Source organism: Phocoena phocoena, chromosome X (assembly GCF_963924675.1).
Source record: "Phocoena phocoena chromosome X, mPhoPho1.1, whole genome shotgun sequence".
In the NCBI taxonomy this organism is placed as follows: domain Eukaryota; kingdom Metazoa; phylum Chordata; class Mammalia; order Artiodactyla; family Phocoenidae; genus Phocoena; species Phocoena phocoena.
In genome coordinates this window covers 114,424,134-114,568,312 of record NC_089240.1, presented here as the reverse complement: position 1 = coordinate 114,568,312, position 144,179 = coordinate 114,424,134, and the positions used below count along the sequence as shown (strand labels likewise).

Sequence of the window (144,179 nt, the reverse complement as noted above, 5' to 3'; positions counted from 1 at the left end):
TCATCTTTAGTTCTTCTAGGTCCTTGTTAAATGTTTCTTGCATTTTGTCTATTCTATTTCCAAGATTTTGGATCATCTTTACTATCATTATTCTGAATTCTTTTTCAGGTAGACTGCCTATTTCCTCTTCATTTGTTAGGCCTGGTGGGTTTTTATCTTGCTCCTTCATCTGCTGTGTGTTTTTCTGTCTTCTCATTTTGCTTATCTTACTGTGTTTGGGGTCTCCTTTTTGTAGGCTGCAGGTTCGTAGTTCCCGTTGTTTTTGGTGTCTGTTCCCAGTGGCTAAAGTTGGTTCAGTGGTTTGTGTAGGCTTCTTGGTGGAGGGGACTAGTGCCTGTGTTCTGGTGGATGAGGCTGGATCTTGTCTCTCTGGTGGGCAGGTTGATGTCTGGTGGTGTATTTTGGGGTGTCTGTGGACTTATTATGATTTTAGGCAGCCTCTCTGCTAATGGGTGGGGTTGTGTTCCTGTTTTGCTAGTTGTTTGGCATGGGGTGTCCAGCACTGTAGCTTGCTGGTCATTGAGTGAAGCTGGGTGCTGGTGTTGAGATGGAGATCTCTGGGAGATTTTCGCCATTTGATATTATGTGGAGCTGGGAGGTCTCTTGTTGACCAGTATCCTGAAGTTGGCTCTCCCACCTCAGAGGCACAGCACTGACTCCTGCCTGCAGCACCAAGAGCCTTTCATCCACACGGCTCAGAATAAAAGGGAGAAAAAGTAGAAAGAAAGAAAGAAAGAAAGAAAGAAAGAAAGAAAGAAAGAAAGAAAGAAAGAAAGAAAGAAAGAGGATAAAATAAAATAAAGTAAGATAAAATAAAAAATAATTATTAAGAAAAAAAAAATTTTTTAAGAAAAAAAAAACGGACGGATAGAACCCTAGGACAAATGGTGAAAGCAAAGCTATACAGACACAGTCTCACACAGAAGCATACACATACACACTCACAAAAAGAGGAAAAGGGGAAAAATCATAAATCTTGCTCTCAAAGTCCACCTCCTCAATTTGGGATGATTCGTTGTCTATTCAGGTATTCCACAGATGCAGGTACATCACGTTGATTGTGGAGATTTAATCCGCTGCTCCTGAGGCTGCTGGGAGAGATTTCCCTTTCTCTTCTTTATTCTCACAGCTCCCGGGGGCTCAGCTTTGGATTTGGCCCCGCCTCTACGTGTAGGTTGCCTGAGGGCGTCTCTTCTTTGCTCAAACAGGACGGGGTTAAAGAGCCGCTGATTCGGGGGCTCTGGCTCACTCAGGCCGGCGGGAGGGAGGGGCACGGAGTGCGGGGCGGGCCTGCGGCGGCAGAGGCCGGCGTGACGTGCGTTCTCCCGGGGGAGTTGTCCCTGGATCCCGGGACCCTGGCAGTGGCGGGCTGCACAGGCTCCCCGGAAGGGAGGTGTGGATAGTGACCTGTGCTCACCCACAGGCTTCTTGGGGGCGGCAGCAGCAGCCTTAGCGTCTCATGCCCGTCTCTGGGGTCCGCGTTGATAGCCATGGCTCGCGCCCGTCTCTGGAGCTCCTTTAAGCAGCGCTCTGAATCCCTTCTCCTCGCACACCAGGAAACAAAGAGGCAAGAAAAAGTCTCTTGTCTCTTGGGCAGGTCCAGACTTCTCCCCGGACTCCCTCCCAGCTAGCTGTGGCGCACTAGCCCCCTGCAGGCTGTGTTCACAGCACCAACCCCAGTCCTCTCCCTGTGCTCCGACCGAAGCCCGAGCCTCTGCTCCCTGCTGCGCCCGCCCCGGCAGGTGAGGAGACAAGCCTCTCCAGTCTGGTGAGTGCCAGTCGGCACCGATCCTCTGTGCGGGAATCTCCCCCCTTTTCCCTCCGCACCCCTGTTGCTGTGCTCTCCTCCGTGACTCCGAAGCTTCCCCCCTCCGCCACCCGCAGTCTCCGCCCGCGAAGGGGCTTCTAGTGTGTGGACACTTTCCCTCCTTCACAGCTCCCTCCCACTGGTGCAGGTGCCGTCCCTATTCTTTTGTCTCTGTTTTTTCTTTTGCCCTACCCAGGTACGTGGGGAGTTTCTTGCCTTTTGGGAGGTCTGAGGTCTTCTGCCAGCGTTCAGTAGGTGTTCTGTAGGAGTTGTTCCACGCGTAGATGTATTTCTGGTGTATCTGTGGGGAGGAAGGTGATCTCCGCGTCTTACTCTTCCGCCATCTTCCCCCAGAGCTCCTGATAAGGTCTTTTTAATTGAGGCTCAAGAGCAGTTTTTCTCCAGTGTCTCTTCCAGAAGAGCAAATCCCCAGAGCACGTGGAGGCTGCTCAGGCAGATATTTTGGAAATGTGACTGGTACCTGTTGGTGATAACGTCAGAGGTATTGTATGTGTCCCTTGCACTAACTAATCATATCTGCTTGTAATAGGGTAGAATCGAAGGCTGAGGGTGAGATTCCCAAACACATAGGGTTTATTATTTCATTAACCCTTATTAATTCATAAGCTAACTTGCAGGTCCCTGAGGGAGTTGATCTTACGGACATTAAAGCTAACGGTAATACTTTAGGTGATAGAAGTTTTAGGGCTTCTGACAGCATTGCCAGCTTTACTTAAAAGTAAATACTAAAGTATTCCATTAATTCTCTCTTCTTTTTACGAGGACTCTGGGTGATAAGGACAGTGGAAGTTTCTGAGTAAAAGGGAGAAGTTTAGAGCTCTTTAATAACGGTTCTGGTAAAATGAGTTCGCCTGTGACTACAGACATAATTTGGAATGCCCCAGGTTGGCAAAAAATGAGATCAAGTTTTTATTTTTCCAGGATTTCCCTGGTGATCCAGTGGTTAAGACTCCATTCTTCCACTGCAGGGGTTGTTGGTTTGATCCCTGGTTAGGGAACTAAGATCCCACATGCCACGTGACGTGACCAAAAAAAAAGCAGCAAAAAGATTTTATTTTTCCACAGTTAGGGCCTATTATGTGTTGAATTGTGTATCCCCCCCAAATTAATATGTTGAAGTCCTAATACCCAGTACTTCAGAATGTGATCTTGTTTGGAAATAGCCTTTGCAGATGTAATTAGTTGAGTTGAAATGAGGTCATCAGCGTGGGCCCTAATCCAGTATGAGTAGTGTCCTTATAAAAAGGAGAAATTTGGACGCAGAAACAGGCACACAAACAGGGAAATTGATGCGAAGAAACACAGAGAAAACAGCCAACCATGAGCCAAGGGGAGAGGCCTGGAACAGATCCTTCCCTCACAGCCTCAGAAGAAACCATCCCTGCCCACACGTTGATCTCAGACTTCCAGCCTCCAGAACTGTGAGACCATCAATTCCTGTAGTTCAAGCCATCCAGTTTGGGGTACTTTATTACAGCAGCCTGAGCAAACTAATCCAGGGCTGTAGCTCTCTGACAGGAAAAGCTTTAACCCACCCTGAAAATAAACAGTAAGCAGACGTATTTATAGTCTAGTGAGGAGACATTTGCAGAAGTTCACTTGGAGGTATTCAAAGGGCCCTCCAAGCTTCCGTTCCTCTCCATGACCCACCTTTAGAGTTTAACCAGGATTGTGTTGTTAGCAGGTACGGCGTGTTGTGCAAACATCTTTGACAATGCCTCTAAAATTACCTCATCCCACCAATGTTAAATGTAACATCATGGCCAATTTATCTCTGCTGTTGTGGTTAATATCATGAAGAATTCTGGCTAAAATCCATTTTAAAGGATTTGGTGCTACCAGTTAGCCATACTGAGAGTGCCAAATACTATCTTTATGCAATGAGCCTTCAAATTTTCCCAGTTATCTTTTTTCCAAATTAAAGGCTTCTCTCTGACAGTTAACAACAGTTAACAACAATCTTAGAGGAATCTATTAATTCCTCTGAGGCCTCTCCTTTCTGAGTGATTACAGGAACAATTATCTTGGTGAAAGCTGCTTGTTTAGTAGTGAAACAGTCCGCTAAGGTTTTATCGTGAGATGCTGGATCCTTGCACTCTGAATGATGCTCCACCTTTATTATAGCTATTTCCTTAAGTTAACAGCATCTAAAGGTTCTTTAGTTAGTCCATTTTTATAAGTGTTTCGTCAAGGTCAGAAAACCTCTCTGTTTCAAAGCATTTTGAAGTCAGATTAACCTAAAGCCATATACTTACAACAAATATAAGTATTTTCTTTTCTCCTTTGTCAGTAGGTAAGTCTAGGTGAGGGCAACCAGTTAAGCTATCTGAACTGATTTAATTTCTATGAGAGCTTTATATTTTAAAAGTAAATGTAAGGGAGTAGGATAAACTGGGAGACTGGGATTGACGTATACACACTACTATATACAAAATAGATAACTAATAAGGACCTACTGTAGAGCACAGGGAATTCTACTCAATACTCTGTAATGACCTATATGGGAAAAGAATCTAAAAAAGAGTGGATATATGTATATGTAAAACTGATTCACTTTGCTGTACACCTGAAACCAATGCAACGTTGTGAATCAACTATACTCCAATAAAATTTTTTTTAAATGTGAATGTAACTCTGTGATAGGGTATCCTATTTGTCAATTTTGGTTTTACTTTTTATGTGTGAACAATTAACAAACACAATTAAATTAGTGTTACTCAAAGAAGCCTCTAGAAGTTCTGTGCAGTGTATGGTGCTGGGGAGGGGGAAATTTCCCCCTCTCTCCCTCTAGAGTTCTCGTGGCGGGACTAATAACAAAATGATGCAAGACAGAATAACAGGAGAAAAAGAAACAAATTTTAGTTTGTGCACATGAAGGTCTCTTAGAAATAGGACCCAAGAAATAGCCAAAGCTAGGCAGCTTCTATACTTTTTAGACAAAGAAACAATAAACGTGTCAGGAATTGACAGGACAAAGAAAGGTTGATTTGGGGTGCTCAATTAGAGAAGAATCTAAACAGAGTATGATCTTGGGGTAGTCAATGGAAGAAGTGAATTCCCAGTCTCCGGTGATAAGGGGGTCCTTCTACCTCCAGATGTAAGGAGTTGCACTTTTCACATGAGAGATTTATTTCCCGCTTTCAGGGAGAGAGAAAGAAGGGTCAAAGTGCCCCTCCTGCATCAGTCATTTCCTAAAAACTTTAATTCAAAATAATCAACATGCCAATAAAGCATATTTGGGGGTAGCCTGCCCTGGGCCCCAACAAGGAATACTTTTTTGTTGTTGCTATTTTGACAGAGGTTATGAGGTTTTCTTTTCTTTTCTTTTCTTTTTTGAGGTTTCCTTTTTTAAGCAAGGGAAAGAGGCTGGATTTACAGCGTTGCAGGAATGGACAGTGATGCTTGAAGGAGAAAGCAACAACACTTTACAGGAAGTAGGTAACAAGTTAAAAAGTGGTGAACAGAAAAAGCTTTTGACAAAATTCAACACCCATTTATGATAAAAACCCTCCAGAAAGTAGGCATAGAGGGAACTTACCTCAACATAATAAAGGCCATATATGACAAACCCACAGCCAACATCGTTCTCAATGGTGAAAAGCTGAAACCATTTCATCTAAGATCAGGAACAAGATAAGGTTGCCCACTTTCACCACTCTTATTCAACATAGTTTTGGAAGTTTTAGCCACAGCAATCAGAGAAGAAAAAGAAGTAAAAGGAATCCAAACTGGAAAAGAAGAAGTAAAACTGTCACTGTTTGCAGATGACATGATACTACATATAGAAAATCCTAAAGATGCTACCAGAAAACTACTAGAGCTAATCAATGAATTTGGTAAAGTAGCAGGATACAAAATTAATGCACAGAAATCTCTTGCATTCCTATAAACTAATGATGAAAAATCTGAAAGAGAAATTAAGGAAACACTCCCATTTACCATTGCAACAAAAAGAATAAAATACCTAGGAATAAACCTACCTAAGGAGACAAAAGACCTGTATGCAGAAAACTATAAGACACTGATAAAAGAAATTAAAGATGATACAAATAGATGGAGAGATATACAAGGTTCTTGGATTGAAAGAATCAACATTGTGAAAATGACTATACTACCCAAAGCAATCTACAGATTCGGTGCAATCCCTATCAAACTACCAATGGCATTTTTCACAGAACTAGAACAAAAAAATTCACAGTTTGTATGGAAACATAAAAGACCCCGAGTAGCCAAAGCAATCTTGAGAAAGAAAAATGGAGCTGGAAGAATCAGGCTCCTGGACTCCAGACTATACTACAAAGCTACAGTCATCAAGACGGTATGGTACTGGCACAAAAACAGAAATATAGATGAATGGAACAGGATAGAAAGCCCAGAGATAAACCCACGCACGTATGGTCACATTATCTTTGATAAAGGAAGCAAGAATATACAGTGGAGAAAAGACAGCCTCTTCAATAAGTGGTGCTGGGAAAACTGGACAGCTACATTTAAAAGAATGAAATTAGAATACTTCCTAACACCATACACAAAAATAAACTCAAAATGGATTAAAGACCTAAATGTAAGGCCAGAAACTATCAAACTCTTAGAGGAAAACATAGGAAGAACACTCTATGTCATAAATCACAGCAAGATCCTTTTTGACCCACCTCCTAGAGAAAGGGAAATAAAAACAAAATTAAACAAATGGGACCTAATGAAACTTCAAAGCTTTTGCACAGCAAAGGAAACCATAAACAAGATAAAAGGACAACCCTCAGAATGGGAGAAAATATTTGCAAATGAAACAACTGACAAAGGATTAATGTCCAAACTATACAAGCAGCTCATGCAGCTCAATATCAAAAAAAACAAACAACCCAATCCAAAAATGGGCAGAAGACCTAACTAGACATTTCTCCAAAGAAGATATACAGATTGCCAACAAACACATGAAAGGATGCTCAACATCACTAACCATTGGAGAATATGCAAATCAAAACTACAATGAGGTATCACCTCCTACCAGTCAGAATGGCCATCATCAAAAAGTCTACAAACAATAAATGCTGGAGAGGGTGTGGAAAAAAGGGAACCCTCTTGCACTGTTGATGGGAATGTAAATTGATAGCAGCCACTATGGAGAACAGTATGGAGGTTCCTTAAAAAACTACAAATAGAACTACCATATGACCCAGCAATCCCACTACTGGGCATATACCCTGAGAAAACCATTATTCAAAAAGAGTCATGTACCACAATGTTCATTGCAGCTCTATTTACAATAGCCAGGACATGGAAGCAACCTAAGTGTCCATCGATGGATGAATGGATAAAGAAGATGTGGCAATATATACAATGGAATATTAGCCATAAAAATAAACGAAATTGAGTTATTTTTAGTGAGGTGGATGGACCTAGAGTCTGTCATACAGAGTGAAGTAAGTCAGAAAGAGAAAAACAAATACCGTATGCTAACACATATATATGGAATCAAAAAAAAAAAAAAAGGTCATGAAGAACCTAGGGGCAAGACAGGAATAAAGACACAGACCTACTAGAGAATGAACTTGAGGACACGGGAAGGGGGAAGGGTAAGCTGGGATGAAGTGAGAGACTGACATGAACATATATACATGACAAAATGTAAAATAGGTAGCTAGTGGGAAGCAGCCACATAGCACAGGGAGATCAGGTCGGTGGTTTGTGACCACCTAGAGGTGTAGGATAGGGCAGGTGGGAGCGAGACACAAGAGGGAGGAGATATGGGGATACATGTATATGTATAACTGATTCACTTTGTTATACAGCAGAAACTAACACAACATTGTAAAGCAATTATACTCCAATAAAGATGTTAAAAATATATATATACATATATATATATATATGTATATATATATATATATATATATATATATATATATATATATGGGGCTTCCCTGGTGGCGCAGTGGTTGAGAGTCCGCCTGCCGATTCAGGAGACACGGGTTCATGCCCTGGTCCGGGAAGATCCCACATGCCGCGGAGCGGCTGGGCCCATGAGCTGTGGCCGCTGAGCCTGCGCGTCCGGAGCCTGTGCTCCGCAACGCAGAGGCCACAACAGTGAGAGGCCCGCGTACCGCAAAAAAAAAAAAAAAAAAAATATATATATATATATATATATATATATATAAAGGTGAGCATTTTTTTTTATTGCAAGAGGTTTTACAGCATGGAGATCCATGAAGTTTAGTTAGAACTAAACTCCCTGAAAATTTCCCATCTTTTGCTACTGCTGTTACAGTTTTTAAAGAAGTGGGATATGTCTTGGCTATAGGGTCTAATCCAAGGCTGAAATAAGCAGTAGTCCTCTGATGAGTGCCATGGAGATTACGCAGTATTCCTAGTGCCTGTTCACACTCTTTATGAACGAGAGGGGAAGTGGGTTTGTGAGTCTAGAATTCTGGAAAAAATTTTTGTGGTTAACAGTTACTGTATTAGTCTTTGTGCTTATGTATAAATATGTTTCTTCTACCTTGTAAAGTATTCAATCACTGAAATATATTCATATATAACCTAGTCCTGGCCCACTTACGTCCCAGTTCAAGTCAGGTCATAGTAGGTTGATTAGCACAGAGTAGTGCCATCTGGGCAGGGCAGGGTATAAATACAGACTCACTCCCTGAGACAGCTCAGACTCTGGAGAAGAGCCTAGGTGAAGACATCAGAAACCCACCTTCGTGGCGAGGCTCACATCCGGAGAATTACCAACATCCATCCACCCACCAGGAGGACACTTGCACTTGACATCTATCAATTCCCATCAGAAGCAGCAGGCTTGCCCGAAAAAGATCAAGGTAGTGGGAGGGATGGTGGATGGGGTATATAGAACAAGCAGCAGAGTGGTCATCAAGCTAGGGTTTTGAGGTGAAACTCTCCGAGAGACTGTATATTTACTATTTATTCTACTTGCTGCAGAAAGATTTGGAGACAGCTTACAAGGATTCATTCAATAGAGGCATCTAAAAAAATTTTAAATAACATAAGATAGAGGGCAAAGGACTAAAGGTACTAAGCAGTTAAAAGTACTAAAGGTACTAAGGAGCAAGAGACACTGGGTCTCAATTCAAACTAGCAGCAAAAGGAGCATTTAAACTAGAGGGTAGAAGGCTTCAAAGGAGATAATGGACCTGGACTTTGAAAGATAAGTGGGCTTTGTAGGGGTGAAGATGAAGTAACAAACATTTCAGGCCGAGGGTGAGCTCTAATACTGACACTAGTTCTAGGTAAAACACCTAAAGCAGGGATGATGGGGAGAAGCCTTCGGAGATAGATGGGGCTGGAGGGGGAACAGCTACAAGTCATATAGGGTCCTGAATGCCTGCTAAGGAGCAGGGCTGGGCTCCTTTTCAAGCACTCAACAGTTTTCAAAAGTTCTGAGGTGTGGAAAACTTAGATATGACTCAGAAAATACATTGGATAATTCAATGTGAGTGCACCTAGGTATGGGAACCAGCAGGGACAAGTGTTTTTACCAAGGGTTACCTGTGAGGGAGGCAGACTATAACATTACAGAATAACAGCCAGGCAGCTGGGTGAGGATATGAGGGGACGAGGGGAAAGAAAAGGGATGAAGGGAGAATTCAGGGACCTCCTAGTAAATAACTGCCTTCTATATTTGCATTTCTGCCCCAAGGGAAGTTGTTCAGAGGGAGAGATACATTCCCTAATATCAATATTCGTGTGTGCGTACAAGGTGTTCTCTGAGTGACTGAGGGACCCACAGGCCGGCAGGGGGTGGGTGGGGGGAGCCATGATGTCTCCATTGTGAGGCGTTGATAACCCCTGAAACTAGGTCTCTCATTGGTGGAAGCTGGCCAGTGGCTGCCTCCTACTTAATCACATATCCTGTATCAGCAGCCGAGGTGCTGTTTAGCACCCCAGTGCCCCAAAACATAAGGTCTGGCCATTAAGACAAAGAGGGGTGGTCTTGGAAGGTAATGCTCTTCCTGTCACACCTCCACCTCTACACAGCACAGTCCACCTTGGGAAAGGAGTTCAGAGGGTTCCCAGAAGTCATCCCTGACATTACCGTGCATATGTCTTACCAAGGTTCTCTCTAATTGGCTGAAGGGTCCCATGGGGGGAGAAGCCATGATGCCTCCACTGTGAGATGTCAGCTGGCCTCTGAAGCTACATATTCCCATTGGTGGGAGCTGGACCAATAGCTGTCCTCCTACTTAATATAGTTACACTCTGCCAAGCACGTGGTGGTTTCCGTTAGACCTAAAGGTGAAAAGGTCTCTCTCCCATTACCACTCTCCTGAGTATACAAAAAGCATAAGCGAGTTTTAATGAAGGGATTATTATATCTTGAAACGTTAAGAGATAAATGTCGATGAGAGTTTGTGAAATAGGATATACAGTATTACACAAAGTGGGAAAGGAATTTTTAAATCTTTCTGTGTAGTTATATGTTAATGTACATAATATATGGTCTATATAATTTATATACTCTATAAACATATAATGTAAAAACATTTCCAGTCGGAAAAGGTATAGGCCTTTTCCTAACCCCATTTGAATCTTCTGAAATTGATTTTAATCTGCTTTGGGGGTATATATGAATTGGGCCATGGTTGCTATGGAGATCTCAAAGCTCATCCTATCTTGTCTGTGGTTCTGTCTAAAATGATGTCTTTGGGGAGATTCAAATTATGAGAACGAGGACTGTGGGTGTCTGCCTCTGAAGATGCCACTTGTTATCAGCTACCATCATCTACTAAACTAGAAAGACTCATAGATTCCCAATCTTAATAGATGATTACATTTCATAGTAGATCTTTTATCCTGTCAACCATCCTGAATAACACACCAAATTAACTTGGGGGCATAAATGGATGTGCTTTTTAGGAGAGTTTGGCTCTATTTTCAGCTGTGAATTATGCATTAGTAAGAATTATTTGGACAGCATTCATCATCATTTCCGAAGTTAATGAAATTCCATTACACTTCAGTACATTTTCATTTCACCCAGTGGTAAATTAATTCCCCTTCCCTCTTTCTGTCTCAAGTCTCTCTCTCCTCTTTTGCATCATTTACAGTAGTTACAGAGTAGGAGCATGGAGAGGTTTCCTAACTCGAATAAGTTAAGTAAAGGCCAGGAAAGACAGATGTTACTGATTCCCTCTATAATGATGATGTGCTCTATAACTCAATGCCAAGATGAGCAAGGCTGCATGTTTTCACAGCTGTCACTGCTGTTTCCATTGCTCAAGAATTCAGGGCAGGGGCCGGGTTCAGGGGCTTAGCTGGGCTACAACTTAGAAGTCTGGCGCACGTCTCATCTTAACGCAGCAGCAGCCCAGGCCACCCAGTCACCGCACTGAACAGATTGCTTGACCTGGGGAAGCTCTTTGAGCAAATGAGAAGGCCAGGAGCATTGCCAGGTCCAGCCCCTCTGAGAAGCAAACCTGGAGCTCTCCTAGGTGCTGGATATTTCCCTTTCATTGTATTGGCCTTGTCCTTCCCTGGTCCTACCCTGCCTCCGGCCCTAGTCGCTGCTCAGACCAAACGGGTACCCTGACCAATGGGCAAGAAACCTGTTTGTCTGGTTCTCTAGCAGCTGACCCAGGTGTACCCTGGAAGCTACTTTGACCCTCCCTTGTGGGAGGCTCTGTGCTATTCTAGACTCTTCTTCCAGCTAATAGTGGTTAAAAGGGAGTTCTGGCTCTGAACTCAGAAAGCCCAGGGTTAGAGGGCCTTGGACTTGTGTGGGGACGCTGCCGAGTTCGGGACCAACCTGAGGCCTAGCTTCCACAGCATGAAATGGAGGTGAGATCTCTCTTAGAGACTGATTATGAGGAAGACATGAGATAATCTATGGGAAAATATTGAGCATGGAGCCTGAAACTTGGCAAATGGCGGTTGTAGTGATCAGTACTAGACCATTGCTTTCTGATTCCCTGTTCCTTTCCCCTTCTGTTGGCTGTGGAGAACTGCCTCCTGCTCGTCCCCAGTGAGGCTTAGAGGGATACTGGTAGATAGCCCCACTCACATGGTACCCCTGGCTTCCTAGTCTAGGGCAACCTGGGCATGTGATTTGCTTCCTTCCTCATTCCCCCATTCATAAATCTGCCCAGATCCTATCGTTCACACAAGCTATTTAGGGGTTGGCATTCTGCCTACAGAAAGTTTGAGAAGTATAGGGCTTTTCTCTACTCTGTTTCATTCAGCCCAGCCCCGGGTCCCATCAGGCACTGTGCTGAACAAAGAAATATTTAGCGAGCTCCTGTTCTATTCCAGACACCACACTAAATACTAAAGATCTAATGATCAGCAAAATTAGACATGGTCCCTGTTCTAACAGAACTTAGTCTACTAAGCTAAAAAAGCTAATGAAGCTTCAGGTAAATGTCAGGGCCCCTCATCTGAACGGGCCCCTGTAAGATGCTGGGAGTCATAGAGTGTTCTAGATGGAGAAGAGATATAGATATTAAAGTCCCCCCCAAGATGATGCAGGACTGGAGGTAAAGAGGAAGATCATTTTCAGAGTGTTTAGTGATTTCATTATACAAATAATAGGTAACATATCAGAAACTTTCAGCCTTCAGGCAGATGTGTGTTTTGTTTTAAGAAAAAGAATGGAAGTTTTGAATCCTTTATAGAGGGAGGGGACTCCAAATTCCTAAATATAAAGCCATACAAAAATGTCTGTTTCCGTGACTGAAAAAGTCCTCAATTCTATCAGAAAGATTAGAAATGACCGCAGTCAGATGAATTGTTTTCTGATCGATGGTATTCAGCCAAACTAACTGGAATAAAGTCAACCAGGTGGCAATCTCTAGTCCAAAAAAATGACCTCCACGTGAGCAATCCAGGGATGTAATAACAACACAGACTCTTGCTTACATATAGTAGTTGTCACTTTAGATTACTCTGCAGCTTGATTCAGTTGCCCTGTAGAACACAATTTATATTTATTCAGATTATCTGATGCTCTCTACTTAACAATTAACTCCAGACAGGTTCCTTCTAGGGGTAAAAGGCAGAGAGCGTATTTATTTGACTACTTTAACCAAATTGGCAGGTAGTCAGGCAAACACAACCGTGACAACATCCGTCTAGTAAGCTGCCCCGAGCTCCCAGGCCAGGAGGGTGATTTGAGTCAGGTGTAGATAAGCAGGTAACCTTGACAACCTTCATAGTTGTCAGGGAAATGACAGAACGGGGGGGAAGTGCCCTACTGTTGCTCAATGAAAGCCGAAGCCACCAACGAGGGGAAGTAATCACTACTGATAGTGAAAGGTACAGCAAATCCTATGACCGCACGCATCCCTTTATCAGGAGATGTTCTCCAACACTCACCAGTCCTGGGAAGCTCAGGGTGCTGCAACTAATTCAGGACACAGCAAATTTGTACATAAACCTGAGGACTAAAAAAGGTAGCATGACGGGGTCATTAGAGGGAGCACTGAATTAGTCTGGCCCCCGGAGACCCTGTAATTTTAATAGAAAGAAGGTCAAATAAACTCCCCACTTTGGACCAGGCTTCAGGCTGATATAATGAACTTAAGTCTTTCTCTAGGGTGCTTCATGTCACTCTGGAATGGCTTAGTCGCCACATAACACTTGGCCACTACTGTTTTTAGCTATTGCCCCTGCTCTTAACAATACTTCATTGTAGCCCCCAATAAAAAAAGCTCCATTCTAGACAAGAGACCAAATATTACACATTTTCATCCTGCTTCTTTGAAGATTTCTCATCTCATCAGCAATATACAAGAGGTCCAGATACTCTGCTTTTTGTTTTAGCCATCCTGATTGGTATGCGGTGGGATCTCACTGTGGCTTTAATGTGCATGTCCTTAATGACTAATGAGGTTTGAGCATCTTTTCATGTGTATATTTGGCAACATTATGCTGGGCACATAATCATTGCTCCCTTCCAAGATTTCAGGTGGTTTCTACCCCCTTCTTCCCAAATACATGATTTTAACAGAGGTCATCCAGAGACAAGACCTTACCTACCCCCTCAGGATTTTGAGGAGAAAAGCATGGGAGAGCTAGGGAGAGAAAAGGTTGTCTTTGGGAATTTCTCACACATCACACCATGTAAGTGACAGCAGACTTCCGGTAGTAAGAATTGCCCTAATCCTAAAAATGCTTTTCAATATTATCTTCTTTGGATTAAACAACACACACACACACACACAAACACACACACACACACGCACCACGGAGGGAGTTTTTTTGGAGGGAGTTTTTTTTAATCAAAAAATTATTTCACTGAATCGTACGGTAAAGGTAACAGCTAAACTGGAAGGCGGCTGTAACAAGTCACAATGAGATGAGAACATTTACTACCTTCACAGTCTCCCCTTCACACTCTGAAATGAAATCTGTAGTTTCTTATTTCTTTTGCGGTTTCGCCATAAAAAGCACCTTGATTCTTGAAGCCTGGAATCTCATTACAAAGTCCATTTTGACTCACTAAGTATTTATTGAGGATCTAAAACATACTAAAACTAGAGTAGGCAATCTGGGGGATTTTAACGGTATAGAAGACATAATCTCAACCCATGGAGGCAACTTGTGGTCAGTCTACAGGCAGCTTGGGTTTATTTCAGGAAAATTCTGCTGATAGTCTAGACTTGGCGTGTGGAGTCCAGGCACGAGGTGAGGCCTCTGTTTTTCTTTTTAGAAGCCTCTTCTTTTTTGATGACCCTCCCGACACAAGGCTGTCTTTAGTCCCCGACTCACTTCCTCTTTTTTAACAACATTCTCAGTTTGTGTTCAACTATTTCCTGTTGACCTTTTCTAAATGCCCTTGTTTATTATTCTCCGCCTTAAAAACAAAAATCCACAGAGAGATAGCATAAAATGCTATATTAGCCTTCGCGTGTATTCTTAGCCTAAGGAACCAAAAAAACAGATCCAAAGCGAGGAGGGGTGGCGCAAGGGTAAAATCACTATTGTGCATATTCTGTTCGTATTACATAAGTTTATATGTAAAAGATGATAGACTCTTGTTCATGGAAACTCTTCACCTAATTGATAATGTAATGGGAGGAAGACAGGCTCGTATTTGACAACAAACACTGGAAGGAAGTCCATCCCTTTTAGTGAATAATTCTGGGCATGCTTGTTGATTACTGAAGGGACTTTTGTGTGAGAGAGGAAGGAAGGTTTGAATCACTTAACTATACAGTCAATTCTTAAGAATCCCCGTTAAGAGCGAGAAGCAATTGCAATTGTTCTGATAAGCTGAACAACAGATAATCAAAAATTCTTCCCCTTAATCACCTGTCTTCCTACATCTATCTCCCCCTCCACCTCCGCCCAGCAAACAATTTGTTGGAAATTAGGAAAATGTTTTCCCGAGGTAATCTCTCCCCCTACAGGCAACTAGCCTACCAAACTGCTGGATCAGTTCCCTGAGGAGAGGCTGGATTACTAGAATGCATCTGCGCACATTTACAATGGGGTCCGCGTGGCGAGAAGGGACTCCTGTCCTAGAGGTGGAAAGGTACAGGTCCCCTAGCCAGAGCGTACACTTCCTGCTTCCTGGCATTAGCGCATTTTACTCTGCTGTAAAATGAGGATCGTAATTATTACCTCGTTGGGCTTTTGTCAGATGTAAATGAGATAATAAAGGCAAAGGCCCTGCCTCAATGGATGCCCTTGGTGATGTTAGCCGTCATCATCATCATCATTAAAGGTGGTTGACTGTGCAGAGGATCATTACGAGAGTACGTGGGCCACTTCAACTAAGGCCTATGAGTTTGTTGCAAGTGATTTCTTAGAATAGTAGCAAAAGCTTTTGACTTTTTAAATACATTCTAGCAGAGGCAAGTTATCCAGCGATAACCATTGCTTTCACTCTCACTTCTGATATTCTTTCTTTTTATTTACATCGTTATTGGTCTGATATTCTTTCTTACAGGCAGAGGAAAAGGTAACCTAAAGCCTGGTCCACTGGGAGCTATGGTCACTCCCCCAGGGGTGGGACTGCCTCTCAGGAAGATTGAGATCGCTGGCTGGGGGCTTACCGGAGTCTCAGGGACTGAGCCCTTCCCTCCTCCCTGCACAGAGAGTGCCTTCTAGTGCCAAAAGCTCCCCTCAGCGTCTGAGCCTCCCGGTTTCTGGCCTGACCACCCCTGCCTTCCCACCAGCACCCTCAGGCTTTCTTTAAATATGTAAATATCGTTGATTACGTCTCCTAATCTTGTTCCAGGCCCGGGAGCTATATTCACCTCAAAAGGTGATTTTACAAATATCTAATCTTGTCCATTTGGGGTGGATTTTATCAGATCAGTTTTCAGAGTTCTGGGACCAATCTCTTGTCACCTCCGCCTATGTTAACTACCTGTGTGGCCTTGGCCAAAACATTTTTCCTCTGTACTACGAAATGGGTTGCCCTAGAAATTGTTTGAGGATGTTTCCTTCCTGCTCAGACCTTCTAGGGTTCTGGGATTCCACCTGAGAGAGACAGAGGACCTCGGGAAAGGATCCAGTGTATACACGATATCACATCTACTTAATAATAATGCCCAGAGAAGCAATTCTCCCAACCTCATTTTAGTCAAAGGGAAAGTGACTGGCTTGTAGAAACCTTGTAAGATTTAACGTATCTGTGAAGTCCCGTATTACTGGTCAACTGGATGATTTCTGCTAGCTTTTCCCTAGGTTAGCACCGAAGGAGCAGGCTTTGCCTGGAAGCCACGCTCCTTTCCCCCACTAGGTGGCAGCAACACTCAGCTTTGCCAAATAGCAATAGAAACCGTCCTTTCTACTGTCGTTTCTATGATGACCTCCTCACCTAATATGTTGGATTCGGGACCTTGACACTTAGTACTTCTAGTTCTATTCTCCTGAGCAACTAAACAGGTTTCATTCCAATTACAAGTAATCGCAAATAATGATACAGACTTCAGAAAAAGACATAGAATGTAAAGCCAGGAAAGAACCAAAGCCACAAGGGAGTAGGAGCCTTTAATTTGTAGAGGATGGAATAGAACTGGAGTGACTTGGCCAAGGTCACCCAGGTAGGTAGTGGCACTGTGGGAACTAGAACTCGGGTCTCTTAAGTCACAGTCCCCATCTTCTCCTTTCCTTCTTTTGGGAGGTGAATATGCTGATAGTTTCATTTAGTAGCTGTGTACCCTGGGGCAGACTGAGTTCCTCATCTGTGATATAGGCATAATAATAGTGTCTACCTCATAGGGTTTTACTAGAATTAGAGACCATGCACGTAGGGGACCGGGAATCAGAGCACACTCAGGGAGACGTGTCACAGACAGGCAGGCATGTCACACAAGCAGCTGCATCACACGCAGGTATGCCCAAAGGCATGTTGTTCCACAATTTCCCATGACAGAGTCTGATACAACACATGACATACACAGTTTTCCTTCTCTTTTCTGCATAGGGACAGTGCATGCATTTTTTTAAATTAAGAGTTAACATAGGGCTTCCCTGGTGGCACAGTGGTTGAGAATCCGCCTGCCAATGCAGGGGACATGGGTTCAATCCCTGGTCCGGGAGGATCCCACATGCTGTGGAGCAACTAAGCCCGTGCGCCACAACTACTGAGTATGTGCTCTAGAGCCCGCGAGCCACAACTACTGAGCCCGCGAGCCACACTACTGAGTCCATGTGCCACAACTACTGAGCCTGCGTGCCTAGAGCCCATGCTCCACAACGAGAGAAACCACTGCAATGAGTAGCCCCCGCACCACAGTGAAGAGTAGCCCCTGCTCGCCACAACTAGAGAAAGCCCCCGCGTGCAGCAACAAAGACCCAACACAGCCAAATAAATAAATAAATAATAAAATTTATTTTTAAAAAGAATTAACATAATTTATTGAGCATGTGACAAACATTCATCCATTGATCTTGTTATTTTTTTCCTGTTAAAAATTCTCTTTATCTTTAAAAGATCTGTTTACCACTCTACATTCCATTAGAAACATGGAATCTAGAGAGCTCATGTAAATTTTTTTGCAAGCTTGGGAACTGAACTTTTTTTCATGTTAATATATGACATTGTATATGTAATAATCACTCATTTTGTGGCATATAATTTCAAAAAGAAACAACACATCTTTCCTATTTCCCAACCCCTACTCTCTGACATCTTGCAGCCCCCTCCCCTGCGAGTAGAAATTTTTTTAAAGCGGTCATGACAAATCCCCTGTAGGCTCATGGGGGAAACCTTCTAGTACCGTAATAATGAAACACTTTATGTGTGGGAGAAGAATGATAGAAATAACAACTGTGCCACATCAGAGCTCATTAAAGTCAACGAACAGTGCATGCATTTTTAACAAAAACAATAAAGCTCTATTCAGGAAATAAGAAATGGGAGGGGTCGGTGTCCGGTGAGAGGCTATCTAAGGCCTCTTTCATGGCTAACAGCCTCCCAACGGTCTCTGGTTCAGGTATTAAGGTGAACTGTGCCTAACTCCTGGTTTCTCCCTCAGGAGAGGAAATGAGACGCAGCAGCTCCTTCCCTAACTTGCCAGTTTCATGACTTACCCACTCCAGTAAGACCTGGGCCGGATGAGTACCATGCCCCCATCTAGTCCACGTGACTGCTTTTGAAACACGGATCAGGCCATCGGAGCAATGGCACCAGCACCTGTGTGTCTCGTCTTTCTCCTCACAGCTCTATCGCGGGGGGAGCACTGCATTTGCAAATATCACAGTGTAACTATAACTGGGGACCCACTTCTCAGAAATTGTTCTTAAAACAGAAATGACAGAGTCTCTCCGGAAAGCCTAGGGCTGGGTCAGGTGGTGTGGCCCGGTAGAGTCCTATAGCATCACAGTAGCTAAATTAAATCCAAGTGATGATCATGCCTCACATTTATAAAATGCCTGCACATCTATACAATGTTTTGTTTACTCTTTACAAAGCACTCTGGGATTTTTCTCTCATTTGATCCTTGAAACAACACTGGAGTCAGTATGGCAGATAAGTCACCATCACATAAACCAAGAAAGTATGAGAGGCAGGACAAGATCAAGCACAAAGGCCTTAGAATCAAACAGACCTGAGTTCATATGACAGCTCTGGCACTTGCCAGCTGTGTGACTCTGGGCAAGTTAATCTTTCTAAACCTCAGTTTCCTCATCTGTAAAATGGGGATGATCATAGTATCCACTCCAAAGGTGGTTATGAGGATTAAACGAGATGATGCATGGAAGCACAGGGCCTTAACACTCAAAAATGTAACTTGTTATTATTGAATCATTGACAGTTTGTGAGTGACAGAAGTCAGAAGAGACACCCCAAGTCCACTGGGCCAAATGTTCAAATTCAAACACATGGATACATAGATCCACAGTGAGATTTTTCTCTCTGAATTGGCAGGCTTTTCTTATCAACTGATCTTTGAAAGTAAAATCACCTTTTTGTCCATGATGGAAATTTACAAGTGAATCCCCAACATTTTATTTGGTGAAGCACTTGGGTCAGTCACACTTCCATGTGTTGCTTTTGTTAGATTTTACCTCTTGATTCAAAACTGTTCATCCTCTTCTGTATTAGCATGGTTGCTTCTGCTCCAAGACTCTGTGCAGAAGGGGGAAGTTAGAAAAAAGGCCAGGAAAGCACTAACACTGCCGAGGGTTGAAGGGTGGGGTGACCAGGGGCAGGCTAGGAAGTTTCAGTCAAGAACCCCCAAGTTCCTTTTCTATGCCCAGACAGAAGAGTTAAACCACTTTTTTCTCCAATGCTATAGTCTCCCATCACCGATGACACACAAACACAGTAAACTGGTGGTATTTCTCTGGAGAGCAATCTGCTTTGAAAGCTCTTTATATGTCTCATTCCATTTTTGAGAACATTCTCCACAGAAATCAACTAAAAAGGAGCACGGGGTGGGGGGTGGGAAGCTATGTAAGGTTGTTCCTAGCCCTGCTATATATAACGGTGAAACACTGGAAACCGCCCAAATGTTCAGTAATGGTAGCGTGTATAAAAAAAGTAGTCTACGGACCAGATGGAATGTTCTTTCGGCATTAAAATGGTAAGTATGGGGTCTGTGTTAAGTGAAAAAGAGAGATCAAGATGTGATATAGACACAAATGTTACAACTCTGTAAACTCAAAATGCATGTGGACATAAATATCAAGGAAAGGAGTGTGTAATGGATAGAACATTTTTTTTTTTTTTTTTTTTTTTTTTTTTGGATAGAACATTTTAATTTCGTTTTGCTTAGCTACTGTTTATGCCACTTTGCAGACGTTATTGTTATTTAATCCTGGTGACAACCCATCAGCTTGTCAATTTCTACACACAAAAATGCCCCCTGCTGAGATGATCATTTGGATTGTGTATAACAGCATTTTGAAAATGGGACTTTAAAATATATGGATCTGCCATTTACTCACTGTGTGACCTTGGACAAGTCTCTCTCTAAGTTGCCTCCTTTGTAAAATGAAGAGGGAAGCTGACTAAATTGTAAATCTCTAAGCTCTCAAAATTGTCTTTGAGCTATCTAAAAAGTCCTAATTTGAGTTTTTCTGTCCCTGGCCTTACCCCCAAAAGTGTCCCTTCACAACAGGTTGTCTTGAAGTGTGATTAAAACGCCACTGGAGAAAAACAGGACTTTTCGATTTTAAAACAAGACACAATACAAAATGTTATAATACTCTCTTTCACATTTCCATGAATTCTGGGGACCAGACTGAAAGCGCTTCTTTTCTACCACACCCAGAAATGTGGCAGAAGTGGCAGGGACGGGGAGACGTGCTCAGAAAGAATTTGGGACCATGCACAGACACTGTTAGTGAAAAATGTCAAAATTCTGTGCTGTGGCTTCCCGGAGGCCAAAGGGAAAATAGAATCTGCTGTTTTCAGTTAGCATTTAAATAAGCTTCTCACGCAGGAGGCTTCACTTCCGAGTGCCCGCCGTCCTTCGGAGGTGGGCGGGGCGGTGTGTTCAGACACGTGACCTGGGTTAACCCCTTCTAGACCTTCAAGGTCCCTATGCTTCCCTCTGTGCCATGAGCCGCTGAGGCTGACTATGAGCTCCTGAGGCAGATTCTCATCCGATGCTGCTTCAGCTTTTGCCTTACCCTCAAGAGAGATCGCAAGAGCTAACTTCCAACACGGCCGTTTCCGTTTGTAAGAAATGAGGGGACAGAAAGCATCCTAGTGGCTGCCATCTGTCTGCTCCCGCCTTGTGTCTTCCCCACAGGGAGACGTGCCCGGGGGAGGGAGCGGCTGGGTCTCTGCACCTCAGGCTTTGCCGCCACCTGAAGGGAATAGGCCCTACCTGGCCCCGCTCTGAAACAGGCCTTCTCCCCCGCCCCCCAACCGCTGAGGGAAGCTAAGAGGGAAGGGGGGCGGGGGAGTAGGAACACAAAGGGACTGGCCTCTGTGAAGCTCCAGTATTCTGATTTAAAAAAAGATTTCAAGTATCTGAATGACTCTCGTGTTTGTTTCCCCTCAAACAAGCCTCTTTGTTAGTTCCACACAATTAGTATTCTTTGCATGAAAATTTGATCGCTTGTCTCTGACTGCAAAGCCCTCTTCCAGCATTTGGGTGGCAAAATGCTTGTTCCCTTGGCCTCCTGTCTCCATTCCCCTATCACCTGGTGAGACATCTCCAGCCCTCTGACCACAAATGAAAACCAGTGCGGACGGGGGTGGGGAGGTGTGCGGGCAGATGAGGGAGAAAAAGCAAGATTAAAAAGCATGCGATTATCCCAATCTGAGCTGTGTGGTATATCGTCATGATTAATAGTACTAGCATTTTAGGGGATAATTCTGCTGACCTCATAGCATTATTGTCAAAATAAGTGGGACAATGTGAAAAAAGCAAGTGCGTAACTCCGTGCCCAGCACACAGTACCTGCCTCTGAAATATTAGCTATAGTTATTTTTATTTTATTATTTATTTATTTATTTTTGGCTGCGTTGGGTCTTCGTTGCTGTGCGTGGGCTTTCTCTAGTTGCCGTGAGCGGGGGCTGCTCTTCGTTGCGGTGCGTGGGCTTCTCATTGTGGTGGCTTCTCTCGTTGCAGAGCACGGGCTCTAGGCGCGTGGGCTTCAGTAGCTGTGGCACGCGGGCTCAGTAGTTGTGGTGCATGGGCTTAGTTGCTCTGCGGCATGTGGGATCTTCCCGGACCAGGGCTCGAACCCGTGTCCCCTGCATTGGCAGGCAGGTTCTTATCCACTGCGCCACCAGGGAAGCCCCTACTACTATTTTATATTGAGCTCATACTGTATGTTGAGCTTTATATCAACTGATTTCAAGATCAGTAAAACAGTTTAAGCAACTGTTATTATCCTCATTTTACAGATGAGGAAACTGAGGCTCAGGGTCGAAGAGTCTTTAAGTGGCAGGACTGGGAAGCAAGCCCAGATGTACTGCGCTCCAAAGCCCATGCTGTTTTCACCACACGGCAACGGGCAAAGGGCACGTTTGGGAACTTCATAAGGATGCCAGTTAGTCACTAAATTTCGAATGCTTATATAATGACAGCATTTCTCCCTGAACCAATTTTCTTCAAATGTCATTTCCTCCTTCTATAAACAGAGCAAACACATCCCCGACTCACATGTGAACAAAGTCATTTCACATTTCGAATTTTCTTTCCCCTGCAGTCAGCCCTATGGCAATTCCACAGGCCCGGCGCCAGATTCCAGCTCATAGTGAAGGATGTGTGAAAACCATAGGCTAAGAAAATAGCATGAAACCAACTGACAGCGGTCCCCAAAGTGTCATCCTACCCGGCTCCTACCCCAGCAGGCTGGGGATTGAGATATAAATGAAACATATGGAGATGGGAAAAAGCATATGTCAGGCCGGCTGTGGCCCGTGTTCCTGTCGGGTGCATGCACGGGGTCATTTTTAATCATGAAAACACCACCAAGCAGACTGCTCAAATATTTCTACACAACTAAAATTGAACTCGGTGCTTTATTCCTCACACCTTCTTTCTGAAGTCAGCCTCATCGGCAGCTTCCCAGTGCAGGCGTATCCGGAAGGAACCAGAATTCGGCATACACGCCCCTCCTTCCAAAGAGAGAGAGAAAAGAACTGGGTAGTTCTGAACAGTTCCTCCTGGGTGTGTTTCAGTTGAATTAATGATCTCCAGGCATAATAATATCGACAACAAAAACGTATTGAATACAAACCCTCTACAGAGCACTGCGCAGAGTTCTGAGGGTAACACGTATAAGAATGTACTAGCCAGGACTTCCCTGGTGGCGCAGTGGTTGAGAGTCCGCCTGCCGATGCAGGGGACGCGGGTTCATGCCCCGGTCCGGGAAGATCCCACATGCCGCGGAGCGGCTGGGTCCGTGAGCCATGGCCGCTGAGCCTGCGCGTCTGGAGCCTGTGCTCCGCAACGGGAGAGGCCACAGCAGTGAGAGGCCCGCGTACCGCCAAAAAAAAAAATGTACTGGCCAATAAATAGCCACCATTTATAAAGCCTGGTTTTAAGAGCCGTTCCTTCAATGAAGCCTCTCGGGCGCGGCTGGTGCTTGGCCCATCTCCTTCATCCCCACCTCCACTCCTAGATTCAAATAGCAGCTGGATACGGCCACGCTTTTAGCCCCCGGCATAGACCGCCAGGCACTGTTTTGAGCAGCCCTCTCTTGCTGTAGCTCCTCAGACCTCTGGAAAGCTCCAGAGAAGTCTGGAGTCAGATTATCCTGAACTTGAATGACACTTCCGTGAGGTGGGGGAAGAGTAGATCAAGAGGCCAGCTGGAGCCCAGGCGTTTGCCTGGGCTTGCTGTTGGAGAACAGGGTTCCTGAGAGGAAGTAGTGAGGATTGTATGCAGCAGCAGGTAGGGGCCAGCTCATTGGTTCCTTCACAAAAATAACGCCTGTTCAACATCCTTTAAGTGTGTCTTTCTCAACTTAGCGGGGTCTCCATCTGTTTCCCTCCCATGTCCATTTCAGTTTCATTGGGAGGATATAGGTCAAATTCCAGCTGGATGACATAGTGGTTCCCAGCACTGGGTCAGCAATTCTCACTTTTTTTTTCTTCTTCCAAAAGATTGGACAGCCTTTCACTTGGGGGCAGACGTAAGGGCATTAGATAGGGTGTAGGGAGACCTAGGTTCCAGCAGTGGGAACTTGAGTCAACACGCCTTTCTGAGCCTCAGGGGGAAATGAGAGGACTCAACTTAGTGGCCTTGACGTTCCTTCCCAGCTCTCACATTCAGTGATGTGTCCTCAACAGACACTAATATCTGGAAACTAAAGAAAAGCAAAGTCAAGGGTATGTGTCTTTCCTGAGAGCAGAAAACGATGGTCTATTCACTTGGCCTCAGGGATGACCTGCTCTTTTCCTCTTCTCCCCCTCCACCCCATCCACCCCAAGAGTCTTCTCTGAAAACTCTGGAGGGTTTTCTTTTCGAGGGGCTGGCTGTGGGGCCTTTAGAAGTTTTGTTCCGTGTTGTTGCTGAGTCCTTTACCCCAGCTGCGTAGAGATGAGAGCCCTGCTGGAAGCCTGCTTCAGCTCTCCGCTGCCCACGTGTGCATCCCCACAGACCCACGTTTCCCGAAGAAGAGTGTGCACACAGTTCCCCTTTGTCCTCTTGGGTCCTTTTGTCTCTCAAAGTATACATTCTCTAAATAGCCCTGGGAGCCGGCCATGAAAAAACAATGAGGTTTACGGTGCAGGCTTTCGGCTCTGCAACTGTAGCAGTTCAGCGACAAACAATTGAGTTTTGCAAAGGGGTCCTCAAGAAGAGGCAGAGTTAAGGACACAATTGTTTAACCATTCTGACCCCGGGAAACATTCCCCTCTTGGGTCGTGAGGAGAGGAGTTTCTTCTGCATTTCACTTCCTGTCTGTGATCTGGATGTCTTTACTCCCCCCCACCCCCCGCCGCCCCGTACCTATGTTAACTCCTTTTCAAATGTAAGTGCGTATGCACGTGGACTGTCCTGAGCAGGTGGAGGTGGGGAAGAGAAGGAAAACCGTGTGTTCAGTGTGTTGTACTACACTCTGTCACAAGAAGCTGCGGTACAAAATGCTCTCAGGCATCCTTGCAGGCAGCTCCCTGTCTGTGATGCCCCTGCCTCCATTGCGATGCTCACCCACAAGGTCTTGGCCAGATCTTGACTTGCAGTGAAACCTAGGGCAAAGTATCTGTCTTCCCTTAGTAAACAAATGTCAAGTATCAGGATGTACACGACACTAGATCTGTATTAGAATTTTTAAATGTTTAGCATCATCAGAGTGTAATGATATTAAGCACTCAGCTGTACTTGACAACACAGTAGACATTCGGTACATTTCCTTAGGGGTATATGTTAGTTACACAACTAATAACACTTAGAGAATCAGAAACTCTGGGAATGAGGCCGAGCAATCTGTGTTTTAACAAACCATCCCGGCTCCTCTTTTCTTCTCATTTTCTCCCATCTAGATTTTACCAATTTTTAGCTCTATTAGAAATTCCAAAGTGTCTTTAAAGGGCATTCTTTGATATTTTATACTTTCTGGCATCCCCTGAAGCTTCCTTTATATTATAGGCCCTGTATTTAGAATGAGAAGGCACAGCCCATGTTTGCTCTACTTTATTTGAAGTTAAGAAAAAAAATGAGGACATTTTCTTGCCCTTTGATAATTTTAAGTCTAGACCTTTTCAACACCCCGGTGGCCATCGAAAATTCCTCCTTCAGTACTGTGGAGGCTTTCAATACTCTTTCATTCATTCAACAAATACTCATTGCAGGATAAACAGTGCACTAGATGTGGCACATTTTCCTTTACACATGCATTTTGAAGTCAGCCCTGAGTACCTGGCATTTATGGACCCTGTGAGCCTTTCTAGAAGGAAGGCTGCTTAAGAGGAGTCTTATTTATCTTTACTGCCAGACATGTTAAACACCCATTTCTCAATGGTTTCTTATGGAATAGTTTGAATCAATCCTAGTAAAGACTTAAGAGACTGCTATAGTGATACTTGGGTTAAGAGATGTAGTTGTACGAAGACGTTACCACTGATAAAAAGTGAATCTCGGGACTTCCCTGATGGTCTAGTGGTGAAGACTCCGAGCGTCCACTGCAGGGGTCACAGGTTTGATCCCTGGTCATCGGGAACTAAGATCCCACATGACACAAGGTGAGTAGCCTGAGTGTGGGGACTGGATCAATGGAGAAGTGAAGACGTGGGTTAGGAGTTGAGTAGACTAGGGCTCATCACCTGGTAAATTGGGAGACACAGTGGAAGGAGTACTAGGTATACATGGCTTTGAATCCTGGCTCTGCCACTTTCTAGCTGTGCTAACCCTGGGGAGGTTAACTCTTTCCTTATCTGCAAAATGAGGATGATAACAGAAGCTATCACATGAAGCAGTGGTGAGGATTATATGAAACAATCCACGTAAAACCTTAAGCACTGTGCCTGCCAGTGCGTAGGCACTGGAAAAATGACATATCTCTTACTGTTTACTTGTGAGTATCCAAGATGCAGCTACCGCTCCAAGCAGATTGCCATCGCTGCCACCGTGCTCTCCCCCTCTGAGGTTGGTCTGATCCAACTGACAGTGCTGCTTCTTCTTCCTCTCCTCGGAAGCTCCCAGCCTCCCCACCCTGGTGAGCTCAGGCCATGAGAATCAGCCCCCCACCCTATCCCTGGAAAGAGAGCAAGGTCACCCTGGTCCTCAGTGCAAAGGGAAGGGGAATGGGGGAGGGGTGGTGAAGGGTCATTATGGGGAGCGGGGGCGAGGTGCTGCAGCAGGAATTCCGGAGCTGGGAAAGCTGCCATCAACCAAACAAGAAATGACCAAAGCCTGAGGTGAGTCTGTAACTGAGGAGAGAAGGAAAGTGCAGATTTGGGAAAAGAAAGGAAGATGTGAGTAGAATTGGCAAGAGGTGAGTCCAGAATGAAACATCACGCTTCCCCCTGCATCACAGCCAAGCTGCAACAGATGCTAGGCAAGAGTCAGAAATGAGAGGAGAACGAAAAACCAGAGCCCTGACTCTGCTGTGTGTGTGATGGATGAATCCGACAGGTAGTTAAGGATGGAGAGGAACAGCCATCTCAAGGCTGTGAAGCTTAAAACTCTTACTACAGAGCTGTGATGGTGGCAGTTTAAATGCAAATTTGTTAGACTTGATAAGTCCACTGGGTGTTTATTACATGTGAATGCAATGTTTTAGTGACACTTCCCAGACCTATTATGACTGCGGGGTTTCTGAATATTTTTCCTGCTGGTATCAGGTTTAAGGGAAAAAATAGCCAAGTAAAAAAACAGTGAGCAGGATTCCAGTTCTTTTTCGCTCACTGGGGAACATAGGCTTTCCAAACAGGGGCAGAGAGGAGTCAAGCCTCCTGGGTTCTTTCCCAGCTCTGACTGAGTTGGCTCCAGAATAGACTAACTCTCCCCAAGCTGGCGGTCTTCAGTTCCACTAATTTTCTGAGAAATGTACAGACAGTCTCGTGGGGGGCTCCTTAGGGAGCCGCTCTAGCCCCAAGGAAACATCTGAGGGGATCTTTCTCCCCAATACTGAATGAATGAATGAGTTGTAAATTTCACAGTGATCTGTCAAAGATGTTAGAGGAAAAGAAGAGTTTATCTATAGATTAAAAGAGACCTAAAAGGCATATCAATTAATGCCATGTGTGGACCTTGTTTGGATTTTCATCTGAACATAAAAAATGAGATAATTGGGAAAGTTGAACATTGATTAGCTATCTGATAATTTTATTTGCCCTGCACCCTGTTTTGCAAAACTTTTAACTTTGTCATCGTTTAAAAAGAGATTTTACATTAAAACCTAGATTTCCATCTTATTTTGAGAAATAGTGCAATCTAGCCACAGATGGGCGCATTGCCTCACTAAGCTACCTGAGGACCTCTCTTTTGGTCCTCAGGTCCAAAATAAGTGCCAATTTTTCCACAAAGTGTTCTCTGATCACCCCAACCATGAGTGATTTTCCATCCCTCTGAGCTCTTGGGACCCATTTTATTTTATTTCTTGAAAAATTTTTATTGGAGTATAGTTGGTTTACAATGTTGTGTTACTTTTAGGTGTACGGTAAAGTGATTCAGTTATACATATGCATATATCCACTCTTTTTTAGATTCTTTTCCCATGTAGGTTATTACAGAGTACTGAGTAGAGTTCCCTGTGCTATACAGTAGGTTCTTGTTGATGGGACCCATTTTAATTACTCACCCAGCTCCCAGCCTATGCCTCCTGTGTTTGTTTTCTTGTAGACCTCTTATTGCTACTTGCCCCCCACAACATACACCTGGGCAGGATTAAGACCTTTAGAAGTTCTAAATGCTGCAAAGATTATGGAGGGTGCCTCCCTGTATATGTAATGCCAAATCAAGTTTTATTTTTCAAAGTGGTGATGTTTAGAAGTAAGCTGAAGACAATCTTTCTAGATTTAAAATAAATTCTCCAACTTATTTGAAAAATTTCAAACCCATGTTAAGAGTTGAAAGAAGAGTAAAACGAGCCTCTGTGTAACCATCTGGATTCACGAGTTTTTAATATTCACGATATTTTCTGTTTGTTCCTATGAACTACTTGACAGTAAGTTTCAGACATTATGATGCTTTATCCAGCAGTTACTTCTTAAGAAAAAGGACATTTTCCTACATGACCACGATACCATTCTCACACCCAAGAAATTTGACTTTGATACAATAATATATAATATACAGTTCATATTTGAATTTTCCCAATTGTTCCAATAATGAATGCCCTGTAAAAAAATTTTTTAAATCTAGGTTCTAATCAAGGATCATGCATTATTACACCTGGTCTCTGTTGCCTCCTCTGATCTGAAACACTTCCCCGATGTTTGTTTTTAAAAATCTTTCATTTTGAAGCACCCAGGTCAGTTGTTTTGCAGAATATGCCACAGTTTGGATTTGGGCGAATGTTTCCTTATTATTAGATGGGTTCACTTACAGCAGTTTTGCAAGAAACTACAAAGCTGATGTTGCATTTTTCTAGATTTTCTGTTTGTGAAGTTCCAGATAAATTCATCAAAGCTGAATTTGTGTGTAGGTATATGTGTTTTGCTGGTGCCCTAATCATGTGTGTCATAATAATCATAGCTACCATCATGTATATCATGCAAAGCATTGGTGTCTGTATATATGCAGCAACAGGGCTTCAGGTGATACAATGCCAAACTTTTTCCCCCCGCTAGTGTTTTTTCCTTTCACTAGTATCTTTTTAATTGAAGTATAGTTGATTTACAGTATTATTTTTCTCCACTAATATTAAACTACATCCTAACCAACATTTATTTTCCACTCTTTAATTTTTGCCAAATCTGTAGGTGTAACATGATATCTGTGGTTTCCATTTGTATTCTCTTGAGTGCTTAAGAGTTTGAGCATCTTTTCTTATGCTCATTGACCATTTGTGTTTTCTTTCCTGTGAAAGGCATCTTTATGCCTTTTGCTCACTTTTGGGGGGTTGCCTATTTCTTAAGTAATTTTTAAATCTTTATGCATTCTGGATACTAATCATTTACGAATATTATATATCTATCTGGCGAGATTAACACCAATAAGTCCTCTCCTTCACTTTAAAGATCCACAAACACCCTAAGATAATTCACACAACTTTGAGACCTAATAGTGTCACGATTTATTCTCAACAACTTAAAGTCTTTGCTCATGATCAGGACCCCTAGCACCTCACAGGAACCTATCTCTCTCCCAACCCCTCTCTAGGCCTCTTCACCCAACTTGGGCCTTTCTGTCGTGTTTCAAAGACTAGCAAACTCTTGATGCAAGCGCACCCAGGAGGCACTCAGGAAGTGCTCCCTAAGTGAACGAATGAAGAAAGGAAAGAACATTACTGCGTTTCTAGGTAAAAGAGATGAAAAGAAAAAAGGAATGTTGGAGGGCCACGCCGGCTGATGATTGGCTGGCATCCACGATGGAGGGTGCTGGGAGAGCGCGGGACGTAGGAGAGGGTTTATTTACACCAGGTGGTCGCCGCCCAGCGGCTCACCACGTGGTGCGCAAAAAGCAGCGCTTCGGCAATCGCTAGTCCGAGGAGCGCGCGGCGGCCCTTTGGGCCCCGCCCCTTCCCGCCCCCCGGCGCCACGGCCCCGGCCCCCGCGGCGGCCGCGCCAGAGCCTGCGCACTGGGGACCCAGTGCCTGCGGCGGCTCCCCGCTCTGCTGCTCTGAAGATGGCGGAGCGCGCCGGTGGTGGCACATCCCTGAGGGGGCTGCGGGAACGGATGGGTGAGCGGGCCGGCGGCTCCCGGGGGGGGCTCGGGCCCGCGCGGGAGGCGGGGTTCCCGCGGCCCCGGGGACTGTCGGAGCGGCGCGACCCGCGCCGGAAACCTTCACTTCGGAGTCGCCTCGCGCGCCGTCGGGTGCTCCCCTCACCCCCGCCGGAGCGCCCTGGGACGGGACGGGGCGCCGAGAGGGGACGCGGGCGGGAGGGGAGACGGCCGGCCCGCGCCACCAACGGCCCAAGTCTCGCGGCCCAGCTGCCACCGCCGACGGCCGTAGCCCCGCGGGCGGGCGGGGCGCGAGAGAACTAACGGGCGCTGCTGGGGCGGGAGGGCGGGGGCCTGGCACCCCGTAGCCCGTGGACGGTCCCGAGCCCCGCCTGCCGTAGGGGAGAGGCGGACGCTCTCGCAGCCGCCGGAACGGACGCGCCGCTGCCCGGGAGGTGCGGGCGCCGGGACGGCCCTCGTGGCTCGGGGCAGCCCTGGAATCTTCCCTCTGCCCGGGGCGCTCGCGCTTTCATCCCATGCCACGGTCGCAACCCCGGTCTCTCCCGCATCCTCCTGGTCAAGGTCTGGTTAAGGTCCGGTGAGGAGGGGGCCTTGGGGGTCTGGCTTTGAAATTTGGGATAAAACTTGGTCCCCCTGCTCCTCCTGGTTTGCCTCAGCACATGACTTCTCCAGGATGTCACCTTCCGTGGGACATCTTGCAGACCCTAGGCTGAACTGAACGGGACTCAGCGCTTCAGAGTGCTTTCTTCTAAACTGGTCCCATCGCCAAAAAGTGCCCCCCCCCGCGAAATTGTTAATTTTATAAAATTTGGCAGGATTTGGCATTGCTTAGCCCAGGAGACTGCTTCGCTACTTGAGCGAGATAGTATTTCTTGCTTGTGGGAGGTTGCTTTTAGTTCTCGGGCTAGTTTCCTCCTATATGAACTTGAATAAAACAGCCGTGCTGATTTTACTGAAATCCTTAGGGATTTTTTTCATTTGCAGTTGAAAAATTAGACCGGCTGCGATTTGGGAGGGTTTATGTTACTTCAGAACGCTTTGAATCAACTCCCCAGAGAATAATGTCAGAAGCAAAAACACTTTCATTATTGCATAGCGTGAAAAACTCTTCTGTCTCTAGCTTATTATGGTTCACCTACAGGGAGAGTTTGCAATAAATTCATTGTTTTATTGCTTATTGACACCTAAGGTCCTCTGACATTGAATTATTTCACTGATTTAAACTAACCGGCCTTCTGGATAGCCCCCCCAAAGTATTTGCATACTGAATGTTGAAAAGTATTTTTAAATTTTATGTGGGACAGCTGCTTGAATTCACAGTATTTCAAACTAAAAACTTAAGCAAAAAAGGCTTAACCGAGAACCTAGTTGACCTCCTTGCTGCCCATTTTGTATTAGGAATTGAAAACATCACATGTTAAACTTTTACAGAGGACCACCTTGACCAGAAAGAACTTACTTCATGGTCTCAGCATTTTCCTGAAGGGGACAGAGTCAGTGAAATATTCTGCCACTTTGTGGCAATTACTTCTTTTCTGTTATCCAGATAACAGTGAGTAGCTTTTGTTGCTGTTTTGGGCAAAGCTCCCTGAACCTCCCTTATTTTTGTGGTTCCCTGATTGCAAATGTCTTTGGTTTTCTATTTTTTTTCTAAATATTTTCTCACCCTCTCCCTGGCCTAATGACATGCAAACTGTAATAAGGCCATGAAGAGAGACCCTTGGTATGGGTGGAATGGATCTGCACTCCCAACTGCTCAGCTTTGAATGAGGGTGGATCCAGGACTGGGCCGGCAACTGTGCGAAGGGTCAGGGACTGGGCTGCTGGAAGAAAGTCTGCTGCTAGACACCCCACAGCCTACACTTTGAGGGCTACATCCAGCAGGAGCGCAAGATAAGACTTAGTAGCAATTGCTTTTTATTCTGTTATCCAAATAATGGTGAGTAGCACTGTATCCGCTTATCTGTAGCAGTTAGCCCTAGCCCTTCTTATAGTAATTTTAAAAAACCTTTCAATCCTTTTTTTTTTTTGCAATCTACGCCCTTTGCTACCTAATGAGAAATACTAGTGTACTAGTTTGTGTGATCTAATGTTTCTAATTAGTACAGAAGAAAGGTCATGGAGAGGTGGGGCTACAGATTTTTTTTTTTTTTTTTTTTTTTTTTTGTGCGGTACGCGGGCCTCTCACAGTTGTGGCCTCTCCCGTTGCGGAGCAACAGGCTCTGGACGCGCAGGCTCAGCGGCCATGGCTCACGGGCACAGCCGCTCCGCAGCATGTGGGATCTTCCCGGACCGGGGCACGAACCCGTGTCCCCCGCACCGGCAGGCGGACTCTCAACCACTGCGCCACCAGGGAAGCCCGGGGCTACAGATTTTAGGTCGAACTCTGACTGAGAGTGATGTCAAGAGCAGCAGCTGAGGCAGACAATACAGAATTGCTAATAAGTACTGGGATGAGTATTTATCATTGGCATCTCATGGGATTAAGCATTTTGGGGTGATTGTGCTTGGGTGCAGCTTTAGGAAGATTCTTGAACTAATTGTCATGGAAAAGTGTTCTTCCTTCCTTTCTTGCATTTAGCTTGCCCTAGTGGAGAGAGCTCTTGTGACACAGATTTTGTGTGTGTGTGTGTGTGTGTGTGTGTGTGTGTGTGTGTGTGTGTGTTGAGGAAGGGGGAGTGGGGTTTCTGGAGAGAAGCAGAAATATTCCACTATGTTGAAGTCAGTAGTGACCTAAAATGCTTTATGTCCAGAAGGGGCCTCAAAATTTCAATGACATCTTTTAGAAATCTATCAAGTGTAAAGCATTCTTTAATTTTGGCATCCTCGTGGCATCTATTTTTGGTTCATTTCATTCTGAGGGTTTTATTGGGCTAGATGGCTAGGATGATTGAGTTTGTTGTTTTCCCATCATAGAAGGAGAATGAGGGAATTCCATGGTGGTCCAGGGGTTAGGACTCTGCACTCTCACTGCCGAGGGCCCGGGTTCAATCCCTGGTCAGGGAACTAAGATCACACAAGCCGCGAGGTGCGGCCAAAAAAAAAAAAAAAAAATGGAGAATGATTTTCTTTTTGTAATGTCTTTTACACACTTTCTCTAAACTTAAGCTTTTCTTAGCCACAGCATAACAGTGCTTACTTTAGAGATAAAAAAAAAGTAAATGCTTTATTTTAAAATATTTCCATTGCTGTATTTCCAAAGTATATTTTAAACCAAAGCCCATATATTTCATTTACTTATTGTTGAATAAATTTTATACATTTAGATCTTAATTCCTTCATTGTGATATTTTAAAAAGAAGTAACCTTAGAAGTAGCTGAGGTGGGAATATTAAACTAAGTCATATAAAGGTTGATGTGGGTTTTGTACAGTCTGGTCCTTGATAATTCTGTAATGTTTCAAAGTTAAGTTGCTTCTTAATCTACAATTAAGTTCTGGTTTTACCAGTTGCTACCTGTGTGATCTGGGAAAGTTATGTTTAGCCTCAGTTTTCTCATCTGTAAAATAAAGAGGGGAAATAATAATATCCACTTTATAGGATTGTTATGAGAATTAAATGAGGTAATAACCAATGAAAACAACTTCATAAATGGTGGTATACATTATTTGTTATGGCAGTTTTTTGGAAATACAGATTAAGATTCATAATTCAGTTTTAGTAATAAACTCTACATGTTTTCTTATGTAATCTGCAGGCAAAAGATAACTTTTAACTTTAATTTTGGATTTAGAGTTAGTATAAGAACTATAGAAGTACTCTGTTGCACCTGTTACTTTAAAGTGAATTAAGTAAATTCTCTCATTGAATGGAGTTGAATAAAGTGTTCATTTTGTTAAGTCCAGACATAAAGGCTTTCTCCCATTGTTTGGACATTTTTAGAGCCTGTTCTTTTGGTGAATGTATTTCTTGCCAGTAGGAATTTGGACGTAAAGATCTAAAAATAAGTTTTGAGGGGACTTCCCTGGCGGTCTAGTGGTTAGGACTCAGTGCTTTCACTGCCGTGGCCCGGGTTCAATCCCTGGTCGGGGAACTGAGATCCCGCAAGTGGTGCGGCACAGCCAAAATTTAAAAAAAATAAATAAAAATCATATTTGATATTATAACCTTTATATGATTTGGTTCATTATTGCCATCACAGCTATTTCTTAGGTTACTTCTGATTAATAAGATCTTAAATCTGGTAAAATTGTACATTTTGAGAAAAATTGTCCTTATGGCCAAGTAAATTATGCCAAAATATGGACTTTGGTTAGGATTTTTTTTTTTTTTTTTTTTTTTTTTGCGGTACGCGGGCCTCTCACTCTTGTGGCCTCTCCCGTTGCGGAGCACAGGCTCCGGACGCGCAGGCCTAGCAGCCATGGCTCACGGGCCCAGCCGCTTTGCGGCATGTGGGATCTTCCCGGACCGGGGCACGAACCCGTGTCACCTGCATCGGCAGGCGGACCCCCAACCACTGCGCCACCAAGGAAGCCCACCTTAGGATTTTTAAGCAGGAAAACTGAATGTGCAGAAGCAACAGTGGTTTTCTCTATGCTCACATAGAAATGTTGTGAGTGGAAGGGAGGATGTGTAGGATGGTTTAATTAACTTATAGACTATAGTTAAGAATTTTCTTAATACATTAGTACTCAAATTCAGAGGATAATCATGGTCCACAAAATTGATGCTAGTTAAATAACTGAAGAAGCTGACAAGAATCTAATCTTAAAATAGCTAGATCATGGACTATCTGAGCTGTTAGGTCTCTGAGATTTAAAAAAAAATCCTTTTACCCTTTTAAAATGGCGATCTCTGGCAACAATTGTGATGTCACTTTCAAGGTTACTCTATAAAATGGCTCTCAGATATTTTTCCTCAGTGGCAAGTAACATCTCAAAGTCCATTCATTCTGAGTACAACCACAGTCCCTCTATTCCCTTATTTTATAGTTGCCCATCTACAACTGTTTTATATTTTTCTTGATATGTAGAACCCATAATTGTATGCAGTATCACAGGGGCATATTTCCTGTGCTTTTATACGAGAGTAGAAGAGGAGTTTTCAGTGTTATTCTCCAGCTCCTTCCTGAAGATGCCTGGTACTATGGGGCATTTTATTTTATTTTATTTTATTTGAAAACTTGTCCTACCTCTTTATTTTATTTTATTTTTTTAACATCTTTATTGGGGTATAATTGCTTTACAATGGTGTGTTAGTTTCTGCTTTATTACAAAGTGAATCGGTTATACATATACATATGTTCCCATATCTCTTCCCTCTTGCGTCTCCCTCCCTCCCACCTTTCCTATCCCACCCCTCCAGGCGGTCACAAAGCACCGAGCTGATCTCCCTGTGCTATGTGGCTGCTTCCCACTAGCTATCTACCTTACGTTTGGTAGTGTATATATGTCCATGCCTCTCTCTCGCTTTGTCACTATGGGGCATTTTAGATACAGCCATATATGGAATTAGAGTTCAGGGAATTTCCCAAGAACTTGTTTTTGTATCATCTTAGAATTTTAGTTTTTCTTACTTTCCCTCAAATTGTGCTCCCGTACTCTTATATTTCACCCTTATTGAAGTTTATTTGCCATTTTCTACCTGTTCACACAAGATGTGTAAATTTATATTATATACTTTATATTTATTTGCTTGACATTTTCCTACCTAGAAAAATACCTTCACATTGTCAATTCCTTGAGTGTTTTCTCCACCTTCACTGTGCATCAGAATAGAGCTTTTAGCAACTGCAAAGGCCTGGGCCCCATTCTCAGAGAGTGGAGGCGGGGAGGGGAAGGCTTTGCTAATTTTTTTTAAAAGCAATTTGGGTGACTCTCTTGTGGAGCCAGGGTTGGAAGCCCCTGACCTAGGTAATTTATACATGTACTCCTTATATTGGGCCCAGTCTCTGAGGCTCTCACCATTGACACTTTTGCATCCAAATTCAGATCCATAAACTCCAAATCTTTTTCTAAATTCCCCCAATTGATGGCGAAACATTTTTCCAAATCCTTGCCAGCTCAGTTTTTCTAGTCCTTGCTGTAATGTCTGTCTGAGGCATTTATTTTTTTATTTTTTTTTATTTTTTATTTTTTTCTGTCTGAGGCATTTTTGAAAGCTATTAATCAGCTCTTACTCACCCACCAGCTCGTGCTGCTTCTACTGACAACTCTGTGCGCACACATAGGCTGGCGTGTCTACGGTAAACACTGTTAATTCTTTGTTGAATTATTGTTGAACATCATAGGTACGCAGTATGTCTTTGCTGACCCAGAGTCTGTCATGATTTTGCCTTGTAGAAGAGATTCTGTCCTTTATCATCGAAGATACAATTGGCTGTGCTTTGCCACCCCTGGATTAGCTGTTCGTATTCTTTCTTTTTTTTTAAATTAATTTATGGTTGTGTTGGGTCTTCGTTGCTGCACGCGGGCCTTCTCCAGCTGTGGCGAGCTGGGTCGCTGTGGTGCGTGGGCTTCTCACCGCAGTGGCCTCCCCTGTCTCAGAGCACGGGCTCCAGGTGTGCAGGCTTCAGTAGCTGTGGCACGCAGGCTCAGTAGTTGTGGTTCCCGGGCTCTAGAGCGCAGGCTCAGTAGCTGTGGCACACGGGCCCACTTGCTCTGGGGTATGTGGGATCCTCCCGGACCAGGGCTCGAACCCGCGTCCCCTACATTGGCAGGTGGACTCCTAACCACTGTGCCACCAGGGAAGTCCCACTGTTTGTATTCTTAATATCGAATCCCTTTCCTTTATCTCCCTGTATTTTAGTTGCTGCTGCTAATGCCATTGCTGAAGAAAGACGGAGTCAGGGTAGCTTTAGCGCTCTTCCATCACAGCCCTCAAATATAAAATCAGCATTTAAACCAGGTATAATTTCTAGAATGCTTTGATAGATGTCAAAGTGTTATATCCTTAAAGTTTGATATCCTATGTCTAACTGTATTCTTTCTTTTTTTTTAGTAATAGATGGATCTGTGCTTAAAAATGACGTAAAGCAAAGATTAGCAAAGGAACGCAGAGAGGAGAAAAAAAGACAAGATGATGGTATATTTTAGACTTTTTTAAAAAAAGTTAAAATGAATGAATCTTATGTTAAAGTTATATATTTCCAAAGTGGTTTTACTTACTTTTTAATCTGTTCATATGATAGATTACACGTTTTACAGTATGTGTTATACTGGATTAAGAGCTTATACTAAATGAGATAAAGAAGGTCCATGAAAAATATTTGACCAAATTGTTTTATTTTTGAACTAGTAGTTTCTGTTAGCTTTAATTTTCTGAAAATTAAGGTATGAAAATTTCTTCAACATTTGTAGAAACAAGCAAAATGGGATTTCAGAAAAATGACTTAGAAACAAAAATGAGGAAATTCCCTGGCGGTCCAGTGGTTAGCAGTCTGCTTTCACTGCTGGGGGTGGGTTCCAAAACAAAAGCAAAAACCAAAAAAACAAAAAATGGAGTTGCTAATAATCCTAACATAGATATGGTATCTTTCACTGATTGCTATGCTTTTCAAGTGTAACTTTGTATCAATTAGGATCTAAAAGAATAATCTTTCTACACCTTGAGAGAATACCTTTTTTTCATCTATGTATTTTTCTCATCTGGCCCTGTAAATCCACCGCAAAACTAGTGCTCAAGTTCATTCAAATAAAATAGCAATTGTTTTTGTCTCGGTGAGTAGCTGTTTCTCCCTGTAGCTCTTTAGAAGAGTATTTCACAACTTCATAGATGGCTCTCCAGGCTTTAGTGAGGGGAAATTTGAACGCAGGAAAGCGTCATGCTGGTCAGTAACGTGGTATGTGCCTAAAGCCCACGAAGGTCAAACTGGCATGCTTAATATGGTCTGTCTAGATGAGGCCTTTGAAAAGAAGTTTCCTAGTAGAAGGGAAAAAAACGTAGATTCTGGCCATGTATTTTTTTTACATCTTGTTTTAATGTATAGCATATTAATCTGATGGGGTTTGACTTCGGCTCAAGGCAGCAGAAACATCACATGAAAGAAAACATTTCTTCTGAATTTGGAATTTTAGTTCGGACAGGAGAGTCATCTAAGCCAATTCAGTTCTGAGGAGTTAAATGAACACCCAGTGGAAATGATTCTTTTGTGGCCATCTCTGTTCACTTATATAATAAGTCTTTAGTCATTAGCACAGGTTATGTTATTTTTAAGAAAGAGAATAAAATATAAACTTTTTCCTTCTCTGTCTGTAATGTGGAAAACTTAAATATTTTCTTGGCTCTTACCTTGCATTTGGAATATTTCAGCTAACAAAGAGACACAACTACTTGAAAAAGAAAGAAAGTCCAAGATCGTATACGAAAAACAGATGGAAGAAAAGCAGCGAAAGCTGAGGGAACAGAAAGAAAAGGATGAACAACGGAGAATATCTGCAGAAAAAAAGAGAAACGAAAAGTTACAGGAAGAAAGGGTACGTGTTTTTCTAGCCTGTTAATCAGATGATGCACTGTGTTGCCTGGTTCTGCAGTACTTTTTTCTTAGCCCTTCTCTGCTTTTACTGGAACCAATCCCAATTCTTCTTCCTTCTTTCCTTCAACATTAGCACCTCTTGCCCCATCCTGATGCGAGCCTTGCACGTCCAGGGAGAGAACCCTGTCCACTTGCAGGGTGCCTGTGGCCTGGGCTTTGCTCTGAGCGGCTTTCTATCCTACAAAAGGTGTTGTCCCATTGCCTAGTATTCACCTACCCACCGTCCCAGGGCCCCTGAGAGGCCCCCTTGTGACCCTGACCTGCTCTGCTTCTCACCTCATCCAGTGAGTGGCAGAGGCCCAGCCAAGCGAGAGCCTCGCACTCTCCCACGGTTCCCTGGCTCTCTCTCCTTTGCGCTCTCTCCCCCCTCCCCTTCTTGTTCCTTTTTTTCCTCTCTGTTGTTTTGTAGCCCTGCTCTCTTTTCCTGTTGGGACTCTGCTTTGGTGTCTTTGGCACTCTGTTGGTATGAGTCACTGCCTCTGTTGTGCCCTCTCTTTCCCCCTCAGGCGCTCTTCATTCAGTTTGTCTTTGACTGTTGTGTGGGCATCTGGCTGCCTGTCTCAATCTGTGTGATCCTCTGTGGCACCAAGTTGTTCCCCTGTAGGTTGTTCCACAGCTCTCCTCTGAGTGTCCTTGGCTCCTTCTGAATTCACATGTTCTGTCCTGTTCCTCGCTGTCATTCCCTCTTTTCTTTGTTCCAGTGACTCTCAAGTGTCCCTGAGTGAGCTTTGGTCTGTCTTTGGCTCTCTGTCTGACTGACTGACCTTTTTCTGCCCGAGGCACCTCCCTTTTCTTTCTGCTTTCTTTGTCTTAGCTTCTCCCTCTTTTCTCTCCCCATCTTTATAGAGTTTCTGCCTCTCTCAGTATATGGGTTTTTATCTCCCTCTCTTTTTTTTCTGTTGGTCCAATTTTAAAATGTTTTTCCCTCTCCTTTTCTCTTTGGTTTCATTTCTCCCTAAGAGCCCCCTTCTCTGTGGTGTTCGCTTTTCCTCCTAATTTTTGCACACAGTTGGCTCTTGCAAGTGCCTCACCCCCCAGCCCTTACCCCCATTGGCAAATCTTCCTTACTCTAGGACTATTCCTGTGCTGTTTCTTCCCTGTCCATGGTCCACTAGCACCTTCTCTGTCTTTTTTTTCCTTCTAGCACATTCCAGTATTTAATGAATTCTCATTCAGAACTTGAGTCACTCTCTGTCTTTCTCTGTGAAACATCTCCTGAATTTACTTCTCTGTGGTAAAGAGAGTGAAGGCCAGAGAGACTGAACTAGGTAAAGAGAGAACCAAAGAAAGTAAAATAGAAAACTGTGCACAGAGTCGGGGAGGGTCCCTGGAGGGGAGAGAGAGTCCTGGGGACTGGGAGAAAAAAAGACCATCTTAGAGAAAGAGGAACCTGAGAGAGAGAACACCAAGAAAGAAGAAGCAACAAAATGATACCGTAGACAGAGCGGGAGCCAGAGACAGGGCAGGAGAAGAGGCCAGAAGACAAGGAGAAAGGGCAAAAGAGAACCAACCCCTGAGAGCCAGCATGGGTGAGTCCCAGACAGAGCAGGGACAGGTCGACGCTGTGAGGAGGCTGCACGGAGGAAAAGAGGAGTGCTGAGGAGGGCTGAGTGTGGGCGGGGCTGCATGGGAGGCAGGCCGGGAGCTAGCACGGGAGCCTTGGCTCCCGGAAGGAACCTGAAAGAGCACAGAGGGTCAGCGCATATGGAAACAGCAGGTTAGAATGCTTAGGAATCAGAGATGTTTGAGAAATACAAGAATATTCTCTGTTTTTAGTCTTTATTATACTTTTTGGGTGTCTAAGTAATTTAGAAAAACTTACTTTCTGTTAGAAAATATAATTTTAAAATGTTGCCATTAGATAAGTTTTATTTTAAGAATTGCAGTTGCTTTTCTCAGAGGATATGGGTGACTCTCTGTTTTCCTAGTATGTTTACCCTATTTGCCCTCAGAGAAACAGTGGGAACATCGTAAGGATGATGTTGCTATGAAACGATTGTTGTCAGGGAAGAATAGAAAACCTTCTGGCCCTGAGTTGATTTGCTTACCTGAGTGTAGTCCATGGTATGTTACAGCACAGGGTGAGGAATAGCTGAAAAAAGAAAACTGCCTCTCATTTCCAGCAATGGCCTTGTTTCGCCACAGTGTAGCATTTACATTTGTAGAGCTGTTATCCTGCCCAGTTCAAATTGAAGCTGAGGTCAAGACAAACACATCTCTTTTTAAAAATTTGCTTAGTTAACGCCAGAATTTAAGATGTTACAAATGTGGGTATAACAGATGATCTGGCATAGATTTCACATATGTGTATTAGTTGATATGTTTTTCCTGCCTCATTCTACAAAGAATTTAAGGTATATTTTAAAAAAGACATACCACAACTAGATGAGAAAATAAGTGGTTGAGGGAATCAAGCAGAGGGGGAAATTACAGTAAGAAAATAATAAAACATAAGGTATAATTAGCATACACCAAAGTGTACCACTCAGTCTTTGTATAGTTGCTAGAATAGGCTACACGTTTGGTTCCAAATTTCCTAATGATATAATAAGCAAAGAGGGAAGCACAGTCAGCTCGTTGATTCGTGTCCATAAGATTAAAACCTAGTTATTCGGGAGAACGTGGATTGATACCTGAGATGTATTGAACTTTAACTTTTTACCTGAGATATTTCCAGTTCTACCTTTTATTTAAAAAAATTTGCCTGATTGAAAAATTTGGTAGTGGGGGTATTTTATAACCGACAGATCAAAATTACACTAATCAATATAATGCATATGTAAAAATTTGTTGGCATTTATTTTAAATAGGAGAGATTCAAAGCTGCCCTTCATCGTACACTGGAACGGAGCAGCCGTATTGATCATCAAAAAAGATGGTCATGGGAAGGCTCTACAACAGTGAACTATCAGAATAAAACTGGTAATTAATACAACTGCTAAACTTTAAGTTCATTCATTTTCACATGTAAATATTGGCTACTAGTATAAGGTTGCAGTTACTACAAAAGGTTTTGAGCTTTGTATCCTAGGTGAAAACACTGCCATGTACCTACTCTTTGGCATGTGTTTAAATTTGTGTCATGTGAGATCGCCAAAGAACCAGGTGAAATTTTATAGTAATTGTATCTTATCCACTATATCCAAAATCTTACCATTTAAACTTGTAATCAGTGTAAAAATGAATAATAATTGATAAGCTTTACACAGCTTTATCCAGTGCATATTTTAAAAATAGTCTTGTTTAATATTGATGTACTATAAATTTTTCCTATGTGTGGACATAATTCTATACAGTTGCATAAAATGTAAGTAAAATTTATATAGTTTATGCTCCATAGAAGTACATCATGAACTCATTTTGTTTCAGCTAGTGATGCTTTTTTAAATATGAGTACAGTAGATCTTATATCTTTTCTCAGCCAACAGACATTCTGTATCTACTGAAAAGCTTGAACAGGGGACTTCTGGATTACATAAACAAGTGTCATCTGCAAGTCCTCAAAATTCTATTGCCAAGAGTAAGTAGTTATTTCATGTATTCTACTGAGTTTCAAACCAATGAAATCAATTCTTTATATGTATTTCCACAGTACCACTTATTTAGATTGTAGGACATTTCAGAAGAACACCACCTTGTTTTACAGTAGAGATGGTCATTACTGTTCTGTATTTTCATCAGTATAAATACTTGTTTCTTGATTTGTGTACTAATCATGTCAGATGGGTTTGTTGGGCTTAGGTAGCCCAACAAATATGAAACATATTTTGACCAAAAGACATTGCCATTAGGTGGCACAATAATTTATTTTAGAATTAATTCATATTCTATCTAACCTATAAATGAAATCACTTTTTCTAGGGACTAGACTAGTCATTCAGTTTTCATTAAGTTTCATGAATATTACCTCATTTAAGGAAAATAATAGCATATATATAGCAGTGGACGGGTCGATCTGCTTCACATATATATAAAGTTGACAGGCAAGTATAATTACCTTCCTAGTTGTATAGTTAAGACCCCAAGAAATTCGGTGATTTCCACTCCACCATACTTATTTATGGTTTATATTTTAGTCATTTGATAGATGGATCATGGTATTTAAATTGTACATTCCACTAGCAAGTCCATGTTTTCCCCCAAAGCAAATAAAGTGGTAACAGTGTTTAATGAGAGAAGTATTGCTAAGCTCCACTTTACAACTCTTCCTGCAGGTAATGCAGTGTTCTTTAAAATAAAACAAAGTTATCTGCTATGGATACTTCAAATACCTTCTGCTCCTAGTGTTTGCACTTTTAATTAGCGTTCCTTTTTTTCTTTTTTTTTTCTTTTGGCTGCCTGGCTTGTGGGATTTTACTTAGTTCCTCGACCAGGGATTGAACCCGTACCCTACGCAGTGAAAGCACGGAGTCCTGACCACTGGACAGCCAGGGAATTCCCTGGAGTTCCTTATCTTAAAAAAAAATCTTTACCAGAGTGTGTGTCAATGACCATTTCTGGCTTGTAGTACATGGTGCTTCTCATTGATAATTGAAATGGATTAGACAGCCATACCCATATGGAGAAAAAACCAGAAGTGATCTGGGCAGGAAAAAGACATGGCAGACATACTCCACATCATTCCCTCAAACTTAGCCGTAAGAAAAGAAGAAATACCACCTTTGTACCTTGTGAATTGAGACAAAGGCATAATTATAGTTTGAATTAAAAATGTTTCTTTTGTATTATTAGGTGCCTTGGCAGTTTTTTGAGCAATGCTGTTTGCTCTGAAATTCCACTACAGCAAAAGATTCTGGACCTCATTTAAAGTATAATTAGTTAATTGTAGCAATGGCTAACTTAATAGGAAAGATTTCCATTTTTGTCTAAATATTATAGTTTTAATATGTTGAAAAGGATTTTTGTTTTGTTCATCCTTACGTTATTTGTACTTTTAGAACTCTTACAGTTTCCAACGATGAACTTGAGAGGTCTTTCGTTGTTTGTCAGTCTTGGTGCATCTAATTTTCTCTTGTAATGGTCCAACGAAAGTTGATCCACTTTCCACCCTTACCCTCAATATGCTTTCCCAGAGCACTTTTATGTATAGTCCAGGTTCATTCATAGATTAATGTGGGAGGATTTTCTTTAACACCTTGCTTGTCATGTAATTAATTTATTATTCACAAACTCAATCCTTTAGAAAAATTAGGTAACATTCATTGCAATGTTATGTTGATATACTTTCATTTTAATTTATTTTAATTGTTTCATAAGCATTGGCCATGTTTTACTATCTAATTGCTTGGAGGAATTAGCAGAGATTTCTTGCACAGACATTTATTACATTTTTAATATAATGAGCAAACACGAGTGTGTTTTCATTAATATGTGTGCCTGCTGTATCAATGAGACATGTAAAGAGAAGGGACAGGTGATGACTTTCAAGTTAATAATTAGTTGAATTGCGCTGAAGGAACAATTCCAAGTAACTTTTTAATATAAGAAGGTATGTGTGGAAGATACTTTATGAAAGAGTTTGCTTAAAGTTACAGTATATTGTACACTCTGAAATGATGAATGCCGTTAAATTAATGATTCCAATAATTTTATTGAAAATAAAATCAATATTGTCAGTAGCTTACCTTTGTAAAATCCCTTCAAGTTGAAATAAAACCTGTTCAATCCAGAGAGATGAACATTTCAAACTCAAATGAAGTTCATAATCTAACCTGTGATATTTTAAATAGCGTTGCTTTAAATCTTGACTGATTCAAATAGTCTGTTTTTCTTCTGCTCACTGCTGACTTATAATAACTGTTCACGCTATTTTGTCATTTCTTGCAGTGTGATAATGAGGGATAGGTGATTTCACCACGTGGTCGAATTGATTACACTTCTGTGGTTCATGCTGTGCAATTACATTATCAATTCAAGAATTTTCACAAGACGCTGTATTGTCATATGTACTCTAATTTAGAGGTTCCCAAAAGAGAAGTTCTTCTTTAAAGACTTTCATCAGTATCCTGAGCCATAATATTTCAAGTGAAATGGAAAAGACACAAAAGTGTCTCTTCCCATGTGACTGGTTTGGGTTGCTAAAATTGTGACATCTATACCAAATGTTAATGATCATTTTTATTTAAAAAATGCTAGTTAAGGGACTTTCCTGGCAGTCCAGTTGTTAGGACTCGGTGCTTTCCTTGCCGTGGCCTGGGTTCAATCCCTGGTCAGGGAACTAAGATCCCACAAGCCGCGTGGCACAGCCAAAAAAAAAAAAAAAACAAAATAACCAAGTTAAAACTAAACTATAAATTACTTTAGTAATAGATGTTATGGACTGTGTCCAAAATTAAATGTTGTATATTCCTAATTTGGGAACTTTGATGTTGTCAGTATCAGATTTTCCCGCTTAATTTTTACTGTTTCCTAAATAATTTTATTTCATTTCGTATAACTTACTTAAAGAGTAAACTAGTTTTAAGTTTGGGCATGTAAAATTTCTGCATAATACTTGAAATTTAAATAAGATAAAAAATGTTTGGGAACGGGTGGCTCACCCCTGAAATAATATATATAAACAGCTTGTAAAAGGTAAAATTCTTTGCCCTTGATCTCCAGAAACAACAGAAAAGAGGAGAAGCTCATCTCTGAATAGAAGATGTAGCAAACTGCATTCATCTACAGAACAAGTGGAAGAAAAAACACCTGGTTAGTTATTTCTATGTACCGATCTTAAATGGTGGTTTAAAAGCATTATATTTATGTCAACATTCAGCTGCTTGAAAAGCCATTCCAAAACATTGGAAGCCAAAATATCCCTTCTTTAACTAAAAAATGTACTTTGGTGCCATGCTTATTTGGCTGAAGCCAGAAGAGTCTCTTTAAATGAAATATATAATTCTGCAATGAAGCTGAGGAGGTCACAGAATGTTGGTATAGACAGAGTGGTCCTGAAGCACTTGATTCCCTTCAAACGTTTCATCAGTTCGCACATTGAAGTTCTAAATTACCGGCAACATTTTGAACTTCAAAGCTTTGCTTTGGGGCTTCCCTGGTGGCGCAGTGGTTGAGAGTCCGCCTGCCGATGCAGGGGACGCGGGTTCGTGCCCCGGTCCAGGAAGATCCCACATGCCACGGAGCGGCTGGGCCCGTGAGCCATGGCCACTGAGCCTGCGCGTCCGGAGCCTGTGCTCTGCAACGGGAGAGGCCACAACAGTGAGAGGCCCGTACCGCAAAAAAAAAAAAAAAAAAAAAAAAAAAAAGCTTTGCTTTGTTGCTTCACAGCATAATCTACATCTATCCTTTGGGCGTGTTTTCACTGCTGGTGATTACACACAAGATTTCCAAATTATTACTGAAGTACTTCTTTATGTAAAGTTGTTTCTAACACCCCCCTAAGTTTTCCCTGTTAAATATGATTTTCCTTTCTTTTCCGTAACAAACTGTTCACTTACAGAAGACTCTCCATTTAATTGATTCAGGTCACATCCTGTTATAACAAATGTCATTGTCACAGGGATCTTTTTTCTTTTTTTTATAAATTTATTTATTTTTATTTTTGGCTGTGTTGGGTCTTTTTTTCCGGACACACAGGCTCAACGGCCATGGCTCACGGGCCCAGCCGCTCCGCGGCATGTGGGATCTTCCCGGACTGGGGCACAAACCCGTGTCCCCTGCATCGGCAGGTGGACTCTCAACCACTGCGCCACCAGGGAAGCCCTGTGTTGGGTCTTTGTTGCTGTGCACGGGCTTTCTCTAGTTGCAGCGAGCAGGGGCTACCCTTCGTCGCGGTGTGTGGGCTTCTCGTTGCAGTGGCTTCTCTTGTTGTGGAGCACGGACTCTAGGCACATGGGCTTCAGTAGTTGTGGCTCATGGGCTTAGTTGCTCTGCGGCATGTGGGATCTTCCCGGACCAGGGCTCGAACCCGTGTCCCCTGCATTGGCAGGTGGATTCTTAACCACTGCGCCACCAGGGAAGCCCCCACAGGGATCTTTTTGAACATAAAAATTTATTGGAGCAAGCTATTTACAAGATTTACTTTTAACAGAATAATTCACTCAGTCTCTTGGAGCTATTGGCAATCGACTTGACCAATATGACTGTCAGTGACATACATCTGGAGGAATCCATGTCAGAGTTGTTTTGTCATGTACATCTATTTTCTCCACGTGTGAGTTCCTCTGTAGAGACTCCATACATTGGGCATGGTTCTGCTAGATACATTACCTGGATTCCTGCTTTGGGGTTCTTGTGGTATGCTGGGGCCTTTGCCCCTCTATTCAGGTTTTCTTTTCCCTAACAGTGTAGTCTCATCAGGTGGCAGTTTTCAGTCCTGTTATATATATGTGGCTCTCATTGCCTCTACTTTTAGGCTGGGAAAGTTATCATTTGCAGCAGTTCACATTGCTTTGCATTTATTTGTGAGACCTCGAATCAAATCCTTTCTGTTTTTTTCTCATCATTTAGTTTGTCAGTTATACACTAGTCTTTGGGAGAATAATTTAATCTGTCTCCTGTTCATCCCAACAAAAGCGTCAGTAGCCAGGAACAAAAGTGCTGTTTCATTATTAATTTCTGGAAGCGGTACTCCAGGTAACAGGCATAGAGTAGAGTGCCTGAAAGTGTTAGTATTTGTGCTTAATAGTAGGTTGTATCACTTAGTTTTTTACAGTAAGGCATAAAAATAATTTGAATCAATACTTTGCAAATGAGTGATTCTACCCAACATTTTATGTTGCATATTTATGATTTCTAGCAGGGTAGAATAGTTATCAGTGTAATTTATAGGATGAGATAGGGACCTTTGGTTGTTAAATTGTAAAACAGTGGGTTTCTTAACCTGTGTTTAAGTGTATCACAGTACTGTGAAAAGTACTGGATTTTAAAAATATAGAAAAACTTAAATAATATCAAGGGAGAAAGTGTCCTACTCCACCCTTCTTTTTTTCTTAAAATGTGGAAGAATAACATTGAGCGGCTCTTTAGCTTTTAATTAAGAACATAAAGATTGTTAGTAAAATAAAACAGATCTTCAGGGTTATGTGGATTTTCTCATTTATAGGTTACATATCATGTTAGACATGCCTTTAGATAGTAAGTCCTTAGTAATGGAGAGCTCTAGTGCATTGTTCCCATCCTTTTTGTCTTTTTTCCTCCACTTTTTCCTTTCCAGAATATATCCCACCCCCATTGCTTATTTTTATGTCAATATCCATATGATTAGTAAACCAAAGTGCTGTCATAGACTTTGTGGTAGTGCAGCTTTACTTCTCTTGGTTCAAATCCTCAACTTTGTTTATGCCTAGTTGTATGTGTGTCAGATTATTTTCTACCAGTCTCCCCTGAGTCTATTGTAAGGTATTCTAATTACTTTCATTTTATTTTAATATATTACTCCTATTAAAAACCTCAATATTTTCCTTAAATTTCTGTAGCTATTAGAAATCTAGTTATTATACTTACTCTATTTTCTGTAGCACAGTCAGTGTTAAATAAGTGACTGTTTAGGCACATACAAGTATGTAAGTAAAATGCTTTCTCTACCAAAAGTGAGGGACTAAGAAATAACTGAGTCTTATATTTACCAAGTCTTTAGAAAGCCACCACCAAACACCTTCCTTAAAATGTTTACTTTAGGGAATGCCCTGGTGGTCCAGTGGTTAGGACTCCACGCTCTCACTGCCGAGGGCCCAGGTTCTGTTCCTGGTCGGGGAACTAAGATCCCACAAGCCACGTGGTATGGCCAAAAAAAGAAAAAATCACTTTATTATAAAGCAATAAATATTTAGTGTAGAAAATTTTTAAATATAATTTTCTATTATTCCAATACCCACTGATAACTGAATATTTTTCTTTGCGTTTACATATTTTTTAATAGAATGGGATCATAACCTGCTTTTGTTTAAACTCAACATATACCGTTTTCTATGTCCAAAAATTGTATATTATTACTCTTAATGACTGCCTTAGTATAGTCCAAGTTTTGTGTTGAATATTTAGATTATATGTAAATATAATTATTAAATTATATTATTAAACAATGCTGTAGTAAGTAATCTCATACATACATTTTCATTTATTTATCTGATTTTTTTCTTCAGAATAACCTAAAAGTGAAATTGCAAGAAAAAAGAGTGTGGACTTTTTATTTTAAAAAAATATTTATCGATTGATTTGGCTGCGTTGGGTCTTAGTTGCGGCATGCGGGATCTTTGTTGTGGCGCACAGGCTTCTCTCTGGTGTGCACGCGTGGGCTCTAGAGCGTGCAGGCTTAAGTGCCCCGCGGCACGTGGGATCTTAGTTCCCCAACCAGGGCTCGAACCCTTGTCTCCTGCATTGGAAGGCAGATTCTTAGCCACTGGACCACCAGGGAAGCCCCCAAACTCCTAATTTATCCCTCCCCACCCCTCCCCTTTGGTAACCATAAGATTGTTTCCTAGGTCTGTGTGTACTTTTTAGAATGGCTTTTGATACACTGTTGCCAACATGCTTCCCAGGGAGCATATACCAATGCATACTTCCACCAGCAGTGCATGAGGTTACCTGGTTCCCAACATTGGTATTATCACTTTCCTCTATCTTAGCTGGTACCGGATATTAGGACTTTTGTCCATTTGTTAGGCTAAAAATATTTAGATTGTTAAAGCTGGAAGAGACCTTGGAGATCCAGCCCATTCTGATTAATGTCTTATTACAATTTTTAGTATGGGTGAGAAAATGCTTTTTTATACTCTATTTTAAAACGATCATATATAGAATGCCTTATGTAATCACCTGTAATGGTAAGATCCCTGGCCTTGGTGACATTGTTTAGATTACTTTTAAAAAGCATTGAAGGTCTTGTAATTTTCTATGAAAATCATTCTGAACTATACTGTGATTAAAATAGAAATGGCTTACGGCAAACATCAGCTTTGGAGAAGCATCTTATTTTCGTCTGGAGTGGACTGTTGTTTTCACAATGCCTCTCTTGGTGGTGGTGCTGCTTCTGAAGTACCAACTTTGTGATGCTTCTGTTCTGTGTCTGTGATCCATTTCAGTAAACATTTCTGTGTTGTGTGTAATCCCTGTCATTTCCTAATAAATGCAGTCTCTTTGTTTTTATATTGTTACATGGTGCATTTCTGTCTTATCAAATTTCTAGCTGTGTGGAATTTCACTCTCTGTCCTCATTTACCTACAGGCATCCACAATATATTCCAATATGTAAACATGCCCCTGCTTAAGCACAGCAGTGATGAATTGAAGAGTACCATAGTGCCTCACAAGTCAACAGTGGTAATACCTCCCCAGGAGAAAGTAGACAAACCCTCCAAGACAAGCGTGGAAACGGCCCCCAAGGCGAGTGTGGAAGTGCCCCTGGAGGTGAGCATGGAAGCACCCCCCGAGGCAAGCTTGGAAGTATCCCCTGAGGTGAGTGTGGAAGCACCTCCCGAGGCAAGCTTGGAAGTATCCCCCGAGGCGAGCTTGGAAGTATCCCCTGAAGTGAGCGTGGAAGCACCTCCCGAGGCAAGCTTGGAAGTACCCACCGAGGTGAGCGTGGAAGCACCCCCCGAGGCAAGCGCAGGAACACCCCCCACTAGTGTGGAAACATCACCTGAGGCAAGCGAGGATCTGTTCCTTGAGGCGAGTGTAGATCCGTCCCCACAGGTGAGCATGGACTCATCCCCAGAGGTGAGCGTGGACTCGTCCCCAGAGGTGAGCACGGAAGCGTCATCTGAGGCTAGTGTGGAAGCATCTCCTGAGGCGAACGTGGAAGCATCCCCAGAGGAGAGCACAGAAGTGCCCTCTGAGGCAAGTATGGAGGCGCCCCCCGAGGCCTCCCCTGCGGTGACCATGGGAATGTCTTCCAAGGTGAAAATGAAAGACTCTCCACAGGTTCGACAAGTGCCTTTCATTGAGAAATTTTCTATTAAAATCTGTATGTTTTGTTGTATAGATTATGATAGGTCAGATTTCACAACATAAGCAGCTTCTTATTTATAGCGTTCTGTGATAAAATAAATTCACTTTAATAATTTAAAATTATATGATACTCGTTGTCGCAGAGTTTACCCCCCCAAAGCTGGAATATCAGTTAATTTTTAGTAGAAGAGACAAAATAAAGCAGTTTATATGAACTGTGTTTCTAAACTCTGAAGGAACGTTTTTGAGAACTATTGCAAACCTCAATTAGGATTTAAAAATAAAAGTAGGTTTTGAAGTAAAAGAATTCTTTTAAATTATTTCTATGACATACTTGAATTGTGTAATATAAATTGTTAGTCTGGAAGAATGTATCTCTGTACCTAATGCTCATGCATGAAAGGAAAATTGGGAGTTTAAGGAGCTATAATTATATGTTATTCAGAATATTTTTCTCTTGAAAAGCCAGCTGCAAAAGGTAATGCTAGTAATTTCTTATCTGATTGTATTGATCTGTTCAGAAATCAGAAACGGACAAACAGGCCTCAAACCCGATTACGAAGAAGCGCCTATCACCATCACAGATACCGTGTTATAGATGGTCATCTTCTCCTACAAGCAGGTGGTGTCCTCCATCTCCCATCAGTGCTAGGTAAGTAGCTTATTTGCCACTGTTCCTGATACGTATTTTACCAGGATAAATTTCACATCAGTGTTTCATAAATAATGTAGTATGCATGGTAATGTAAATATAAAGGGAAAAGCCTTTAAAAATGGATTTACCTTTGTCTGTTATAAAATATCATTATATCATAAAGTCAAGACATTACAGTTTATGAAATGGTACACTAAAAATCATCACATATGTATTACAAAACCATACCAGACTTCCCCCATTAACTATTACTTTTTCCCAGCAGGCAAATCCAAAAGAATCGCCCCCCGTCACCTTCACCCGCTACGTCAAAACAGTCGACACAGTTTTCTTTTTCCTGTAGAGTAATTCCTATGCAGCGTACCGTATTTGCACAAAATGCATTAGGTACTATTGGAATGAAAAATGAAGCCATCTCTAACACCATTAACAGCTCTGAGACTGCAAGCCAAAAGGATATGATCTGTGAAGGTGAGTTCCTTCACTAAGAAGTTCATTTCACCAGCACAGAAAATCTTAAGGTAGTTTGGGAACTGTCAATGTCATTTTACTCCCCAGTTCAGAGAACTTTAGGAAGTGAACTTTCTTTTAAATAAAGAGAATTTCACCAGTCACGCTGGCACACTGCTTTTTTTTTTCTTCCTGGAACTTCTTACCCCCATTTTTGGAACTGATATTGGAAGTATGGATGGGTTGGATGAGTGCCATGGTCTAGGTGGTGCCTGCAATTCCTTCCATCTCCGATAGTGGATGGCCCTAAGGTATTTTCCGTCCTTGGAGAGAGCACTCCAGCCTTTTGTGGCTGAGCAGGTTTCCTTCAGGAGCTGTAGGGCAGTTTCCGTATATAGACCATACATGTGTCAGGTCAGTATGTGGGTTCCAAAAAGTATCAGATTGGTATTTTGCCATTCTTTTTTTTAATTGAAGTACAGTTGGTTTACAATGTTGTGTTAGTTTCTGGTATACAGCAAAGTGAATCAGCTATATATGTATTCTTCTTCATATTCTTTTTCATTATAGGTTATTGCAAGATATTGAATGTAGTTTCCAGTGCTATACAGTAGGACCTTATTGTTTATTTTATATATAGTAGTTCATATCTGCTAATCCCAAACTCCTAATTTATCCCTCCCCCTGCTCCTTTCCCCTTTGGTAACTGTAAGTTTGTTTTCTATTCTGTGAGTCTGTTTCTGTTTTGTTTTTTTAAAATTTTAATTGAAATACAGTTGACTTACAATGTTGTGTTAGTTTCAGGTGTACAGCAAAGTGATTCAGTTAATACATACATATATATATAAATATACACATTTTTTTTACATTCTCTTCCATTATAGGTTATTACAAGATATTGAGTATAGTTCCGTGTGCTATACAGTAGGTCCTTGTTGGTTTTCTGTTTTATATATAGTAGTGTGTATATTTTAACCCCAAACTCCTAATTTTTTTAAAATTTTTATTTATTTATTTTTTATGGCTGTGTTGGGTCTTCGTTTCTGTGCGAGGGCTTTCTCTAGTTGGGGCAAGCGGGGGCCGCTCTTCATCGCGGTGTGCGGGCCTCTCACTATCGTGGCCTCTCTTGTTGCGGAGCACAGGATCCAGACGCACAGGCTCAGTAATTGTGGCTCACGGGCCTAGTTGCTCCACGGCATGTGGGATCTTCCCAGACCAGGGCTCGAACCCGTGTCCCCTGCATTGGCAGGCAGATTCTCAACCACTGCGCCACCAGGGAAGCCCCCAAACTCCTAATTTATCCCTCCCCACCCCTCCCCTTTGGTAACCATAAGATTGTTTCCTATGTCTGTGAGTCTATTTCTGTATTGTAAATAACTTCATTTGTATCATTTTCTTAGATTCCACATATAAGCGATATCATATGTTATTTGTCTTTCTCTGTCTAGCTTACTTCACTTAGTATGATAACATCTTGGTCCTAATATGTTGCTGCAAATGGCATTATTTCATTCTTTTTTATGGCTGAATAATATTCCGTTGTATATATGTACCACATCTTCTTTATCCACTCCTTTGTCGATGGACATTTGGTTTGCTTCCATGTCTTGGCTAATGTAAATAATGCTGCTGTGAGCAATGGGGTGCATGTATCTTTTCGAATTAATGGTTTTCTCCAGATATATGCCCAGGAGTGGGATTGCAGGATCATATGGTAGCTCTATTTTTAGTTTTTTTTTGTGTGTGGTACGCGGGCCTCTCACTGTTGTGGCCTCTCCCGTTGCGGAGCACAGGCTCCAGACGCGCAGGCTCAGCGACCATGGCTCATGGGCCTAGCCGCTCTGCGGCATGTGGGATTTTCCCGGACCAGGGCACGAATCTGTGTTCCCTGCATCGGCAGGCGGACTCTCAACCACTGCGCCACCAGGGAAGCCCCCTATTTTTAGTTTTTAAGGAACCTCCATACTGTTCTCCATAGGGGCTCTACCAATTTACATTCCCACCAGCAGTGTAGGAGGGTTCCTTTTTCTCCACACCCTCTCCAACACTGATTGTTTGTAGACTTTTTCATGATGGCCATTCTGACCGGTGTGAGGTGATACCTCACTGTAGTTTTGATTTGCATTTCTCTGATAATTTGTGGTGTTGAGCATCTTTTCTTGTGCCTTTTGGTCATCTATATGGCTTCTTTAGAGAAATGTCTATTTAGTTCTGTCCATTTTTTGATTGGGCTTTTGTTTTTTTGTTACTGAGTTGTATAAGCTGTTTATATATTTTGGAAATTAAGACCTTGTAGGTCACATTATTTGCAGATATTTTCTCCCAGCCCATAGGTTGTCTTTTTGTTTTGCTTATGGTTTCCTTTGCTGTGAAAAAGCTTATAAGTTTGATTAGGTCCCATTTGTTTATTTTTGCTTTTATTCCTATTGCTTTGGGAGACTGACCTAAGAAAACATTGCTACGATTTATGACAGAGAATGTTTTGCCTATGTTCTCTTCTAGGAGTTTTATGGTGTCCTGTTTTATATTTTAATAGTCTTTAAGCTATTTTGAGTTTATTTTTGTGTATGGTGTGAGAGAGTGTTCTGACTGCATTGACTTACATGTGGCTGTCCAGCTTTCCCAACACCACTTACAGAAAAGACCGTGTCTTCTCTGTTGTATATTCTTGCCTCCTTTGTCAAAGATTAATTGAGCATAGATATGTGGGTTTATTTCTGGGCTGTCTATTCTGTTCCATTGATCCATATGTCTGTTTTTGTGCCTGTACCACAGTGTTTTGATTACTATAGCTTTGTAGTATTGTCTGAAGTCTGGGAGGGTTATGCCTCCAGCTTTGTTCTTTTTCCTCGGGATTGCTTTGGATATTCTGAGTCTTTTATGTATGGTTTCATAAAAATTTTAGGATTATTCTGGTTCTGTGAAAAATGTCATGGGTAATTTGATAGGGATCACATTAAATCTGTAGATTGCTTTGGGTAGTGTGGCCATTTTAACAATATTAATTCTTCCAATCCAAGAGCATGGGATATCTTTCCATTTCTTTAAATCATCTTCAGTTTCCTTTATCAATGTTTTATAGTTCTCAGCGTATAACTCTTTTATCTCCTTAGTCAGGTTTACTCCTAAGTGTTTTATTGTTTTTGATGCAATTTTAAAAGGGATTTTTTTCCCCTTTCTGATACTTCATTGTTAGTGTAAAGAAATGCAACGGATTTCTGTATGTTAATGTTGTATCCTGCTACTTTGTTGAATATAGATGCAAAAATTTGAATTTGTTTATCAGTTCTAGTAGTTTCTGTGTGGAGTCTTGTGTGGGTTTCCTATATATAATATCGTGTCAACTACATATAATGACAATTTTCCTCTTTGCTTCCAATTTGGATACCTTTTATTTCTTCTTCTTCTCTGATTGCTATGGCTAGGACTTCCGATACTGTTGCTGAATAGAAGTGGTGAGAGTGGGCATCCTTGTCTTCTTCCAGATTTTAGCAGGAAGGCTTTTAACTTTTCACTTTTGAGTATTACATTGGCTGTAGGTTTGTCAAAGCTTTTATTATGTTGAGATATGTTCCCTCTATACCAACTTTGGTAAGAGTTTATCATGAAGAGATGCTGAATTTTATCAGAAGCCTTTTCTGCATCTATTGAGATGATCATGTGGTTTTTGTCATTTCTTTTGTTGATGTGTTGTATCACATGGATTGCTTTGCGTTTGTTGAACCATCCTCGTGACCCTGTGATGAATCCAACTTGATCACGGTGTATGATCCTTTTTGTGTCGTTGGATTTGGTTTGCTAAAGTTTTTTTTTGAGAATTGTTGCATCTATATTCATCAAAGATATCGGCCTGTAATTTTCTTTTTTGGTATTACATGCATTCTTAATATCCATTGACATTACTTAATTTTAAATACACTCGTGAATTTTGCTTTTTGAAGGAATTCCACTGTGAATTCTTTGTAACAGAAATGATCTTTTTATTACAAATTATTTATTCCTGATTTTTTGAAATCCTCTTTTTTTTTTTTTTGCGGTACGCAGGCCTCTCACCGTTGTGGCCTCTCGCATTGTGGAGCACAGGCTCCGGACGTGCAGGCTCAGCGGCCATGGCTCACAGGCCCAGCCGCTCTGCGGCATGTGGGATCTTCCTGGACTGGGGCACAAACCCGTGTCCCCCGCATCAGCAGGCGGACTCTCAACCACTGCGCCACCAGGGAAGCCCTGAAATCCTCATTTTTGTATGTAGTTTATTTAAAACAAATTCGCCATACTTAAAACAAATTCGTCACATGAACTAAAATGTTATGCCTCCATGTGGTCACTTTATTTTACTGATAGTCTTGGTTTCTTTGATTATCTACAGTTAGCTACTTTATGATCAACCAAATATGTTAGCATACTATTATCAACAGTTAGCTAAACAGTATTTATTTAGTAAAGATGATGCACAATGTACGCTGGATATATTTTTGTTTAATTGAGTAATTAAGATTTGTACACTTCAGGGAATTCCCTGGCGGTCCAGTGGTTAAGGACTCGACACTTTTACTGCCAGGGCCCAGGTTCGATCCCTGGTCAGGGAACTAAGATCCTGCAAGCTGCATGGCATGACAAAATAACTTAAAAAATAAAAGATCTGTACATTTCATTTGGACCGAGCATAAGCTTGTCTTCCTCTATATTCAGTATCTCTTGTTTTTTTCCCATAGAGGCAATTCAGTCAGGTATCTCAAAACAGCTAAACCAAAGCAGGAGTACATTATTTCATTTTGGAACAGGTAGTTGTTAAAAATCAACAGTATGCTACTTCTGTTGTTGGGGCGGGGGGGTGAGGGGGCGGGAGCTGGGCTTTTGAACAAAAGCTGTTACATAAATCACTTATAGTTTATACATTTTAGACCATGGACATACTGTTTGGTTTTTTTTAACATCACAGGTTGTCTTGCACCTCTTTGTTGGACTTAGAGGCAGTAAGTTCCCTAAACTTAACTGTTTTACATGTTAATTTAAATTAGAGTCTGGTAATAAAAGCACACCAGGGCCTATGAATGCCGAGGAGGCAACAAAAATTTTGGCAGAGAAACGACGCCTTGCTCGTGAACAAAAGGAAAAAGAGGAAGAAAGACTACAAAAAGAGATGGAACAAAGGTTGGCACAAAATCATCCTTTCTATATTGTAAATCTTGGCTGGGGCCTGAATTCTGGAAGTCAGACTTTATCCTCAAGTTAGATGTATTATAAGTTCTCAAATAGTAAACTGACTTTTTCTCCAGTGTGAATCAGAAATGACTCGTCGCCTTTTAAACAAATGTGGGGAGCGTTTCAAGCAGACAGGACGCTGGTGTGTAGATGACTGTATGGTCCTTTTTAGTCTCTATGTGTCATGTGCCGTCAGGTGTGCTGTAAAGATGCATAGAGACCTGAACTCATGTCAGGGGCCTGGATCTCAGTGGGAGCACCTGAGTGATCACATAAGGCTCGTTCTGTTGCCATTCACTGGCATCAGCCCCTTTCTTTATTTCAAAAGTCCTTTATAACTTTAGAATTTGTAAACCTGTTTAAGAATAAGTTGCATACGTCATGACCTTTTCCTACTAAATACTTCCGTATATACTTCCTAAGAACAAAATCATTCTCTGACATAACCAGAGTATAATAACTAATATCAGGAAATTTATTATTTTATTTTCTAATTCAGAGTCAGCAGTTCAATTTACCATTTGTCCCAGTGACAGTTTTGTTTTAGTTCAGAATTCAATCCTTAGACGGTTCATAAAAAATAATATATACACACACATAGAGTTAGTAACTGGTAAAGCAACTTTGCTTGAAACTTTTTTGTAAGTTTGAAAATAAAAAGTTACCAAAAAAGAAAAAATCTGTAAACCTGGAAAGGATACTTCTTGTGTTTTACTGGGTTTCCAGTGACTTGTGGGCTGCCATTGTCATGTACAGTTGTGTGCATTCTACCTCAATCTAAAGGTTTCTTGATCTTCGATCTCAAGGCCCATTTGATTTGGGGCCTTCTGATGTAAACCTCTGTCCACTGCCTGCAAAGAATAACTACAGTCCTGACTTTGTTTTTAAGTATTAAGTGTTTTTGAATCACAGTCACATGCTTTCCATGTACCTTATATGGGTTTGGGAGAAAGGAGGAGGAGACATTATGAATAGAAAAAACACCCCTATAACTTGAAGAATATTATTCATTGCTTCATGTAAAACAGAGGTAGTTTAACATTTTAAAAGCCCTGAATACCAGTCATTGTAGACTGGGCTTTTCTCCTCTGAGCACCACCAGACCCTCCTCTAAATTCGTCTCTCACACCCCCATGTGAGACTGGGTGTGAGCATACGTCTAAAACAGTTAAGAAGGAGTGATTTTATGGCACGAGCATTTGTGTTTTAAGACGCAAAGTAGCCCACTACTTGATAGAAATCTTTTTCTACTCCCAAGGGCTAGCTTCCCCCATTTAAAAAAGGTGAAATTATGCAAATCCTGTGTAGTAACAACACAGAAAAAGTGGTGAATCTGGTGTAAATAGAAATTGTATTACTATACACAAGCAGCTTTCCTATAAAAATGCACATAATAAGAGTTATTTAAGTATTCTGTGTCATCAGGAAAATGAAAGACATAGCAAAGAAAGCAGATGAAGGCCAACAAGAGGAGTTCTCAAAATTTGGAGATGGGCAACCACCAAAGGAGATAAAGAAGGAAGGAAGTCAAGAACAACAAGACCAAAGAGTGGAACTCCAGGTTTGCCGGCTCCCTAGTTGATCAAGGGATGAGAACCAGATTCTAAAATTCAGTAGAAACCCAAAGCAAAAGTCTGTTTCTCCAAGACAGAAAACAAGCAGATGCTGCATGCTCTGGTTGCACTCACATCACAGCCTCGCTGTTACCAGTGTCTCTGTGAGTTGTTCTCAGCCACCCTTGGCCGAATCCCAGAATGTTTTACAAAAGCAGAAAGCAGCAAATTACAGATGAGCAGTCCTTTAGTTCGTCTCCATAAATAATATTACAGCTTGGTTTCGGGAAATCCAGATCGCTCAGAGATTAAACGTCCTGTGTGAGTTTTCCCAGCCCTGCATTCTGTGGTGACACTTAACACCTGTGCCACAACAGATAAGATACAAGTTATGATGCCTCATCAGATTCACTGATGAGAATGTCACCCATGTAAATTTAAACCCCCAAACTGAGCTCAGACCATACTCAGTTTAAATTATTGTTGTAGCCTAATTTATATTCCAGTTTTAGTGTATCATTTATCAAAATCAATTAATAAATGTTACATAAATGATTGTAATGCATTTGCATTCCTCGAGAAAGTACCTTTAGGAATCCTCTTGCTGCTTTTGAGAAGTGTAAGACTTGGCTTCTGATGCCTGTGTCAGTGGAAGACTACACAATCACATACATACTTGAAACAGTCGTGGTCTGACAACCCTGAGCTCCTGAAGGGGATTAGCATGGCTTGTAAATCCTTGTGATAATAGGCTAGTTCTTGTGTATTTTTGCTAATGGTTTGAAAACTGATGATCCATGAATGTTATATATGTGGGTACTCTCAATCAAAAGGTTACATTCTTTTATTCTGGATAACATCTTACTGTTTCACTGATGTCATTCAGATATATTGAGATTCAATGATTTTTTTGTACAAATTTTCTAGAAAAGCGATGCCAAAATAAAAGCTCAGGAGGAGGCTGACAAACGCAAGAAGGAACACGAGAGAATTATGTTACAGAATTTGCAGGAGAGATTAGAAAGAAAAAAGGTACTCCTTCTCTCTGTTTGGGGGGTTTGATTCTTTGTTTAAAACAATGTTGGGCACGTGATATCAAAACATGTTTTAGAAAATGACAAGTAAGTGATATGCTACCCTTGGTTGTTTTCCCTCTGTGCTCTCTTATCCAAGGATCTGACCCCTTCTCCCTACAATGATCTCCTCTTACTGATCATACGTCTCCCTCGTGGACCACTGATGACCATTACAGGGATATCTCTGTACAGCAAATCTCTGGGAACAAAGCTCCTTTGAACACAGTCACTCAGGTCATGGTAGGGGTTGGTGGAAGTTAGAGTTGTTTCTAAACTGGGCTGGAAATTTCAGCAACTGAGTGGGAAGAAGCAGAAGGTGGAGGCTTCCCTGAGAAGCCAAGGCGCAGGCTGTTTGTAAGGTAGGACCTCACTTTGTGCAACCCACGTGGCTTGTCTGGGAGCAGGGATGGCTCTGGACCAAGCAAGGTACTTCATGGCGTCTCTGTCAGGAGATCAGTCACCCTGAGGAGGCCAGAGAGCTGTAGCTCTCCTCACCTTCAAGAAAGAAGGGAACTCTTATCCCTCCTGCGTGTGCCCCTTCTAGTAACAAAACCTCTGATGGGTTTGCATTGTTGGGGTGCATTCTTTTCATTAACTCGGCTTCACTCGTGGTCTGTTGAGACTATAAATCGTGTTCACAAGTTCTAATTGGTTTGCAATAATATGTGCTTAGTCTACGTAATACACTTCCATGCCGGCAAAATCAGGAGTGAGAAGCCATTTGGATTTCTGTGTTAGGATAACAAGTACGCCCATCACTGCTCAGGGTGTTTTCTAGATGATCATGAAACTGGGCTTGAAGGAAGGCACCCAGGTGCCGGCCCAGGGTCTTGCGTCGGTTATATCTGTGGCGTTGGAGCGGTCACTGATATATATTGTCCGCTTCTGGAACATGGAAATAATCAACTTCTTCAGGACCAGTGTTTTGTTTTTAATCTGTTTTCATGTTTGAATTTTTATTTTCCTTTAAATAGAGAATTGAGGAAATTATGAAGCGGACAAGAAGGCCAGATTCAAATACCTCAAAGGTAGTCTGTGTGCTCCTGCCAGCAGTGCATACGAATTCCTGTTGCTTCACATTCTTGCCGACTTTTTCATTTTTGCCCATCTCTGGTGGTAATGAAATAACATATCACATTGGCATTTCCCTGATTATTAAAAAGGTTGAGCATGTTTTCATACCTTTAGTTAGCTTTCATGTTTTTTCTTGTGTGGAACGCTTGTTTAGGTCTTTTGCCCAAAACTTTCTGGCTGACTTGTCTATTCCTACTCATTGGTAGTTCTTTAAATGTTCTAGAAACTTCTCCTTTCTTGTATGTGTTGCAGATATCTTCTCCCAGTTTGTGGCTTGTCTTCTTGCTGTCTGCTGCTACATAGAAGTTCTTGATTTTCACATCGCTGAATTTATCAATATTTTTGGATGACTAATGGAGTCGGGTGCCTTATTGGCCATTTGGAGATTCACTTTGGTGAAGTGCCTTTTCAAGTCCTTTGCCCCTGTTTCCATTCGGTCACCTGCCTTTTTCCTATTGATCTGTAGGAGATTTTACCTGCTCTACTTCTGAGCCCTTTGGACATCTGTATTGCAGTTATTAGCCCTTGTGCAGTAGTTTGCCTCACACTCTCATAATGTCTTTTGAGAAACAGAAGCTTATTTTAATGAACTGAAATTTAGCAGTTTCTTTCCTTTATGGTTAGTGCTTTCAGGGTATGTCTCATAAGTATTTGTTTACCGCCACCCTTCCCTCCCTGGCCCCAGTGTCCTGTCTTTTGATGGTTTGCGTGCATCTAAGGTCTTTTGCCCCCAGATTCTGTGTTCTTTACCCTCTGAGCTACAAAACTCATATTTTGCCTATTTACAGTTGCCCAGTTGTGGTCACTCATACCATGAAAATTTAGAATAGAAATGTCATTCCTGAAAAGTGCTGGGAGTTGCCATCTCAAGGATCATTTAGCCCATTGGCCTGAGATGCCCTGCCTCAAGCAGCAGCCAGGAACTTTTTTAGCCAGGGCCCCACCTTGGCAGATCCCCCGTGCCAGCCCAAAGCTGTTGCCCCTTGGCTCCCACTCAGGGAAGTCTTTCATTCTTGAGTGGCTTTCCCGAGCTGCAAGACACGGGCCACCTGTCCTGTCCTCTGTAGATTCTGTGGGCCAAAGAGGTTAGATTTTTTTTTTTACCTTTTAACTGAAATGACAAAAATTAGCCATCAATCCAGGTGTGAAATCTGTCTTTTTAAATTAATTAATTAATTAATTTTTATTTTTGGCTGCATTAGGTCTTTGTTGCTTCACGCGGGCTCTAGTTGCAGCAAGCGGGGGCTACTCTTCGTTGCAGTGCGCAGGCTTCTCATTGCAGTGGCTCCAGGCACACAGGTTTCAGTAGTTGTGTCTCACGGGCTCTAGAGCGCAGGCTTAGGAGTTGTGGCGCACAGGCTTACTTGTTCCGCGGCATGTGGGATCTTCCCGGGCCAGGGCTTGAACCCATGTCCCCTGCATTGGCAGGTGGATTCTTAACCACTGCGCCACCAGGGAAGTCCTGAAACCTGTCTTCTTTGAAATAACTAAGTCAGGATGACTGAATATTAGATGTAATCATGACTTTCATTTTTCATGGTAGGCTACAGAAACATTCAGCAATGATGCATATGAGGAGGACGAGGCAGACGATGAGGACGAGTCAGAAAGTGACAGTGATTCCTTTGATGACATGCATCCATCAGGTTTGCTTGCCTTCTGAGTTCTGTTAGTCAGTAGAAGCTGGACTGTCTAGGCTCATCCAGAGGTTTCTCCACTTCTGAGCTGTGTGGATTTGAGCAAGTTACTCAACCTCTCTGTGTTCAGTTTTCCCGTCTGAAAAAGGAGAAGCTAATGTTGTTCTCTCCCTAGGGTGGGCATGAGATTGCAGTGAGATCGTGTAGTGCTAACAGTGCCTGACACATAGCAAACTCTCAATAAATATTAGCTGCTGCTACAGCTGTTACTGTGTTTCAGGTTGTGCCGAGAGACTGTAAACGGCAGCTCTCTCTCAGCTCAGTGTGAGGCTTACTAGCATCTCGCAGTTCAGGGCCTTGTGGCGCATTCATGACTGACCATAGGTAGAATGCCACTCCCCGCCTCACTGAGAGAAAATGAGAATCGTGTCGTGATATGAGCGCCCCTAAGGTGTCGTGTTGAGTCTCGCTCATTCCCTGGTGAATAGGAACCACTTAATGGCCACAGTAATGGCATTTGAGAAAACACGATTTGTTCACCCTTTATGGCGTAGCGGGTATCGAACACACAAGTCGGGCGCTCTGCTAGCTACTGGGGCCTCGAGGAACCACAGCCAGTGGGGAGCTAGACATGAACAGACCGTGGTGCTGCCACAAGCTGGTCACACTTAAAAGAAGTTTGGCCAGAATGCCACGAGAACGGAGCAGTAGGGGCAGCTGAGCTGTAGGCTCCACCTTAGGGCGTTGGAAAAGCTTGAGGTCAGAGGTGAGACTAAAATAAGAGGGTCATCAGGAGGAGGGGCGAGAAGCGCGGTGCCATCCTGCCCTCTGGCCGTCATTCTTTGCTGGCAAAGGGGAGAGGGCAAGTTCCTTAAAGGTGGCGCTTTGTGCTTTGAGGGCTGGCTGGGCTTGTGCCCTGGGCAGTAGTCCAGGCCATGGCTCCAGGAAGCGCCGCCATGAGACGGCTCCTGCCTTCAGGCAGGCTCCCTCCCGAGCCGGCAGGCACCTTGCTTATCTTGTTGTTGAAACTCCAGTTTTAATCTTCTTGCTCTTTTTTTTCTCTAGCTTTTATAAATGGCACAGAGTCATCCACAAAACCAAAAACACATTTTAAAAATGTGAAGAACACTCGCAAGCTGGTGTTTTTAGATGAGACTTGTAGCTACATCCGTAAAGAGACAAAAACACTTCTAAATTGTGACATGAAAACCTTCAGACAAAAAAGAGTGAAAGACCCTTTGAATCAGACAAAGAGTGCCAGGTGAGTCCCTAGGTGAGTTCATCGGAATACACTTGGAAGGGTTATGATTGGCATTCTCAGAATGATGCATGAGATGATTGACTGAGCTCTTAGTTTATACCAAACACTGTGTCAAGCACTCGACTCATAGAAACAAACTAATCCCCACAGCAGCCTTGCTTAGTGAGGATGAGCGTCCCTACTTTTACAGGCGAGGAAGCTCAGGCGAGCAGAGATTATCGGCCTTATTTGCCCAGCATCCCACCATTCAAGGGCAGAGCCCAAATTCAAGCCCAGATACACCTGACTCCAGACCGGGCCTTTATTCATGCTGGTTAGTGTTGTCTCATACAGTCCGGGAGGGGACATTGATAGAGTGACTGCAGTATACCAGGCGTTTCAACTATCTTAATTCTCATTGCGACTCTGAGTTTGATACTAAAGTCCTCACTGTACATATGGGAAACTGAGGGTCAGAGGTTAGGTCAGAAGAACAGGGCCAGATTCCTGGAAAGGAGGGCTCCTTGGGCGATGGCCTGAAAAGACATTAACCTGCAAGGCCTGTGGAAACAATGTGCTAAGAGACTCAGTGATGGCGTGGAAAGAGCAGTGGAGCTGGTAAACCCACATGAGTCCTCACTCTGCCTTACTGGCCGTGTCCTGGATCTGCTCGCAGTAGGGACAGCGTCCCTAGAGCCCTGCATGCGCAGCTGCTTCTGGTCCCCTCAGCGTTCCCATGGAGCCCTAGGACCTGGGAGGACACAATTTGGAAACCAGTGTGTTCTGTGATCTCCAGGGTCCCTTCCATCCGGCCTTCCCATTCTGTGATTCTGAAAGTTTATTTATGTCCAAGGCATTTCTTAGAATTAAATAATAAAGCTTCTTTCAGGCAAAGCCTTGGTTTGGGGATAATCCGGATTATAACCAAAGTATCTCTTTCCAGATCCTTCACCAAAAGAACAGCCAACCGAGCAGCCAAAACCGGAAAGGCAGAAACCAGCAACACCGTGGGACCTTCCAGGAGCTTACATTCAGAGGTACAGGATTGGGTCTGTGACAAGATTATCGACCTCACAAGCGAGGTAGAACCACCCAGGTCCGGTATCCCTCCTGATAGCCGAAAACACCATCTGAAAGGTCCCATGACATCCTGCCTAAGTCACCAGCCGCCTATAGACAACAAGAAAACAAGCAAATCTGTTTCCGCTCTACCGGGTAAGGCCTCATCCCATCTTCACTTCATTTGAAAGGTAGTTGACCTTGAACCCTCCTGTGTTTCCAGCTGTTCCAGGGTTGTCTTGGTGAGGGAGAAGACAGTGGTTGGTCTAAAACTAGGTTGATGTAGAAGAGCCCTGCATTAAGTTAGTTTTGAGAGGGTAAATGACTTGATTCTAATTTTTATGGCCTGCATTTCCTGCCAGATATACAAAGTGGGGTTCATTTCAAACCCCAGACCCCTCAGGTTCCTCTGCGCTCCTGCTCCACTGGCTGCTCTACAGCACACACATCATCATTCAGGGCAGAGGGTTAGTGAGTTTTTTGGAATTAGTCTCTCAACTTGTGTTTCCAAAACCAAAACTTCTTTCCTTGAGAAGCTCTCTTTGAAATTGAGAGGAGCTTGGGCCCATTTGGGGGTTGGGGAACGTTTATAAGAGCACCAGTGTGTCAGCAACTCGAGGGGCGCTACTTGAGGGTCCCAGGCGCACCTCAGAGCGGAGCCAGGGCCCACTTGGTGTGGAACCAGCATTTTCTCTACTAACCTTCTTTCTTTTCTTTCTCCCTCTGGTCAGATATGTAAACCTCATCCAGCCTGGAAGAGAAGCCATTCTCCACTCTGGATTTTGACCTCCAGGCACACCTCTCAAAATTTCTCCACCTCCTACTTGAACCTGGCAAAGAAAATGACTCTTAAAAAAAAACAAAAACAAAAACAAAAACGGGAAACATCAAAACGTCATCTTAACATATCAGAAGATGCTCATATCATCTTGACTCTTGCCCACAAGCAAGGGTTCTGAGTAAAGAGTCGTTTTGTTTTCCTGTAAAAATCTTCATGTCTCTCGTTCTTGTGTTTTCCTGCCAACACGTTTGAGTGTGTATCAAGGGTGTCTTTATAAAATGCTAACTCTTGAGTTTCTAAGAGAATCTCTACCAGAGGAATAGTTTTTTCTCAGTATATATTTGAAATCTTAATCATGTTTACTCCATTTAACAATTAATTTACCAATAAAAACTCACCTTTGATCTTGTAGAGAACGTGACGGCTTATTTGAGGGCCTCGAGGTTCCTCACAAGAGCTTTGTTTGGATTGTTCTTAACGTACAAATACAGAAGGTTGCAAAATATGAAATCACATTTTACCGCTATGTACGTATATTTCTAACTCTGCCATAGTCTGCCGGCCCCATACACAGGCACTGATACCCCCAAATACTGGGAGCCCTAGAAGGCGTGATCTTTAGCATCTTGTCAGTGTTTCATTTTGAAGTACATACTGCGGTTCATCTATAAAAACATGTTATTGTGTACATAAGGCAGTATTTGGCTGTTGTCTGATGGGGTATGTTTAACTCCTCTAAATGTTTACTGTGTATAATCTTCTTCTGCTTGTGCTCTCCAGGCCTGCCCTTCAGTATACACTCAGGCTTGAGATGTGGAATCAAAATTTGCTTGCCTTTCTCTAGCGGCTGGCTGCGAGTGAGTAGTGTTATTCTTCGGTCCCCTTGATAGGCACAGAGACATACACGGTGTACACGCACACATGTGTACACGCACACACGTGTGTACAGGATATATGTTTCCTGAAATCCATTGAATCCTGCTTAAACCATTGACTAAACTTGAATTCAAATTAGTGGTCCTAATGCTAATGAGTTTTCTGGTGAATCACAAATAGTTTGAAGCAGGCCTGTGTTCTTTGTAGCCACCAGTCTTCGATTAGTAAAAGGAAGTAGTTATTCTTTCTGATTCCCTAGTTCTTTGCTATTCAGAGTACTCTATCTTTGTTATAGAATAGAGCTTGGTGCCTTAGATTTAAAAACTTTTTATACCCTAGCTCTTTTATACAAAAGGCAGAGACAGTCATCTTAACAGATGTGATTCTGATATTTTTCTGTACAGATTTCACGTGTCGAAACACTGTTACGCCTTCATATAAATGTGTGTGTTCTATGCAATAAACTTTGCAGGTAAAGCAAGTTTTCTTCTTATTTTAATAATAAAAAATGTACTGGTGGTGGTATAAAGGTGACACCAGTTGTTAACCAAGCTATGAACACAGGCAACCGGTATGTTCGATAAGTAATCAGATCCTCTGATGCCCGTCTGCAGTCACTTGGTGATTTGGTGGCGTTCCACCGTGGGACATTAAGATGTGAATTTTGAACTCTGGTCTTCTTCCTGCTCCCATTTCAGTGCTTGTTAACTCTTCCCTGTGACGGCTGTGACTTGAGGCCAGTGATTAAAGTATCTTTCTTTCTGCTGTGGTAAAATTCACGTAAGTGGCATTTAGTACATTTACAATGTACAACCATCACCGCTATCTAGTTCCAGAATGTTTTCATTATCCTAAAAAGAAATCCAGTACCCTTTAAGCAGTCACTCCCCGTTCCCTCTCCCACAGCCCTTTTTTTTTTTTATAAATTTATTTATTTATTATTTTTGGCTGCGTTGGGTCTTCGTTGCTGTGTGCGGGCTTTCTCTAGTTGCAGCGAGCGGGGGCTACTCTTTGTTGTGGTGCACGGGCTTCTCATTGCGGTGGATTCCCTTGTTGCGGAGCACGGGCTCCAGGCGCGCGGGCTTCAGGAGTTGTGGCTCGCGGGCTCTAAAGAGCAGGCTCAGTAGTTGTGGGGCACGGGCTTAGTTGCTCTGCGGCATGTGGGATCTTCCCGGACCAGGGCTCAAACCCTTGTCCCCTGCATTGGCAGGCGGATTCCCAACCACTAGCGCCACCGGGACAGCCACAGCCCTTTTAAACATCACATTTGGTGCTGGCTGCGCATGAGGCAAACACATTTGCTTTTGAAAGTCCGAGCGTGCACTCGGGCAGTAATTGTGCTCTGTTAACATGCGCATCCCTTCATGACATCACTGTTACGGTGTGTGGCCAAACCAGTGTTTTGATCTGCCCGTACATGTTTAGTTTCTAATCTGGAAACATGTTCCACTGCACTAGGTTTTGTGTTTGATAAGGTGAGGTCCTTGTTTATCCCCGATCTTTGGCACCTGGTGCTTTGAGAACAGTGGCAGCCATTCCCCACTTGGCATTCAGTACCGGGCCATCCACTGGGGCTGTTGAACCAGGACGTTCCCTGGTGCGCAGACAACCTGAAGTACGGTCAGAGCACCCTGCTGACAGCCCTGAGGTGATGGACGCTGACCCGGCCTCCGTACTTGCCGTAGGCCGAGGGCAGGCCCCTGGCTTCTCCCGGTGGATTCTGCAGATGATAGCGCATTTCCCACACCCGTGTCATCCGCGCCCCCCACTGCCCCCGTGTGCAGTGAAGCTCTTCAATAGCTCCAATCCCCGGCAACCAGAAAAACGCGGTGAGAACGCTAGAAAGGATGCTGGACAGGAGGTCTGAGGGCCCGAATTCCTGCCGAGGGGGCTGCAAGCCCTCCAAGCAACTGCGCCCGTCATGGCCCCTCTGAGCCGTTGCTGTCTGGTGAGCGGGTTGGGGGCCTGCGCTAGGATCTCGGAGGGCCCTCAGTTCTCAGGAGTCGCTAACTCACTGGCGAGAGCTAGAGGGTCGCAAGGTGGGCGTAGAACCGCAACAGCAGCTGGTGCCAAGACGCACAGCCCGGAGGCAGACTGCCCGGCCTGTCCTGTCAGGGCTCAGTCTGATCCCTGCACGCCCTGCAGGCCTGGTCAGTCGAAGCAGGTCCCAGAAAGGCCGCCTTGCCCTCGGTCTCCCTCCCCACCAATCCAGTTCCAGTGTTTCCAGATGGGCTCGTCTCATAATTTCCCAAACAACTGTGTTGTAATAACCGTAGTTATGTTTACACATTCTATGTGCCAGGTACTTTATAGGTATCATTTTAAACCCTCACAACAACCCTGTAAGCTCCCTTGGGAAGCAGAGGGTCGCCATCCCAACTCCCTACCCCACACCTGCTTCCTTGGTGCCAGGCTCGCTCGCTCGCTCTCCCTCCCTCCCTCTCCTCTCTCCCTCACACACACACACACACACACACACACACACACACACACACACAGACACACATCTATTCCCCCTTCATAGAAATGCTCACGGTTTCCTACAGACAGGTTTTGACTCCTTAGCCCCAAAGGGGTTCTGTCCTTTGATTAGCCCGGGCGTGAGGCTCCTCAAAGACGAGGCCCTCTCCTCCTGCCTCAGCCTTTATCTGAAGTATCCTGGGGACCCTTCCACCTGAGGAGTCTGCAGCAGACACCCATGTCACTGGGCACCCAACGCCATCCTGAAACGACCACGTGGCGTGGACGGCTTGGGCACCCGAAGAAGAACCTGTGCCTCGTGGGTGTGGCTGTGATCTGCAAGCTACCTCCACCTCTGCCCACACCGTCCCCACGCCCCCCACCCCTGAGATACAGGGGCCCCAGTGAGCATCCTCCCAAATGAGCGGCAGCCTCGAGGGGGTGCCTTCCTCCGACGGTGGAGGAGCGGCAGTTGTTGAAGGCACAGCGGTGTTCGCCACAGCTCAGGGCTCCGGGGCGGGGGCGGGGGGGCGGGGCACAGGGAAAGGGCAGCCAACAAAATAGGGACGGGATGACTTCTCGATGACAAACTTCAGCTGCAGTTCCCTTCCCGCCTCCAGCCCCCTGGCCAGAGGAAGTCAGTGTGCTCTTATTTTAAGGGATATGAACATCCGGGAAATGTTATTTTGGGTCAGAACGGGGTTTTCTGTTACTGTTTTTAACTGGATCCAAGTGCTGTTACAGGTTGGTTTTATCTTGTAATTCGTGTGGTTGCGCTCAACCGCACTGAACTGAGCACGTCCTCGAAGGAAGGAAAAGTTAGCTGTTCAGGTTTCTGGACCAGCAGTATCACCTCGGAACAATTGCACCGGACGGAATTAGAAGTCGGGAGGCAAGTTATTTATATGCTGCTTTATTTCTGAAAGGATACACTGAACTGTCAGATGATCATAGCTAATGACAAAATGTAGAAATGAGGCATCGGCTTCTCTAACCACTCCTACAAGAATGTTAATATGCACTGTCGTTACATGTGTACTCTTGATACCGTCTCATTATACTATGTAATATAACAATGTAGCTAGAATACAGTAAGTAGGTGATCCTGCATCTCCGGTAAGCGCTACGTGGAAATCCGGTTCTGCCCGCGGGGACAGTGGCCTCCGCACGCCCCCAGAGAGCCAGCTAAGCTCTTGAGGAACAGTCCTCAGAATCCCAAGAGAAGGGACTTGGCGGGCCTGCTTATTAACACACGGACACAGAGCAGACGAGTACTATGTTACAAGGGATTCCACTTGTCACTGTTGGGAATGTCATATCCGTGCCAATGACAGTCCTAGCGCCTGCTCACCTGCCCCTCTCGAGTCTCACGGTTACTTCTGTAGGATGACTTTCAAAACTGCAGGAACGTCTGAGGGGGCTAAGATACTTCCATGCAAGTCTCCAAACCCAATAAGCTATGTTGCTATTAATTAAAACGAAAATATTGTTAATTAAAAAAAGATAAAGGACAGCTGGGTTAGTTTTGTTAAGCTTCCAGAAGTATTCGCTGTGATGACGTTCTTCTGAAACAGGCTTGTTTGTTTTCTCAGATCTGCCTACGCCTTCCAAGTCACCTGCACGTTCCGTGTTTGAAAGTAGGAACGCTCAGAAAACACGCCACACGGGGAAGTCAAACGTTAGTACAGGGGAAAAGGTCAGGTGAGAATTACAGCTAAATTCAAATGTTAATTTTCTGGAAGTCCGTGTTAGTCATTTGAAAGCACAAAAGAACAGAAGGAAGGTTTTGATGAGGAAGTTAAACCATGCATTTCGCTAAGTTCTTTCTGCTCACAGAACAGGGTGAGCAGCCGAGTTGGAGCAGCCGCTGCAACTCTGATGTGTCGTGTGACCGACACGGTGGGTCCCAGCTGAGCCACAAGAGGCATGTCAGTGGGGGGCTTTATCTCTTAGGCTTCTTGCTCACGTCACTAAGCAGCTACATGGTCAGCACTTTTCTGCTCTATGATAAACATGCAGAAGAGTCAATCTAGCTAAGTGTTCCTTTGCTAATTGCAGCTATGGAGAAACTGACTTTGCTGCAGGGTTGCTTTTTGCTAAATCCTAATAATGATCACTGTGTGCCCTTACTTGAGTAATAACTGTAAAATGGGAGGAAAGACAGAAGGAGCAACCCTGAAGAGGTGAAAGGCCGCTCTCGCCCTATGGGTGGTGCCGGGCAGAGGGCGAGGACACGAGGAACAAGACTCAAATTCCATTTTACAGGACAGGAGCCCCTGTCACTTTACAGCTTTTTGGCACAGTCGGGGCAATACACTTGCTCCTGATGGAAAACAAAGCGCTTGTTGGCCAGATTCATGGAGCATTTTTTGCAGTGGAAGCAGTAGTCGTGCCAGGATTGTCCTTCATAGGCCACCACACTGGAGCCTTTACCAAACCCTGTGGAGGAAACAAAAGCAAACAAAAGCGACAGCTGAGTGGACACAGGTGGCAGCCAGGCCGCCGCCTTGCCCATTCACGGAGCCGACAAGCACGCGGGCAGCGTCTGCCCGGCGCCCGGCCCCCCACTCCACCGCGCACCGTCCCCCGCGCCGCCGGGACCTGAGAAGATGCCAGAGCTCAGTCGAGGGCCCCCTTGCTCTCCAGAACCCACATCCCCTGCCACCGCCATCGCCCTGTGACTGATGCGCACCGACCTCCCAGCACAACCAGTTTCTTTGATTTAGGTCAGGGCCATGGCATCAAAGTGGCCACCAGGAGGCAAACTTGGGCTGTTTGTGGGGTGTGCACTTACCGGGCCTCGAGGAGCTGCTAAGCTTCGATTTTTTCTATAAAGAACCACCACCCACGAGGGACAAGTCCTCTCTCCACCCGGATGCCTGCCCCGGAGGTTGGCGCTGGGAAACAGGGTGAGAGGCAAGCGTTTCCCGTGGCACACTGGGGGCTTCCTAGCTTTAGAGACTGGGTGGCTCACTCTTGACACAGTCCTTTTCCCTGAGGATGGCAAAAGTCTTCTCAAATGTACATTTCAAGGCTCCCCGGGAGATGGGAAAATTGGAGGCGGGGGAGAGGGCCCAGGGCACGTGGACCGCGGCCGCGAGATGAGGAATGAAGTGATTAGCTCGGCTCCTGATCGCAAAAAAAACTGCCCACTGGCACCTCTGAGCTAGCCTTCCGCTATGGGGTGTTCTCATCCCAGCTTCTCGCTCTCCGGCCTCCCCCACCTCCCCTCCCCTCCCCTCCCCCACCCCAGCCCACCCCGCTCCTCTCCCCCCACCCCTACCCCCCCGCCCCCAGCATCCCCGCGCAGTGCCTGCCCGTGGCCGTGGGTCTCAGGCTCGTGATCTCCGGCAGCAGCGTTAGTTAGTCGGCAGTCGTCAGAAGTGTTCTGTGTTGCAAAGGCTAACCTGGCCTGGGGGAGAATCCAAACTATTTGGGGGCCTTCGGGACCACAGTGGCACGGGGAGAGGGCATTCTTTGGGGCCTTTGTGGATGAAACCGACGACGTAGGAAAATGAGAGATGGTTACCATGCGCAAAACCTAGCCTGGCAGACTTAGCAAGGACTCTTTAGCCTACCAGTGATGGGGTTCTTGCATCCAGCACACTTCTTGGCCACAAAGTTCTTGTAGCAATCCACGCAGTAATACTGGTCCTCCACAGCGGTGAAACGCTGCCCAGCCAGCTTCTTAGAGCAGGTAACACACACAAAGCACTCGGCATGCCAGGGCTGATCCTGGTAAGTGATTCCTCCAGATGTGATGGCCTAGACCAGGGAGTGTAGCACCGGATTCAGATTCAACAACCATTTTGTTGAGTGCCTACTACGTGCCAGGCACTGTGCTGGGCGCTCTGGTCTACAATATCTCATTGAATCGCCACAACGGCCATGGGAGGCAGGCGCTATTATTATCCCCCAGTTACAGATGAAGACACTGAGGTTCAGAGAAGGCAGGCCCCTGTGCGAGGTTACTACACAGCAACTGGGGGGAGGAGGCTTGAGGCCGGCCTCCAGGGCCGGTGTGCCCACGGACAGCCTGCCTTGGCCTGGGCGCGGCTTTCTACTACCACAGTCTCATCATCTGTAAAACGAGAATAATAATTCCTACGTCACAGGGCTGTCGTGAGGATGGAATGGGATAGTGTGTGTGCAAGTGCTCTGCAAACTGTCAAACGCCTCTAGAAGCAACGGTCAGCGCAGAACTCCCTTGACACGTACCTTGTTGCACTTCACGCAGTGCTTGGCAAACTTGGCCTCGTGGCAAGTCACGCAGTAGAAGTCCTCCCCTTTAGGGAAGAAGCTTCCCGTCCCGATGACTTGCTTGCAGTTGCTGCAGGTGAAGCAGTCTTTGTGCCAGACGGTGCCCTTGTACTCCACGTTCTGATCTCCTGCGGGGGGGAAGAGACGGGGTAGCCCCACTGACAGTGCTCTGCAGGGGGCTGCATCCGCTGGCGCCGTCCTGGGCCCTCCAGAGGGGAGGAAATGCAGGCCCTGCAGTTCTTGGCCTCACGCTTCCAGTCACCTACCCGCAGGGGCTTCTCTACCGCGTCCTCCTGTGGTCATGCCAACCCAGACTCTGTCAGGGAGGGGACCCCGGCTGTAGTGATTTAGGGTCAGATGCCTGAATCCCTGCCCCCCCACCCCCATGGCCTTTGTGGACTCCGAGATTCAACGGGGGACTACGTGACCCGGAATTACACCCTGAGGAAGAAGCATGCTTCGATCACTTACTATCCCAAGTGAGAAAGCGCTACATACTTTTCACTTCCTTCTCTTGCCACAGACAGTTCTCTCCAGTGTTCTTTAGTTGCCGTGTGTGCGTGTGTGCGAGCATATATGTGTACACATATATACGTGTATATATATATGCGTGCATATATACGCTGAACTCCAGCCGCGGCTCCCAGCAGCACCAGCCCCATCACCGCAAGCAACCCCACGCCACGTCTGCCCCCAGGGCCTCCTCCCTGGCTGCCCCGGGGCTGAGTGCGGCCGGTACCTGCCACGATCGGCTTGAAGCAGCCCTTGCACTTGGGGGAGTCCTCCCGAGTGGTGCACTTGTTGCACAGGATCTTGTTGTCCTTGGCCACGAAGGTCTCATTGGCCAAGGAGCGGAGGCACTTGGCGCAGCGGAAGCAGGTGTCGTGCCAGTAGCGGTTCTTGTAGTGCACCTCCTGGGAACCAAGCAGGGGGCCGGACGCCGTGAGCGGGGCGTCCCGTCAAGACGACATGGTCCCTCACACCAGAGCCCGAGCGGAAGGGCCGGTGCCCCGTCCAGGTCCACCCTTAGCCCCGCCCGCCCCCACGGCCGCTACCTTGGAGTCGGCGCCAATGGGCTTGCGGCACTCCACGCACGTGTTGGCGCAGAACTTGTCGAAGCACTTGAGGCAGCAGTGGTGGCCGTCCTTCTGCACGTACTTCTTTCCCTGCAGGTTGTCCCTGCAGTAGTGGCAGTCGAATTTCTCAGCCATGGTGCCCACCTTGTAGCTGGAGGGACCTGCGGGGGACGAGCAGGTGGGACAAATGACCAACGGGAAGGCTGGAGCGTGGCCCGAGGGGCTCTGGGGAGGCCACCACGGGACCCAGGCGACAGGCGCTTCACCGTGACTCCTGCGACGAAAGCGCCCCGCGGTGAGTCCCTGGGGCCCCGGGAGAGAGAGTCCTGCTGGGCTGCCTCACAGAGGACACTGGGGGAGGGAGACAGGGGTTCTGGCGGGCACGGGGCCCCAAGTGGTGGGGTGAGTGAGGGCAGGGCTGGGACGGGGCAGGCAGGAGAGCGGAGGCCGAGCCTACACCAAAGGACAAGGACACAGACGGCTCTCTGGGCCGAGTCTGCAGGCGGGCAGCCCAGCTGGCAGGGAGGGAGGTGCCCAGGCCCTCACTAGAGACCCAACCAGGAACCCCCGCCTACAACTTTCTCAGCGGGGAGAGCATCCTCCGGACGCCCAGCTGTCCTCCTACCTGCAAAATGCAGTTCATCTGAACAGAAACTTACTGCTGACTCTGGACCACGCTAGGCACGTAAGCAATGCTTATTAATTTATTTTAAATGGCCGCTTTTAAGTCTGCCAGGGCACTTTTTAATCCCTGAAAAGATCCTAAAGAATTATTTCCCAGATAGTTTACTGACTTTTGAGGCCCAAGCGATCAGGCAAGAGAGGACTTATTTAAAAGGCACTCTCGACGCATACCAGCCAGTTTTGTGAACTACCTGTCACGGTGACGTTCGGTTTTGTGATGCGCCAAAATCAAATCCCCCTTTGTTTAAGCAACTAAGGGTCAATACAGTCAATGAACTATACGACTTAGGACATTTGCAATTTTCAGGTATAATTTGGGGGGAAATGGTTAGCCAAGAACCCCTTCCATTGCCTTCATATAACTACTCCCTCCCACCCCACCCCACCCCACTCCCGCCCCCGGAATCACAGGCACTAAAGAGCACTCTGTTAATCCTGCCACCAAAGAGGTACCAAATGTGAGTTTCTATTAGCTCCCAACTTCTGTAAGCAGACGCTAATTTCGTCCTCTCCCCCTGAGAAAGAAGCTTACACGGGTGAATAGACAGCAATTATTTAATCCGCCCAGGAAACAGGAAAACAGAGGCTATTTCTCCAACTACCCACAGACGTTATTGTGCAAGTGAACACCCCAGCAGTAGTTGAGAGAAAGAAGGAGGGAAAAGAAACGAGCAGTCGCCCGGTACTCACCGCAGCTCTTCCACTAACTGGCCAGCCCTAGACTCCCACTTTGGGTCCCATTCCCAGTTTTTTTTGAATACAAACACATGTCCAAGTTGTTTGGATCCTGTTGCTGTAGGCAACCAAACAGCAGAGCGAGCTAAGGAAACCACACCCTGTGTCTGAGCACCGCCGGGGCTGGGCTAAGGCAGGGGACTCGCACTCAGACCAGCCTCCGACAAGGGCAGGTGAGCAGCGCCCCAGGCCCACCGGCTCTCCAGACACCTGACGACTGAAGCCAAGCAGTGACAGTCTTGTGCGAAGACAGGTGCTTGGGACAGTCATGTCCCAGTTCAGAGACTTACTGTGACTAGAGAACGGTTCTTACCGGCACTTTTCCCCCAAAAGAGAACTGGGGTGTTCCCTTACATAACTGGGTTAGAAAGGAAAAGTGGAGACATGATGACACCAGGGTCCATCTCCTTGAACTACGCACTGTTTACTTAAGGCAGCTTTTAAACTGTCTTTAGCCAGCCCCCGTGTACACCGGAAAGGGCGCCTGTCACAGGGATAGAATGTTGAAAATCACTCTCCTTAATTCATTCTTGCTGGCCTTTCACATGTCACATAAAATCCTTGTCTTATTAGCTCTTCCATATTGAAACTGTGCACTCAGCGAAGATTTACTTTCTTGTTTAGAGCTGTGTAGAGAAACCAAATAAATCTCCGGTAACAGTAAGTGCCAGGAAATGCAATTATCAGTGGGTCCTAAATGTCATTTGGCAGGAAGTCAGAATTTGTAAGATTAGACAGCGCTGGCTTCCTGTGTGGCTAGAGACTATCTTCTTGGACCACATTTGAAAATCCCTCCTTCTCTCTTACCAAAGTCTCTATTTAGAGTAAGTCTGAACCCAACTCATTTTAATATCACTCTCTCTCTCTCTTTTTTTTTTTTTTTTTTGCCGTACGCGGGCCTCTCACTGTTGTGGCCTCTCCCGTTGCGGAGCTGTACAGGCTCCGGGCGCCGGACGCGCAGGCTCAGCGGCCATGGCTCACGGGCTTAGTTGCTCCGCGGCACGTGGGATCTTCCCGGACCGGGGCACGAACCCGTGTCCCCTGCATCGGCCGGCGGGCCCTCAACCACTGTGCCACCAGGGAAGCCCCAATATCACTCTCTTTTGATGTCATTCAAAGAAGAAATGGATTCTAAATATTTCTGTACTAGAGTACCATACAGAGACCCACCTAAGGGATGGTTCTGTCTCATGGTATTTCTGAATCCTAGCTTTATGGTAAAAATACAGGTACTTACGTCATACAAAAAAACAAACTACCAGAAGACACAGTGGATTCCATTTAGAGCTTTTGGAGAGAAGGAAAACCGCTGTGGTTTCATACTACCAGAGAGATCTTACCTGCCAAGCCTTTCCCGCCTTAAAACCACATACTTTCAAACTACTATTCTACCAATGCCAAGTTCTTCATTGGTTATTTTTATCGTTCTAGAACACGACTCGCCCAAGAGTTTCTAGGCATCCACACGATGAACTAATCCATGGCTTAGCAATGAACATGGCAGAACCAGAGAGTGTTGAAAATGGAGTCACCGAATCTGTTCACCACTTTATCACACCTACAGTGCAGGGTCGTAAAACCAAGCAGAAGGGAAATTCAGTGAACACCACTACGGAAAGCCCCACCACTTGGTGTTTTTGAGTCCCAGCTGTAGGCATTATTATTTTTTCTTTCTTCAGTATGAAAAGCCCAGGGTCATCTCATATTCCCCGCCAATGTGTACTTAAACCCAGAGAGTGTGTATCCAGATGAGTGACAGATTTCAAAGGGCACACCCTTTAGAACAGCTTTCCACAGCTGCCTCCAGCCTCTTTCATGTGTGTGCGAACACTTACTTGTCAAGATAAAATAGGCACTTCTAGGAATGCAGGCTTTATTGCCTAAGAAGTAAACAGGCTGGAAATACTTAAAGCATGTTAACAATGTCAATGTCAAATTCATGAACTTTAGTACCTTTTTGCAATAAACCCAGTAAGTGGAACTTTGGGCAACGGGAATGAGCTTACCTTGTGGTTTTCTAACCTTATGATTATTTGGTCCAAAACTATTTCAAACCTTCACACAGTGTACTTAGGAAGAAGCTGGAGTACTACATTCCTGCTGATGAGATAGTTACCACATCAGACCTCTGCATAAAATATCGACAGTGTGCAGAAGAGCAAAATATTTCGTTACTACTTATCCTCTAAGAGATTAACAAGTCTAAGAAAACGGCTTATAGATGACGACGCTGACAGGTTCCTAAAAGACAGCAAATACCCTGATTCGTGGGCTGTACCAAGTGAGCCACAGTTAAGCACTGACTTCACGAGGAGAGAGAAGCTCTACGCTTCCCCTTCTTTCCCCTTGTTAGAAATAAAAGAATAGAGAAAAAAATGAAGGTGGCATTTTTACCTCCTCTTTGGGGCTCTCTTTAATCTTAGTGAATGACATAGACTTAGGTGAGGTGTATCTCCTAGGGAACAATTTTTTACCCCCTTAGCATTTCTAAGTTCATGAAATACAAAACCTTTTAACCTCCCCAAACTTCCAGATCCGTTTGCCTTGACCTATTGCTGTTATCTGGGAAAGGGCGTCATCAATCGTGAGATGAAACACTGGATACATACCAGTAGGACACTACTTCCCTTCCTGCCTTTGTCCAGGACACGTTTGCCCCAGGGAAGCTCTCTGACTAATCTTTTTTTTTTTTTTTTTTTTTTGTGGTACGCGGGCCTCTCACTGTTGTGGCCTCTCCCGTTGCGGAGCACAGGCTCCGGACGCGCAGGTTCAGCGGCCATGGCTCACGGGCCCAGCCGCTCCGCGGCACGTGGGATCTTTCCGGACCGGGGCACGAACCCGTGTCCCCTGCATCGGCAGGCGGACTCTCAACCACTGCGCCACCAGGGAAGCCCCTGACTAATCATTTTATAACAAAGATTTCCGTTTTAGAAAATCAGGGGGCAGCGCCTGTGACCCTAAGGTGCTGATGTCTAACTGACAGTCCTTTATAAGACTTAGCCGGTTGGAATGCAGTTGGAAATGTGTCAAATTTTAGGTATTTATTCCAAGATGGTAGCCTGATTTTCTTGCTATGCCTGCTTCAAAAGACACATCATTCTTCACTTAATAAACAAGCTTCCTCTTTCAGAAGATTCCTGAAGTACATCCAACATTCTAAGAGGGGCCTATATAAACCTCAGTATCTCAATAAAAAGTTTTGGCTTCCGATTTACTCATGTACACATACAAGAAATATAACACTGCAACATCTGGTTTTTCTTGTTTGTTTTTTTGATTTTTACTATAAACCTCATTAGAGAAGATCCAATTTGTATCTAATAATCTTGTTTCTGCTTTATATGTATTCTCTCGTGGATTTCTTGCTAATCTTCATTTTTCCCCTCCTGCCCAAGTGGCTCAAAATAAGAATACTTAGGGAAGAAGTGAGTATTATTACTAGGTAGCATTTTTCTCACTATGTGCTTTCCCTGAGTGGTATAATGTACAGTATAAACAGTGAACAGCAACTCAAATGGGAAAAAGTGCAGGTTATTTCTGGTCTGTTAATGGCTAAGTGCAACATACCAGGACGTTAGTCACTCCACGTATGAGAACATTCAACACACGGAACGAAGCCTTCGCTGATGAAAGGGAGGCTCGCGCAGCAGTCGCGCCTGCGCACCTGGAGGCGCCGCCCCACGTGGGGGATAAACACCTGCACAGCTGCGACAGGGAGGGGCTCACGAGTCACTGAAAAGTGGGCTTTCAGAGGATTTCACAGAAAATCGGAAAGTGGTTTTTCCCTTACAAACGGACCAGGTAACAGTTCCGTGTTATTAGCGACTTCGCCGGTACGCTGCGTTTAGGAAAACCCCCGCCAACTCTCCTTTGGCTTTTGCTGGTCACAGGTAACCCGGTTTAGATGACACCCGGGATCAGGAGGGCTGCACAGAGATGATCAAACGAAACATTACGTGCCCCTGAACTTAGCCCGGGCAGATCCTATCCCAGAGCCACTCTGTCCTGACACAGGGCTTTTCTGAACGTCGCACACAACACGTGCGGCACGTTCTGCCTCTCGCACCGTAGAGAAAGGGCTTCTGACCTGGTAGCCAACACAACATGCGTTTTCAGCTTTTCTAGTTGTGGCACGGTAGCAGGTGGTCGTTTGGTGGTCATTAAAAGTACAAAACGTTCAGTTTCACCCTAGACCAAGGCTTCTGACTACCACTTCCCAGTTACTTCAGGAAGCCAGTCCACCGGGTCTGCTCCCCTCGCCCACCCATTCCCGTCACATCCCTGCCTGGAGAGGATGCTGGGTGACTTCCCTGCCCTCCCACCCACCCCATCCTCAACCTAAAAGGCCAAAGGGTAAAGGAATGAAATCTGCACAACTTTGCAGACGGTAAGTGTTCAATGACAAAAGGATCAATTCTTGTCCTCTCAAGTATGTGGATGGCCCCTGAAAATGGATTCTCATCCATCCAATTATCCGAGCCTCTATTGTGTCCACACAAAGTCCATTTCAGGGTACTGTGGGGCTTCCTTCTGTGAGCACTTCTTTCTCAACTGCTTTCATGGACCTACGAACCTAACGTAACGCAAGATGACAGTTCCTGATTTTAAAAATCATCTAGAAGGTGTCAGTAATTTGTCTAGTCACGGTTACAGCCTCCAGATTTACTATAAGAATAACGTCGGGATTTGGTGCACTTTAAAAACCAAGGTTGGGCGTGTTATAAATATGTCACCTTTGAGATACATTTCCCTATTCTGTCATTTGGTTAGTAAATAAAACGGGGAGTTAACGTGAGTTCAAGGTCCACTGGAACAACTGCTACAGCTGACTGTTGTCTACACCCAGAGAATATGTATGTTGGCCGATCACCACAATGTCAGGCGTGTGGTGCCATGTTTGTAAAATGGCTCCTGGGGGGTGGGGAGAAAAACAGACGGCTCTTGAACCCTTGGGAACAGGGAAGACATGGCACACTGATTCATGAAAGCAGTGCATTCCATCACAGCATATTCGTCTTAAAACAACGAAAGAGAAATTTCTCAAAGTATTTCCACTGTTTAAGTATTGACAGGCAAAAAAAAAAAAAAAAAAAAAATATATATATATATATATATATATATTACTGGCAAGCAGTTACAAGCTTTCAAAATCAATTTTTCCAAAAGACTGCCGCTGATAATCATAATAGTTTGCCCCTTAATCTGAAAGCTGGGCCAAAGTGCCTGGTTGCTAAGAAAGGGGACTGTTGCTTAGGCAGAGGGCAACGGAGCCACGGCGACATCGCTGGCTTCGCAGGAGAGAGTGGCAGCAGGCTGACTCCAGAGAACCGGGCTTTCTGGGGAAACTGGCGGTCCTTCAGTCCCTATCCCGGGGGAGTCTTGCCCATGGCCCAAGGGCTTCCTCGGTGTCAGGAAGAGTCTCACGGTAATGACGGTCTAGAAGTTCCGAACCTTTGCCCCTTTTTCGGATCAGAACAATTAATAACCTATGTGTCATATCAAAAGTATCACAGCAATTTCTTCAGGAAGGAAAGAGACGGCTCAGCAAAGGAGGAGATGTGGTTAAGTCAGTATGGACTTTCTTAGTTATAAGTCTTCCTCCTTCCAGCTCCATATTCGATTGACCTTTTCTAAACACTTTAAATTCGATTCATAGCACTGTCAGGATGAAGACTTGTATCTTATAAATAACAAAAAAATTCCTAAAACAACAAAGAAAACCTCCTTCCTCACACAATCTCTTTCAGCTTCATAAGATGTCCTGGAAAATGTACAATACAGTAGTATGTTTATACATTAAAATAAATAAGGCACTCAAACTGCTGATTTTACTTGAATAAGAATAATCTTTTGTCTTGGAAACAGCATTCGAAGAAGGCAAGGACAGAACAGAGACGAGCTACGATTTACTATTTATAGACAAGGCTAAAATCATTTCGTCGAAAAGTATCTTTTAGACAAATCATAAGATTCAGTGCCCAAATAAAACTGTGCTTCCTAGAAGATAAAGAATATGCAGCTTTTACCTGAGTGTCTATGGGAAGCCATGGCTTAGAGACCAAGTTCAGGAGCGGCACCTAGACCAGTCTTCCCTCAAGCCCAGCTCATAAGGCTGTGGCTCAGTTGTGAACATACATTTAAGGGGAAGCGGCTAACACAAAAATAACCAAGAGCAGATGGCCCACCCCTCCCCAGAGATCACAACCTTAATCCCACTAGAAAATTCTTAACCATTTTAGGTGATCCAAGGGAGAAGAATAGGACCCAGTAAAAATACCAAACACTACATATAAATACCTGTGGGGCTACTCAGCATCCAAATTAGCTCCAGAGCCAGAGAGGCCACATAGAAAGTGATCCCTGTACCGGAATAAAATTTGGACTCGGCCCTGGCATACCTTAACGCTGAGCCACCCTCATTAATCCACTTTATATGCCTAAAGAGCTTGCATTTGGTCCTTTGAAGAATTCATTTTTGTGCCGTTAATGATAAAAGTAACTATAAGAGACAGACTTGTGCTACCAGTGTAATTAAAAGGGATTAGACAGCATGAATATACAGATCAAGGCATTATCTCTGTCCTACTTGGTCTGCACCAGAGATCGGGAGAATACTGAAGACAGCAATCCTAGCCTCGTATCTCCTTAGCGTCAGAGCAGAGCAGGAGGGAGACACACACGCCCGCTATGAACACCAAGGAAGAGACATGGTCCCACAAACGGAATCTCTCGCTTTTCACTGTCAGGAACAATGAATGTAAAAATATGGACGAAAACATGGCGCCCTAACATGTTGTAACAGCTCAACAGGTCATCCACTGGCCGGAGGCTGGTCATCAGGATGGAGCTCTAGGAGGGGCCTGTGAGTCCCTCCCCAACCCCCGTCCGGATCCTTCTCTAGCCTCATCCCTGCCCCCCTCGCCCTCATGCCTTGCTGGCCCCTGCACCCTCCAGATACGCCCCACCTCAGGGTCCTGGCGGCCATCCCCTCAACATGGAGCCTCTCCCAGCTGCTCCTCTGCTTCCTTCGAGGCTTTGCTCCAAGTCACTTTCGCAGTGCCGTCTTCTTTGGCCACCCTGTTGCACATCGCAAACATGCTCCCCACCCCGGCTCTCCCTACCTCTTCCCCAATTTGTTCCCCGCGAAAACTCTATGTTGAAAAAATGAATTAAAAGACGTGGAAAGTGTTAATCAAGTCACATATGAAACGGAAACGTAGCCCCACCTGGAACCCAAAAGTGGCTTCAGCCATTGAACCTCAAGGAAAGGGGACGACCTGCGCTCCGGGTCAGGCCATGTCTCGTCTAGCGCATGTCACTGGTTTCACCCTCTTCATGCATCTTCCCCCCAGGCTGAGGGCCGGGGTCATGCTTTACTTGGCTTCCTGATCCCAGAACCAGCAGGTAAGCGATACACGCTTCACGATGAATGAATCAATGAACTTCCCGGCTCTTATGCTCTTCAAACGTTTAATGGAAAGTTATTCGAAATATATTTTGGACCCTTAAATGTAAAAATGACTAAGAACACAGCAATATTGTTATATACGGGTTATACGAAACATACTCAGGAAACACAGCTGAACTGTCTTGGATTATTAAAGTATGGTATGCATCCAACTTAAAAGAAAAAGAGTTATTCTAAAAGATAGCTAAAACTGTCAGTAACTCCTAGTTAGCTGGAAAATGATGTAACAGTAAAACCCCGGACGTTACAGGCAGATTTATTACATGTCAAGAAAATAAAGATTAAAAAAAAAAGGAAAGAAAGCCTGGGAAAAGAAGGGAAGGGGCGCTGCGCTCCCACCACGCCTCCGCAGCCTTTCTTATCTCGGCTGATTGCGTTCTGGCAGGGAGACTGGCCAGTCTGAAGGACGCCACGCCCCTGAAACAAACTCAAACTTGTCACCCAGAGGAAACGCTCTTAGTTTACTAGAGGATTAACCTTTACGAACCCTAAATTTTCGGTTTTAGTGAGGTGCATTTTTAGGTACACCTGAGTTTTTTTTTTTGTTTTTTGTTTTTTTGCGGTACGCGGGCCTCTCACTGCTGCGGCCTCTCCCGCCGCGGAGCACAGGCTCCGGAAGCGCAGGCTCAGCGGCCGTGGCTCATGGGCCCAGCCGCTCCGCGGCACGTGGGATCTTCCCGGACCGGGGCACGAACCCGCGTCCCCTGCATCGGCAGGCGGACTCTCAACCACCGCGCCACCAGGGAAGCCCGAGCTGAGGTATTTTTAAACGCCCCTCTCGCCGAGCCACGAACAATAAGCTCGGCGCGCCCAAGGCTCTCCTCCAGGAAGTGAAAGGTGACAACAGAACACGGACAGACCGAGAGCCATACAAAATGAGCAAATACACCTAAATCTCTTTTGCCCGAAACACGAGAGAAAACACAAAAACAAGAGAACTGCTTTCTGACCGTTCATTAATTAGTCAACTCCGACCGGCCGGTGTGGGCCGGGAGCCTGGACGACGACAACAGCATTTACTCTGCAGTCTGCGCCAACCAGGTGCAGTCGGCCTTCCGAGGAGCTTCACGAGGTGTGACCAACACCTGCTCTGACATCTGTCCCCACTGCCCATGTCCGCAAGTCACAAAGCTGTAACTTTCACAAAACCAAGACAGAGAAGGCCCTCTGTCAGCTGAAAATCAACTTCTCAGTAAGAAGAGTGGGGGGCTCAGTGGTTCCGAAGCTTTGACGGTCACTCAGCGGACACCCGAACGGGCACCGCTTTCATCAGCGTCTGAGCCACCTTCATTCCGCATCACCAGCAGGACGTGTACCAGCATCCCTAATAATCACTGTCCTGTTTACAAAGCACCTTCCTACACTGCTGGTGGAGCTGGCTGGTGTTTCCTGAACAAATCGCTTTCGTGTGTGAAGGCCACACTTCGGGCCTTCCGGCCTCCCCTGCTCTCGCGAACATCAGAATGACCTGTCAGTGAGTGCTGTGCATCGCAGCTCCTCGGGCCCCCGTCGCGTGGGGACCCCTGAGGCTCCGCTTGCCTCAGCATATCTACACACTCTTGTCCCCCAACCACACTGCACTTCCACTTAACCTGCCTTTGGCTCCAACTGTGGAGAGTGCCGCCCCACGCATTCGCTGATGTTATAAGAGCACTTGCTGAACACGTGTCCTACCGTGCAGTGCAAGATATTTTGCTGGTCACAAAGAATAAGGGACAGTCCTTCCTTTGCGGTGTACCAAGATCGACATACAGACGACTAGCAATGCAAGGCACAGCACGGCGAGTGCGACCACACAGATGGGAAGTGGTGTCGAGATTCATCACAGGCAGAGATCACATCGGGTTTGGGGGACCGGACAAGACTAGATGGCTGGGACGGTATGTGCCCTGGTCCCTGAAGAACGGGGGATACTGCAGCACACAGAGAAGGGCAGGGGCCACTCCAAGAAAGGGTACAGCGCGAGCAAAGGTACGAGCAGGGCAGGGCCCGCTCCAGAGGCAGGACGCAATCCCCTGCGGGCGGGAGCGCGGGACGAGAGCGCGCTGGCACACACAGACACGCGCAAGGGGAGGGCACAGCCTGGCAAGGAATGGCGCGGGCACCAGCCTGAATGAGGGCACTCAGGGCAGTGGGCACGGAGAGGAGAGCTGGAAGGGACACTGTGGGGCAGGACCAAGAGGACGGCTTAGGGGAGGAGCCGTGACCCCTGTGAGGTCGTGATTCTGGGTGATGGGGACGCGACGGGGGACGTGGGAGGCGGAGCCGCTGTGGGGAAAAACGGCACTTTATTTTGGGCTTTATAAGGAGGTTCTTCTGAGATGTCAACAACTAAGCCCCTTTAATAGGGTCCAAGTTGTCAAGCCAAGAGAGAACCAGGGATGAGGGGGAGGTTCCAGTGGAATCATGTTTGTGGGGATTCTTGCCCTGCAATCGAACCTCAGAATCTCTACCTCACAAATACCACCGGGAGGATCAAACTTCCGAAGTTCAAAGGGGTGCAACCTAAGAGTCGAACATGACAAATTCAGTGACCTAATTGGCCCACATCTCGGGAGTTCCTCACTCACGGCTTGGCTTGTGGTCACCCTTCTCCCGACTGCAGTTTTCTTCTCCCGAAGAAATCTGAAAACGTACTCAGGTTCACTTACAGGCTGTGAGTCGCCGCCAGAGGCAAGAGAAGGATAACAAGCTAGAATGGAGTCTTTGTGGATGTATCAGTGGTTTCATCTTAGTTTTTCTCTTCCATTCTTCTTCTCCTCCCCACGCCTACTACTAATGCATTAACACACGGCAAGTTTTTTCTCGATATAACTTCGTCAGACTCCCCAGTCCCCCCACCAACAATCTTCCCGAGTGACTCCAACTGCGCGATTAAGGCACCTAGTCATGCACCGAGACACGGTGTGATTCAACGTTGAGCTCTCCAGAGTATTTCTGGCAAGAAAAAGCCCAGGACAGCTTCTGCCATCTCATGTTCCTGTCAACCTTCAGGGTGGGAAAGAGTACTTTTTCTTACCGAGCAGCCGAATTTTGCATAGTCACCGCTTAAGTGTCACAACTCAGTGTCACAACCAGTCAAAGAATAAAACGAGGGGGCCCCCCCAGAACCACACGAGGGGCAATTATATCAGGTAAGGCCCGAATGAAAGCAAACCTGGAATTCTGCCTCCCCAAAGGGCCTCTGAATCTCGGAGCGAAGGAAAGGGTGGCTGTGAAAGGGGAAGACCTGTTACAAATGAGATAAAATACGTGAAACAGAAGACCCTGGAAATGGCCAAGCACCTTGCTAGTGCTAATTCACTCCAGGGAAGGCCTGTTCATTTCACAGTTCACCAGGGCTTAGAAAATCTCCGTGTAAGACTCAGAGATGAAGCATTTTAAACACGTGCCGTGGCCTCTGCCATTTGATTTTTTGAAAATGTCATTCCATGATTAGTAACTAATTTTAAATGTCTCCTGCCCCCAAAGCCTGCCCCTTCCTATACTGCTCCTAGACTCTTGCCAAGACGTAGGAACTGTACCAAGCACATCCCAGAGATATTTCTGTGGGCTTCTAACCAGAAATCACCACCAGGACAACATGAACAAATGACTTTCAAAGTTAGCCACCACGATGATCTCAGATTTAAAAATATATATTTGAAGTGGCACTTAAAAGAGGAAATAAAGAGAAAGCGATAAAAGAAACGAAACAGAAATCAGTAAGAGTTTTAGAAGGCAATACAAATACAGAATTTCAGATCAGAGGGAAACGAATATTTCATGAAACGGAGAAGCCTGTAGGGATAAATCTTTCTCATGTTTTAGGTGTTAAAATTCTCTTCCAGTCTATTTCTACCACCACCACCCACCTGTGATATATCTGTTTTATTTCCATGTTGCCATGTGCCATGACTCAAAACACCCTTTCAATCATGCTAACTCCTGGCATTCACCAAGCCCACCTGTTATGGACATTTCAAGCCTCTGATAGATGCTTGAGAGCTAAACATTCCATGACCCTAGTCTATAACTTAGCCAGCTGATCAGTATCCATAACAGGACAGAACAGCAAATCAAATAAGCTTCCATCTCCTTATTCTTAATTCTGCTACCTGGGACCGACTGCCTTGACCAGAGGTGTGATCATAGTAACTCACGAGCCCTGCTTTGGGGTGTGAGATCTCAACTAGTAACATACGACCTGTGCTCATGTACCAAAGGACCGGAATTACTACATCCCCCTCATTATGCACTGGCGCTTTCAACTCCGAAACAGGGGAAAGCCCCAGAATTCAGGGTAGAGGTTGGAAACATGAGCGGTTCTGCGGGGTTGGTCATGGGGCACAGAAGTGGGTGTGGGAGCACAGCGGGAGGAAGGGCGTCAAGCTGTGATCTGGGCGTCACTCAGGAAGTCTAGATCTTGTCAGGCAACAGGGTTGATGGTTTGATAGCAGGGCCGATCGCGTTCCTGGAGGATCGAAAGCCTCACTTGGTCCCCATCTGCCAAGTTTCGCCGAGGGCCATTATTTGTCTGCCTGACCCAGGAGGGTGCTGGTCCGCGGCGACTCACGTCTGGGAGAGCAAACGTGAAGAACTTTCTGCGGAAAGAGCTACCCTGTTGGCGACGACAAGCACTATTACCGGAAAACTCAGTGGCGAGACGGAGTAAAGGCCAGTGCGCCCTGCCGTGAGGTTACTGCCCCTGTCAGTCTGTGCACGGGGAGGGCGCGGCACGGGGGCACAGGCTCCACCTTCACCAAGACCGCATGATGACAGAGTCGGAAGCGACCTCAGAGGCCTCATCTTACGGACGGGAAAACTGAGGCCCAGAGACGGGGGGCGGGGGGGGGGTGACTTCCTCACTGCGTTAGCAGCAGCTCCAGGTCTGGAACCCGGGTGTCGGGCCGCCCGAGGCGCCGCTCCGGGCACGTCACGCTGCCGCCAGCAAGGGCTCTGCTCACGACGCCGGAAAACCTGCTCGCGGGTTTATTTATGCGCAGTGGGGGTCACGGTCCCTTGACCTCTGGTCATCATCGGCAGAGGCTGGGTGCCTGAGTCACCGACACCGAGACTAAGGGACACCTCGTAGGTTCTCTCACGCTACAGCCAGGGTCTAGTCAAAGTGACCGTACACTTCAGCCGAGCTCAGTGGGAAGCGGCAGCCGCTACGGGGCCGAGAGGGCAGGGCCCGGTCGATGGAGGAGCAGAGGGTCTCCCTGAAACGGCTGACGCTCCAGAAGCACGAGCGAGTCGTTTCAAAGCTCTGGAAGTCAAGCAGCACGTTCACCGTGCCAGGCGGGCAGCACACGACCAGAACGACAGGGACACGAGGTCCAGCAAACACAGCCCAAGAAGCAGTCTGTAGCTGGAGTGGCAGAAGCCACCACAGGTCACGCCCTCGGAGAGATCACATCACGTTCACCTCAAACTCCAACATTTCCTGTTGGTTTTCCAGCGGTGTGACAAATGAACAGTGACGGTGATCACCGCATTCAATGGAACTCAGATGAAATGGTTTAGACTGGACCATGACTGTTTGTTTTTGAAAGCTTCCATGAAAGAAATTCAAGTCTTAACTTTATACGAGATTGTCTGAGCAACCAACACTGTTCTAAGACAAATAACATAGAATTTGCCCTGGGTTTAATGCGGGGTTGTTTCATAAAGTTTCAGGGGAATACAGCATAGTGGCTAAGGGCATGGACTCTGGAGCCAGAACGTCTAGAATCAACTCCTGCCTCCACCACTTAGTGGTTGTGTGCAAGCAAGTATTACTTAACTTCTCTGTGACTCAATTTGCTCATCTTTAAAATGGGGATAACAAGAGTACCTACCTTAACAGGGCTGTCATGAGAAACAGTAAATACTGGCAACATTTAGAACAGTGACTGGCACACAGTAAGCACAACGTGTTATTGTTTATTCAATCTCACTCTAAAAATACGGATGTCCCAAGAAGCAGATTCCTGCAAAAGAGGAATTTATCCTCAAGTTTACCAATCCACAGGGGATACGTGGAAAGAGACAAGAGCTCAGGATCTTGGCCCAGAGCCCAGCTGCAAGGATTATGGGCCTGAGAATGACTGGGGCACCCAAGAACAATTCTGAAAGTCCTAGGAACTCAGAGGAATCAGCCCAGAGGGGACAGCTGTACCTCCCATACGGACAAGGAGGGTTTATGAACACGTGACGGAGACCTACGGGGAACAAAACTCTGCCCTTTCGATCCTCTAGTGAAAATAAAAGACCCACTAGGTCTAGGTCTCCTGCTCAGTCTTCGGCTGGGGAGGGATCTTCCCTACATCCCTCCTACAAGTAAGGGCCCAGTGAGCCCAATGGACGATCAGACCTTCCTACACGATGAATAAGGCCTTGCTTCGATGAGACTAATTAATGAGGTAGGGGCCCTGCGGCTCACATCTCTGATCTTCAGTTGGCCTACGAAGATCAACAACGAGAAGAGGCTGCCTGTATCCCTGGGAGCCACAGCTCCGGCCAGAACACAGGTTAGTCTTGGGTCGCGTGAGTTCATTTGGAATGAATGCCAAGGACACGCATCTGAAGACGCCATCTTCTTAGGCCACTTACAAGGAGGACTCAGCAGCTCGGCTGAGGTAAGGCTGCTCGGGGAGAGACTTCGCTTGAGTGAGCACAGTCAGGCCGAAAGCCTCGGGGCGGCAGAACTGAGCTGTGCGTCGTCTATCCCACCCCTGAGCAAAGATACATTGTGCTCAACCCCCCAGGCCCAACCCCAAGACGAGCTCAGGTTTAGGCACCTGGAGTTGGGAAGACTGACAGAAGACTGTTATCTGACCAACCTATGGACAGGCCGATGCTATGACGGCAACGGCCCAGCACCTGTGAACACTCCGTGACTGGGGGACGAGAGGTCACACAGTCAGGTCCACCGATCTCACCCGAGAGCCCTAAGGCTAACCCCCTCCGATTAGGAATGGCCCCTCAAACCCCGAGACTCAGCTTGACCCAGGAGAGCCCAAGGAAGGGTGTGGGGTGGCTCACTGGCAAGGCAGGTTAGGGGCAGGAGTTGCTCTGACATCAGCTGCGGCAAGAGGAAGGGCAGCTGCTCCAAAGATTCTGAGGCTCCTTTGAGAACTCCCATAACCTTCTCTCCTCGTGGCAGGGAGTGGGGAAGGCCTGCAGCCACAATCTCTCAATCTCATGTAACTGTAAATCCCTTTTTTCGGCTATTTTGCTTAAAATTCCATCAACCAGGGCTTCATGTGGGTTAACAATATTCCCCCAGAAAATAAAAAGATCACTGGTGGGTGTTAGTGAAAGTTCCTGAAGGATACGAAGTCTTCCGGCGTCATCAGCGATACTACGTAAAATATTTTACGACGGAAAGGTTTCTTAGGTGGAAACTTAAGAAAGTTGTTCCCTGTTTAATATACTCACGGTGGTTCTTAAAGTTTCCATGTCCATGACTTCACCAAGTCGTTTTTTTGTTTTATTTACTGGGATACAATTTACACAACGTAAAATTCATCCCTTTAAAGTGTGCACTTCAGTGGGTTTCAGTACATTCATAAAGTCGCGCAAGCATCAGCCTCATCTAATTACAGAACATTTTCATCATCAGAAAACAGACCCGACAGTCACCAGCAGTCACCCCCTATTCCCCCTCCCCCAGCCCCTGGCAACCACTGATCTGCTTTCTGTCTCTGGGGATCTGCCTAGTCTGAGCTTTTGTGGCTGGTTTCTTTCACTTAGCATGTTTTCAAGGCTCATGCACGTTGTAAATGTGTGAGTACTTCATTCCTTTTTTATTGCTGAATGATATTCCATTGTCTGGATATACCACACCCCATTTATTCATTCACCAGTTGATGGACGTGAATTGTTTCTACTTTTTAGCTATTATGAAAAATGCTGCTGTGAACATCCTTTTTTGCACGTGGATTTATTGCATTTTTAAAATCTCTATTGATGAAAAGGTAGTGAAAAGTCTTCCTCTCCTGCCGGCCCCAGACACCTATTTCCCCCTCTCCATCAGGAACCAATGATACCGGTGTCTTATGTTTCCAGAGGCACTCACTGGGCATATGAAAACTAGGCAGCCACGTACACTTTTTTCTTTTTCCTTTTTTAAAAACGTAACAGTGAGATACTATACATACTCTTCTACAGCTTGCCTTTTCTATTCGATAGATACATTTTAGAGAGTTTCCACGTTAGTACATCACGAGCCTCCACTTTTGTAACATGTACATAGTATTCAACTGTGTAGCTGTACCACAATTTACAGTTCGTTGCTGATAGGCATTTAAGTGGTTTCCAGCCTGCTATCACAAACAATGATGTAAGAAACACGCAAAGCTTAAAACGATGCAATGAATCAATTAGAAAAAGTACTGTTGGTGAGTCTGACCAGACTGCCTTCCCCTAATACCCGACAAGGGTCAGCTGCACTCAGAGAACCAGAGCTGTGATTTATTTACAAGGAAAGAGAGACAGAGAAAGGAAAAGGATGAAGGGGTCTCAAGTGGATCAGGCAGCACCCCCCAAGGCTTACTGAAGTGATAGATTATTTTTGTTCGGGCAGAAAAGACGCCATCTGGAAATCCCATGCCAACTATGCGAAGGTTACCCTCAGCTAATAAGCCACCCAGACAGGAAGTGGCTTTGGATCCCAAGTCGAGTGCTCTTTGCACCAAACCACAAGTCTTGGCCAACGAATTACAAGACAATAATAAACTGAGTCAAACGCTTATCCTGACAACGTACACACGTGCTCACTGTGGTGCACTGTGACACACTGGTGGCAACGGAGACGTTACCCCTTGAGATTAAGGAGGTGCTCGGCGTTCATCAGGTCTTTAGGTGGAAAAGCTATAAAGTACCTATGGTATTTGACTTTCAGGTGTTCACATTCTCTTCTTTATCTACTGAGCAAAATGTAAGGTGGCTTCTCAGCCAGGGTCTGACCTTCACCTTGCCTGCCTGGAAGGCAACACTGCACACCTTCCTTATGGAAACCTGTCAGGGATTTTCCAGCTCTGTCTGCATCAGAGCTTTAAATGAACCCTGCAAGGAGAGTAGCTTGATGTCTGTCGTCTCAAAAGTCAGTCTTTTCTGAAACGGGCACTTGGTTTTTAAAAGGACGCATAGCTAACGGAAGCCAGGTGACTCGTGCTCTGTGTGTCACTGATTTCGCAACTTAGATTGTACTTCCCTGTTTCTCCAACAAACAAGAAACAGAAGTGTCATCTGTACCCCGACTCCAATCTCACAGTGAACATTTAAAAAATTAACTCTTTGGGTTTTGGGAAAAGGGGTTCATGTTTATAAATCGGCATAATATATGTAAATCATCAAAAAGTATGTCTACCAGCAGTTTTTGTTAGGTGTTAAAACAGGGGTCCTCAGTCATGGTGTTGCAGCAGGTCGGTGCGGAGAACCAGGGGTATAATAAAAATTATAACACTAATTCATTTCAGTTCACTTCAAACTGTCTACTCATTTAACGTCATAAACAAATGCTGAATACGTGCTACACAAATGATCATATTGGACAAGGCAGTGTACAGAGAAGAGACGAATTCAGGAGCTGTGAAATAGGACATTTAATTCTGAAAGTCTTAGCAAGTGCAACATCAATTACAAGTTAATTCTGTCAAAGTAAACGGAGACAACGTTGTAAAAGTTAAATTCATTTTAAGTTGGCATTTAATGAAGAGAACAGTGAACGTCTGGTCGGCTTCACTGTTTTGTAACTCAAGGAATGAGCAACAGCTATGGAATCAAAAATCCCAGGTAGAATCCCTGACTCTGTTGACCCGCTCACAAGCCAAGTTACTTTTTCTTCCTCATCGAGAAAATGGGGACATGAATACCGCTCCTGCTTTCTCTACAGGATTGTTTTGGGAACCAAATTAAATCACGTGTGTCCAAGTACTGGACTGAAAAGTATGAACTGAAAAGTCATGTCAAAATAAAGTATCTGTTGGGCTTCCCTGGTGGCGCAGTGGTTGAGAGTCCGCCTGCCGATGCAGGGGACACGGGTTCGTGCCCCGGTCTGGGAAGATCCCACATGCCGCGGAGCGGCTGGGCCCGTGAGCCATGGCCGCTGAGCCTGCGCGTCCGGAGCCTGTCCTCCGCAACGGGAGAGGCCACAACAGTGAGAGGCCCGCGTAACGCATAAAAAAAAAAAAAATAAAAAAAAAAAAAATAAAGTATCTGTAAAAGAAAAAAATATATATATATAAATCAGGCTTTGTACCTAAGCAGACAGTGTCTTCTAAGTTTCCGAGTGGATTCCATTTTTCACACGACTTACAAAGTTTTCACAGTAAGCACATACACGGTTATACACCACACACCGTAAAATCGAGTAGCAGATCATTGTGAAAAGACTGGCGATCTCTCTCACATTAGCCCAAACTTCCAAGGATACAGAATTTTAAAAAGAGTCATATGGGTATTCTAGTTTTACTCAGGATCTAGCTATTTAATCCTCTTGCCATTTAGTTAACATTTGATTCTTTGCAAAGGCACAAGGAGCTGGGTACAAATGTATTATAAGCTAGCTCCACATAATCTTGGTTCTTTGCTTTGATCTAAAAATCAAAAGCATACTCCTCTGCTTGTTTGTAGAGGGTAATTTTTGTTGCTTTAAGTAACTGACATGGTTTACCCTTCATTCCTTACAAAGAGAACAACTTGGCAAGCTCTCAACAAGAGGAAAAATTAAGCCAAGGTTACTCAGAAGACTTTTTTCCCAGAAAAATTAAATAAAACAAGGGGCACTTTTTATTTGTTGTCTGAAAGGCTGGAGATTTAGTAACCACTTGAAGAAGTGAGTTTATCCCTTTGTAACCCAGCCAAGACAGGGTTTATTTTCCTACTGTTATGATGGTAACTTAGAACACACAGGACAACAATATCAAGTATCAGTTCCCTCCAGAGTTGTAACTTTCTAAATGTAGTAATTAGTAATTTGTCAAGATTATCATTCAACACCCAAATAGTTTCTACGGAGTAATCTGAACCCTGATGCCACCTTCTATATCAAGTCCTCAAACGCTATCAAATATAAACCAGGTACTGTTTTCATGAAAGAAGAGTACAGGTGTTACACACGGATAAACTGAGACGTTAAAAAGATTAAGTGTCTTGCCTTCAGAGAGGGGAGCAAGGTCAAACTAAGAATAGAAGCTCACACTGTCACCTGTCGTAATCATAAATCTAGAAAACTTTCCACCTTCCTTCCAGCAATAGGCGCACAGTCTAATCAATTTCTATGTGTTTTAAACACCTTGTTTCGCAGGCAGGAAATGAACCTTCTGAACTGATTCGTGGACATATCACTTGCTTAAGGGTGGCACTGTACATGTGAATGACAGAATATGAAGTATTCATACACAAAACGACAGTTTTCAAACAAAATTAAATCGGAGTAATGTTAATACCTAAATGTTAATCATTCAAAAACCTGAGCTATAACAGAAACTAGATATACTTTTAAATGTCCCTATTATACTATATACAGTAAATCAGTTTTATTGTCGGTACTCATGAAAGAAACCATCACAGAACAAGTCAGCCACATTCTGAGATCAAAGAGCAAGTCGGTAGTAGAGGAACTGAAACCTCTGCAACCTAATAGTCTCTTCCAAGACCAAAGGGCATTATCCTTCCACGGTGCCAAGGACTTTTTACAGGTTTTAAAGAGTAGCGTGTCTGTCTGAAGGCGCTGCTTAAGGTTTTACAACTCCCTGTAGGTAATTTTTAAATTCATGTTCTACTGACACATTTAAGATATATCTAACCGCCCAGTTCTTCACCCACACCCCGCCACCTAGTCCCTGCCCCAAAGATTTTCTCTCCTAACTTTCTGTTCTTAAACATTAAATTTTCTTGGAAGGTCCGGAGATTGGCAGCATCGCAGAGATCTGCTTCTACCCAGGCAACAGCAGCTGGAACTGAGGTGGAAACTGCAGGATTAGCCCCTATAGGGGGAAACGCTTTTAAGGGATCTCCCGCCAGCTAACTCAGGAGCGAGCGTGAGGGAAGACTTCCAGAAGGAAATACACCCATCCAGCCCCCCCGGGGCCAAGGGAGAGTGTTTAGACAAGGTTCTGGGGATTGAGAGTAAAGGGAACAACGACGCAGCTTTGCAAGGATGGAGGGATTGCTTTCCGCATAAAGGGGGTAAAAGCCACACACTAAAATCTCTCATCTCCAGCACGGTCTCACGGTTCCAACTGTAACAAGAGTGTGTTTTTTTTTTTTTTTTTTTAATAATTTGCACTTAACACCTTGACACCAGGGTTTGGGATGGGATCCAGCATAGACCAAATTTAGTCCTTAGTTAACGGCTCCCCTGTTTTCCAAATATAACAGGTTTTGTTGGAGTGACCAACACCATGTATTTTGTAACACTTTAAAAGATGATCCTGCCTCTCTATAAGAACTGGAAGTTATCTGGCTCCTGTCTCAAGGATGAAAACAAAATTTACAAGTATAAGCCCCGTTCTCTATCAAGAGGTCAGCAACGTCTGAGTCACGAAAAAGTTCAGATTTCAAAATAAGCCAGTATCCTTTTCCAACTCCATGCCAGAATTCCAGAAACTCTGCGACTTTTTTTTTTCAGGCCGTGCTCCAGCACGCGGGGATCTTAGTTCCCTGACCAAGGATCGAACTAGTGCCCCCTGCAGTGAATGCGTGGAGTCTTAGCCACTGGACCGCCAGGGAAGTCCCCCCAGAAAATCTGTGACTTTTAAGAAAGGCTCCTGAATTGTTTCCCAGTGAAAAGGGGGCATTTATTTGACAGCTTCTTTCACAGGACTCGATGCCAACTTAGGCACGCTTGTATAATGCTCGAAAAGCCAGACTCAAAGTGTGTAAAATACATGAACTTATTTGACTGGTGAAATCTGCCACATTTACTTTGAAATGCATCCCCAAATCATATGCATTGATGCTGGGGATACAGGTGCTCACTGCAACATCATTTCAACTTTGAAAATCTTCACAATAAAATGTTAGGAGAAAATAAAATATAGATAAGCAAACATTTTAAAAATCAACTGCAGCTACAAACAAGCAGGTACTGGCCTAGATACAGGCACAGAATGTGGTACCACCCAGAACAAAGGGACCAAAGTGAGAACGGTGGCCTCCAAGTGAAAGAAATCTGCCAGAGCCATTGTAAGGCTTTGCAGGCGTAATCAAAGAAGCCCTGAAAATCTCATAACGAACCGTACTACTGCACCCATGCATTTTCAGACTTGTGTTGAGCGGTCTGAGCTATGGGCCAAGAGGGAGACCTTTCGAAAGGTTCCCTAATCCATTCACACAGCCCCATCAGAGGGATGACACTGGAGCCAGCCTCCGGCCTCTTCACTACCTCTCCCCTTTTATGGTGGTTTCAAGTTGAAAGCATATACTTGTCTGTTTCCAGATTCCTAAAGGTACTAGAAAAAAAAATCTAAATATAACAGATGGATAAGTGCTCACTGTAACTGGAAACCAAAATGTAACTTCAGCTTTTGCAGGCCGATGCCCTAACACCATGGCTTTAGTGTAATGGTCTCACTGAAGACCTTTTGCCTTTATTCCCACAACAGAAATATTATCCTGACTTTGATGAATGACACGTGTTATTCAAAATTTTATTTTAAGCTGACATGAATAACCTTTACTTATTTTAAAGTCATTCAGTAAGTGTTCTCCAGTATGTTAAAATCTACTACAAAACACAGTTGAGTCTTGTCTGTTGTTTTTTATCAGTGCTTTCTAAATAGCTCGATACACTTCTAAAGAAATCTAATTCACGTTAGATTTTTAAATGTTGGTGAAACCTCTGAAACATTTCTATGAGTTCTAGGCTTCCACGGAATATAACCAAAAGGTTAGAAGGACCCTCTCTTTGTACTGTTAGTGTTTATTAAATCTACCCCCCTTGGGGGATATAAACAGCCACTAAACCCTCTCGAGACCTTGTATAAGTAAGCGGTATCACGCTGGTAACTTCCTGCCCCGCTATCCTCAACCCCAATTCTCCGCTTTTACTCATATAAACCAGACTCTCAACTTTATTTCCTAGACTGGCCTTTCAAATTTCCACAGTCCAAATAATGTGACCGTGTAAAGTGGGAGAAAAGGGGCAGTGATACAAAGTGTTTGTTCACTTGCTGGTAGTTAGAAACAAAAACTCCCCCAGGTCTGAAAATGGAGCTTATTTCACATTCAACTTGCCATCTTTTCCTAGCCACCAGCAAAATAAATGCCAGAATCTTAGCAAATCTGACAGCAGGGCTAAGAATGTCAAAACTGCAACCACACAGCGACACGCATGCTGCAGTGTTTAGGGGTAAAGTGTACGGATGCCCGCGGGCTGCTCTGAAATGCAGCCAAGAAATGAAGAGGGACCAACGGACGGAGGGTACGTAGTAAAGCGAATTTAGCAAAATGTTTACCTATAGGGTCGGGGTGGTGGGCGAGGAGTGTTCACCGTATAACTTCAACTTTTCTGTCTGTCTGAAAAACTTCATAACAAAGTGCTGGAAAAATGTGATGCTATGCTATAAGGGATTAGGTAGGAGGGACTGTTCTATTCAAGAATATGCTCCAACCATGTCAGGAATACTGAGATTAGAGGAACAGGAAGTCAAACAAAGATCCTGAGATCGTCTTATGTAATACCACAGTAATGCTATGGTTTGTAATTTATAAAATGCCTTTCATTTAATTAACTGTATCTCCAGGAAATGCCTCTGGCATAAATCCTAAATGACTTGGAGGACACCAGAGAAATCATGAGTAATTCTTGCTCCCAAGGAGCTTCCTGGGGAAAGAGAGCACTATTTAGGGCAGTAACCCCAACCAAATCCTTGACTCAATTTGCGCCTTAGATTGTCCTAGTAATAAAAAAGAGCGCACAGGAGAGGACCAAAGGAGCCGGGTCAAGATCCTATGTAAAGTCTACAAGGACTGACGATACAGAGGACACAGCTGGGAACATAAAGGACAGGCTACAAATAACAGAATATGTTGTACTGCTTCCAGGTTCAAACCCATCATGTGAGCCCGGTGCCAACGGTGGAACTCAGCCTCTCCAATTAGTGAGCACTTGAACCACTTTAGTGAGCAAAAGACGCTATGGATTATGAATCCCCTAGGCACGTACACTGAGAACCACGCCCACAAGCCCGTCACCAGAATCCACAGAAAAAAACTCCACTGGTTCTGGTAAAGAAACACTTGGAATATCTTAAGTAAATTATTAATTCATAGCCCTGAAGAAGGTATAAAAATGGTCATATCACACACACGTATCACACGGTTTAAGAGGTGTCCACAGACCCGCAAAGGCCACAAATTCTCACCGAACTACCTAAGGACCACTGCTTTCCTACCTCGGTGAAGAACTGTTACAGAAACTAACGGTTCATCCAGTAAACGGAGATCCTTCAGTGAGAGATGTTATACGAAGGGGGAAGCTTATCTGGTTGACAGGACAGGAGAATGAGGCTACTATTCCAAGTACATTTTTATATACTTTCTCCTTTTAAAATTTAAATTGATTCGATCCCTAGAGCTGTTTAAACAAAACTGAAATATTAAGAATTAAAGAGATGAGGAAATAAATTACAACTATTATTAGCACAGTCCTCCACACTAGGCTTTCAACACACAAGGTTGATACGATGATAATGATGGTGACAGTGACAGTGATGGGAATAAAAGTACTTGCTGCTCTTCCTCGAGCACTGTTAACAGCTTTGGGCCTTAACGTTTTGATTTCTCAAAACGCTTTGACCTGAGCTATGCTTATCGTACTGACCATAAATAAAATGTATATGATTTAGCTATGGCCCTAATCTCATAAATTTTCTAAGTTCACGGTTATAAGGCACACGAGCAAGGTTTCAACCCCAGAATTTTATGAGTATCCAACATTCGTCTCACAAGTATGGATCTCTTTCACAAGTGAGCATCTGTTGTTGGCTTCTCAAGTCTCTGTACTATTAATAGAAGAGTTGATGATGGAGAAAATCTTCAAACAACTTCCATATCCACTGAGTCTTATGATGTTACAAAATCTTAATAAAAACATTAAGTATTCACAAGTTCCTATTGGACTGGAACTGAACTTGATGACAGACCTGAACTCTAATATTTTATCGAGGAATAAGAATGTAAGGGCACTTAAGTCGCTTCTCTTGTCTCAGTCTTTGTACAATCCTTATTAATCATTTACTAACTCCTTTGTTTTGGTTTTAAAGAAAATTCACACATGTGAATTTGTTCCTAGAGAGGATGAAAGGACTTGCAAATAGATAAATTATCCATGAGTAAACTAACACAGTATACACTAGCATTAAATAAAGCACTCTGACTCGATTTGGGGTATATTATTAAACTTCCTAAAACTGGAGTGTCCTTGTGAGTCTTAAAGCATCATATGGAAGAGGAGAAAACGTTTTAAAGGATCATTTGAACCAACTCAAGTTCAAGATGGTTTGACTCCAGCTACCTTAGAGGTCAGAGATCCATGTCTTCATTTCACATCAATTAGGTATGGACAGAACACTAGATCTGAATTCCAATGTCCAAACCTGACTTCTTCCGTGCGAATCCTAGTCAAACCTAACCTTTACTGTGGACTTCCACGGGCACGGTTTAATACGCTTGAACTCTGATACATGGTTCGAACATTTCTATGCATGAACACTTAGAGTCCTGTAATGGATAAAGGAGATACTTTTTAAAAATAAAAAAAATGTAATATCCAATCAATGTTCCCATTGATTTAATATTCTTAGAAAAGATTCTCTTATAAAAAGTTCTCACTGAAAGTTTACCCACATTAACAAACAATAAAGGCATGACCCTGGGAAATATTATTGATACCTATATTTTCTTCAATGTGAGACCCGGGGAACCTCAATTTCCTTAACAGTAAAAAAAAAAAAAAAAAAAAAAAAAAGGTCAAGTAACTTAAAAGACTGCCTATAGTAGGATTAACAAAACACCCAGAGATCACTTTAAAGGACTTGAAAGACTATTCATTCAGGTGGCTTGCTGACAGTAGCCAACTACGTGAATTTAAAACTCCAGGAATTGGGCTAGCACAGAACCAGGCAATGGCCTCACATAATTCAAGTGTACATATTTTATTTAAAGCAAGAAAGTTTCTGGCTCTACAGAAGAGGCATACCCAATTCTGATGCTACTCTTATCCGAGGGGGCAGGTTGAGTTATGGTCCATTGACAGAGAGCACTTGGTGTTGAAAACACCGTTCACGAAGAGGACCAGGGTTGGCCAGGAAGGCTGACGGGTGGTGTGTCTGGAAGCAAGTGCGGGCCACTCAAAGAGTCCCCTGAAGGCTGTTGTCCATAACATATGCCACTAGTCCTTTGGAACGGATGATCTGACACCATGTGAGTAAAATTAGGAATTCATTTCTCCCTTTGTGGCAGAGCACGTGGTCATTTGGGAACCGTACTGGAGCCACTGGTAACGTGCGTGTGTGTACGCGCGCGCATATTTACCTAGAAGACTTCCCCACTTTCTCTACAAGTGCGGCATGAACTCGGATCAAAGACAGCAGAAGAATCGAAGACTCTGGAGATACCACTTTTCCAGAGTCCAGTTAGGACCCTTTCTCTAAGTGAGGCAATTTCTCTCCTATAGTGAAAGTGAATTCCTTCTATATCAGAGGCTGGGAAAGTCAGGAGACGTACAAGAGGTCAAAATTAAGTCCATTAAATCCCAGCCCCGGATTTAGTCACCATAGAGACAGGGGAGATAAATAAACCAGCAACCTTAACAAATGTGCTTTGCCAGACATCTCCCTGACTTACCGTTATTTTTACTTAAGTATCTTTCAGTCCAAACATAACTGACGATGAAGACTACAAAACCAAACAGAACTAGGCCCAAAAGAAACAGGAACACTCATGCAGGCAAAGGGCAGGCAAAGAGTCAAGAGCTGCCCCCCTCAGCAGTGTGCTCTCTGTTCCACTTGAAAAACGATTGCAACACGAAGCTGCAGAGGCAATGACAAATGGGGAAAATATGTGGCGCTACAGCCAGAGGAAACCATGTCAAAAAAGAAAAACAGACATGAAGTAACTGACCTAATTAAAGGAGAAAAGTATACTGAGAGCAGGGAGATGGGGAACACAACTGGAGGGGAGGGGGCGCTGGGAGAAGGCTCAGGACACTGAGGTGGAGGTTTGCTGCTTCGCTGAAGGAAACCAGAAGCTGAAATGGGTGTTGTCCTTCCTCGCGGCTCCACCGAGGCTCTACTGCAGCAAACATGGAACCCGGGCACGCGAAGGTCCGGGCCCCAGCCCTGCTGCACGTCAATGAGAAGCTCCGAGACAGACATTTACACTTTGTCACGTGGGACACCAAGATGCCTCTCCACCGACCACAGGAGGCAAAAGGGGGGCTCGGGATGGTGGAACAAAGCAATCAAGAAGGAAGAATACCACTGGAACTCAGCGCTTAGGCCCTGAGCAGGAGTCCTCATCATGTTTCACAGCTATTTACTAAGCACCTACTGTGTGATCAGTGGAAACATCACCGTTTGTGATGTGGCGTTGATGTAAGGAGGTCAAAGCTGAAGACTCTCAACCTCCAAAATGTACAAACAATAGGACAACAACGCGAACAAAAGCTCAGAGTGCTACTTACATTTGTCCAGGTGCCTTCTAGTTCTTGTCCATTCGTACACATCACTTCACAAGGTAATAATCAGAGCACATATACCATGTCGCATCCTGCATTTTTTAGTAAGGCTGTATTATACGGATCCTTTCATACTGCTCTGCAGGCATCAAAATTTTAATTTTGAACAAATTCATGGAATTCCACTTCACAGAGATATCATAGTTACTTAACCAAAACTATCTGTTGAATAAATGAACCATTTCTCTAACGCTGGATGCTTAAATTCTAATTTTTTATCCTTACAAATAACACTGTGAGGAATATCCATAACACACAGCTTTTTTCTTTTCTTAGAACAGCTTGTTTCTTCGAACACTTCCCCAGATAGGATTACTGGATCAAGGGGTACCAATCTTTGTGAATTTTGCCATATACTGCCAAATAGTGTTCCAAAAAGCTTTTTACCAACTTACAATGTTACCAGCAATGAGTAAGTGTTTACTGGTTCCAAGGTAACCATATTAGCACTGGGCTTTCTTTTTGTGTTTGTTGACTTAACAGATGGAAAATGTAACCTCACTGCTGTTTGAATATGCTCATCTTTGCACACCAGTGAGGCTGAACGTTTTTTCATGCATTCATTTACTCTGTGATAGAACATGAATGTCTTTTACCCGTCTACCTACTGGACAATTCACTCAGCCAACAGTTATGGAGCATCTCCTTTTGTTCTGTGTTTTCCTTTTCAGTATTTTTTCCCCAGCTCTACTGAAGTATAATTGCAACAACTGTACATATTTAAGGTATACAGTGTGATGGCTTGACATACGCATACACTGTGAAATAATTACTGCCATCAAGTTAACACAGCCATTACCTCACAGTTACCATTTTGTGTATGTGTAGTGGGAATACTTAAGATCTACTCTCTCGGCACATTTTTATATATTTGATTCCATTGATCTTTTCCTTTCTGACCTCTTTCATTTTTTTTCTCGGCTGCGCCGCGTGGCTTACGGGATCTTAGTTCCCCGACCAGGGATTGAACCTGGGGCCACAGCAGTGAGAGTGTGGAGTCCTAACCACTGGACCACCAGGGAATTCCCCTGACTTATATCATTTTATAGTTACAAGGTTATCATACTTCCAGGGATTTGATTATTATCCTATTTTCTGTGGTCTTATTGAAATAAGTTTCTAGGAGTCTCTCATAAATATATTCTCCTATAATTATACAATTTAAAGCTCTAATTCCTACTTCATGATTCTTGACCTTTAACGTATCTAGCTTTTTCATCAGAAGCACTTAATTTAAAACAAGATTTAAAGTAAAAGTTGGACTTCTTCTCTTTTACACAGGCTATGTTGTATTAAAAATAATTAACTAAAAAAAATTATCGTGCTGCAACCAGAAGTGAGCCCAGGTTTGTTAATGAAGGTTCAACCCCAAAGAGCCTGGTTAAGATCTCCTTCTCTTTCTCAGGCCCAAGGAAGAGATATTTAGAACCACCACTGCACGACTGCTCTTTCTTAGGACTGCTTTAGGGTAGAGTCCCCTTCGCCACTCAAAGAGGCGAGTCCTCAGAGTAGCCATGGTATGAGCAGCTGCTTGTTGGAACTGCAGGACCTCAGGCCCGCCTCCAGACCTGCTGCACCGGAATCTACATGTTAAAGGCTGAAAAGCACTGACGTAGACCACGGGATTCCCCCCAGCTCTGCTGATGCCCCTGCTCTGAATCAGGCACCATCAGAAGGTATCCCTCCCCTCAGATGTCTACCCTCAACCCTTTTAAGGTACCCCCTTCAAATGAACGTCACCCAGCATACCATGCACCTGAAAATTCACATGCTGAGGTTTTGAAAGGAAGGATGGCTCTAACTTTGTAGTCGCAATTTCGCCCAGTCCTGGGATTGAAAAGTCACATGCACGTAAGAGCCAAGCAGGTCTTACAAATGAGTAAGACATTCAGATAATGGCACCTGACCCTTGTCCTTAGTGTCAAGGAGATAAACACAGCGCTGGCGACCGTGGCAAGTTTCAGAGTTCACGCTCTGTCTAAGGATCCAGCGGCTATTGGCCCCAGCCTAGCGTTGCCCAACAGGAATGCAGGCTCTATGCTGTCAGATCTTCTGATATCTCAAGAGAAGATGAAAATCTGCATTTTTTTTAAAATGTGAAATCTCTCAATTTCTAAATGCTTGGCAATTCACTTAAAATTTTAAAGGAACCCCCTCTGTGTGCCAGATCCAGCCCACCAGTTTCAGACCTTAGCTCCAGATGGACGGTTTCCAAACTCTTTAAGCCTGTGTGACCCATCTGTGCACCAAGAAGAGAGGTCACGTCAAGATCAATGGTACATGGCACTGACATATATGCGCTATCAAATGTCAAACAGACAGCTAGTGGGAAGCAGCCCCATAGCACAGGGAGATCAGCTCGTGCTTTGCGACCACCTAGAGGGGTGTGATAGGGAGGGTGGGAGGGAGACGCAAGAGGGAGGGGATATGGGGATGATTCACTTTGTTATACAGCAGCAACTAACACAACACTGTAAAGCAATTATACTCCAATAAAGATGTTAGGGAAAAAAAAAAGTCAACCAAGTTAAAAAAAAAAAAAGATCAATGGTACAAATCAAATAACTATGACTACTGCTTTTAAAAATTTTGTTTTGTGAATATTAAAAACTGCCAAATCAATCATGAAAGTGACCATATGTCAATGATACAAATATTTCCTAGATGTGAAATGTCTCATTAACAATGTCGTCTCTACTACAAAAACAAATACGTAGAGTACCCAGCTCAAGTACGCATTAAGAATTATGTTGTGTTCAAGTTTTTGTTCCAAGTAATTCCATACCTAAAGGGCAGCCAAATGGAACAATTTCAAGTCCCTGAATTATAAAGTTTACCTGTGATAAATGCTGTACTGAACATAAAACGGGACACATTACCATTAAAATATATATATCCTCATGTGGAAACTGCAGAGTCCATTTTCCTAAACTGTCCAATTTTTCCAAATAAACTTTAAAAAACTAGAGTGTGAAATATACAGTTTACATTTGCTTTCATTTGGGGGGCATTTGGGTCCCAGGCACAGCTGCATCCCCAGGAATCAAGGCATCCTTTATTATTTGCACATGCTTATACGGAGGGGGCATAATTCACAGGCTCAAGGAGCACACTGGGGACAGGGACTTTGGTTTGTACGCCTGAACCCATACTGGTCTACTCAATACTGGGCAGTTTAATTTAAATAGGAAAGTCAATTTTCAGTTTCCTCTTCTGCAAAAGGAAAGTAATCTAGGGATGTCCTATACTTGAAGAATATCAGACGAAAATGTATCACATTCTTTTTGTTTTGCTCACTCCTACATTCCCGGCCTAGTCCACAGTAGGGCTGAACGAATGAATGAGTGAAAGAAATGAAGAAAGATCATAAGATACCACTGTATCGTGACTGTTGAACTGTGTTACATCAATCCCATAGACTTCTGTCACGGTGAAACAGAATTTAATGGATTCTATTTCATTAACTCACTTGAGAAACTCACTGCTCTAAAAGAAAACCCAAAGATGCTAAGTTTTGGTCAAATTAAAGATGTCATTGAGGTATCCTTAATATCACAAAACCACTTCAAATATGTGTTGAAAGGACTTCAAATTAAAATGTTCCATTTTAGGAATACAGTCTTGTACACATAGTTTCTATTAAAGTTTTCTTACTGACAAGAGTTTGTGAAGGCTGCAGACTGCTGTGGAATAACTCAGGGCAAACAATGCATGCGAATGGCCAAGATTCACCTGGCCAGCATTTCCAACTCAGTTGATGGGAGGATGTTTTTAACTCATCTGTGTATGTCCTTAAACAATCTAGTCTCTCTTGCTGTGGAAAAATAAAAGTGAGAGCTGTGAAAGGGCACAGAGTGGAAACCTCTGCTCCTTAAACAGGGCACTGCTTTTCAACTGCCCTAGGGCTCCTTGGAGGAGAAGGGTCGCAGCCTCCTACTTGAGCCCAGGCAGTTCTGGTTGGGTATTCTCTGCTGGGGTTTTAGACCTCTTGTTTTTATTTGAAGACAGGCTTTTATCGTTTAAAAAAAAGTTTGAAAACAACCCTTTTAGGTGAAGGCTGTGGATGATAGTAATGCCGGGGCTTAAATCTGAAGATGCAAGAGCCGACTGAGGCTGACAGCTGAGAGAAACTGCCGAAGCTTTTGTCACAGGGCCAGTTTAAAGCCCCAGGCCCTGGGAACGATTGCCAGCGACCATCGTAATGGATGAAATCGATCAAATTCAGATTAAACACTTCTAAAAAGCTGTCCTACTTTTTCACTCTTTAGGGTTTACATTTTATAGTCGTATTTAGGATTTAATATAATATACTTGCATATATATTTTAAAATCTCTGGAGAATCCGGCATCGAGTAGATGTAAGAAAGGCAACTCTCACCACCTAGGAAGCAGCAACCCTAACTGAAATAAAAGGCCCTACATTGCATGTGGGACTGAGCATGGAATGGGGCGGGGTGGAGGCGAAGGCAAAAACGCAGCAACCTTTCGATGGATGCAAGTGGAAATCCTGAGTGGTCCGGTGCAGCAAATGTCACCACCTCTCTTATAAACACAAGGAGACTGGGGCACAGGAAAGCAGAAAGACCGTGGCCCCTTACACTGTGCCTGGAGGAACCGTCTTGCAGACTCCCTTCCTTTCCACATCCAAAGGTGAACGTCCCCTATCTCTCAAGAGAGAGAAATGAGTAAGCCGGCACCATCACAGAGTGCCCAGAAGCCGCCGAGGCGAGAGGAAGAGGACGGAGGACGCCTATCCAGAGCATGTTAAATGCAAGGCCGGGCGCACCCCACTGCTCACACCCACGCGGCTGCGCTTAGAACTTTAGTCCTAGCGAGAAAAAAGATCTGGCGGCCCACGTTAGTGTGGCTCCGTGGAAACACTCCAAATCACCAGGTTCTGCAGTGGCAGCTCCACAGGTCGGCTCGGCTCACCCCAGGCGGAAGAGTCCTGACAGCTGGCCGGGCGGCCCAGCCTCGCGGGGCTCCGGCCCAGGGTCTGCTCCACGCGGCTTTCCTGCTCCCTACCGTTCACGCAGCGGCACCAGCAGAGCTACACCCTCAAGCGGGCCTCTGACCATCCTGCTGTGCTTGCCACATTCACGTTCCATGCCCCCAAATGAAAAGCAAATGAGATGTGTCTGCCCTTGAAAAGGCAGCTCAATTAAAACAAACCCCCTTCAAGGCTACGGTACAGACAGAGATCTCTGTGCAACGTTGAGCCTAACACCACACACCAGGCCACACACCAGGAGGCGGAGATCAGTGTTAAGAATGTGTGGCGATTCGGAAAACTTACCTCACACTGGATGTGTGCAGAACGGGATGTATTCAGTGAGGGCGGGACGCAGCTGACGACAACCTCCGATGTACCTAAGTTAGGAAACAATGAGAACCAAGAGGTCAAGTTACCTTTTCAGAAGAAAAGTTAGAAATTCCTAAAAAACAAAAACAAAAATCAACTTCCTTTGAAATGGCTCACGGTAACACGTTCTGCTTTGTATTTACAACCCTTAGAGCTAAAGGAAAACTGCCAAGATGCTCTGCATATTTCCCCAAATGTCTGTTTATCATATAACATTCGCACCGGCAGTGGATCTGGCCCCCTCATTATCAAGCTGTATTAGCTCAAACACTCAGCATTGTTAGCGGAGTGAGCTCATGGCCTATTTCAGTTTTAAATTAACATTTGGCAATCACCCGGGTAATCAAAACAAATGACTCAGTCGTTTAGAATAGATTTATTAGTTGAGCCTTTTTTTCCCCCCTCTTTTAACAGCTCTAGAATATTTTGCCACAGGAGGGCTCAGATCCAGACAGAATGTAGAGCACAAGTCACCAGAGGAATATTTAGAGGTGTTGCCATGGAGATGAGGTGCCTTGCGACCACTGAAGTTATCTCCAATCAACAACAGGATTAGGACGCAGGCTGGTAGGCATGCCTAGGAAACAGGTGTGCCCTGTGCTTTTCCCATCACGACACAAAGACGGTATACACCCTGACACGCTGCCCTCTCCGCACCCGCGAGGCCTCCCCACGGGCACGCTGGCATGACCACCTTAGCCACCCCCCATCATTCAGAAAGGACTGGCTGGGGCTAAGGAGAAAGGCAGTGTGATCACTGTATCATCCCCAACGTGTGAAATCCTGAAACACACACCAAAGGCACTTTTATATGAACTGTAAAATGTACACGAGCAAATGAAATCTGAGGAGAAGACAGCTCCCAGAGAGGAGGGCCCCCCCCCCCCCAGCCCCGTCTCCTCTGTTCACCGCTCTATTCCCACACCCAGAACAGTGCCTGGAACACAGGAGGCGCTCAAGAAGCATCCACCCAATGAAATAAGGCAAACATAAACCAAGGATTATAACCAGGCTCATAACTGCCCCCCGCGCCCCAACCAACCGGTTCCAGGCCGATCATCGAACAAGCAGCGGGTGAGAGATTTTTTTTTTTTTTTTACTGTTAATGGGAAAATAAGTACCTGGTCCAGTTCGTTCAATAGGCTAATGGGTTTATCTGTTTAGAGACCTTAATGACAACTGTCACAGTTGAAGACAACTCTTCCAAACTTGAAATGGACAAGTCTGCTGACTATAGGGACAGGGGTCTTGTCCGCCAGATCAAAAGCCCAGAGGGGGCTTCCCTGGTGGCGCAGTGGTTGAGAGTCCGCCTGCGGATGCAGGGGACGCGGGTTCGTGCCCCGGTCCGCGTACCGCGCAAAAAAAAAAAAAAAAAAAAGCCCAGAGGAAGGCAAATTTGTGCCAGCGACAAAGAGCTAACTTTCAAAAGCAAACGCTTGAAAGTGACTGACTCCAATAGAATACCTTCTAGTCCCCTTCCCACCTATACTTAAGTAGAGATAATATTTTCTTATTCTATCATATGAGTAATGCAGCATTGGCTTTATATTATACCTCATTTGTCTTACAGGACTTTAAGTTTCCTGGTGACAGGGACAGAAATCCCTGCTTTCTCTTCTATCTCCCGGGACTCAGCATGGTATGTACACACAAAAGCCTTGGCTAAGTCTCTTCTCCCAACACCCACACCCCACTCACACAGAACTCAGTTTCTAGAAGGTGCCACACCCTTTCATGCAGCTGCGGGGAGAATGCAGCATGGCGCAGCTGTTCATAGCAAGGGCGCCAGGGTCAGACTGCCTGGGTTCACATATGGCCCCGCCTCGTATTAACTGTACAACCTCTGCGAACCTCATGTTAGCTGACCTCACAGAGAGGCTGTAAGGTGGCAACAGGGCAGTGCATATAAAGCACTTAACAAGGCCTCACGCAAACAAGGTACTCACCGAATATCAGATACGTAATTAACACTACTATTACAGCAGGCGCAGAGTGAAAAGGTTATCAAAATTGGATAACCATTTCATATGCTGCCGCAGATACCTGGCCCCAAATATACCCCTACTTAGATCGAACCCAACTTAAACTTTGAACCTGAATCCATCACACTCTAGCCTTATTATACTAGTCCATTTTACTCACCCTTCCAGAACCAATTTTTCCTAGAGATGGATTTGATACACGCTGGGCTCTACTTGAAGGAATCCCGTTCTCTAAAGAACCAGAAGAGCTTCCTCCCTGAGACCCCAACCCTGCCAGTACCTTCCCTTCCTTCTCTCTGTCTGCTCCCTACCTCTGCAAATTCAGGCTTTGATGGGGCCAGGGGAGGCCAGAGAACTTGGCATCTAGTAACCGCACCAAGATGCCGGCTCTCCCTCGCAGAGGAAGTCCTTGAATGTCATATTCCCTGATGGCCTCTAGAGGGCAGAAGAGAGAAAGGCCCAAAGGCTGAGCAGGCAGAGCTCTCGCATGGGGGTCCAACTTGGGCCCCTGCCAGAGGAGTCTTGAGTTGCACAGTTCAGAGTTTGACCATCAAGAACTAGCCCACAAAGAGAGATAAAAACGTACAGCAAGATTTTAACAGCATTTCTACGTCCAGTTCACGTTACTGTGTCCTGCTTAACACTGAGTTGGGGATAAAGGCACTCAGAGCCGTAGAGTTGTGTACACTTTTCAATCTGCAGTGTGTAACTGTGGCTCCGAGCAGACATAACACGAATTGTGTTGATGACATTGCGCAAGTCAAAGAGTAAAAACAGAACAGCAGCCAAACACACTGGGTAAAATGTGATGACAGCAAAGTGATCCAAAATAAGACCCAAACACTTTGGGGTCAGTCATGCTTTAAAACAAATCACGTTAATCTTATCCCACCCTGACAGAATTAATAAGTGAAATTAGACAAACCATTTATGTTATTCCAGAAGCCAGAAGCTGTGTTCTAGTGACATTTAACACACACAATCATTCTCCTTCAGGTTTAACAATGGTATTTTGGTCACAGACACTGTCAATCCTATCACTATGGACAGCCAAGCTTAAATGATCCCCAAATCACCAATCAATTGGGTGAATTACGTGGAAAATAAAATCCAGAGACAACAGCTGTTTGAATGAATCTAAAAGACCAGTTGAATCAATCCAAATGGATGAGCCCCACAGATTCACTGTCTCCTCTAACTCTTTGAATGCGATTGTCACGGTAACCGTTCCTTAATCATGTCCTTCAGAATATTCTCTCCTACCTAAGAAACCAAAGAGCAGTGAACCCCAAATATCTTCTTAATTAGTGATGGTTGTGATGGTACTGAGCAGCCGCTTAGACTTCTCATTTATCCTGCTTCGTTTCAAATGCTCCCGCTGCTATGGTCGTTAGAGACATCGGCATTTGCACCATCCAAAAACACATTTGAAATGTTACCATAACACGCAGCAGGAAATACAAACGAGATGGCCACTGACTTCTTTCCTTTAGCAGAAGAACTGATAAAGTGGCTCTTATCCGGCAAAATAATTAATTGGTATAAATAAACGGTTCAGATAAAAGATGCCTCATTTTAAGAATTTCAACATAATCAGGATCTGCAACATCGAGTCTTTACCAGCACATTAACTTAATAAACAAAATCCAAGAGGATATTATGTTATAGAAATATAATAAAGTCTAGTTTTGTGTCCTTAGACTGAGTATAACATACTCTATACTATGTCTGGAAGACCATTTATTCCACACAAGTTTTGACATCTATTATTTTATATGATATAATATTCTTCAAAATTTGCAAAGAGAAAGGTTTTATCTTTACTCAGTCTGGGAAAAGAGAGGTTATATTTTTAAAAGGTATCTACTAGATATACTACACATTTCAAGTTGTGATCCTTCTAGATTCATCCTTAGATTTTTATAGTTCCTTCAGAAAACTAAAAAGTGCACAACTTTCCCGAAGTTAGAGTGGTGACCATTTTAAAATATTGCGTTGGAATATATGGAACGCTTTAAAGTATCAAATTTGCTGTTACAGGTTTGCAACTAGTAATAAAAGGTCTTTCCTTCCAGATATGGCACAACCTGTAAACTAACAAAAGGATGAAAGGTAAGCAGTGTGCCCACCAGGCCCCCAATAAGCTCTAAGGAGAAATTTCGATGGGCCGTTTCTGGATGCAAATTTACAGAATTTGTGGTCACAAAGGGGGGACAAGAAATAAAGATACACGCGTTCCTTTTTAACTGGCACACTAAAACATGAAGAATACTTTTGCTACAAACACAAAAATAATCAAGTGGGACCACATCAAATAAAAAAGCTCCTGCACAGCAAAGGAAATGATAAACAAAATGAAAAGGCAATCCACGGAATGGGGGAAAAATATTTGCAAATCATGTATCTGATCAGGAACTAGTATCCAAAATATACAAAGATCTCATGCAACTCAATCAAAGTAAACAATCCAACTTAAAAGATGGGCAGTGGAGCTGAATAGACATTTTCGCAAAGAACAAACACATGGCCAACAGGTACATGAGAAGATGCTCCACATCACTAATCATCAGGGAAATGCAAATCAAAACCACAGTGAGGTACCACCTCACACTTGTCAGAATGGCTATCATCAAAACACCACAAATAACAAGTGCTGGCAAGGATGCAGAGAAAAAGGAACCCTCTTACACCGTTGGTGGGAATGTTAATTGGTGCAGTCACTATGGAGAACAGTATGGAGGTTCCTCTGAAAATTAAAAAAATAGAACTACCATATAATCCAGCAATTGTTTCTGGGTATTTATCCAAAGAAACTAACTCAAAGAGATATCTGCACCCCCATGTTCCCTGCAGCCCTACTTACAATAGCCACGATATGGAACAACCCGCGTTCCCATCAATGGATGAATGGATAAAGAAGATGCAGTACATGTATACGCAATGGAATGCTACTCAGACATAAAAAGAAGGAAATCTTGCCATTTGCAACAACATGGATGGACCTCCGGGGCATTATGTTAAGTGAAATTAGTCAGAGAAAGATGAATACTGCATGAGCTCTCTTATACACAGCATCTAAAAATTAAAAAACAAAAAACAAGCTCATCGGTACAGAGAACAGATTGGCAGTTGCCAGAGGCAGGGGGTGGGGAAACGGGTGAAGGGGTCAAAAGGTTAAAAAAAACCCAGACTACACGTATTTTCTGCATATGTCTTTACATAACTGCTGGCTAATGAGCTTTATAATGCTAAAGAAAAGGAGAAAAACAAACAAAAAACTAAAACATTAAGAATACTTAGGAATAAAGAAGCCGTCAATAACAGAATAAAGGGAACTAAAATGGTCAGGCATGAGGAACAAGTTGGAACAATGCAAAAAAAACCCCAAAAGCCCCAAACCAAAAACAAATTCAATGGTGAGATCCAGCAAGAAAAATGGAGCAGCAAACATTTGCTCAAGTCAAAAGGTAAAACCTCGAAATTCTTGCCCTTTGCCCTAATGTTCAATGGTATTTTCGTTTTGTTTTAAAAATACGGAGATTGATGTTCTTTCAGTGACTATTACAACGGTTCCCAAATAAAACAAATGATAAAATAAAAATTCACTTAATTGACTGATAGGCTTGAATTAGTCATTGCCAAGTTTACAACTTTCCCACAACTCCAAGCATTCTTTCATCAAGAGAAACAGGATTCCCCCCCCCCACCCCGCCCCGATGACCATGGGTAGCTTTGTGGACAACTATAATTTGTGTCTTTCTATAAGTCACTGGGGAATACACACCCCCCAAATTAGAACTCCAAAATCAAAGCAATGAGGGACAAAGGATAAGTACAGATGCATAAAACGTGACCATTCTGATAGCTGCATCTGGAGAGCACTGGCTGTCCCAGAAGAGAGGAACTCCTGAGCCAAAGCCTCATTCTAACCCTGCCTTCACCCCACAGCTATCACCAAATCCTAGCCATCTGTCCTGCGAGAGAGCTTTCCTACTTTTTCTTCCTTCTAATCACATTTCTACATTCGTAATTTGGTTCAGGATTACTTCACACCTAGACTACTTCACCAGACTTCCTGACTATGGACGCACTCCCGTCTTCATAGAACCGCCAGAATAACCTTTCGAATGTACCACCTTGAACGGCTCATTCCCTTTCCCCCCAACTTTCCTCCATTGTAATCTAAAAGCCAAATTTCTAGCATGAAATTCAAGGCCTTCCAGTCATACTCGAACCCACTCTTCCCCTTCTCCCACACTCAGCTCTGGTTCTGGCTGACTCCGTGCCTCTGAGCTCTGTCACCCCTACTGAGTAACAGGCGCTCAGGTGCACGCCACCGTCCCTACACCAGTGATTCTCAAATTGGCTGCACCTGGGGAGCCAGAGCAACTAGTAACGTCTCGGTGCCTCCCCGGGTTCCCCCAGAGGAATCTAACGTGCAGCCAGTGGGCGTGACAACCTCCGGGGGAGCGGGGATTATGAAAACATAAAGTGTTGAGCTGCATTCCCAGTGCTTCTGATTCAGTAGGTCTGGGGCGGGGCCCCTGAATCTGCATTTCTAACGAGCTCCCAGGTAATGCTGATGCTGCTGGTCCAAGGACCCTACTTTGAGAAATACTGGTCTATAGTCATAACTAGTACAGTTATACAGCATAAATATATGTATCATTTACACATAATAGTAACTATTATATGCATACTTCATCTGGCAAAACAGAAGGTACCGTCTTCTGGAATCCTATTGCTGCCTTGTACTGTTGTTTACCTTTTGAACCCATTTGTTTGTGAACCAATCTATAGAAAGTCTTAGGGATTATCCAGTCCGATTCCCTTTTTATAAAGTAAGTACTGAGGGGAAGTACTTTGCCCAGGGGATCAGATGGTTATCGGTAGAACTTGGGCCAGGATTCAACACTCCCGACTCCCTCCTCCTCCCTCTCAGCTCAGTACTCTTCCCACCACATCCTTAGTGCGTCCCTAACAGCTTCTCCAATTAGAATGGATGTTCCTTCCTTGAAGAGATCCTTTTTGCTTTTGACGTTCCCCACAGCATCTAGCACATAGAGCAAGCAGTCAGTAGACGTTTGCTGATTTCATTTGAGGAAGTGTTCGGACTCATACTCTAGAAGCTGCCTTTGGTACCCTATGAACTGCTTCCTTACGTGCTGGCCACTGGGCGGCCCTGCTCCAATCAATTAGCCGCAGAACAAATCCTTCACATCGGCATGCACGCAGCCAGTGTCTGCTATAGGGACAATCACACACACGTAAAGGAAAATTATAGGGTTTTAAAAGTGGAAGGAGCGATAAGTCTATAAGGTGACACAAATCAACTTTCAAGTTATATGTCAGAAACTTTCACAAGTACCCCAAGTTCCATCTGACACCCAACAGGCCCACGCAGCTGTAACAGCCCGGCAGTGGGGGAAGTCTGGGCTGGACTACTTCAGCCAAGGGGCCAGGCCTTTTTGGTGCTGAGGTCCTGCTTCCTTGTTCCTTCGCAGAAAATCCACAAGTAACTGAATCAAGGGTAAACAGGAGATAGAGGGGAAGGGAGATGAAGAGCAGCCGAAGGGCAGCGAGCGGCGACTGGGTGAGCAACGGGGGGCAAGAGGACGGTGTGACACACCCGCCCTGCCTGCCATCGCCACTGCACCTCCGCAGGCCTTCGAGCTATTTCCAGCAGCCTGGCTGAGAGGAGCATGACTGGGCCCAGCCTCCTGACTGACCGGGCCTGTCTACACCTGCGGGGCAAACACAGGATGCTCTGGTGACGTCTGCCGCCTCTACAATGGACAGGAAGTGCTGTACAATCATGTCAGCTCACAGAACCTGGTGTCAGTCGTGAACGTGAGCACAAGGAATGCAGCGGCTGTGCCACCACTTGGTTCACCACCAGCCCAGAGTAACCTGTGACCTTGGCAGCCAAACTGGAATCCCCAGCCTCCGTCATGGACTGTGGCTCAAGGGAGAGGTTCTCTCTGTCCCCTCTTTCCCCTTCCCCCCGCTAAAATCTGCTGCTTCCAACAGAGGTAGGACCACATGTACAGTTGACCGGTCAAGCAGTGAATCAAGAAAAAAAATACATGAAAGCTTCTCTAATAACAGGTATAACCATGAGCATACGTAACAGATCCATACATTAAAAGTTTTCTTCCGACATACAATAAAATTTAATAAGTTAAATAGGTGACCTCTATAACCAACTCCCCCCTTCATGAGTATTTTTGCAGCTAACTGTATGAAGTTTTTGACCCTGGTCTAATCACAGACCTGATGGACACATTCCATGAACAACCATACCCCCAAGACATCCATTCCTTGATTCCTTCACTGCCGTCATTTATATTCCAATTCTTGATGCTTTCTCAATTTTTCCTCTGCCAGTGACTTTAACACCATCCCAATGTTTGCTTGTCTCCCTCAGCCTCAATGTCCTTCTCAGGCCTGACCGCCCCCCCCGCCACCTACTAACGCCTACAGAGAACGTTCTGTTTACACAGCCAACTCAAGGAAGCAACACGTACTTGTAGTTTCTCATAAGAGTCACCCAGGTCAAAAAGAGAGAATCACCCAGTTCCAGTATACAGAAACCATGGGCAATACGACCTTAAAAGACCTCATCTTTTCACATGGCTTTACTGCCACACTGGCCATGCTGAGTAATCGCCCAGAGGTTCTGGTCTCAGGTCCATGCTACTACAAGCCAAGCAACAGCCTTTGGCCGAAAGCAATCAAACTCTGACCTGGATATTGGCTGCAAGAGTTGGCATGAGCTCACCGATTGTCACTGTTGCTAGTGATACCACAAATGCAAGGGTCAAAAAAGGGCTCACTGGGTTGTAGGGCACGGAATTTGTCAAGCCCGGGGCTCCACTCCACCACAAAGATGGCACGATGCCCCAGTGGTGGCAGACAGACAAAGTCCCGACGCAGTGCTCACACTAACCTGCTCAGTAACTCTTGTGCAACCAGACAGTGGTGAACAGCGCCGGGCAGCTCTCCTGGGAACTCACATTTTCACTATTCAGGGAACCCATAGTACAAGTTACAGCACTCACGAAGAGGCACTTCTCTTACGTTACTAGTACTTAAAAGCAAACACTGCGCTTTTATCTACAAAATAATAATAAAAAGTGACTGATATATTCATTGTATTTCTGAATCCCAAGTGAAAAATAATAGATTTAAAATAGATTTTTTAAAAGCAGTTTTAGATTTACAGAACAACTGAGCAGAAAGTAGTTTCCACATACCTCCACAATACCTCCTTCCCAGTTTCCTCTATCTTTAATATCCTGCATTACTGTATTTTTTTTTACAGTTGATGAGCCATCACTTATACATTATTATTAACTAATGTCAATAGTCTACATTAGGGTTCATTCTTTCTGCTGTGCATTCTATAGATTTTGACAGATGTTGAAGTTTTTTGTTTTTTGAAACAAAACAAAAAAACCCAACCCTTTCCGGGAATTCCCCGGTGGTCCAGTGGTTAAGACTCCCACACTTCCACTGCCCAGTGCCTGGGTTTGATCCCTGGTAGGGGAACAAAAATCCCACAAGCCGTGTGGTGTGGCCAAAAACAAACAAACAAACAAACAAAAAAACACCAAACCAAAAAAAACGTTTCCAGTACCTTCTGAGGAAAAATAAATCTCCTTATTTCAAGACCATTTTAATTGCTGTAGCTTTGTAAAGGCAAGTTTCACAGGAACGCTGTAATGTACATCATTCATTTCTTTTCAATGATTCATGGTTTCAAAGACTGACTATAACATAGCCCTGCAAACATATTCAACTCTGATTATGTGAAAACCAACCATTCACAACTCTCAGACCTCCAGTATGGCCCCAAAAAAACGAGTCTGAAGAAATTCTTGGACCACAAAACAAAAAGTAAGAAAAACAGTCTCCAAGATGACATCTGACATGTTGGAATTAGTCTGCTGATGACTTGGTCTGGAGATGTTTATAAAAACAGCTTTGTCATGAGAAAGCAGAGCAGCGTAAGAGAAGTAGCATCGGGAGACAGAAAAGAGGAGGAAGAAAACTGGGAAAGGAAAGCAGGGACGGGCAGAAACAGTCGAAATCGGGAGTGGCAGATGGACACGAGATGCAGGACAGAGCGGCAGCAATGGAAAGGAGAGCCAGCTAGACATAAAAGGACGGTGACAGGAATTATTTTGAGGGGGTGAGTGAGGAAGGGACAAAGTGCGTCTCAACATTCTAGCCCTTAAATTGCCTAATCATTCATTCAACTGAATATATCAATGGGAAAGCAACGTTCAGCATGTTAAAAGCCGGCTTTGCACGTAAGTGTGTAAAGATGGTACACCTTCCATCCACTGAAAATTCCCTCTGAAACCCATTTCAAATCTTTTGGAAGGCTCTAGGGATAGGGTTATTCCTGAATAATGATGACATACACACACTAGCTGGAGGTATAGACCTACAGGTGTAAAACATTTATTCTGATGCTTTCATTTTTAATTTATGAATAAGTATGAAGCAAAATTCAAATTAGTTTATTTGTCCTGTCCTTGGGGGATCTGACATCTCACCCTACCTACTTCAGAAGAACATATATATACTGCTTCTCTGTTTTATCAGGATTGTTTCTCTCTTGGCTCTGATTTCCCTTCAATCCAAGTATGCAATGAGGCTATTCAATAAAGAGACTGTGGTTTACTTGCAGGCAAAATCTTAAGTACTCGCCTTTAGGCCATCAGGGAAAGGTTCTAAGAAGTCAAACCTGGAATCTCCTTGTCATATTATTTGATCTTAAATATAGAGAAGAAAACAGCGTTCTGGATTTAGAGCTGGTCTTTGGATTGAGAAAGATCCACAAACTTTCAAATCTAAGTTTAGAAAGCAGCTCTCACACAAAAGCAGATCAGTGGTTGCCTGGGGAAGGATGCGCTGCAAAAGGCTCTATGCCTCTGCCGCAACTCGTCAAGTTGTATGCCTTAACTGGATGCAGTTTATTGTACATAAGTGATACTCCATACAGTGGGTATTAAGTTATCTTGATAATCATTCCACAATGTACATGTATATCAAATCATCACATTGTACACTTCATTTTTTTTCTATTTTCTAAACCATTTTTTAAATTGAAGTATAGTTAACTTACAATGTTGTGCTAGTTTCAGGTGCACAGCAAAGTGATTCACTTATCCATATATGAATGTAGCTATTCTTTTTCAGATGCCTTTCCATTACAAGATATGGAATATAGTTCCCTGTGCTATACAGTAGGTCCTTGTTATCTATTTTGTTTTTAGTGTTTTTTTTTTATAAATCTATACTTTCATTAAGACAAAAACTGACAGTGTTGGTATGAGGTTTAACAGTTAAACAAAAGTTTTCACAGAAACCTAACACATGCCTAAAATGATTTTACAATGGAGTTCTAGATGCAGGTCTAGACGATGTCAAGAACTGATGGGTCTCATGATTCAAGACGGCATTTTGGGTTTTAGTTAATTCTTAGGATTAAAAAAAATTGTTTTGTTTTAAAGTGAACCACTGCCCCAGTATGAAATTTTAATCTTCTCCTGAGACCAGGGCTTCAGAAATCATTCAACTCCTGAAGTGATTCAGTGAACTTGTGCTGTCAGTGACTGAACCCTGCCACCAATGGTTTCAAAGTTCAAAAAACAGAGGCTCCAAGAGTTTTCCACCCTAAAAGCATTGGCCCTTGCCTTTCCCTACTCTCCCACATCCTGTACCACCCTCTGCCCTTCCCCAAATACTTCAGCCAGTGGCTTGGGTGGAGAAGCTGACATTTATAACTTCATAACCGGAAAAGAAAGGGTCTTCTTGTCAATTTCAAGAATTAGCACCTCTAAGACAGAATGATCTCCCTGTGTATACACTCCAATAAGACTTTTCCTCCTCAACCAGTTTCCATCCCACGGACCACAGCTTTGGTAACGTCTTAACTGGCTTAGTCCTTTGTTGGGAACAGCATTAAGCTCAGGCAGGGAACACCTTGGCTTCTAAGTTTCAGGCATTCACAGCTTTTAAACAGTGTCTCAGTCCTCATTTAGGTTGCCAATGACATTTTTTGAAAGGATGAAATATTCTGGACACAGAACCAAATCATCATTAGTTGTTCTTTCCTTTGTTTCACCACTTCCGCCATCAGGCCCCAAATTTGAACAAAAATGACCCTAACCCATCTCCCTTCTTTCCCACCTCATCCCTCCCACCCCAAATAATACACCAGTAATACTCAAAAACTACATACATGCTATGCTGTAAAAGTGCAGAGTTAACACTATTGGGAAGAAGGCTGTGGGTTGTGGAGATGCTCTTTGAAGATCCACAGCATCTTTATAGCTCTCCCACATCGCATTCTGCAAGTTTTGTCCTTCATAGAAGGCCCTTTGCTTTTCTCAGCAAAGTTCAGAATGGGTTGCCTTGAAACACTGACCCACCTTCCTCTCCACTGGGATGGGTGTGCAAACTATACAGCATGGAGCGGCTTTAAAGCGCTTGGGCTGCTGTAGGGCACAGAAACTATACTGGCTCTTCAAAGGACATCTTCTCAAGCCACCTCTACGGTGTCAAGACAAGTAGAACTCCTTCTTTCCCCACCTGAAACCCACAGTCAGATGTGACGGGCTGGTAGTCAGGAGAGTTAATTCTTGTCATCTTTTTTGTCATCCTCCTCCGAGGGGTAGGAATGCCACGTCAGCCTTTCCTCGTAGAAGGATATGACAACCTGTGGGCACTTGACATTGGCTTCCTTGGCAGGAACCAGGTCAGCCTCATCAGAGTTCTCCCACTGCATCAGGAACATGAGTTCTCCACTGGAGTCTGTAGTTCCAATAATCTGCTCCGGTTCCAAATCCCGGGCAAAGCCTTGTGGCTTTTCTGACTCTTCTTTCTTCTTTGGTTTGCTCTCCTCCCCCTTATCTTGCACATCAGAATCAGCTTTGCACTTGCCTCCCTCTGATTCATCCGTCTTGTGTGCTGTTTTCTGTGACTGCAGGAACTCAGCAATGAGGCCGGGGCGATCCAGGTTTTCTACTGGTTCCCATGTGCTGTCCTCATCTGAGGACCCCTTCCACTTTAGGAGGTGCTCCACTTGGCCCTTTACCACTTGACGGTCGAGAACTTCTTCCACCACTTGTTCTTCTTCCTCTTCTTCTAGCACCTCCTCCACTTTCTTCTTGTTTTGTTTTCCCCATAGTGCCCTCCAGCTTTCCGGTATAAAGGGTGAGGCTGCTCAGAGCGAGAGGAATCGGTGCCACGCTACTGGGCTACTGGCGCATCTTGTTGGGCTGGCCGGGGGAGTGGCGACCAGAAAAGCAACAAGCCTGCTGACCGTGGCTGAGCCTCTCCCTGAAGCATCCCTCCCCTCAGCCAAACCTCTGTTTTGTATACGGTAGTGTGTATCTGTTCATCCCAAACTCATCTATCTATTGTAACTTATTTAAAGTAGATTTATTTATTGTACCATGTGGTACACTTTAACTATATACAATTATATCTGTTAGTTATTCTTTAATAAATTGGGGGGGGTTTGATATTTTAAAAGTGTCTCTAACAAAGGCCGACTGCTTTATCTGCAGATGCGAGTATACCTTTTCACCTCCTATTAGCTGGGCTGCTTGGGTTTCTTTCCTTAGTGTGGTTAGGTGTGCTTACTACACTGGAAAATTCTGCATCTTATGGCCTAGAAGGGAAGGGCCTAGAATTTGAAAATTTGAACTGACCCTGGCATCTGGAGACACAGAACCTTTGACAAGGAACTTAAAGTGTCTCCTTAGCTTCTAGAAGCCATCTGCCTGAGGACTTTTTATAAAAATCGTTTTAAGTATGTGAAACTACCATTATTTACAGGGTGTTTCTTACAAACTATTGAAAAACATTAATTTTTGTTAATTCAAATGTCTAAATCCACTACTATGGCTTAGTGATACAAAAATTTTTGGAATTTATGTGTGTGTGTGTGTGTGTGTGTGTGTGTGTGTATGCTTTAGTCTCTAAGAAACCTGGGGGGGCACCTGTTACTTCAGTTCAACTGGTCACACGAAAGCACAGATGATTGATTATGTCTATAGACAGACGCTGGCCATCAGCTTCCCAAACAAGAATAAAGTCTAATACTAGACCCGGCAGAGATTCACTGAAAAACCAGCCCTTAACCTCTTCCTAATAAATCACACATTTTTAATCTGACAGGAGCCAAGCAGCCTTATCCGCACTCTAAAAGTGAAAGTGAATAACAAAACTTGTTAATCGAGTAGAGAAATTTACTTTTGTACCATCCTCGTCAAAACAACCTTGACGGTAACATCTCTACACTCCCACCTATCACGTCCTTAGTACTGAAAAGCACGTTTAGAACTCGGTGGATATTGCAAATTCTTGTGATTAGAAGGTCTATGGAACATTTTATGCTTTGAATATATGTAAGAACCAGAGTTTTTTTGGTTTGTTTTATTTTTGGTTTGTTTGTTAATTTAATTTTTTTAACATCTTTATTGGAGCATAATTGCTTTATAATGTTGTGTTAGTTTCTGCTGTATAACAAAGTGAATCACCTATATGCATACATACATCCCCATATCCCATCCCTCTTGTGTCTCCCTCCCTCCCACCCTCCCTACCCCACGCCCCTCTAGGTGGTCACAAAGCACCAAGCTGATCTCCCTGTGCTATGCAGCTGCTTCCCACTAGCTGTCTATTTTACATTTGGTAGTGTATATAGGTCCATGCCACTCTCTCACTTTGTCACAACTTATCCTTCCCCCTCCCCATATCCTCAAGTCCATTCTCTAGTAGGTCTGTGTCTTTATTCCTGTCTTACCCCTAGGTTCTTCATGACATTTTTTCCCTTAAATTCCATATATATGTGTTAGCATACGGTATTTGTCTTTCTCTTTCTGACTTACTTCACTCTGTATGACGGACTCTAGGTCCATCCACCTCATTACAAATAGCTCAATTTTGTTTCTTTTTACGGCTGAGTAATATTCCATTGTATATATGTGCCACATCTTCTTTATCCATTTATCCGATGATGGACATTTAGGTTGTTTCCATCTCCTGGCTATTGTAAATAGAGCTGCAGTGAACATTCTGGTACATGACTCGCTTTTTTAAAAAAATATATCTTTATTGGAGGATAATTGCTTTACAATGGTGTGTTAGTTTCTGCTGTATAACAAAGTGAATCAGTTATACATATACATACGTTCCCATATCTCTTCCCTCTGGCGTCTCCCTCCCTCCCACCCTCCCTATCCCACCCCTCCAGGTGGTCACAAAGCACCGAGCTGATCTCCCTGTGCTATGCGGCTGCTTCCCACTAGCTATCTATTTTACATTTGGTAGTGTCCATATGTCCATGCCACTCTCTCACTTCGTCCCAGCTTACCCTTCCCCCTCCCCGTATCCTCAAGTCCATTCTCTACGGCTGCATCTTTCTTCCTGTCCTGCCCCTAGAACCAGAGTTTTTAGGTGCGTGAATAAAATATAAATCCCACAAAATGTAGAGTGCTGGCAACCAAGACTTACTTTGACTGCTCTTTTCTTTTCCTAGGTTTCACCGCACTTACAAAGCCGGTACACGTGTATCTTCTATCTGTGTATTTTACACCCATTTTCAGAAGAGCAGTGCAGTGTACCGCAGGAAGCTGGGAAGAGCTGGCGGCTCGCTGACAATGCACATATTCATTAGCAGGCAATAATGAGGAACAGGAGGGGAAACTGCTTCACAGCACAGCCCTATAGGCAAGGGTACAATTTTCTCACTTGTTCCAATAGTAAGCCCTTGGCAGTGAGTATCCACATTCATTATTTCACGTAGCTTTAGCGTTTGCTGGGGCCCTGGCCACAGAAAAGGGATGATTTTGTGTTCACAGGTTTACATGTGTACACAGCCTATGTAATCTCCAGATGTATTTTGTTTAATTCTATTCTAACAGTGACATTTCTGTATCAAGGGACACCAGATCTCACCCGACACCTGTTCTGGAGAGCAGCTTCCCTGACCATCCTAGGCTGGAAAACGGACCTGGCCCAGGTTGGGGGTAACTGTAATACTGGCAAATGCGGGAAGGGGAAGACGCAGCGGCAGGTAAACTTGATGACGACTCTGGAGCCCAGAAAAATTAAAGTGGGCAGAGTCCATCGGACCGAAAAAAGGTCACCCTGAGAGTAAAATAGACACCCAGGCAAAGGAGACACGAAGAGAGAGGGGCCCACACAGCTACAGAAAGCACAAAGAGGGCGAAGAAAGAAAGGGCGGGAAGCTGAAGAACTTATTTTCTTTTTTAATAGCGCCAGATTTAAAACAACGACCGCGTGTGAGGGTGCGCGCGCATGCGCTTGTGCCAGCATTTGCCACAACTTAACTTCCTACCTGAGTTTGGAAGCGAATGCACTCTTTACAATTTCTTTCCCACAATTTGAACTTTACCACAATTTTAACAGACACTTCGTTTTATAAAGGAAAAGAAAACTTTCATGTAGCGATGGCTCCAATTGGGGTCTTTCAGGCTAGTACGTGTGAAGACTCTTACGAAGTCGTTGCTGCATTTCTGTGACTCTATGCATGTTCCATAGGCCTTGGTACTTGTACTTGCTCCCTAGGCCAGAGGAAATTAATGGCTAGATGCACAAAAGAGGCTCCCCACCGCTAATAATCAATTTCAGCAAAGCAATAATATGATAAATTTCTGCAAACAACTGTTTTGATCCTTTTCTGAAATTAGGAAAAAATTGGCCTTTTTGGTATCCTTCAGTATACAGTTAATATACTTTCACCATAATACCTTGTTCTTTTGAGGGACAAGCCAACAAAAAGTTCTGGCTGTGAAGAGTTTTTAATTAGGAAAATAAAACTTACCTACGTATGGAGGACCTAAAACTTCAAATTGGAACTCTGACATTAACACATCACATGACCTTGGATCAGGTGTTCGGTCCCTTTGAGCCTCAGTTTTCTCACCTCTAAAACAAAGCGGGGGTGGGGGGTGGCGGGGTCTTGACAGCCCTTTCTAGCGCTGAAATTCTACTACTCAACTTGGAGGAGAAAGAATTTTAAGGAGCTTACATGAGGAGGCCAATGATCATTCTCTAACTCTCGGGTGGCGTTCCCATTTCACTCTTCATGACCATGACTTCTGTCTAGAGATGCAACAGTAATTCAGAGGATCTTTTGGTAAAATTTTTAAAAAACCTTAGACTACACTTATAAGTTGGAGATTCTGCAATGGACTTGAGTCCACCATGAAAAAAAATCACTGCATTTAACAAAGAAATACAAAACATTGTCACTAACTTCTGGGTGGTGGATTATAACTGATTTTTATTTTCTTTAGGCTTGTCTGTATTTTCTAAATTTCCCTACAATGAAAAAGTACCACTCTTATCATTTAAAAAATAGATTTTCAAAAGGATTAGTGCATTCTTGCAAGTTTTACCAGATCTCTCAAGTCTACTCTAAAATCACGGGGGGGCGGTGATATGAAGTCAGACAGTATCACAATGCGTGTCTGCACACAGTGGTTGATTACCCAAGTGGCTGGCTGCTGTAGTCAGAATCAGGACATTATTATTATAATCAGAATCTATGGCTCACAGTCGTACGTGGAAATCAAAACATACGTTTTATCTAAATAACTTTTTTTCCCCAGCATCCTGGCCCTTGAGAAGCATGGTTAAAATTCCTTTCCAGTTTAAAGTAAATGAAATGAAACATGAGGTACTTCTTCTACCCACAAAAAAAAAAAAAAAGCTTTCCAGACAAAATATGGTTGCTATTGGGCTGGGTTTTGTTTTTTTTTTTTCCTCTTGCTATGCTCTAAAACACAACACATCAAAAGTTAAAATAAATATTTAGCTGTCAAAACAAAACACACCCCCCATATGGAAAACACAAATATTGAATTTGATGACGCTTGTTATAAAAACAACGTCCACAGCAAAAATAAATGTTTAAATTGTGTACAAAGACTACAAAACTAAATGCTTTCATTGTTAAGTTCTATACGACAGTCCAAAAAAGGTTGAAAGTAAGCTGCGGAAAAGATATAAACACAATTAGGTAATTTCCAGCTTCACCACCATAAAAAGTACAATTTTCAAGGAAGATAGACAATAAAGTTCCCCAAAATGACAACTGCAGGCTCAGTGAGGGTAGATCTCTAGAACAAACTTCATGTTCAGCTAAATTCTCCTCAGTTGAGGAAGGTATAGCATCAATAGTTCACCTCTCCATTCTCCACCTGGATGTGATCTGTGTCTACAACACATTACCTCCAAAACGACTTTTTACCCAGGACCAGTCACTCACCTCTCTGCAGCAGGGTCCTCGCCTCACTCCCCTTCAGCAACACCAAGCTCCAGACCAAGCAGCAAGGGACAGTGGCTTAGTCACAGGACTGAAGTTCAAATCCCAACTCTGCCGCTTATTAGTTGTGCAATCTTAGGCAAGTTACTTAACTAACCTCACCTATGAAATGTGCATCACAACCACTCTGCGGAGTTCCTCTGAGGATCAAATTACAAAATGGGTGTAAATTCAACCCACGTATTTTCTAGAACTAGAGTAGGCCTTCGAGTAACCTGTTCCCTTTCGCCCCCTACTCCTGGCCACTTACTCCAAGTATGATCAAGTTTAACGTTCATGGTTTTAATTACTCTCCAGCAAACTCAATGGTATATAGCACATGTAGTAATTTTAATTTTGTTAAGACTTTGAATAGAGCACACCACAAGGGAGACAGTACGACGTTGTGCTCAAAACCATGAACTTCTGAGGGGTAAGACAATCTTAATTCTGATGTCTTCTAACCACGCCCAGCTGTGCAACCGAGGGCAAATTACTTTACCTCTCTGAGCCTGGTTCTTAATTTAAAACATGAAGAGACTAGACAATGTATACAAGTGCCTGGCACAGAGCTAAGTACCATAAATGGTAGCTTCTATTGGTCTTCATGATTTGGGCCGATGTTCAGGTACTAGTCACTTTAAAGACTAGTAAAGTGAGCTTGGCCAACAACTCAGTCACATCAAGACACTGTTAGTGTTCTCTACTCTCCTCAAGTTAAGTTCCACTGCATTTCATGGAGGAAATTACATCAACCTTAGCACTATTGACAATTTGGGTCAGATGATTCTCCATTGCGGGGGACTTCCCCTTGCATCCTAGAATGTTTAAGCCCCTTGCCTGACCTCTACCCACTAGACACACCCCAAGCTGTGACTGCCAAAACTGTCTCCAGACATTGTTCAATGTCTCCTAGGGGACAAAACTGCCCCAGTTAAAAACCACTCGTCTAGCACTTTCTGCAGATGGGAATTCTCAGCCACCTCGGTAGGCAGCCCTGCAGGAGGACAAAGGTTTACTCGCCCTCCCATTTAGTCTTATCTACTCCTCTGGGCTCCATCATTCATTAGTACCTGTAATTCAAAGGTGACCATAGAAAAATAAATTCTTTGGCCCAATTTGCTGTCAGAAGCTGCTTTAAGTCACAGGAAGGGATGCTGGCCTGGTTGTCTTTTCACTACTCTATACAGTCATACAAAATGCTGAACTTTTAATATCAAGGAATCTGCTATGTCCTAATTACTTTACATAAAATGTTAAAAGGTCATTGACCTTAAGATGACTTATAAACCATGTTATTACCCAAACTGACTAAGTATGTCTTCATTGGGAAGGTGAGATGGAATTTATGCAGTGACTAATACCCTGGAAAGAAACGGCTCCCCTGTTTGCATGGCTGAAGCATGTTTACTGTACATAAAGTGCTATGCTAAAGTCCAAAAGACTCTGGACAACTCTTGATTATTCACACCGAATTCACTGTCTATTTTTCATTTTAATAACTGCACCAGAAAGCAGGAGCCATTTCTTATCCACTGTGCATCCCAGCACCTAGCACAGAGCCTCCAACAGAGGTGGTAACTCGGTAAATGTTGGTTGAATAAATAAATGGTCATATATTCTGCTTAATTAAGTACTCTGTTGACAAAAAAAAAAAAAAAAAAGAAACTTTCTTTGCTCTCGTTCAACAGGAGCTGAAAGAAAAGATCTTTTAAGAGAAAATAATTACAGTCTGCTCCCTTTTACTCCAAACCCAAACAACTGGAAAATTCAATTAACCAAAAAAATTTTGTAGGCAAAAGTTGGGGAAAGCAGCCAAACAGATAAGGCCCAAAGTTCAAGCAAGCACGAGCATTTGTTCAACTCCCACAAGATTATAAAAGCCAAAGTTGCTGGCACAAGAGGGCAAGGAGGCAGCCGGGAGGTGGAAGCAGGAAAACAGGGATGGATCAGCCTCAGGAGGTTAGCTGCCATCCTTCAGTGAACAGTTTTTTGGTTTTTTTTAACGTCAAAACTTTAGAGGTAAGAGTCAATGTCTTACGCAAAGCCTTGACTTACAAATTACTTTTCAAATGGATATGAGCAAAAATTTAAAGAATATTTAGAAAGATATCTGATCATATTTTTGTTAATTTTTCAAGGTTCCTTATCTTTTTTTTTCCTTCCTCCAGTCCTGCAGGGCAAACAACAGGTTCTTAAAAAGCTGCGTAAAAGACACTCCATTTACTCCTCTTGTCTAGAGAAACTTAAGGCCCACCACCATCACATGCTTCTCTCTGCAAAAGATTTCACCACTCCCAGCATTCTATTCATAAGAGAAAAAAACAGTCAGATTTAAATTGTATTCTTAAAGTATTATTTTAAGATCATTGCCCAGTATATAGAATGGGTATCACATTAACATTAGAAACGGTGCAAATAATAGTGTTTAAATGCATTCTCGGGGCTTCCCTGGTGGCACAGTGGTTAAGAATCCGCTTGCCAATGCAGGGGACACAGGTTCGAGCCCTGGTCCGGGAAGATCCCACATGCCGCGGAGCAACTAAGCCCGTGCGCCACAACTACTGAAGCTCACGCGCTTAGAGCCCGTGCTCTGCAACAAGAGAAGCCACCGGAATTAGAAGCCCGCGCACCGCAACGAAGAGTAGCCCCTGCTCGCCGCAACTAGAGAAAGCCCGTGTGCAGCAATGAAGACCCAACACAGCCATAAATAAATAAATAAAATAAATAAATTTATAAAAAACAATAAATGCATTCTCGTCCACCTTTGAGACCAAAACCTCTATTTCCACTTAAAACATTTCCAGTTTATCATTTCCAGTACACAAGTAAATTATCATGTTTAAGTGGTCCATTAGTTTGATCCATATTAAATTAGCTTCAATTTCCTGGTATCATATAAGAGGAATTTTCCCAATTTAAATCTTACACCATTTTTTAAAAGTTTCACTCAAAAATCTAGACTTGGTTACAAAAACCCAAAAAACAAAAGAGCGCTTTCCTCCTCCAAAAATTCAATATGGGAATGGCAGCCTAGAATTTCAAAAACCATATATGGTTACAGAATCCATATGGTAGTCTTAGACTATATACTTATTGGTAGGTGGTTCACACAAATCATGGCGTATCTGACCAATTTCCTGTTGCATAAAGATTATATTTGCTCTGAAAAATGTTAAATACGCATTTTTAAAGACTGAAGGTAAAGACTAGATTGGAACCTTGTGTAACCAAAATGGGAAAGCACGTAGAGCATCACCACATTAAAGGCCTAAACCTTTTCAATATGTATTCTTCCTAAGCAAATATGAGCATGAGTTTCCAAAGGCAAAGCTACCATCCCAGAAGCCCTTGCTTCCTCAGTGTAAAGAATGGGGAGGGTTCTGTTCCTGGAGACGAGCTGGGGAGGGAAAGGCTTTGCAAAATTCCAAGGGGCTCATAATTTAAATGTATGCTATTCTGCAAATGTTCACATTTCCAAAGAACAACATAAAATTTACATTAAAACTGTCTTAATCAAGATAACGAAAAAAAATTATTCCTGGTGCTCTATAAGCTTGCCATAGATTTGATAACCCAGGAAAGAATTACAGGCAATTACAAAATGATGGCTCCAATTAGGAAATCTGGACCTATTCCAAATTCAAATCAAAGGGGCCTCAGATAATCCCGATGGAGTAATTTAAATGAATATAGGGGACTTCCAGCAAAGACATACGTTTATTCTATTACTATGTCTTCTGAAAGCCAAGCAAAATGCTACAGCGACGTATCTCTTGCACTTCAGGAAATTAAAAAACCAAACCTGGAGTCCCCTTAATAAACCTTGTTCTCTTCTTTTCCCAAGGGGTCTCGCTGGTACAGGGTTTTTATTGTAAAGGGCAATCAAAACAAACCTGAGAATCCCGCACAGTCTCAAACGCAGAAGATAATATAGCACCGAACACGAACCACACACAATCTTTCCTTGCTGATTTCCAAACCTCCACCTAGTCCTGGATGCCTGAGAAGAGGCCGCGAGGAATGGAAGAGAAAGAGAAACTTCGAAAGCAGAAACCTCTCTCCCAGAGCCTAGAACAGACGGCACCTTGTAGGGATTTCACGCTTTTTGAGACGGAAAGGTCACACCCTGCAGTTTTGAAAATTCACCTTCTAAGGCTCAACCCATGTTACAAAACCTTCCTCCTGCTTCCCTAGGTTTCGCGCTGGAGCTGAACCCCCCTTCCCCCCCCATTCGCCAACCCCCCCCCGCCATCCTCTTAGAGAAGAACAAGCGCGGCTCCCCGCTCCTCCCCACCACAGCATCCCCGACGAGCAATCCTTGGAAGCCCCTCACCTCCACTCCCTCCCACGCCCACCCCCGCCCGCCTCGTCGTGCGAACCGAGGCCGGTTCCCCTTCACTCCCTCCCCGTCCTCGAGGAGGAAACCGAGGGGAGCCCTCCACTTCATCTTCACCCGCTCTCCCCACCGGCTATCTCTCTCCCAGCCGGCTATCCTCGTTGAGAAAACCAAGAGGTGCCCCCCACCTCGCCCCACCCCCCCCACTGCCCGCCATCCTCGGGCAGAAAGCCCAGGGAACCCCTTCCCTCTCTCTCCACTCCCCACCATTCCGCAGAGGAAACCAGGGAGAGCCCCCTCCTCCCTCCCGCTTCCCCCACCTCCAGGCGCTCCCGGTCCCCTCCGCCCGTCACCCCTGCGGCGAGAGCCCGAGGGAGGCTGAGGCACGCACCGGCGGGAGGGCAGAGGAGGGGACCCCGCGGCCGACCATCCCGCAGCCCCTGTCCCCGGCCGGCCGGCCGGCCGAGGCCCGAGGCCCCGGATACCCGCCCCGGGGGCCAGCCCGCGACCGGCGGCCAGCCCGCGACCGGCGGCGGCGGGGCAGGAGGGCAGCCGCTCCCCCGGGACGCGGGCCCGCTGGGCGGGAGGCACACACGCATGCACGCACACGCGGAGAGAAAGCGGGCTTACTGCCTGGGGACGCTCGCCCGCGCGGCTGTCTCGGCGGCGGCCGCTGCCTGCACCGAGGCCAAGGCGCGGCGGCGGCGTCGGCGGCTGCGGACTGAGCCCCCTCGGCCGGGCGGTGGATCTAGGGCGCGGGAGGGGCGCGAGGGGAGGGGCACGTGGGGGAGGCAGGGAGGGAGGGCGCGCGCGCGCGCGCGGGGGCGGGGGCGGGCGCGGCTGGCCCGGGGCGGGGCGGGGCGTGCGCCAGCCGGGGCTCGGCCTGCGGGGGCTGCGGTGCGGTGCGGGGCGCGCGCGCGCGCGCGGGAGCCGGCCCGGCCGGGGGCCGGGCAAGGGCGCCACGCACCCCGTACGGCCACGTGCCTCCGTCTCGGGGGGCGGCCAGCTGACTGCAAGGCGCGGCCGCGCGGGGAAGGTGGCTGCGAGGAGACAGGGGCGAGCGCTTTCCTGGAGGGCCGGCTCCCGCCCCGGAGGCCGAGGGGAGGACGGGCTGGGGGCGCCCGGGGTCCCCCCGCCCTCGCGCCGCAGCCCTCGAGGCCGGCGGGGAGTCACGAGTCACTGCAGGCAGCCGCCGCCGGCGCTGGGGAGGTGGGAGCAACAAAGAGAGTCGAGCGAAGGTGGCCTCACCGGTGGCCTACGCTAGCCAGCACACCCCCTGCAAAGCGGCCCGTGTCCGGAGCGCACCCGGATTCGGCCCAGACTGCAGGAGCCCCGTGGTTCTGAGGGACGCCGAAGGACCCACCGGCGACCCTTTCCCTTAGTAATCGGCCGGGGGGGAGCGAAAGGAGCCCCATCATGAGCCCAAAGCTACCATACAGAGGGCTTTGCATCATTCGAAAAAGCACTGACGGCAAAGCGGCACGTGGCTACTCATTCATTCACTCAACCTTCGGTTTACTGAGCCCTCACCGTGTGCCAGGCACAGTGCCAGGCGCTGAGGATACATGGCAGAGTCAAGCAGAACACCCGCCACCCTGCCCTGGGAGCTTGCAATCTAGTGGGGAGACAGACGATTAAGAAGTGAGAAAATAATCAAATTTGGGATTAGGCCCGTGCAGCAAAAGGAGAGGGTGCAAATCGTGTGGTTAGGAAAGGAGGAGGTGGCATTTAAGCTGAGCCCTGAAAGTTATGAAAGAAGCAACCATAGGAAGAGCCAGGGAAAAGCCTTGCAAAAAGAGGGAGCAGACATATGAAAGCCGGGAGGGGGCAAATCTTGCTGCTTTAGGACTAAGAGGTGGTGGTTGTGATTGGCGCCAGGAGAGCTGGGGAGGGTAGCATAAGCCTGGACAGGCTGACACAGACCAGATCATGGACTGCATCCTAGTCAAGAGTCAGACGGTTTTATTCCAAAAGCAATGGGAAGCTAGTGAATGAATGGCTTCACCCCTGGGGCACGACATGACCTGATTTATATTTCTTTCCTATTTAGTTTTTCTTTTGGGATAATTGTAGATTCACATACGTTTGTAAGAAATAATACAGAGAAGTCCTATGTACCCCTTACCCAGTTTCCCCCGATGCAAAACTATAGTACAAGATCATAACCAGAATACTGACATTAGTACAATCTACAAATCTTATTATTTCCCTGGTTTTACTTGTGCTCGTGTGTGTATTTAATTCTATCCAGCTTTATCACGTGTAGACTCATATATCCACCACCACAGTCAGGATACAAAATAGTTCCATCATTACAAGAATCCATCCTGTTGCTCCTTTAGCCTCAACCCCCTCCCCAGTTCCCCCAGTCTCCTGCCATTGGCAATCATTCATCTGTCCTCCATTTCTACAATGTTGTCCTGTCAAGAATGTTATGTAAATGAGCCATACAGTTTGTAACCTTTGGGGATTGGTTTTTTCACTCAGCTTAATTCCCTTGAGAGTCATCCAAGTTGTATCCATAGTTTGCTCTCTTTCATTGTCAAGTGGTATTCTAGGTCCTATTTGTATTTTTATTTTTAACATTTTGATTGGAGTATAATTGCTTTACAATGGTGTGTTAGTTTCTGCTTTATAACAAGGTGAATCAGTTATACATATACATATATCCCCAATATCTCTTCCCTCTTGCATCTCCCTCCCTCCCACCCTCCCTATCCCATCCTTCTAGCTGGTCACAAAGCACCGAGCTGATCTCCCTGTGCTATTCGACTGCTTCCCACTAGCTATATATTTTACATTTGGTAGTGTATATATGTCCATGCCACTCTCTCACTTTGTCACAGCTTACCCTTCCCCCTCCCCATATCCTCAAGTCCATTCTCTAGTAGGTCTGCGTCTTTATTCCCATCTTGCCCCTAGGTTCTTCATGACCTTTTTTTTTTTTTACATTCCACATATATGTGTTAGCATACGGTATTTGTTTTTCTCTTTCTGACTTACTCCACTCTGTATGACAGACTCTAGGTCCATCCACCTCACTACACATAACTCAATTTCGTTTCTTTTTATGGCTGAGTAATATTCCATTGTATATATGTGCCACATCTTCTTTATCCATTCATCTGTCGATGGACACTTAGGTTGCTTCCATGTCCTGGCTATTGTAAATAGAGCTGCAATGAACATTGTGGTACATGACTCTTTTTGAATTATGGTTTTCTCAGGGTATATGCCCAGTAGTGGGATTGCTGGGTCATATGGTAGTTCTATTTGTAGTTTTTTAAGGAACCTCCATACTGTTCTCCATAGTGGCTGTGCCAATTCACATTCCCACCAACAGTGCAAGAGGGTTTTCTTTTCTCCACACCCTCTCCAGCATTTATTGCTTCTAGATTTTTTGATTATGGCCATTCTGACCGGTGTGAGATGATATCACATTGTAGTTTTGATTTGCATTTTTCTAATGATCAGTGATGTTGAGCATCCTTTCATGTGTTTAAAAGACTACCTTGACTACCATGTGGAGAAAGATTCAGAGGAGACTGAGGATCGAAACAGGAAAACTAGTTAAGATGCTTTCCCAATAGTCCCTATCAAAGCGGATGGTGGTTTCGATTAGGGTGGTGCCTGTGTAGGGAAGTGGAAGGATTTGATGGAACAGGTTCGGAGAGGAAATTGGAGTTGAAGTAGAGACAGCATAGTATAGACAATTGTTTTGAGATGTTTCACTGTAAAGGGGAACAGAAGTGGAGTGGAACGGGAGGGACAGTTAGGGACAAGAGAAGATTCCTTTCTCTTTTTTTCATTTGAGAGATGACAGCATGTGGCGGGATAATCAGTAGGGAGGGATTGCTGATGAGAGAAGCCTGCCTAGCCCAGAGGAAATGACAGCTGGGGTCCACGAAGAAGACGGGCCCTCCATCTGCTTAAAGGAATTCTCCACTGTTAAGAGGCTGATCAGAGGGCTGGGTGGAGGGCGGCCAGCCGTAAGGATAGATCAAGCAAATCCAGTCTGATGACTCCTATTTTCCCCAGGGGTGCACAAACTGGGCGCTGGCCTCCCTTATGAGAAAGCCTAAGCCCTTGCAAGGTTCCCTTCTCTCCCCTGGCACCAGGCGCGTGGCCCTTCCCTTTTCTCATAACGAGCCCTCAGAAGCACTGATGTTTGGTCTTTCTGGTTGGCAGGAGAGGCTGTGGCTTCATGCTTGCTAGGAAAAGAAGTTGATCTGCCCGACCCTGATCCCAAGAAGGTTCTGAACAATTAGCTCCGCTGCAGGCAACTCCCGGAATAGAGTAGCAGCCCGGCGCCCAGCCCCCAAACAGCCAAGAGACATCCAAGATGGAGGGCTCTATGAAGGGCCCTCTCCCAGGGAACCTTCTGGCCATCCTTTGGCACTCATCAGTGTTAGTTGTGGTTCATTCCTCACAAGATCCTTTTCTTCCTCCCCACTTCCTTTCTCCAACTTTCCTTCCCCCCTCCTCTCCGCCCCCCACCTTCTTTCCTCCCTTCCCCCCTTCTTTAGATATTCCTGATGTGCTCCTACTAGGTGCAAGGCCCAGATCTTCCACGTTGCCCACGCCTGGTCTACACCCTAGGCCAGCCCTGTCTGCCTCTGAACACTTCATCTCCTTGGATTTGAACTCAACTTTTGTGGGTCATGGAAACACAATGTTCCACTTAAAATATGTGGGAGACTGTGTTGCAAAATAAGCAAAACAGATGAAAAGAAAGAGGCGGCCCAACTTGTGAACTTGTGTGCTACATTCTGGTAATGTTTTCAGCGTCAAGAAGCAAAAAGAAATTAAACAGACTGAAATCAGACGGTATGATCTCAGATCTGATCTTTTGCATTTCTGTTTGAGTAATGAAATAGGCCTGAGGAGAAGGGTCTTAGATTTCGACAGAATTTAAAGCACCCTGGGAAGGAAATATGAAGCATTTATCGGCATATGAAGTAGTCGAGTCCTTTGCCTTCTCTTCAAAAAGTGCATTCTGACCAATGATTCTAAGTCATTGAAACTATATTACATACCTGACAGTTTATATGCGTCATTTTATTTGTTCCTCATTTTATTTACTCTTTGCGTTAGACACTATTATCCACACTGTACAGGTGAGAAAACTGAGGCTCAAAGAGGCTAAGAAACTTTGGAGCCGGGATTTAAAACCAAGCAGCATGGCTCCAGAGCCCACAATCCAAATCGGTATACTACACTTCCAAAACAATGAAAGAAGAGAGTTAATCACTTTTACTGTGGTCATCCAAAGTGGCTGCTTCTTTCTGGTAAATGATTCTTTTTACAAAGTGATGCTGAATATTTCATCGTCATGACTTCTCTATCCCTGTAACCCACAGAGTTCAAGTGTCTTCTTCCACAAGGGGCCTCAAGCCTACCGACAGTCGCACCATTTCATGATCATCACACATGGTGGCAATGGTGGAGTCCAGCTTAACTCCCAGTGAGCACATTACCGCTTTGGCCAGGCTCACCTCCCACCTCTTCCCTCTCAGACCCTATGGGCCATCTGCCTGAGGTCTAGGAGGGTCTTGAAACGCACCCTGTACATCCCCCTTGGAAACCTTTGTTACTTCTGCCTAGAACACAGTTTCAACGTCTTCCTGGACATCTCTACATTTCAAAGGTATACCCCTGATGCCTACCCCTACCCTGACCCATTTCTCTTCCTGTATTCCCTGTCTTCGTTAATGGTGTGCCACCCCCGCCCTGGTGCCCAAGGTAAACTTCCATTTCCTTCTACTTCTTCTATGTATAATAGGTCTCCAAGTCCTGTAAATTCTACTCGTGAAACAGTCAAGCCTTACCTTATCTTCAGAGTAAACCCTGACCAAGTCAGTCAGAATTAGTTGCTCCCAAGGCAATTGGTTTATACTGTGAGTACAGCAGGTGATCATTTACAGACCTGTTGATTTTGGGGATATTTTTCCCCCACCAGATCATAGGCTTCTTGAGGGCAGGCAACGTGTCTTTCCTGTTTATACCTCTAGTCACTTGGAATATGGTAGGCATTCAATTAACATTTGTTTTAAAAATATTTCATTATAAAATATAAACATATACAAAACAGAGAAAATAGTATAATGAACTAACATGTACCCAACATCCATCTTCAACAATTATCAACACCAATTTTATTTATTTCATTTACATTTCCCTATCCATTTCCTCCAACGTGCACACACACTCTATTTTATTTTTTTAAGGAATTTTTACAATTTAATTAATTAATTAATTATTTTTGGCTGTGCTGGGTCTTCGTTGCGCGCGGGCTTTTCTCTAGTTGCGGCGAGCGGGGTCTGCTCTTCGTTGCAGTGCACGGGCTTCTCATTGCGGTGGCTTCTCTTGTTGCGGAGCACGAGCTCTAGGTGCATGGGCTTCAGTAGTTGTGGCACGTGGGCTCAGTAGTTGTGGCTCGTGGGCTCAGTAGTTGTGGCGCACGGGCTTAGTTGCTCCGTGGCATGTGGGATCTTCCTGGACCAGGGCTCGAATCCGTGTCCCCTGCATTGGCAGGTGGATTCTTAACCACTGCGCCACCAGGGAAGCCCCACTGTACTATTTTAAAGCAAATGCAACACATCATATTCCATCCAGAAATACTTCAGTATATGTTGCTAAAAGAGAGAGATTTTCTTTTTTTTTTTAACATAAGTGCAATATCATTATCACACCTCAAAGCAATTAACTAAAATCCCTTTATATCATCAAATACCCAGTCAGGATTCAGAATTTCCCAGATGTCTCCCAAAGGTTTTTTACAGTTTATTTATTCCAATCAGGATATTTTTGAGGCTCATTTATTATATTTGGTTGATATGTTTCTAGTTAATGGTTCTTGGATGAATGGATGGATGAGTTAATCCTTCATACCTTCTCTCACCCACGTCTCCCCTGATCCAAATTGTACCCATTTTACAAAGACCCATCTCTCTGATGCCAGAACCTGCTCAGACTCCTCTCTGATACCCCAGCTGAAAATAACCTCTCCCTTTTCTCATAGCATTTTTCATAAATGTCTCTTGCTCTGATTGCATTTAATATACTCAAGACAGCTTATCTCACCTATAAAGTTTCCAGCTCTTTGAAGTAAGTGCTGTAATCACTGCTCTGTAGCTAGTGAGCTTGACCACCTGTTGCCTGTAAGATCCAGGGCAAATTATAAACTCAGGTGTCTTCAAACTTTCTTCTGGTGACTATAGTAAAAAGAAAAAAAGGTTAAAAACAAAGAAAACATTTTTAAAGTAAAACATTTTTTGCTCACATGCTCCCTAAAATAATTTTGAAAACCTATTTACCCACTCACATATTGGAAGTTGATATCTAAACGTTTTTCATCCCGTGTTTAAATAGTTACAAGGGAAGTTATTGGGGGTGTAAAGTAAATACTGACATTCTAAAATAAATGGTTACATCACTTTTTGAGTCTGTCCAATTGAATCTGAATACAATAGCCGTTTCATACCCACCATCATTCCTTTTTATTTCCTTAAACTCATATCTCCATTCCACTTCTCCCACAGAATTTTGTCCTAATGTAACATATTTTATGTTTATAAGTTGGCTTCTGATCGCTCTCTCTATATAATTCTCTGCAACAAAAATAAAAACATGAATTAAACTTAATTTATTTTTACTTTTCGATCCCCCTGCCCCTGGCAACCACTAATCAGTGCTATGTATGAGCTTGTTTTTTGTGTGTTTTTTTTCTTAGATTCCATATATAAGAGAGATCATACAGTATTTGTCTTTCTCTGTCTGACTTATTTCACTTAGTGTAAGGCCCTCAGGGTCCATCCATGTTTTTCAAATGGCAAGATTCCATTCTTTCTTATGGCTGAATAATATTCCATTGTATATATAAACCATATTTTCTTTATCCATTCATCCATTGATGGACAGTTAGGTTGTTTCCCTATTTTGGCTATTGTAAATAATGCTGCAGTGAACCTGGGGGTGCATTTATCTTTTCTTTTAAAAAATATTTATTTATTTATTATTTTGGCTGTGCTGGATCTTAGTTGTGGCAGACGGGATCTTCATTGCAGCGTGCAAACTCTTAGTTGCAGCATGCATGTAGGATCTAGTTCCCCAACCATGGTTCGAACCCGGGCCCCCTGTATTGGGAGCGTGGAGTCTTACCCACTGGGCCACCAGGGAAGTCCCACATTTGTCTTTTCAAGTTAGTGTTTTTGGTTTGGATAAATACTCAGAAATGGAATTGCTGGATCATATGGTAGTTCTATTTTTAATTTTTTGAAAACGTACATACTGTCTTCCATGGTTCGAACCCGGGCCCCCTGTATTGGGAGCGTGGAGTCTTACCCACTGGGCCACCAGGGAAGTCCCACATTTGTCTTTTCAAGTTAGTGTTTTTGGTTTGGATAAATACTCAGAAATGGAATTGCTGGATCATATGGTAGTTCTATTTTTAATTTTTTGAAAACGTACATACTGTCTTCCATAGTGGCTGCACCAATTTACATTCCCACCAACAGCCAGAGCAATTCAATTGAAATTTTAATATTTCCTATCACCATAAGGCTCTATGTGTTTTTAAAAAGTTATCTGAATAGAGTTATCCTTAATAAACAATTGATCAAAAAAATTAACTCTTTTATAAAATTTGAAAAATAATTTAAATGTACAGTGTAAAAATGTTTTGGAAATGTATCTTAGAGATGGATAAGGTGTTTCTCAATTAGTTCATGCATTTGTGGATAAATATTACTTATTGCTAGAATGAGATAGGGTTCAGTATCGATTTTATTTTGATTCTTTTTTTTACTATTTAAGAACGTAAACACCAAGAAGCTTGAGTCCCAGAAAAAGAAGGAAATGAAATTTTTTTCTCACAGCATTGTCACACAATTATTTGTATTTCTTCTGAGGTGCATACCCAAGATCCCATCGTGATCTATCATCAAAAATTAATTTTAATGCTTTATTAACTGACAACTCCATTAGATCCTTCAGCAATTTTGTTGAAAACAAAGCATTAGAATCCACCTTTGCTGCAAAAGTTCCTGTTAAGCAGTAATTAGGGTCATTCGTTTTTCCACATCAACACCCTTTATTTTGGCTGGTCCCTTTGTTAGGGAAAGAGGAAGTGGGAATGCAGAACCCACCTGCGGGAGATTCACTGTTCTCTGTAGATCCATGTTAGGGAGTTGAAGGTCTAGACGTTGATTTCTTTACAACTCAACATGCGCATGAACTCCTGGCAATTCTTCACATATCCCCAGTGATATTCGTAACCTAGTTTGCCTTAATTTCCTCATCCCAGTTTCCACATCTGCAATTTGGGACTGGTATTATCTAAATCACAGGCTTAATATGAAGATGGAATTAAATTACATACCACATGTAGAGCAGAGCCTAATGTCAGACATACAGTCGGCAAATATTAGATTCCTTCCCCACCTTTCCACGTCGAAATGCCCATTTTTACAAGTACAATTGGTAAATCTTTTTTTTTTTTACAGTCTAAAAATCACGTTAGAAAAAAGTTATGTGATTTGCTCAAGATTACACATGAAATCAATAAAAGTGGGCTGAAAATCTAATTTGACATTTCCCTATATATTTAAAAAATTTTTCAGACATTTAAATAAATGTACAAAGAGTAATAGACTAAACACTCATGCTTCTGCCACTCAGAATTAACAGCTGTTAACACTTTATATTTTAAGTCTCTTTTGGGAAATAAGATAATTAAATAGTACAGATTAATATTTAATACTGGCCACTGCCTTCAGTTCTATTCCCTTCTCTCTCCTGAGTCAACCACTCTTATGAGTTGGTTTTGTTTTGCGATTTTATGTTTGATGTACAATACTGGTACCGTTAGTATATATCATTCTGCAACTTATTTTTGTTTATCTGTTTGACTCAACATCATGACTTTATTCCTCTCCTTCTCTCCCTGCCACCATCATTTTAGAAGTTATACATTCTATTTAGATCATTTAGCCTACTGGAATGAGTATCTCTATCCTTCTCCCAAACAACTTCTCCCACCTCCACCTGCAACTCTTGCGTTTTTGTTGTTTATGATTTTAGTTCCAAGTTTTGTTTTGCTGTTTTCGTAGAACATCTTGACTTGATATATTTATATACTACAATATGACTGCCATTATAGCCTTAACTAACACCTGTTGGTTTTTTAATTGAGATATAATTCACCTACCATAAAATTCACCCTTTATTTATTTATTTATTTTTATGCCGCTCTACACACACTTGATTCACTTACGGAGACATATCAAAATTCACCCTTTAAAAGTGTATAATTCATTGGTTTTTAGCATATTCACAGAGTTGCAATCGTCACCACTATCCAATGCCAGCACCTCTTCATGACCCAAAAACAAACCCCGTGAGCAGTCACTCCGCTAGCAATTTCCCATGTCCCGCTCCCAGCCCCTGGCAGCCACTCATCTACTTTCTTTCTCCATGCATTTGCTTATTCTGGATGTTTCATATAAATGAAATTACACAACATGTGGCCTTTTGTGTCTGGCTTCTTTCACTTAGCACAGTGTTTTCAAGGTTCAGCCTTTAAAGGGCTGAATAACAGACCACTACATGGATATTTAGTTTGTCCATTCCATTTTGTTTATCCATACATCAGTTGAAGGACAGTTGAGTTGTTTCCACTTTTTAGCTATTATGAATAAAACTGCTATGAATATTTGCGTACAAGTTTTTGTGTGGACATATGTTTTCAATTCTCTTGGATATAGACCTAGGAGTGGAAATACCGGGTCAAATGGTAACTCTATGTTTAAACTTTTAGGGAACCGACAAACTGGTTTCCAAAGTGGCTGCACCATTTTACAATTTCGCCGGTAATATATGAAGGTTCCAATTTCTCCACATTCTCACCAACACTTGTTATTGCTTGTCTTTTTTAGTATAGCCATGCTGGTATGTGTGAAGTGGTATCTCACTGTGGTTTTCATTTGCATTTCCCTGATGACTAATGATGTTTGTCAATCTCTGCAAAAAAGCCAGGTGGGATTTTGGTAGAGATTGCATTGAATTTGTAGATCAATTTGGGATGTATTGTCATCGTCACAAATTAAGTCCTCTAATCCATCAACATGGGATGTCTTTCCATTTACTTGGGCCTACTTTAAAAGTATTTTATAGTTTTCAGAGTATAGGTTTTATACTTTTTTGGTTAAATTTATCCCTGAGTATTTTATCCTTTTGATGTTGTTATAAACAGAATTGTTTTCTTAAGTTCACTATTGGACTGTTCATTGTTAGCATATCAAATTACAATTGATTTTTACGTATTTACGTAGCTTTCTTGAACACGTTTATTAGTTCTAATAGGTTTGTTTGTGGGCTCTGTACACACTTTCACATACAAGATCACGTTATCTGTAAGTAGTGATAGATTTACTTCTTTCTTTCCAATCTGGACGTCTTTTATTTCTTTTTCTAGCCTGATTACACTGGCTAGAACCTCCAGTACAATGTAGAGTAGAAGTGATAAGAATGGACATTCTTGTCCTATACCTGCTCTTAGAGCGAAAGCTTTCAGGTTTTCACCGTTAAATATTATGTTAGCGGTGGGTTTTTTGTAAAGGAAGGTCCTTTATCTTGCTAGTTTGTTGAGTGTTTTTATCATGAAGGGATGTTGGATTTTGAGAATGCTTTTTCTGAGTGTATTGAGATGATCACATGTCCTTTATTCTGCTGATAGAGATATTCTATATCAATTCTATTGATTCTACCGATATGTTGAATTACATAAATTGCCTTTCCGATGTTAAATTAACCTTGCATTCCTTCGATAAGTCCCACTTGGTCAGGTGTATAATACTTCTTATATATTTACATGTTGCTGACTTTGTTTTGCTAGTACTTTGTTGAGGATTTTTGCATCTATATTCATCAGAGATACTGGTGTATAGTTTTCTTTCTTGTGACGTCTTCATTTGGCTTTGGTAACAGGGTAATACTCACCTCATAGAATGAGTCAGGATGGGTTTCCTCCTCTTCCACTTTTTAGAAGAGTTTGTGAAGAATTGATATTAATTCTTTTTCGAATATTTGATAAAATTCACTAGTGAAGACATCTGGTCCTGAGCTTTTCTTTGTGTGAAATTTTAAAATTACTAATTCAGTCTCTTTATTTATTATAGCTCTCTTCAGGTTTCCTATTTTTTTGAGTCAATTTCAGTAGTTTGTGTCTTTCTAGGAATTTTTCTTTTTCATCTCGGTTAATTTGTTGGCATATATTTGTTCATAGTACTCACTTATAATCCTTTTAATTTCTGTAAGTTCAGTAGTAATGTAACTTCTTTCATTTCAGATTTTAATAATTTGAGTCTTCTCTACTTTTTTCCCTTGAACATTCTAACTAAAGGCTTTCAGTTTTGTTGATATTTTCAAAGAAACATCTTTTTGTTTTGTTCTATTGTTTTTCTATTCTTTATTCAATTGATTTATAATTGCATGCTCTGATTTCAAAATCTATTATTATAATTTTATGTATGCTAATTTCCCCTTTTTATCATTGGAAATTTTGTGGGTATTTTGTTTGTATTTTTTGTTTGTCTCAACTTTTAATTTGAAATATTTCAAACCTTTCGAAAAGTTGCAAGAACAGTATAATGAAAATCCATATATACCTCACCTAGATTCACCAACTGTTAATAGCTTTCCACATTTGCTTTATCTGTGTGTGGATGTCTATATCCATCTATCTATGCGTCTATCTATGCGTCTATCTATGTATCTATATGTCTATCTATCTACCTGTACTATTTGGTAGCTGTGGTTACACGTGATATGACACTTCACCCCTAAATACTTCAACATGCATTTTCTAAAAATTAGGGCATATGCCTACATAACCACAGTACAATTATTACACTTGGGAAATTTAACATTGATGTAATATCATTGAGTTTGCACCCATAATCAAATTTCCCCAGTTGTCCCAATAACATCCTTTATAGCTGTTTTTAAGCCCGAATCCAATCAAGAATCCAGCATTACATGTCATGTCTCTTTAGTCTGCTTTGATCTAGAATGATTTCCCAGTTTTATTTTTTGGCTCTCATAATATTGACAATTTGAAAAGCCCAGGTCAGTTTTTCTTCTAGAATGTACCTCAGTTTAGATTTGTGTGACTCTTTACATTTTGGCAGGGATACAACATAAGTGATGTGTTCTTAGTGCCTTAGTGCATCACATTGGAAGGCACATGATGTCGGCTTGTCCCGTTATTGTAATGGGAGGTTTGACCACTTGGTTCAGGTGGTTTCTACCAGACTTCCCAATTGTAACGGTTCCTTTTCCCCCTTGTAATTAGTAAGATCTGTGAAGTGATATTTTGAGACAGTGTGAATGTCCTAGTCCTCAACATGCTTTCACCTGATAGTTTTAGCATCCAGTGATGATTTTTTTTTTTTTTTTTTTTTTTTTTTGGCTGCGTTGGGTCTTCGTTGCTGCACGCAGGCGTTCTCTAGTTGTGTCGACTGGGGGCTACTCTTCGTTGCGGTGTGCAGGCTTCTCATTGTGGTGGCTTCTCTTGTTGTGGAGCACGGTCTCTAGGTGCGCGGGCTCAGTAGTTGTGGCACACAGGCTCAGTAGTTGTGGCTCGCAGGCTCTAGAGCGCAGGCTCAGTAGTTATGGCGCACGGGCTTAGTTGCTCTGTGGCATGTGGGATCTTCCCGGACCAGGGCTCGAAGCCCTGTCCCCTGCGTTGGCAGGAGGATTCTTAATCACTGTGCCACCAGGGAAGTCCCCAGTGATGATTTTTGCCTGAATCAGTTATTAGTGTGGTGGTTATAAAATGACTTTCTATCATTTCTTCTACATTGATTAGTTGGAATTCTCCTATAAATAAGAGCTTTCCCTTCTCCTCCCACTGTTTTTGGAACTTTTTTTCAGTATCAGTATGAACTCATGGGCTCTTTATTTATTATTATTCAATGTGTTATAATTCTTTCCTGCCCTTATTCATTTTGATGCTCACATTATCTCAAATTTGGCTAGTGGGGGCCCCTTCTAGCTGGCTCCTTTTTTTTTTTTTTTTACAAAAGTCTATCAAATTTAGGGTATTTCCTCACTTTCTCACATAACAAGATGTTCCAGGCTCACTTTGTTCTTTCCTTGCCCTGGACATGGAATGAGCCCCTTTTCCAAGGAGATCTAGCGCCTTTTAGTGAGGAAAAGCATGGTAGTCATGGAGATGTGCCGTCCAGATCACCCTGTAGGAAAGGACTTACTGCCCAGCCGTGGGGAGTGTAGTCAGTGCGTAACCTCTAGCTGTCAGCTCCTTCAGGGTCTGCCTCAGCTGCAAAGCCACTTCACCTATATGTACGCCATCCTGGAGGGGCCCACATCCAGTGACTGATTGAGACAAGGATATAAAGACCCAGCTTTTCATCTCGATGTGGGTCACTCTTTGGGGGCAAAATACCAGCTCCAGAGCCCCCTGTTGGGTTTACTAAAGCTTTGGCAGGCTTGCAATCTTCTTTCTCTCCTCAACACTGCTTCCTCCCCTCCCCCATCTTTATACATTTATTGATCCCTAGTAAGTATCTTGTACTTTGAACTCCATCCCAATGTCTGTTTGCAGAGAACTCAACCCGAGGCATGTGGTATTTAGAGTACAAGATCAAGGTGCTGTGTGCTCATCACAACTGGGATGTCATTGCTTCTAAGTCCTTTTAGTAGATAGATATATATTTTAAAATCATGAGTTCATTCTAATAGCTATATGCCAGTCTAACACCACATGGTTCTTC

At 43.9% G+C, this 144,179-nt stretch overlaps 2 protein-coding genes, 1 non-coding gene and 1 pseudogene across 8 annotated transcripts; 1 reads left to right on the top strand and 3 right to left on the bottom strand.

Annotated features, from left to right (window-relative positions):
- The first annotated feature begins 26,199 nt into the window (after positions 1-26,199).
- On the top strand, positions 26,200-67,825 carry MAP7D3 (MAP7 domain containing 3). Its single transcript, XM_065900268.1, is given in 20 exon segments — positions 26,200-26,365; positions 29,798-29,995; positions 36,744-36,842; positions 36,936-37,019; positions 38,247-38,410; positions 41,280-41,391; positions 41,891-41,989; positions 45,070-45,159; positions 49,634-50,007; positions 50,077-50,328; positions 50,877-51,007; positions 51,354-51,481; positions 56,479-56,611; positions 58,061-58,223; positions 59,143-59,247; positions 60,266-60,319; positions 61,909-62,011; positions 63,068-63,263; positions 64,186-64,457; positions 67,434-67,825. Coding segments are annotated over 20 exon segments (3,315 nt in total).
- Positions 67,826-69,317: 1,492 nt separating this feature from the next.
- Positions 69,318-130,109, bottom strand: FHL1 (four and a half LIM domains 1). 6 transcript variants are annotated; one of them, XM_065901408.1, is made up of 7 exons: positions 108,418-108,510; positions 106,647-106,720; positions 73,734-73,915; positions 73,418-73,592; positions 72,637-72,806; positions 71,997-72,183; positions 69,741-70,857 (listed from the first exon to the last, which is right to left on the bottom strand). In XM_065901408.1, the coding sequence occupies exons 3-7, from the start codon at positions 73,887-73,889 to the stop codon at positions 70,703-70,705; spliced, it is 843 nt and encodes a 280-aa protein (XP_065757480.1). In that variant the 5' UTR covers positions 73,890-73,915; positions 106,647-106,720; positions 108,418-108,510; the 3' UTR covers positions 69,741-70,702. The 6 variants fall into 6 exon arrangements, with proteins under 6 accessions (XP_065757482.1, XP_065757480.1, XP_065757479.1 ...); XM_065901406.1 differs by lacking the exons at positions 106,647-106,720; positions 108,418-108,510 and adding exons at positions 71,213-71,412; positions 81,200-81,221 and having other exon boundaries at positions 70,774-70,857; XM_065901410.1 differs by lacking the exons at positions 71,997-72,183; positions 108,418-108,510 and adding an exon at positions 129,995-130,109 and having other exon boundaries at positions 69,318-70,857.
- TRNAE-CUC (transfer RNA glutamic acid (anticodon CUC)) lies at positions 102,300-102,372 on the bottom strand. The gene has a single exon. It is a non-coding gene; the product is annotated as a tRNA-Glu (tRNA).
- Positions 119,343-122,316, bottom strand: LOC136142262 (chromobox protein homolog 1 pseudogene; annotated as a pseudogene).
- Positions 130,110-144,179: the final 14,070 nt, after the last annotated feature.

What these genes read in the sequence shown, in the direction of transcription:
- FHL1 (XM_065901406.1), bottom strand. Translation starts at nt 81,221, where the DNA reads ATGGCTTCCCATAGACACTCAG. An exon ending in CTTCAAGCCGATCGTGGCAG is followed by an intron (nt 72,807 to 73,417) that starts GTACCGGCCGCA and finishes TCCCCCCCGCAG; the next exon opens with GAGATCAGAACGTGGAGTAC. An exon ending in ATGCAAGAACCCCATCACTG is followed by an intron (nt 71,413 to 71,996) that starts GTAGGCTAAAGA and finishes TGCCATCCTCAG; the next exon opens with GGAAAAGGACTGTGTCAAGA.